General features: G+C 35.6%; 16 protein-coding genes across 34 annotated transcripts; 8 read left to right on the top strand and 8 right to left on the bottom strand.

The window, feature by feature from the left end:
* Nucleotides 1–2,011: 2,011 nt before the first annotated feature.
* LOC133680427 (DNA repair protein REV1) lies at nucleotides 2,012–10,867 on the bottom strand. 10 transcript variants are annotated; one of them, XM_062103376.1, is made up of 12 exons: nucleotides 10,586–10,867; nucleotides 10,188–10,332; nucleotides 9,993–10,108; nucleotides 9,827–9,903; nucleotides 8,673–9,160; nucleotides 7,618–7,761; nucleotides 5,237–7,353; nucleotides 4,669–4,729; nucleotides 3,901–4,079; nucleotides 3,187–3,279; nucleotides 2,723–3,070; nucleotides 2,012–2,619 (listed from the first exon to the last, which is right to left on the bottom strand). In XM_062103376.1, the coding sequence occupies exons 1-9, from the start codon at nucleotides 10,771–10,773 to the stop codon at nucleotides 4,038–4,040; spliced, it is 3,378 nt and encodes a 1,125-aa protein (XP_061959360.1). In that variant the 5' UTR covers nucleotides 10,774–10,867; the 3' UTR covers nucleotides 2,012–2,619; nucleotides 2,723–3,070; nucleotides 3,187–3,279; nucleotides 3,901–4,037. The 10 variants fall into 10 exon arrangements, with proteins under 10 accessions (XP_061959360.1, XP_061959357.1, XP_061959356.1 ...); XM_062103373.1 differs by having other exon boundaries at nucleotides 2,012–2,601; XM_062103372.1 differs by having other exon boundaries at nucleotides 2,012–3,070; nucleotides 3,169–3,279.
* A 383-nt stretch (nucleotides 10,868–11,250) lies between these two features.
* Nucleotides 11,251–13,366, bottom strand: LOC133679245 (transcription factor bHLH113-like). Its single transcript, XM_062101786.1, has 5 exons — nucleotides 12,911–13,366; nucleotides 12,702–12,833; nucleotides 12,523–12,588; nucleotides 12,280–12,378; nucleotides 11,251–12,025 (listed from the first exon to the last, which is right to left on the bottom strand). Exons 1-5 carry the CDS (start codon nucleotides 13,244–13,246, stop codon nucleotides 11,855–11,857), a joined length of 804 nt encoding a protein of 267 aa, XP_061957770.1. The 5' UTR covers nucleotides 13,247–13,366; the 3' UTR covers nucleotides 11,251–11,854.
* A 5,618-nt stretch (nucleotides 13,367–18,984) lies between these two features.
* LOC133680537 (LYR motif-containing protein At3g19508-like) lies at nucleotides 18,985–19,782 on the bottom strand. The gene is made up of 2 exons (XM_062103542.1): nucleotides 19,508–19,782; nucleotides 18,985–19,412 (listed from the first exon to the last, which is right to left on the bottom strand). Exons 1-2 carry the CDS (start codon nucleotides 19,700–19,702, stop codon nucleotides 19,359–19,361), a joined length of 249 nt encoding a protein of 82 aa, XP_061959526.1. The 5' UTR covers nucleotides 19,703–19,782; the 3' UTR covers nucleotides 18,985–19,358.
* A 3,156-nt stretch (nucleotides 19,783–22,938) lies between these two features.
* On the top strand, nucleotides 22,939–24,897 carry LOC133679097 (uncharacterized). Its single transcript, XM_062101606.1, has one exon. The coding sequence runs from the start codon at nucleotides 23,117–23,119 to the stop codon at nucleotides 24,707–24,709; it is 1,593 nt and encodes a 530-aa protein (XP_061957590.1). The 5' UTR covers nucleotides 22,939–23,116; the 3' UTR covers nucleotides 24,710–24,897.
* A 1,933-nt stretch (nucleotides 24,898–26,830) lies between these two features.
* LOC133679834 (uncharacterized) lies at nucleotides 26,831–29,402 on the top strand. 2 transcript variants are annotated; one of them, XM_062102540.1, is made up of 3 exons: nucleotides 26,831–26,883; nucleotides 28,503–28,752; nucleotides 28,877–29,402. In XM_062102540.1, the coding sequence occupies exons 2-3, from the start codon at nucleotides 28,519–28,521 to the stop codon at nucleotides 29,195–29,197; spliced, it is 555 nt and encodes a 184-aa protein (XP_061958524.1). In that variant the 5' UTR covers nucleotides 26,831–26,883; nucleotides 28,503–28,518; the 3' UTR covers nucleotides 29,198–29,402. The 2 variants fall into 2 exon arrangements, with proteins under 2 accessions (XP_061958524.1, XP_061958525.1); XM_062102541.1 differs by having other exon boundaries at nucleotides 26,836–26,883; nucleotides 28,527–28,752.
* A 1,670-nt stretch (nucleotides 29,403–31,072) lies between these two features.
* LOC133680388 (alpha-L-fucosidase 2-like) lies at nucleotides 31,073–39,004 on the top strand. Of its 2 annotated transcripts, XM_062103304.1 has the most exons (10): nucleotides 31,084–31,703; nucleotides 32,392–32,537; nucleotides 33,114–34,018; nucleotides 34,846–34,978; nucleotides 35,599–35,757; nucleotides 36,627–36,851; nucleotides 36,975–37,076; nucleotides 37,213–37,348; nucleotides 37,757–37,952; nucleotides 38,550–39,004. In XM_062103304.1, exons 1-10 carry the CDS (start codon nucleotides 31,484–31,486, stop codon nucleotides 38,869–38,871), a joined length of 2,544 nt encoding a protein of 847 aa, XP_061959288.1. In that variant the 5' UTR covers nucleotides 31,084–31,483; the 3' UTR covers nucleotides 38,872–39,004. The 2 variants fall into 2 exon arrangements, with proteins under 2 accessions (XP_061959289.1, XP_061959288.1); XM_062103305.1 differs by lacking the exon at nucleotides 36,627–36,851 and having other exon boundaries at nucleotides 31,073–31,703.
* A 2,817-nt stretch (nucleotides 39,005–41,821) lies between these two features.
* LOC133680172 (uncharacterized) lies at nucleotides 41,822–43,724 on the top strand. The gene is made up of 2 exons (XM_062102987.1): nucleotides 41,822–42,056; nucleotides 42,881–43,724. The coding sequence occupies exons 1-2, from the start codon at nucleotides 41,822–41,824 to the stop codon at nucleotides 43,441–43,443; spliced, it is 798 nt and encodes a 265-aa protein (XP_061958971.1). The 3' UTR covers nucleotides 43,444–43,724.
* Nucleotides 43,725–47,081: 3,357 nt separating this feature from the next.
* On the top strand, nucleotides 47,082–52,542 carry LOC133679913 (alpha-L-fucosidase 2-like). Of its 2 annotated transcripts, none has more exons than XM_062102645.1 (10): nucleotides 47,082–47,341; nucleotides 47,435–47,580; nucleotides 48,033–48,928; nucleotides 49,109–49,241; nucleotides 49,691–49,849; nucleotides 50,330–50,554; nucleotides 50,655–50,780; nucleotides 50,865–51,000; nucleotides 51,698–51,893; nucleotides 52,090–52,542. In XM_062102645.1, exons 1-10 carry the CDS (start codon nucleotides 47,158–47,160, stop codon nucleotides 52,397–52,399), a joined length of 2,511 nt encoding a protein of 836 aa, XP_061958629.1. In that variant the 5' UTR covers nucleotides 47,082–47,157; the 3' UTR covers nucleotides 52,400–52,542. The 2 variants fall into 2 exon arrangements, with proteins under 2 accessions (XP_061958629.1, XP_061958630.1); XM_062102646.1 differs by having other exon boundaries at nucleotides 47,083–47,341; nucleotides 50,655–50,756.
* A 378-nt stretch (nucleotides 52,543–52,920) lies between these two features.
* Nucleotides 52,921–55,251, top strand: LOC133679914 (uncharacterized). 3 transcript variants are annotated; one of them, XM_062102648.1, is made up of 4 exons: nucleotides 52,923–53,142; nucleotides 53,548–53,657; nucleotides 53,935–54,006; nucleotides 54,954–55,251. In XM_062102648.1, the coding sequence occupies exons 1-3, from the start codon at nucleotides 52,988–52,990 to the stop codon at nucleotides 53,955–53,957; spliced, it is 288 nt and encodes a 95-aa protein (XP_061958632.1). In that variant the 5' UTR covers nucleotides 52,923–52,987; the 3' UTR covers nucleotides 53,958–54,006; nucleotides 54,954–55,251. The 3 variants fall into 3 exon arrangements, with proteins under 3 accessions (XP_061958631.1, XP_061958632.1, XP_061958634.1); XM_062102647.1 differs by lacking the exon at nucleotides 53,935–54,006 and having other exon boundaries at nucleotides 52,921–53,142; nucleotides 53,548–53,699; XM_062102650.1 differs by lacking the exon at nucleotides 53,935–54,006 and having other exon boundaries at nucleotides 52,924–53,142; nucleotides 53,548–53,661; nucleotides 54,958–55,251.
* Nucleotides 55,252–60,833: 5,582 nt separating this feature from the next.
* Nucleotides 60,834–61,995, top strand: LOC133679842 (zinc finger protein 4-like). The gene has a single exon (XM_062102551.1). It carries the CDS (start codon nucleotides 61,029–61,031, stop codon nucleotides 61,599–61,601), a length of 573 nt encoding a protein of 190 aa, XP_061958535.1. The 5' UTR covers nucleotides 60,834–61,028; the 3' UTR covers nucleotides 61,602–61,995.
* Nucleotides 61,996–63,897: 1,902 nt separating this feature from the next.
* LOC133679498 (TIP41-like protein) lies at nucleotides 63,898–67,030 on the bottom strand. The gene is made up of 8 exons (XM_062102107.1): nucleotides 66,806–67,030; nucleotides 66,502–66,687; nucleotides 66,237–66,327; nucleotides 65,597–65,710; nucleotides 65,428–65,487; nucleotides 65,284–65,325; nucleotides 64,952–65,080; nucleotides 63,898–64,193 (listed from the first exon to the last, which is right to left on the bottom strand). The coding sequence occupies exons 1-8, from the start codon at nucleotides 66,943–66,945 to the stop codon at nucleotides 64,083–64,085; spliced, it is 873 nt and encodes a 290-aa protein (XP_061958091.1). The 5' UTR covers nucleotides 66,946–67,030; the 3' UTR covers nucleotides 63,898–64,082.
* A 1,791-nt stretch (nucleotides 67,031–68,821) lies between these two features.
* Nucleotides 68,822–72,366, bottom strand: LOC133680569 (G2/mitotic-specific cyclin C13-1-like). The gene is made up of 8 exons (XM_062103582.1): nucleotides 71,830–72,366; nucleotides 70,966–71,198; nucleotides 70,791–70,866; nucleotides 70,461–70,537; nucleotides 70,303–70,336; nucleotides 70,051–70,200; nucleotides 69,499–69,633; nucleotides 68,822–69,280 (listed from the first exon to the last, which is right to left on the bottom strand). Exons 1-8 carry the CDS (start codon nucleotides 72,220–72,222, stop codon nucleotides 69,179–69,181), a joined length of 1,200 nt encoding a protein of 399 aa, XP_061959566.1. The 5' UTR covers nucleotides 72,223–72,366; the 3' UTR covers nucleotides 68,822–69,178.
* A 1,057-nt stretch (nucleotides 72,367–73,423) lies between these two features.
* On the bottom strand, nucleotides 73,424–80,692 carry LOC133680309 (homeobox protein HAT3.1-like). 4 transcript variants are annotated; one of them, XR_009836290.1, is made up of 10 exons: nucleotides 80,493–80,692; nucleotides 78,180–79,464; nucleotides 77,244–77,409; nucleotides 76,982–77,105; nucleotides 76,761–76,873; nucleotides 76,121–76,678; nucleotides 75,091–75,450; nucleotides 74,346–74,435; nucleotides 73,762–74,237; nucleotides 73,424–73,580 (listed from the first exon to the last, which is right to left on the bottom strand). XR_009836290.1 is itself a non-coding variant. In XM_062103171.1 (9 exons), the coding sequence occupies exons 2-9, from the start codon at nucleotides 79,385–79,387 to the stop codon at nucleotides 74,061–74,063; spliced, it is 2,796 nt and encodes a 931-aa protein (XP_061959155.1). In that variant the 5' UTR covers nucleotides 79,388–79,464; nucleotides 80,493–80,692; the 3' UTR covers nucleotides 73,582–74,060. The 4 variants fall into 4 exon arrangements, 3 of the variants coding, with proteins under 3 accessions (XP_061959155.1, XP_061959157.1, XP_061959156.1); XM_062103171.1 differs by lacking the exon at nucleotides 73,424–73,580 and having other exon boundaries at nucleotides 73,582–74,237; XM_062103173.1 differs by lacking the exon at nucleotides 73,424–73,580 and having other exon boundaries at nucleotides 73,582–74,237; nucleotides 75,091–75,420.
* A 5,236-nt stretch (nucleotides 80,693–85,928) lies between these two features.
* LOC133679437 (probable indole-3-acetic acid-amido synthetase GH3.1) lies at nucleotides 85,929–88,396 on the bottom strand. The gene is made up of 3 exons (XM_062102037.1): nucleotides 87,969–88,396; nucleotides 87,771–87,872; nucleotides 85,929–87,627 (listed from the first exon to the last, which is right to left on the bottom strand). The coding sequence occupies exons 1-3, from the start codon at nucleotides 88,286–88,288 to the stop codon at nucleotides 86,259–86,261; spliced, it is 1,791 nt and encodes a 596-aa protein (XP_061958021.1). The 5' UTR covers nucleotides 88,289–88,396; the 3' UTR covers nucleotides 85,929–86,258.
* Nucleotides 88,397–97,133: 8,737 nt separating this feature from the next.
* LOC133680245 (uncharacterized) lies at nucleotides 97,134–102,189 on the top strand. 2 transcript variants are annotated; one of them, XM_062103055.1, is made up of 6 exons: nucleotides 97,134–97,482; nucleotides 98,317–98,522; nucleotides 98,851–99,133; nucleotides 100,209–100,316; nucleotides 101,376–101,617; nucleotides 101,720–102,189. In XM_062103055.1, the coding sequence occupies exons 1-6, from the start codon at nucleotides 97,255–97,257 to the stop codon at nucleotides 101,835–101,837; spliced, it is 1,185 nt and encodes a 394-aa protein (XP_061959039.1). In that variant the 5' UTR covers nucleotides 97,134–97,254; the 3' UTR covers nucleotides 101,838–102,189. The 2 variants fall into 2 exon arrangements, with proteins under 2 accessions (XP_061959039.1, XP_061959040.1); XM_062103056.1 differs by having other exon boundaries at nucleotides 97,312–97,486.
* Nucleotides 102,190–103,998: 1,809 nt separating this feature from the next.
* On the bottom strand, nucleotides 103,999–105,788 carry LOC133679425 (thioredoxin domain-containing protein 9 homolog). Its single transcript, XM_062102025.1, has 3 exons — nucleotides 105,373–105,788; nucleotides 104,676–104,834; nucleotides 103,999–104,579 (listed from the first exon to the last, which is right to left on the bottom strand). Exons 1-3 carry the CDS (start codon nucleotides 105,670–105,672, stop codon nucleotides 104,397–104,399), a joined length of 642 nt encoding a protein of 213 aa, XP_061958009.1. The 5' UTR covers nucleotides 105,673–105,788; the 3' UTR covers nucleotides 103,999–104,396.
* Nucleotides 105,789–106,994: the final 1,206 nt, after the last annotated feature.

Here is a 106,994-nt window from a genome sequence, read left to right as displayed (position 1 = left end):
TTTAGATTTAAGAATATTGTTAAGAAAAAAAAATATCATGCGTGGTGGCCTCCACGCCATTCAAATGACACGTGAGAGCCAAAACAACAACTAATCCTACTTCCATCATGGTGTTGGGAGCGGCTTGTCTTCTTCTTTCCGGCAGTGTGGCACGTGCTTAAAGAGGAGGTTCAGTTGGGTTGCGATAGAAATTTTTTCTTTCTTCTCTCTTTTTTCTCTTATTCCCTATAAATTCACGTTTGAACTTCCAAAAATATAATTGTGTCCTCTGGTTCGTAATCTTATCTATTTTAGTCATTCTTCATTTAATTACTGTTTATTTTGCTTTTAAAACTCTTTTAAGTTTGGATTTTTTTCAATTTCATCTTTGGGCATTATATTCAATTTCATTTGTTTATTCAATTTGGTCCCTCTACTTTAAATCGCTCTATTTTTGTGCTTCATACTTTTCTTGATTTTTTTTGTTGCAATTTTGTCCCTTTTCATTTTATTGCATTTGTTTTTTTAATTCATTTTTTGTCCTCGTTATTTCGATTGCTATTTACTTATAATTTTCTTGATTTATCTTTTTTAAAAAAAAAATTTCATTAACATTTAATTTCATTTAGTTTTTTATCCAGTTTTGGTCCTCATTCTTTCAATAACTCTTTTTATCCTTTTCTTAGTTTTTTTGTTTTATAATTTAGCCCCTAATTATCTTCTTTTATTTTTTTATAAAGTATTTGGTCTGCATTGTCTGGGTTTTAAATTATTTTATGCATAGATATTTTACTTTGTTATTTATTTATTTTTTTGTGGTTTCCTTCCAACAAGGCATTCCTTTCATCATTTGTTATTTGGTTATTAGCCTCTAACTTCATTGTTTGTTGTGTTTTTTTTTATTGTTGAGTTATCACGATCTTATATCGCGAATAATAGGTTAGTCAAGTTAATTATGGTTGCCTTAGATTTTTTTTCCTCAGTTTTTTTTATGAAATTTATTTTTTTTCATACAATTTCATACTTTGGTATTAAATTATTGGCCTTGAGTTATGTGATTTTTTTATTTTTTTTTCTTTTGGGTTATTTCGGGTGTGTTAATCAAGTTAACTCAGGTTAGCATTAATTTTATTACTCAATATTTTCTTTTAGCTTCGATCTTTTTTGCTAGGTTCTTTTTTTATAGTCTAATTTTTTTTATCTCGATCTCATGTCGTGATTGGCGAGTTAGTTAAGTTGACTCAGGTTGACTCAATTTTTTTCCTCAATTTTTTTATTCTAATTTTTTTTTTAATTTAATCATTTTACATAAAATTATTTTCCCTTAAACTTTGTTATTTTTTCACTTCTCTTTATACTTTATTATTTCAAGAGAAAGTTGGTTAAATTAAATCTAGTCAGCTTGTGTTTTCGTTGACAATATTTTTTTTTATTTAGCTTGGGCTTGTTTTGTTGGGTCTTTCTTTTGGAAGTCTATGTTCTTTTTTTTTTTTTTTTTAATCATCCTATCTAGCAACACGTGTACATCTTATCTAAAGTGCTATCAATATAATTATCGAGTACTCTTTTGTTAGCCTAATTTCTTTTTAAAAAGAGTTCCAAGAAAAGTAATTTTCAATGAAACAAATTACTTTATGATGTTTGATTATAAAATAAATTAGAAATCCTTTATATGATGTTTGGGTAGAAAAAAATGAACTAGAAAAACAACATTTTAGAGCTATTAAACTTTCTAAAATAGTAAATTTTTTAATTATTAGTTTTTTTTAGGCCTCATTTATTCAACGGAAAATAAACTTGGAAAATCAATTCTTTTATTATATTAAAAATGAGTTGAAAAACATTTTTTGATCTCTTTGATGTACATTGAAAAATCAATTGCAAAAGCTGACATGTAACCTACAAAATGAAAAGTGTTTCCCATACCTCAAACCAATATCTAAATATAAATATTCCATAACTCGAATGAAGTATATCTTAATCATTATTTATTTATAATTAATATTGCAAATTAAAAAAGAACAAACATTGATGAACAATAAACTTCAAAATAGTTTAAATAGTAGTAATATGTACCGAGCAAAATGGGAAAGTGTTTTCCCAAGTTTAAAACAGGAAAAACACACAACCCTCTAAAACCCTTGTGTTCTCGTTTTACTGGACAACACATTCTATTGACTTACTTTCTAAGTAACCGTCCACCGAACGGTCGGAAAGCGTCTAAAGTGTTTTTTCGAAAACCATTTTAATACAAACAAACAAGGACTGAATATTAATGCTCATGGTTAACTAAGATGCTAGTGAAAACGTTGTTACCATCTCCATGCCGCAGGGGTAATGACGGATTCGGTTAGATTTTCATTCAGGTTGAAGGAACATGAAGAAGAACTTGAATGCCGGTAGCTTCCATGCAGCATAAATAGTCACCAACCACCAACAATGCAGATTTTTTAACTGTAGCACCATACCATCAAGAAGACGATTCATTATCGGTGCTGCATTAAACCCATCTAACTCCAATGGGCGACTTTGTAACATCCTTTGCACTTCAATGGATTGAACTGATACACTGTGATGATGCACATGTCTATTGATCTGTTCCTTCAATCGCTAAAACTATTTCTGAAATTTAAGACCCCACTGTGCTTAGCAATTCGGAAGGAACCATTTAGTATATTATAATCTGGATTTTCTATAAATCGAGGAAATCTGTGAGGATTCACACCAGGAAGAAAAAGGCTACCTTTAAACTGAGGTGTTTCCAAGACAATGCTCATGGGCCAGCAGAAACTGCACAAGGGTGGTTATGAAAATGAAATGCACCAAGTGCCGGCACCAATGATCCAATTGTAGCACAATGAACACTGGGATGTGCAAGCCCTGTTCTGACCCATTCCACTCAGTTTGGATAGTTTCTGCAAAGTTCCGGGTCAACCTTTCATAAACACAGCCCAGGTTCTTCAGGTTGATTACAGAAATGATCCTCCATATCAACATCAGGCGTGCCCAATAAGTTATGAATACTCAGGCCTGGAGCAATAATACCAATCTTAGAAGGCTTAAATGCCTAAAGCATTCCAAAACCACATAGCTGCAATTGGAAAAAAAGGGATGAAAATCAAAACCTTCCAGAACACATGAATTTTTATTTGAATGCATTATAAATAGTAACAGTGATTCAGGGTATACTTTCACTCGGCGAATCACCTGCAAGATTGGTAATGAGTCTCAAGCCAAGAGAACACGTGCAAATCCATTCAAAGATGAGTGCAGATCAGAAGTTCAATCATCTCTGGGAACCTGAGATGAGAAGCCAAAACCATGGTGAGCAAATCTGTGCTAAACTAGTTGTTAACAGTCATTCTTCATGACAGCAAGATGGGGCGATCAGATTTTGCAGTTTTGCTCAATCAACTCACAGGCTCACAGCTACCAAATATCAATTCATGCAATCATTAAATGGCATGAGATCAGCAAAGCTTCATATTAAAATCCAGTGAAAGGTTAAGAAATCAGACCATCATTGAATGAAATATTAATTAATGAGAAGGCAGACGATACTCAACTAAGATGGCCTGGCATTCTGGGAGAGACTAATCATGCAGACACTTTCACAAAGATAAAGCTTATGGCACAGCCATGGAAATCACAATAATGTTGTGGGTAGCTAAGCTGTGCAAACACCCCCTATATTAAAGCTTTTTTGATTGACACCTTCAAATGGGAAGCTTTTTTGATTGACACCTTCAAATGGTGCAGTGTTTTGACTAACACTATTCTATTCTGTCCATTCTAGCCATTAAAAATACCATGTTCAAGTCACGTGTTATCCTCAAAACACCAAGAAAAACCATAAAAAAATTGATTTCTTCGTGATAATTTGATCGTAACACAGCTACTAACTATCAGATTTGATCTTACCATTAGGGTTGGTTAACACTGTGAGACCCCAAATTGGGATAGCAAAGTAAATGGTTGATAACTCTTCCCCATGAATTGCTTCTTGTAGGAAATGGGTGGAATTATGAAGTCCTTTCAGAAAGGCTGTAATAAATCAGTTAAATATGCAAACCTCCTCCATAATTTTCTCCAACAGATGCCTAGAAGATTGAGGTCACAGGAACATGAAGTCAGAATTCCAATTGTGGATTAAAAGAAAAATAAAAGAAAAGAGGCTCATAAGTCATAAAGGCGTCAAAAAAAAGTGGAAGAAGGGAAGAACAAATGAAGACCTCAAAGTAAAATTAAAGCTACACCAAGTTGAACTTCCTAAAGTGCAAAATCCTCAGCAAGGATTAAATTCAATATGATAGACCAACTACAAAAGAAGAGATGCTAGGACACAATACAAGCACAAAAGGATTAAATTCTTATTGTGCATGAAAAAAGTAAACAAAAACACTTGAGATAAATGACAATCAGCCCAAGAACATGCAATAATTACTTTCAATGTGGCAACAGGTCCTGATAGGGTATTATAAAATCAAATATACAACTAGGTGGAACCACAAAGCATTGTTAAATCATAGCAAATCTTCTAACCAACTGTCATATATATTATTCATACACATCTCAAATACGAATTTTAGAGAGAAACTGTATGCATCATTATATAACCACGATAAAATTGCTTCCACGATAAATGCAAAACATCTACAACAGAATCAATAAAAAAGTGGGTGTGCTAACCTGAAGGTAAGGAAAGACAATATTGTATACTTGTAGGAGGAATTTCGACTTGGTCGTCAACCTGAGGCAAGATTGAAGTTTCATTAGCGATACATATCAAAGATTTGAATAAGAATTTGCCATATAAATAAAAAGCATGAATCCAGCAGTAGTATAGCTTATTAAGACCAGAAATAAAATGGCATCATCATTCATGAAGCCCAATATTGCAAACATAATTAGCCACCATAAAACAAGCCACACTTAACATAAGCAATAAAATCAAAATTAAACATGAGAAACAGAGAAATTTACATACAAGACTATTTCAATATGATAGACCAACTACAAAAAAGGCGGTAACAAAATGCAATGCTTAATTTTGCATTACCAATACCTTTTCTTTATAATCAATCTTACCAAACCCGACTTACAGAGGTAAGAACTAGTTGCACCTACTCTAGCAACAATAACTTGCAAAAGATAGGAACTGGAGAGAAGCAAGAACTACAGGTGCATATGTGCACATGCACATGCACACATGAGACAGAGAGACACAGAAAGAGACCAATCAGATACATGCACATACCTTCTAAGAAGACAGAAACAAACATAAATTTCTTCGAGGTCTAGCTCCATCTTTAGTTTAACATATTGCTTGAAAAGCTCACACAAATCATATGTAGCTTCCTCATCACAAGCATCACTATTTTCATCCAAAGGATATAGACATTCAGAAATTATGCGTTGCAGTATAGGAGATAGACTTCCAGTTGATCCCAGTTTGTAATACAACTCTGCCAAAGTCTTTAATATCAAGCTGCTGCTGACTGTGAACTTATCAACCCACCATGGGGGGCTCCCAATCCAAAGATTAGTATTCAAAACAGAGGCAATGGAATTTGATTGATTCTCAGTGATTTTAATAATCAAAGCTCCCTCAGGATTTTCTGAAAGAGGGTGTGATCCAGCATTTGAAGTCAACTCTTGTTTTCTGTGCGCAGGAAGCTGTCCAAGTATGTCACCTCTCAATTCTTCTGGCAATTGTTGTAACACTGATACATCCACTTGACTTAGAGATAAAGGCATCAAATCAGTGTTGTTAGGGCTTACAGAGCAAATGGCCTCATTCTGCAATACAGCCCCAGAAGGCGCTGCTTGTGCTTCCTCAATCATATGCTGTTTTGCCCTATTTTCCACCATTATGAAGTCAAGGGGAATCATATCAGATGCAAGAGGTCCCTCGCCACCATCAACTGCAAGCTCTTGCCCTTCAGCTGAAGGGGTGCTAGGATAACTGTTGGTGTTTTCACTTGCAACACTGCTTTTAGCAATGAAATCTGTTAACTTCCCTCCATAAATTTCATTTAACTCAGAAAAAAGTTCAGCTGGAAGACTCTTGACAACTCCCATATCAAGATGAGATAAAGGTGGTGGAGCTGAAATACCACTTGATGAATCGTTGTCCACTTGAGCAGAAAACCCAGTGTGGTCAGGAAATAATTGACCTGAAGTTCCAATCATGTTCTTCACCTCAGAATCTATCCTAGCCCTCTCTTTGTCCATACTGTTGACGCTACACCCTTTTTCAGTAGTTGCTGAGGAAGAGGTGAGCCATGACCTCAAAGAGTTTCTTTCAAGCACTTGTTTAGAAGGGTCTGCATTTTCAAGCTTGGAAACTTGCAAGCCAACACCCCGAATGTCCTTGACATCCAAGCAGAAAGACCCAAAGAGCTGCTTTGTTATCCTTTGAAGAACTTCAACATCATCAGTAGCATTTGGAACTGTCATGGAGTGGCTCAGATTCTCACAGTCCCCGCAGCCCATATATTTAGCAGGTTCATCGGCATCTTTTCTTGTCTTCTTTATCTTAAGGGTAAATGTGCGCCCTTGCAATCTACATCCTTGCAAACGGAACGAAACCTCCTTGCAAAGATTTAATAGGAAACATTGACTGTCTTGCAAATCCTTGAACCTGACACCCCAGTTGACTTCAGCACCTATAGTCTTGCTTTCCTGAATGTTACCAACCAGTCTATTATCAACTCCTCTACTATAGTTCCACAACATTTCTCCAGTTTTCAGTCCAAAATCCTTTTGAAGAGATTCCTTGGATATCAGACGTAACTGTCCACAAGTCCAAACATTTTGCTTCTTCAACTTCTCCTCCAAAACATGCCCTATTCCTGGAAGTGCCTTAATTGGAAGTTTGTGTAGATACTCATCCACACTTACAGAAGGGATATGGCATTGACCATTGGGTTTAGCACTTCTAGTGGCAAGTCGAGCCATGAGCATATTCCCAGCTATCCCAGCACTTGCAGTGCATCCTGTAGTGTCAAAAATCTCTTTCCTTATTGTTGAAGCTAAAAGCTCAGGATCTCCCATATCTTTTTCCGTGATGTCTAAAAATGCTTCATCACAGCTTATGGCCTGCACTTTGTGGCAGTGCTTATGCAAGATGTTGTAAAGCTGATCAGCTACTTCTTCATAAGCTTTGAAATTGTAAGGGAAAATGACAAGTTGCGGACAAAGGGCTTTGGCATCTCTAACAAAAATCCCAGCCTTAACTCCATAGTTTCGGGCAGGGTAGTTTGCTGATGAAATTTCAGCTGTTCCTTTTGGGTTGTCAGAATGGCATACTGCTACAGGCTTATCATGTAACTCTGGATGATTCCGGATGACTACAGAAACAAAAAAACAGTCCTGTGCAGCATATAAAGTCAATGACCATCAAGAAAACAAAATGAAGAAATATGGGAAGACAAAAAAAATATCTGAATGACATCCAAGTCCAACTATTTTTACAGTTCTGAATCTCATACTACTACTAAATCAACAGTGCTTATATGCTAAAATTGAAAATGGAGATAAGGTGGAACTATTGGACAATTCATGCCAGCTGCATGAGCACCTTAACTAATTCATAAGGAAAGAAGACACAAGCAGGAGTATGTTCAAAAACAATACCATGTCAACATGGATAATAGTTGACTTGTTAGAATTATCAGAGGTGTTGAGATCTGAGCTTCTGCGCTTAAACTCACTTGATGAGCTAGGAAAACGCTTACGGTACCGACTTCTCCAGGTTCCTATGAAGTGCAGCCTTGAACTCTGCAAGAACCAAAGTTTGGTCAGCACGTCACCAAAGAAGGCACCATGGGAGTACCCTAAACTATCAACACATTGAGGAATGGAAAATTCACAAGATGTCAAGAGAGTGATCACATGACAAAAATGACTCATCAAGAAAATTATGCATTCAATGTCCTTAAGTAGAAGCATTTGTGGATTCTACATGCATATGAATCTAGTATAATAAATTTACTTTCCTAATAAACAGAATTAAATGCGCAATCCATAAACACATAGGATGGATACTGTGGAGAGGAACAGATTGAGAATAATAAAGTTATGCAGTGATGGATGCCATGTCAGTACTCATTAGTAACAAAAATCTAAAAGGCAGAATTATAACAAAAATTCTAATATGGCAGGGTTGTGAGAACTGAGAAAACAATTGCATCATTGGCCAGTAACACCCAACTAGCTACTAGTCATTTTCAGTTTGGTGGCTGAAAATTTTGAGTGTTTTAACTCTGATCTTTCAGGGAAAGGCTCAAGTACTGGGAAAGTCAAAGAAAGTATCAATCAAATGCCTCAACAATAAATATTTCTGCTCAGCATACACATAGGCCTGTATTACCGTGACCTTTTGGCATAGCCTGACAAAACAAACCTTTTTGTTAGAAGAAAGAAAATCATATTAAGCTTGATGAGAGAAACATATAGATCTGCAATTCCCAAAAAATCAAACATTGATAAGGCATCAAGATAACAAACACAAAGAAATACCAGAATAAGTATTTACAATTTTAAGAGGACCAGCTCAGGTTCTAGGTAATCATTCATGCACATGGTTTAAAAGAATATAAATTAAAGGAGATAAAAACAGTAGAGAAGAAGTGCAGGGTGGCAGCAATCTTCTTATTCAATAGTGCACAGTCAGTATTCTAATCCAGTACCTTAAAGTAATTCTCCACAAAATTGGGATCCCCAAGAGTTGAATGACGTTGATTTGAAGGCCCACTAGGTTCTGAACTCAGTGATCCATCCGAACTTTGATTGTGTAAGCAATAGCCACTAACTGACGAAGAAAATTGATCTGGACCAGATTGATGCTTGCTGTTTACACTGTTTCCATATTCTGCATCACTACTACCAAATTCTGCCATCTTTACTTCTGCAGATTTTCCACTACTGCTATTTAGCTCCTTGAGTTGATGATTAGGATCATCAAGTAGTTTGCCGGCTTGCTCGGCAAATCTCACAGGTTCATCCACTTCGGAAATATACGCATCCTTTGTGGTGCCACCCTTCAAAATTGGATCCAGGTTCACTTGACAAACTTCATCAGTCAAAACATTCTCTGGGACTGGGTTACTTTTCAGGGTAAAGAAGGCTGATAATTTTGGTTGGTTACTAGCAAGCTGGTTGAGCTGGTAAGGAATCCCTAGCGACAACACAATAAATTCCATAGAGTCAAGATGTATGAATTTAACATACTTTTAACTCCTCAAACATCAGAGAAAGTGAGAGGGCAGAATCCCCTCAGGCCCACTCAGGGCAATGGCTCATCAAATTTGAAACTTTATTAGTTATACCCTTTTGCCAAAAGAATTTACATTTCAATCATTATCAAGGACTCTCACGGATTAATCTTTGGATTTTGATCAAGATATGTCTGTTATTGACTTGCTGGCTATTAACAAGTTAATGTCGATACATGTAGGTGGACAATATTTCGGCAAAAAAAAGAAGGTGCCCCATTGCCAAGTAACAGTCAAACTCCTCTTTCGAAAGAAGGAAAACTCATTCACCTATTTCAATTCTTTTAATAAATTTAAAAAAAAAAAAAAACTTCCCTGACTGCCCCCACCCCTGCATTTTTTTCTAACAAAGCCAACGCTGCTTTTTTAAGCATTGATAGAGAAAACAAGGAGAATGCAACCTCAACATGGTTACCACTTACACTTAAAAATCCTCTAGTCCTTTATCTAATACATTTCTCTTTAGAAAATTAGATTTGGTAAGTTCTCTTATTGCTTATTTCTACTCTCCATTGAAGAACTATGCCATCTATAATAACAAGTCAGGATCAAGAAAACAGGCAACTTACAACTCAAAAGTTTGTTAGCAACAATAGAATCCAAAATCCATGTAGGTTTGACCACTGGGAGCCCACCACTAAATGACCTGCATTGGATTACCAGCAATGAAAAGAAAAATTAATTCCAATTCCATGTTTACTGGTTTTAGAAAATAAAACCAATAACAGTGTGAACCTCAGGTTCTTGATTTTACTATCGGGAAGACTGCTACAGATTATATGCGTAACTTGATGCCTAGAAAAGTAATTCGCAAATCGCCCACCATACTTCAACATGTAAGCTCGCAGTTCCTGAAGCAGATGTAAATATCAAACACAAATTCAAACAGTAAGGAATCGCAGATTAAAACGAAATGTTTGAAAAATTAACCTGGTTCGAAGGAATTGTGAAACCATCAATAAAAATAGAGACTCCTTGAAAAATCAGCTTCCCGGAACTCGAACCAGAATGGTGAGAAGTGGAAGCCTCTGCTTCAAACTGATGTTGAAGCTTCCTATTCTTCTCTACCATATAACTGCACCCAATTTTATTTTTTCAAACATTACAATTATAACACAAATACACAATCAACAAAACATTATTCACAAATTAAGTTCCATTAAATCTGAATTAAGGTATGTTTTTAAGAAATTATTAAGCAGCACATTAAAAAGAACGTCAAGCAACATGTTCATTTCTTGTGAAATTCCAAGTTCTACAGAAAAATTAAATTATCAGAGAAAACTTGAAAAGTACTAAAAAAATTGATATAGAGAGAGAGAGAGGACCTGCCGAAATTGGAGAAAGGAGAGCTGCGAGAGGAGGAGCGAGAGGAGGAGAGTGAGTTGGCACCCCAACCCATGCCGGGGGTTTTTTGCTTGCTATTTTTATTGTTTGAAGAATTCGAATTATTCAAACCTCTCTTTGATTTTCGACTTGAATTGGCAGAGGAGGATCGCGAAGAATCAAAACTCATTTTCTTTCCGTTTTTACTTTTTTTTCTTCAGGTATGATAGATATATAGAGAGAATCCAAATGGAGTGCGGGAGAAGCTTTTTGACTCTCTGTTATTCGTGTGTAATAAAATTTTAAATGAAACGGCAAAAGTGAAGTCCTGATTTTATATGCAGGATATACGGGCCGCTTGGCCCATGGGTTAGGCAGACTAGGATCATGGTCCGGCCTGAGTTTTTTTATTATTAAAAAAAATATTTTTTTTTTAAATGAGAATTATTTTTTAACCTGAGTTTTTTAAAATTTTTAAATTATTTAAAAAAATATTTTTTTATTTTTTAAACTTTTATTTTTAATATTAAAATAATTTAAAAACATAAAAAAAAATCATTAAAGTTGCGCTGTTTGAACTTGGAATTGCTTTGTTTCGAACGCACAATCTTATTATGGCATAATGTAGGTTGCACTAATAGAAACAATCGTAAACACTTAAAAAAAAAAATTAGATTACACTGTTGAAAATATAAAAAAATAATCCCTCGAAAATAAAAAATAATGTTCGCATATTCAATGAAATTATTAATAACAACACGGTCTTTGCATTGTTCCCAGCTGTACAGAAAAGAATTATTTTATTTTTTCTCCAGATATTTTTAAACTACGCAAGTTTGTCAAATATTCTTTTTAACACGTATTAGTTTCAAAAAAAACTTCGACCTGAGGGTTAAAAAGCAAATACTCCAGGTAAAAGAAACAATTAGACTAGCAACCAACCCTTCTGACCAAAAATGGCATTGATATCAGTAATGCCGGGAACATTTACAGGTGCGATCCATGTTAGAAAGCTAACTATGCCAAAGAGGCTGCCACCCCAAAACAAAGAGAGCACTTCTCCACCTTCCAGTACCTTCCCAAAAGTCTCGCCTAGTTTACATCAAAAATAGGCAGAGAACCCCTTTGCACCCGACGCTTGGTTCTTCTCCACCATGCACGAGTCCTTTGGTATTTTTACTACCATGTCCGTTTACCCTTTTTGACCCTTTTCCACCTTGAGCTACCTGGCTCTCAAAAATATAGGCAGAGAATTAACTATTAGAATAGATTCACTGTTTACTTGATGAGAATGATGGGTGGTTTTTTTCAGTAGTGGCAGGTGACCAGAAATCAGCACCATTGCTGCTTGCCAGGTGAACGGTGCAGTCCACTGGGACAAGACACAGCCCCCTGCTGCTCAGATTCTGTATTGGCTCCTTTACTCCAATCCCTCCGCCTTCCTAGCATGGTTTTACCATAGTAAAAAAAGAAATAACAGAAGGCCATGTCAATATCAATACTAATAGCAGTCTGACTCTTTACCACAAAGGCAAATTTGTTTCACCATGGTCAAAATTTTCACTTGATCCGTGTGATCTAGTCAAGAGTAAGTGGGACCTACTTAAGGTGGATCCAGATGCAAAGATGTGGATTCATATAGTCGTTTTTAAGAGAGGTAAAAAAGGACAAAAAATGATTGTACTTTGGTACTTACAGGTAGATTTTGCAGGTAAGGAGAGCACAGGACCTTAACCTGATCTTGCAGAAACCTGATATATCCCATCGCTTCATGGAGCACTGAAGCTGTGTCTGTCTGCTAAATTTCAATTCCCAATGACATCTTTACTTAGCATGAAGCCAGAGCCAATTTTCTTCATAAAAAAATTCTTTGAACTATACTGAAAACAATCCTGACCAAATTAAATATAGAAAAATAACTTATTTGTGCAGTTCGGACCTTGCCAAAGGGGGATACAAGCTGTTGCAATGAAGTGATTCTGTCTCCGACCTTCTCTCTCTTCACCTGCCAGTAAAGGAAATCAAGCTGATCAGTGCACTTTCGTCAAAATTAAAGAATTATATGCAGCGTGCATGCAGGTACATCCTAGAAATTAAGAAAAAACTATAAACCGTAACCTTAGCATTTCCGGTTGACCTGGGATTCTTAGTTTTGGTCTTTTTGCTGGTTCTCTGGCTAGGCAAATTAGTTTTGGCTATTGTTTTAGTACTCTTCGCTGTTACTTCTTGGCTTGACGCATTTCTTTTTCTCTGCAAAACTAGCAAGTATAAAGAGAAGACCAGAAAAATCCAAAAGCAAAATAAACAAATTTCAACCAGATACTAACATTTGATTTGGAGACGGTACTGATTGCATTAACAGTACCGTTGCAGTTGTTACCAGAAGAAGCTGAAGATGAGTCACTGCATGTGACTCCAGAGATTTGAGGGGTAGTCTTTGTTGCTTCACTAAACATCACAGTTTCACTTTCATTCTGATGGGTATACCCCCCGAAAGAGAGCATTCTTGCAGACTTTCCAGTGGAAGAGAAACGTGAGGCATGGGCCATATCAACACCAGCACCCACTTCATCATCATTAGAGAAGAGCAGCTCAGACAAACTAGGAGGATTGCCCTCTGCTACAAGATGGCTCCCCTCAAGAAAACTCTCACTCCCAGACATCTAAAACAAAGCCTAGAATCACGAAGAATACAGTGCGTAACAAATGGCGTTCTTTGTTTGTGTGAGTGTGGTGGTGTGGTCAGGACAGGGGTAGCAGCCGTTACCTTAGACTTAGAGAGAGTGAAGTGACCAATGTGTTGTGTAGAATGGGAGTGAAGTTTTGTGGGGGCCTTTGATATTTCCAATACTGGCTTTGGGTTTCGGAGTGTTTCAGTCAACCACGCCTAGCCCGAGAAAACCGTGGTTTAGCCCTTCAAAGCATTCGGTTTGGTTAAAATCCCTGTTAGCTTTCCTTCTTTCTTTCATTGCCTGGCTCAGACACCAGACTAGTCACGACCATGCACCGACGGGTGCTGGTTAGAACGAAACTGACTCGACTCAACGTGTTTGCACAAACTATTAAATTAAAGAATTTTTAAATATTTTTTTATTTAAAAAATATTAAATTGATAATTTAAAAAAAAAATTATGATTTTAATAAGATAACATTAAAAATAAAAATAAATCTAAAAAACATTATTTTAATAAAAAAATTTATTAATATATACTTTTATAAAGCATTTCATTACTAAACACACTTGTTCAGACGCTGCCACCCCACGCCCCTGTCAAGGGTAATTAGATGCTTGTATGCAGTGGTATTAATTAATTAGTTAATTTTTCACAAGTTAAGGAGCATTAAAATTATAGATTGAGTAGGAGCAATCCTTAAAAACTTTTGAATTATTTCGCTCTTATAATCATGGCATCATTGAACATTGCTAGCTGGATGAGATTTTTTTAAAATCTGATGGACCAGCATTACGTGTTCCACTCGATTGATATGAGACTCCTAACCTTCATCCAAGCATTCGTCTTGTAAATAGTTACACCTTGGATTAAAATTTTATTGTATGACAAAAAAATTTACTCAACATTATAAAAAAAAATTTAGTTTGTAAATAACTATCTGTTGTTGTTATTAAACATAACTAGAAAAATAAATATTGAAAATTTCCAATTTAACTTCTTGTCCGATATAAGTTTAAAATTAAATCGTGTAAGGGTTGACATAATCAGAAAAAAAATATTAAAATCTGTTTATTTAACTTCTTGTACAATAGAGGTTTAAAATTAAATTATATAAAGGTTGCATCGACATAACCAATCAACTTAATTAGTTCAAAAACAACTCGATCGGCCATTAAAAAGAATCCAACAAAGGAATTGAGAAGAAAAATTATGGAATTAACAAGAAAAAAACATCTCGAATCAACTTATTGTCTAGCTTCGGTTTAAAAATAAACTGTGTGAGAACTGTCCTAATATGACTCGGTCATCTAGTTGGTTCAAAGACAACCCGACTCACAATTTTAAAAAATATAAAGATGAAATTAAAAAAAATAAAGAAAAAAACCCATCATCTAAATCCCTTATTTGACCTGAGTTTAAAATTAAATTATACAAAATCTGTTTTAATATAAGTTAATTTATTTAGTAAATTTATAGATAACCTGGATAATTACTAACAAAAAAAAACATGGAGAAGATTAAAAAAAAATAATGAGGCTAAAATAAAAGAAGAAGAAAAAGAGTTTGGGTTAAAAATGTAAATGAGCCTTGTTACTATTGACATGATTTCGGTATATTTGAGATTGTGGTAACTTTTGTGGTTGTGATTTGAAAAACATTGTTTCATAAAAAGTACTTTAAATTGAAGTTAGTTTTGTAAAATACTAAAATATATGTTTGGTTAAAACTATCGTTGAAATTGAGGTTGAACAAAAAGTTGTTTAATGTGTTTGGTTAAGAATGCTTTTCAAATTTAGGTTGTAAAATAACTAAAAAAACATATATTAATATTGATGGTTTTTAATTAAAATATTATAGATTTAACTGATGTTATTACATCATGAAATAAACAATACTTTATATCAAATATTTTTTATTGTTCTATTAAACTATCTGCAATTTCATCACGTACGAAAATTATACGACAAGGATTACAGTTTTCATGGCTTCCTGAGCGTGCAACAATATTAGGTAAAATATCATCAGGAATAAAATTGAGATTGCGATTAAATTCTACAAATGTTACGTCATCATGCGATCTTCTTCTAATGCAATTATGCAGTGCCCATTGAATAATATTAAATACTAGTTTTTCGAATAAAACATAATATCTAATAAATTTTGTTGGATTTTTTTATTTTACTGGGTCGAACTTGGTCTAATGTATTTAGGTTTGGGTTGGATCCGGTCCAGGACATGAACAGTGAAGAAATAATTAATTCACTATCCACCTCTCCACTGTTCACTTTGCAGAACAGTGAGAGACAGGGAAATACAGCTGGAGAAGAAGAAGGAGAAAGGGAACAACAGGCTACCTTGCGTGGTTTTCTCCCTTCCGATGGTGGTGTTGCTATTGTCGACTGTGACTCAAGGCGATTCTTGTAGCACGAGGAAGGTAGGCGGTGGTGCTCATTTTTCTTCTTGTGTTGGCCTCCGTTAAACCTTTCCTTTTCATTTATGTTTCGTCTCCCGACGTTCCTCTTTATTCTAGAAAAATTGAGGTGAATTGCTACTTGCAAAGCTCAATTTTTTTGCTTTTATTGAACTTGAGGTGCAGCTTCAATTTATGATGGGTCTCATCAAAATAAAACCACGTTTTAACTTAACCAAATATATATTTTTGCGACTCAATCTCAATCTCACACAGAACCACATCACCAAACAGGCGAAGTGTTAAGCTCCGTAAAGAATGTCACTTGTTTTAGTATAGAAAAGTTTCGGATTTGAATTGATTGTTTGTTTTTGAGTTTTAAAAATGTTTTTGAAAAATTTTAATTTTAAATTTTAAATTTTAAATTTTAATTTGTTTTAAATTAATAGTTTTTGGTATTTTTAGATCATTTTAATGCGTTGATATCAAAAATAATTTTTTAAAAATAAAAAAATAATATTTTAATTTATTTTTTAATAAAAAAATACTTTAAAAATCAACAACAAACATATTGTGATAGCTTTGTTACTGACATTATCGTTGCAAATTATAATTCAAGACAAGTACGAGAAAAATAGTATTCATCAGTGAATAATCTATTTAAAGTTAAAATGGAATGGAGCTGGTATTTTTATCCAGCAGTTTTTTAAAAGAATATTTTATCTAATTATGTTAAAATAAAAATAGACAGTACATGGAAGACAAACGATTTAAACTTTGAAATGAAATTTATTTTATCATGGGAACTTTCATTCTCCTGTTGATGATTTTTTTTTTATTAGCAACATGCTTTTTAAATGAAAAACTGAAATCCTTTGAAATAAATATTCATAAAAATCTCATTTATTAGAATAAAAAAGAAAAAAATATATGTCTCTCTCTAATTAAAATATATATCTCTCTAATTAAAACTCCATTTCCTTATCTATTTATTTTCTTTGTCTTAGAAAAATACACATTTTATTCTCAAATAATACCCATTAGCATATTTTTATAGATTTTGCATTTTAGATAATATAAAATAATTCACAGGGTAATTTTCAATATTATTACACAAACTATTATCTTATCCGGAAACAATTAAAATAAAATAACATTTTAATAATTTTATTCATTGTGAATTTGCCTCAGATAAAGAAAAAAAAACAAGGAGAAATATAAAAGAGATGAGACTAAGCAAGGATGAAAAAAATATAAGAAAGTTTCCAACTACCTCTATAAAACTCCACTATTAATACTTTTTTAGAAATATATAAGATAGTGGTTTAAGGTATTTTTTTTAGAAATATATTAAAATAAAAAATTTATTTTTTTAAAAATATTTTTTAATATCACACATTAAAATGATTTAAAAATATAAAAAAATTATTTTTTAAAAAATTAAAAATTAAAAAAACTCAATTTATATTACATTCTCAAACAATACAAGATTATTTCGGATTATTTCTGAGCTCGTGTTTAAAAATCATCATATACATTGAATTTGAGGTACACTACAGAGGCAAGGAAAAAAGACGAGGATAACATTCGCGAGACTCCACTGAAAATGCTAGTAAAATTTGGAGCTGATTGACCTTTGATGGGCGTGGGAGATTCTAAAGAGAGGGCGCGTGGGGGTTAAACATTCAGCTTTCATTATGTTGCAAAACTGACATAAGAAGTGGGCCCACGAGCTGTTTCTCAAGAAAGATCAGCCGCGCAGGAGAGCCACAGATCGTACATTTCCATCTTATCACGAGCAGTCCAGATCAGGGGTTACACAGATGACGATTTCAATTGTGATGGACGGCTACAAGATGAGGTACGTATTGAAGTCGCACGCACTTCGTTCATACACTGCTGTCCTACACCCTTCCCTTTCCTTACGGGAACTCTTACCGCTCCAGCACAATTTAGGCACCGTTTGGGAACGCGGTTGTTGATATCAAAAATAATTTTTAAAAATAAAAATACATTGTAGGTATGCATTTTAACATTGTAGGCATGCATTTTAGCACGAAAAGTTATTTAAAAAACACCCACAACCACACTGCCAAACACGCTCTTAATACATAGATACCGGGATTAAACTCATCCGCTAGTAAAAATTATAGTTTTATTAATAGACCGCTAATAAAAATTTATTAGCGATTGTTTTAAACAATTATTAGTGTAATTAGTATTTATATTAAACAATTGTTAAAGACAATAATCGTTTTTAATACACGGATTCTAACGTCAATAACTCAAACCCCAAATTAATTTTTTTAATACTAGAAATTTATGTTGAAAATGCATGCAATTTGTTTTAGTTAAAAAACTCAATCGATTATATCAAATAAGTAAACGTATTCTAAAACAAAAAATTCTAACAGCCGGTGACGAATGAGTCAAGTATTCGGCCGCTGCTGGTACAGTTTCCACTCTCCTGAGCTGCTGATAGCTGGCAACTACGAAACAGCAGACACATGGAGGGAACGTGGCAATTATGTTTACTGAAAGAGACACTTGGAAACAGACCTGGCTAGAAACTAGAGCTTCGAGGTGTCTGACAGTCAATCCCTTCCCGACATTTCCTTAGTTGCATGACGCGCCTTTCCACACCTCGCTGGTCGCTTGCCCTCGTCAATGTGCCTGGTCTCCATGTTTAGTTACATGGTTCGATATTTAGTTCTTTCTGGTATTGAAGTCTAACATTTTTTTAAATTGATTTGATATATCTTGTTATTAAAAATATTTTTAAATAAAAAAATAACTTAAAATTTTAACCGAGAGGGCAATGATGCCCCCCCGTCCGTCTAACGGTTGTTGAGCCATCGTTGATTTACTTAGCTTCTACCGAGAAGAAAAGCATCAGCATTTTGGTTTCGAAGGTTGGAAATTTCATGTCGAGTTTTTAGAGGGGCTTTCAATAATTAAAAACCCGTAAGGATCATTGCACGTGATTATAATAAATCTAGTTTTTGAATTTCTAAAACATGCACGCACGCAGTTAAGTTCCTAACAAACAAATTGAGCTAACATGATCTGACCAACAAATCCTATGGACATGGTCGATATTGAATCAATAGAATTATATTTAGAAGAATAATTGTTAATATCGTGTGGTGTCGAAGAGTAGAGAGGAAGGATTAGCAAGGAAATTAAAAATTAACCTCCGAGTAATACAATTGAAAGGTTAAAATATAACCTTGGACAGAAAGGGGGCAAAAACTACAACTAGTAATCCATGAAATGCAGATGAGAATTAATGTCAGTTTAAGGTATAACCAGTCACTTCATGTAAGCAGCCTACTTGTAACCATTAATAATAAAAGCATACAAGCTGTTGTTTTACAGGGAATGCAAATGGACGATACTTCTTCAGCAACACAACACATATGGAAGGAAGAAAACCACAGAATTAGCGTACCTCACTTGATCAAAATGAGATACTTCATTCAATCGACTACTGTTATTAATCTAATCGTACACAACCCGTCGGCAAACATAAATATCTAAAAAATGTAGAAATAAGCGAAAAATCCAACCACATTAAAAGCCGAGCAGAAACAAGTCATAAATCCTCACAATTCGAAAACATAAGAGTTCGTGACTACCCGTTGGGGTATAATGACAAACACCTGGCAGGCACACGTATAGTTCCCTTTTCTAGCCGCAACAAATCTCCTTCAGTTTAGTAGCAGCCGATTCATCAACCGAATACTGCACTCGTAATGCACCTCCGTAAATAAAAACTCTTTAAAACAATTCACAAGAAACATTAATAGACAAGCATTCAAGGCATATAAAAAAGGAACCTTGTTGAGAACCCAGAGGGAGTGGTTATAAGCTCTAAGGAAGAGCTCGTCGAGGAATTGGGTGTCACTGGCATCGACATCTCTGTAGTTGACGAAGTTTTCGCGTGCGTATTTGGCGTAATAAGGCCTCGAGTCCTTTGGTAACCGCCTCACTAGTCGCAGAACCTGTCCATATACTCCCAATGCTTTCTGCATTTCTCTTCGAGCCGTTGACTGGATCTCCCGCTCTTGAGATGCCGTTTCGCCGCTAAATGTCGCTAGAAGTCGAGGCCTAAGTATGCCATTAATGGGCTTTACTCAAATAGTGTTGGTCTTATAATGGGCAGATGGACTTTAGGTCCAAAAACAATATGCTTACTCTTGAGCCTCGGAGCATCGTTTTGTGAAATGTAAGGTAGTTGTCAATCACAGAGTTTTGGGCTCTCGGCTTTAGATGGCCCTAGCATCCTAGTTGTTTGCAATGTTTTCAGTAGCTAATGCTCAGAACTCAGAAGCTCCATTACTTCGGCTTCACTTCCTTTTTCCCCAAAGCATCACATTTATCATAGGCGTGAGTGCTAGCTATGGCTTGACGACATGTAGATGTTGCTAGCAGGCTTCCTAATGTCCGTTGTCCGCTAGCTTTTCTAGAACAAAAGGTAGATTGGTAATCCGCGATAGGTATATCTATATTTTTAAAATATATAAAAATACGTTCATGTGCTGGAGAGGTACTGTAAAAAAGGAAGAGAAAATTGCGACTTAGTTTATACACCTGATTAGTTAAATACGCTAATTTCATTAATTATATGATGATAAGAAGATAATAATACTAAATAGACTGAATAGAAAAAAAAAACCCACGAGGACATTACAAAAAAGCTTGCCAAAAGGGAAACTTAGCGGAGCCAATATTAAATAATAAAAAAAAACTTGAATTAACCTAATCAAAATTAGCATGTTGAACCTGTATTTTATGGCACGAAGTCGGGATAACCACATGGATCAAATAAAAAAATATAACCCCCAATTTCCAACAACCTAATGCAAAATTATATGAAAAAAATCAATTAAAAGCAATGACCTAAAAATACACTAGCAAAGCTTGGCAAGTTTACCAAACCCTGTGATCTAAATTATACAAATAGGATAACTTAATAGAAAGCAAAACAAAAAATAATTAGGAAGCTCAATTCTTAACTCAATCCAACGTTGAAATACAAAACCGGAAAATTATCAATTTTTTTAAAAATAACCAAACAAAGACCCGAGTCAACTCAAGCTAACTCTTCAAACCTGCGACCTAGGTTATGTACCCGAGATAACCCCGTAGAAAGAAAATTGAAGAAAATAATGAAGCCAGACTTCTAACAAACTCATTATTGAATGATAAAATTAAAAAAAAAAAGAGTAAAATAAGAACTTGAAAAAAAATCAATGTCAACTTGAATTAACCTTTCAAACTTGTGAACTGAGTCATGAGAACGAGAAGGCATCATTGGAAAAAAATCATAAAAATCAATTCCTAACCAATCAAATATTGAAGAGTAAAATTGAAAAAAAAATTGATTTTAAAGAAAGATCTAAAACAAAAAAATAGCATTCAAGAGAATGAGGACTAAATGATACAAAAAAACAAAACAATAGGACATCTTTAATTTTTGGCAAATTAATACGAACCCTAAAGAGAGGAAAGAGAAAAGTGGGAGGAGAAGAAAGAAAAAGTCGTTGGAGCCTCGTTGCCGCTCATCCGTTGACACTCGTAACACTATAAAAAAAAAGCTCATCACAACGCTCCCAACAGAATTTTGGACTACGAAGTTAAGCTATTGGAGGAAGCTACAAATGTCACTAAAAAGTGGTGATTTCACCACCCATACCACACATGTTGCATGCATTAGCAAACTTATCTTACTATTCCTTTGTGGTATCTATAATTGTTTGTGTCAAACTTGATCCCTTAAGACTTAATTGTTTTAGATATGGGAGGAAGTTAAGCTATTGGAGGAAGCTACAAACGTCACTAAAAAGTGGTGATTTCACCACCCATGCCACACATGTTGCATGCATTAGCAAACTTATCTTGCTCTTCCTTTTCGGTATCTATAATTGTTTGTGTCAAACTTGATCCCTTAAGACTTAATTGTTTTAGATCATTAAAATTAAATTTTATATTGTAAAACCGAGCATTAAACATGTGTCGAAATCTTTTCTTGACATCATGGGATCCCCATATCTAGACAGTTAACAAAAACTATCAAGTCTAATAAAAAAAACTCAATGATAATGGATCAAATTAAAAAAAAAAAATCAAGGAACAAAAAGAAGGTTGGATCTCTCCCCTATACTCTAATGTTTACAAGAAAAAAAAGCTTAAGACTTGTCTAATGTCCAAATGTGGTCTCCATTAATTTAATTATTTTATTTTTTTTTCAATCTAATTTCATTTAATATTTTCAAATTGAGCATCAATTTAGATTTGATTTTATTTAGGGTTTGTTTGTGATTGTGGCAGCGGTGGTAGTTCAAAGTGTTTTTTGTTTAGAAATACATCAAAATGAAGTTTTTTTTATTTTTTAAAAATTATTTTTAACATTAGCACATCAAAACGATTTGAAATTATATATATATTTTTAATTTTAAGCAAAAAAAAATTTAAATTTTTTAAATATATAGTTTGCACCGCCGTTCCCAAACACTATGAACATCAAGAGCAGAAAATATCAAGTTAAACAAAACAAATATCCATGTTCAATTCCAAATTAATCTATTGTAATATGATCAAATAAAAATAAATTGAGTGACAAAAAAACTAAAAAAAGGAAATATTGACCGTTTCCGCAGCATAGAATATCACTAAGCTCTTTATATATATATATATATAATTTAGGTAGTCAAAATTAGGGCAACATAAATTCCCGACAAGTGTGAACACACTAATGCTAGAAGTGCTTCTGCTTTCTGACGACGTACTACCCGAGCATTTGTTCTTAGCTAGCTAGCCACCATGGCCGCCTTTTTCTTTCTTTTCATGAACGTATCAGTAGTTTAGTACTGATCTTCCGTTCTCTTCCGTTCCCAAACGGGCACTTAATTACTTTGCTGGACTCACCTTCAACTGCTTAATTCAAATTCTGGCGGATAATTTTCGAAATTCTCAGTGGACCATATATAGAAGACACGCGTTTCTTGTTAAATCCAAGGCATTTTTCCTTTAGTTTCTGTGACTCAGAACTCACCATGCATACTATCCACGTCCCTTTGTATACGTGTAAGGCGACTCATCGAGAAAACGTTAAATTTCCACGTCGTCGTCGACCTGCAGCGACCTCTGGCCATTCAAGCACTTATCTTTCAACATCTCCAGACGAGATATATAGAAGAAGAGTTCAATAAAGAAAATATTATGCATTTAATGCAATCTCAAACCAAACACCTTACAAAACCACGAGAACCACCAGCTCTCATGCGTGGTTTCTGTTAACTCCAAGTTGGCATGCCCATTATCACTCGTTTTCTCTTTAAAATCTTATGTAAACCTGCATTACTAATCAACCCATCTCCAGAGTTGCCTATCTTCCAAACAGTCATAGACAAACAAAAGCAGCCAAACCCAAGACATCAGCCAAGATGATGGACATTTGGTCATGGATATGTGAGATACCTAACTCGGACGAGTGGGACGAGTCAGACTCAGCGCTCATATTTGAGCTAGCGAGTTCGAAATCGAGTCAGGACGGGCCAACTCGAGCTATTCAACTCAAAGCTGAGAGAACTGCCGGGTCAAACTCGGAAGCGTTGGTGACTTTCACTATATGTTTACAGGGGTTTCATCCTTTTGATGCTCCAAAGACTCTCTGGGTCTCTGACACCTGCCCTCTCAACTCTGAAAAACCCTTCCTCCCTCTTGTACTCCAGCTCCTCCAAGAAATCATAGTCCGTTCACCCACGGCGCACAATAGCACTTGCCCACGTTCCCAACTACAAAAGCTAAAACCCGACCCGGTATCTTGGATTATGGACTCTCACACACCTGAGTCCTTTTCAAGTTTCTTCAGTTTAGTTTTTATCACGCGCTTGTTTTGGTTGTGTGCATTTGACGCACCCACCGAAGCTGGGTCTCTGTGCTTTGAGTCCGTATTGGGTCCTCACCTGGAAACATTATCGTGTAAACAAGCACCTGTGCTGCGAACGTTTTTACTTACAGTGGGGGTGGATGCTGAGCTATGTTTTATGCGCGCAATGGGTTACATGTTAGCAAAATGGCTCATTTTAAGGGAAGTAGGAGTTGGGTTACAAACATTAGCACCCTTGGCAAGCCAGCAAGTTGGGTTATCTTATGCAACGGAGGCTTATGGGTTATGGGTCTTAAAGGGCTACGCTCCAATTTTAGCAATGAATCCTACATGCCCTAGAAACAATAAATTTTGTATCCTTGAAGCTAAGGATACTGTGTTGAAATATGCCTTGGCACACCACCAGTTGGAGGCAGTTATCCAGTTGGAATATGCAGTTCGATTCTATGATGGGTATATTCAGGTCAATGCACGTGTCAACAATTTACGTTTCCACGTGGTGAGATTAGGGTTCAAGAAAAATGAAGGTGTGGATTATGATGACGAGAGGCATTTTGTGTCACGGGCTCGAGTCTGGGTTGGGCCAGAAATTGGAGCGACTTATGTGGGTGGATTGTGTTTGGGTCGGTCCACATATAACGGGGAGAAGGAGGTGGAAGTTCAAAGGATTTTGAAAGGTAGTTATGGTGAAGCAAAGGTCCCGCAGGTGAAGACGAGATCAGGGATGGCAACAAAGACAAGGATGAAAAGCTGGAGGTGTGACCAAGATGTTGAAGGGAATGCTGTTGTTTTTGATGCTGTCTTATATGACAACATGACGGGTCAAGAAGTTGCCACACGGAAACCAATTGGTGATGGTAACAGCGTTGGTGTTGGTGGCAGGAATGGCAAAAGCTTTGGGACTAGATGCAATGGACCAAACAGACCATTTACAAAAACAGGAGGGGTGGTTTTTGCAGGAGACGAGTATGGGGAGGGAGCAGAGTGGAGACTGAGCAAGGAAACGGAAGGCAGTGTCTTGAAGTGGAGGCTAGGAGGGCAAGTTTGGGTGAGTTATTGCCCTAGCGAGGTGAAGAGTTCACATTTTGAGACGAGGAGTGTAGAGTGGTGCGATGAGGTTGATTTGCCCATAATTCCTGCTAAATAGACCGAGCTTTAATTACTCAGAAAGCGACTTCGACTATCTTGTAAATTTGTAGAAATTAAGGGGTTTGTGTAAAGCAAATGCTGTAATATATAGTATGTTGTTGCATGCTGTACCTTTCCTCCATGGAATGTCTGCAATATTAAAGCAAATGCTGTAATATATAGTATTTTGTTTCTACTTTTCTGAAATTGATGTAGTTTCTTCTTAGCACTCGCTAGACTCATGCACATGATCTCCCTCTGATATTATCAAAAGCTTAGTTACATCATCAGCTTTAATATAGTTGTTGTTAAATCCAATCCGACTAGGTTGATCCAAAACTTGATCAAGCTAGATTTGCAATTAGTTCAACGGTTAGGATGTTGACATGTACAAATATAAAATTAAGTTCAAATTTTGAAAATTAAATTTCATCTCGAAAAAAATAATAATAAATTTTGCCAACATAATGCATCAAAACATGCAAACCAAATTGCATATAATAATTTATTGAAAAATAAATTTCAGAATTGTGAAGAAACCGAGCTGCTGATTATGGTTCAATATTTGTTTTACTACTGGTTGCAATGCATTTCTTCGAGCTAAATTGATGTCTAGCTTGCTTTTCAACTTGTGGGGTTTTCATTGTAGTCCCTTTAGTTTTCGAGTTTGTGGCAATTAGATCCCTCCTGGTAGGGAGTATCTGCTACTCCTATATAGGTAGTCATGGGCCATGAAAGTCTCGTATTCTAAGACTAGCCCACCTGAAGCAAAGGTCTTGGGTTCTTCTTTTTTTTTTTTTTTTTATTATCGTGGGTGTTCGGGCCAGCTTGCGCGCACCTCGACTAATCCCACTAGCCCTGAAGTTAACGACCATGTAAGCCTCCAGTGACCATCATATAAGCAGTCATAGGGTTTAATAGGGAGCAAATCCTTTAATCCCAAACTCTTATCAGTAGGCCACTACCTACATGGTTGTCTTGGGTTCTTCTTTACGTTGCCAAGTGGGGGAAGTGGCCCACCTCCCTTTGATATTTCCCAATTCTGTTCTCACGCGCGATTTCGCAGAAATTTCATGCAACCACGTTCACGTGTATGACATGACGCCTTCCCTCGGTTAATGGAGCATCTGGTTCCTCTGCTCTTAAGTTTATTTTACTTTGGTACCGTTACTATTTTTATTCTAATATTGTCCTTTTATTGTTGACTCTATTTTGTACTAACATAGCCATCAGCTAGCATAAAGAGATGTCTGGGACTCAACCAAAATCAAACAGATTGTTTATGTAATTTTAAATTGAAAATTAAATATACGACTGATGATCCTAGTTTATAAAAAAAAAATTTGAGCTACAATATATATTCTTAACCTTAGTATTGTATAAAATTATAAAAAACTAAAAAAGTTACTAGCAAGTGTGTAAGAATTTAATACATGTTGGTCGTAATGTGCGGATTTTATAATTGTTTTATATTTATTAAAAAAATAGTAAATAAAAAATTTAAAGGTTTTTAAAATTGTTAGAAATACAGAGAAGACAAGTTCATAATAATAATAATAATTTGTAAAAGTAATAAATAAACTAAAATGTTTCTTTTTTTTATGCTTGTAACTTTTTATTTATTTATTGAGCAATAAAGATATTATTCTCGAATTAGTACGTTCATTCATTAACCACGGATAGAACAAATCTTTCATGCCAACCTATCACACAAGAGAAATTTAATGAATTCTTATGAATGTCAATCTTAATGTTTGAATTAAAAATAATAAAAACGAGCAAATCTCTTTAACCATCAAGTTAACCCCTTAAGAAATTAATTAATTTGGTAACTAAGCATCATGGGAAAAAAAAACCATAGACAAATCACCAAATGAGCTTAATAGGTTCTATAAGTCGTCATTTAATGTAATAGGAAGTTGAAGATTAAATTAGGACCAAAACAATTATAGTAGAAGGACCAAATTAAGACAACTAGGAAGTTGGGATCAAAACACCATTAACCTTGACCATGCCTGATGCGACTTTTCTCTCATGTTAATTGTTTCTCCCATGCATCCTCCCGTCAGTCACTCTAATTTCTTCACGCTAACTTAACCCTCCGGTTTTCTCACTGAGCTACACCCCCCCCCCCCCCCCCCCCCCCCCCCTTCTCTCAATTTCCTTTCCCCTGTGACTATCCACTCCTCCCAGGTCAGACATTTCATTGTTTTCGATGATTCAAATTTACGGTTTCATCTCATTCAGCAATCTTTCTTCTTCCTGCTACGTTCTTATAAACTTTCTTGCATTTTTCGGTTTTTGTACTTGAGTTTTATTTCTGCTGTGTTTTCACTGCTGTCTTCCAGTGAAATCACCATATACGACTGGATAGTGTGAACTGTGATGAAAATATTATAGTATTAATTTGACGAGAATGTTGAGCTTTAAATTTGATTAAATGAGATAGCCTAATTAAATAAATGGAATTGATACAAATAAAACAACTGGGGCCACTTTAGTTTCCTCCTTTTGTTTGCATTTGTGGTTTATTTTGTTCTTTAATGTGTGTGTTCCGAATTTATAATACCTGATCGTATACATTGTTGAGTGGCTTATTTGTTCTGTGTTATCATCTAGAATGATCTGGACATTGAATCAGTTTGACATGGTTATTGAGGTTGTCATGTGTTCGGTTTTTACCCGCCTAAGGTGGGGTTCCTCGCATTAAAAGCAGCAAAACAAAAAAAGAAGAAGGAACAAACTTCATTTTTAGCTTGGATTTGGGTATAAGTGTTATAGTGGAGCAATCGTGGCAATCTAATGGTGTAGGGGTGGGTGGGTGTGTGTGTGTGTGGGGGGGGGGGGGGGGTAGTAGTGGATGTATGGTTATTTAAAACATAGATTTACCATGGACACTGGTGATGATGAGCGGTAAAAGGACTGTGTAATGGGGTTTTGGGAGTTCAATTCTCAGGTTTGAATCTCCTACTCCCTAGATTTATACGGGCTTTGGCTGAAAAGGTAAGGAATGTTTGCTACTTCACTTGATTTAGTCCATTCCATGCAGTTGGAGGTAACATTACTGCATTTTCCGGACTGACTTTAAAGCCAAAACAATGATTTCTGAGCGTGTTCACATCTCTCTTTGTGATTTGTGACTCTGCGATTTCTTCTGGTTAAGGGAAAAAGCTGTTGTTTAAGTCTTCTGTGATTCTTGAACAGAATATTATATTAACTGGTCATGGATTGATGTCTTTGCAAAGCTTTGACTACCCTGTATCATATTAGATTCTGGAATTTGTGTTGAAAAATGTTTCATACTATGAAAATTTAAGGTTTAGGTTGAAAGTGTTGTTGCCAACTATTATGTGCTCTAGCATCATTCTAGTCCCCCCCCCCCCCCCCCTTCCTGATGGATAAATTGGAGTATAATTGTAAGAGGCTCACAAATAGAGCATGATTGGTGAAACTATTCTCTGTCCTTATTTCATGTATTTGGTATACTAAGTGATACTTGCAAGAACAATTACTGGATTGATGTCATAACAAAACTAATTTTTGGTGTGTTGAAAAATGTTTCATACTATGAAAATTTAAGGTTTAGGTTGAAAGTGTTGTTGCCAACTATTATGTGCTCTAGCATCATTCTAGTCCCCCCCCCCCCCTTCCTGATGGATAAATTGGAGTATAATTGTAAGAGGCTCACAAATAGAGCATGATTGGTGAAACTATTCTCTGTCCTTATTTCATGTATTTGGTATACTAAGTGATACTTGCAAGAACAATTACTGGATTGATGTCATAACAAAACTAATTTTTGGTGCTAACAGGTTTCATATTTACATTATGAGCAGCCTCGAAGATTCACCAATGAGTGACTCTGAGGGTTCTGAAATGAGTGATTCTGAGACGAGTGGTTCTGAAGATTTCGAGTTGAGTACCCCAGAAGATTTTGAGTCCAGTGCCCCTGAAGATGCTTGCCTGGAATGCTATTGTGGACGTCTCGCAAAACTGCGAGTATCAAATACTACCAAGAATCCATCTCGGTTATTCTACAATTGCCCCATGAGAATCGATAGTGTAACTGCATCTTTCTTTTCTTCGAATGTGAATTTATATTATATATTTTTAATCTGAAAATATTGAATTTTACTGTTCAATTTTATTAGCCTATCATCATTTTCTCTGTTCTTATTATTGCCAGCAATGTGGATATTTCGAGTGGGCTGATGAGCTAGGTCAAGCTAAACATACCAAGGAGCTAAATAAGATTCGCCTCCGGTGCACTCAACTGCAAGAAAGGTTGGAGGACATTCAGCAGCAACGTGATAATGATAGGATTGTCTGGCAGAGGGAAAGATCCGAGCTAATGACAAGATTATTTACTGTCCAAGCTGAGCTTGATGATATCAAGAAGAAAATTAAATTGGTGAACGAGTCAGAACTTATGCCCCCTCTTGATGAATTATCCAGTACAGTTGCAGATGATGAGAGAGATGATGCAAAAGTCATATATGCTACATGAGCAGCAGTCTTGCCTACAAACTAGTTGCAAAATCCTTCCCCTTCCTCCCTCACTCTTCTGTTGATATATTGCAAAGAACTTTCTCTTTTAAACTGATAGTGAAAGACCTTTCATGTAAATAATTTATAATCTTGTATTTTGTTCGAATGGGGGAAGAAATACGGAAGTCTGAGAACTTAATAGAGCTCACTCTCTGATTTGAACATTTTCTGCATTTTGAGGTAATTTTTGTACTAGCATGTTATGTGACAAGGTCGGAGAATTGAAAGCGTATGCTGCATTTGAATTTGCACTTACTGAAGAGTTTCATCGAGTTGATTTTCTGTTTTCCAGTCTGGAGGACTATGCCATTACAGAGTTGTAGGAGATCTAGCCTGATGTCGTTCTCCTATTCACAAGGTAAAGGAAATTATCAGTCTTCGTTTCTCCCATTAGAATCTTTACCAATTACCACTGTTCAGTTATGTTCACGAGCTTTTACCCTTGCCTGAATAATTGAGTGCAATTGTATGAGTTAGATATATCACATAAAAGTTGACGCAGCACGAAGCTATAATTTTTTTTTTATTAAATCTAATAATAGTCTAAAATTTTCAAAAATAAACTAGAAATCTTCTATTTATAACAGTTCTAATCTGTTATATAAAATGATTCTTAATGGAAACTCTACTATATGAGAATTTCTAAAAAGTAAACTACTAATTAAATTAAATTAAAAATTTTAAACTTGAAATAAATAAATAAATAAAATTAAAATTAATTAGAAAAATAATAAAAATTAAAAAACAATAATTTCAAGCGTTATGTCATGTTTTTAGATTTTGTTTTTATGAATATCAATGGGTAATATCTTGAATATAGTATTTGCTTTCAACTTTATCAACACCGTATATCAAGGGTGATTAAAAAAATTAAAAAATTAATTAAATTGAGAAAACAAAAAATAATATAACTGAAAAAATAGAACTGTCGATTAAAATTTTGAAAAAATCGACCAGTTAGGTTTTGGTTTTATAAACCTGAAACTGAAAAAACTGAACCGAACCAAACTAAAATCGAAAAAATAAAAATAAATCGAGCTAAATAAAAAAAACTGAACCAAATTAAAAAATCGAGTTAAAACCAATTTGAATTAGTTTTGGTTCTTTTTAAAATTTTAATTTAATTAATTTTTTAATAAAAATCAAATCAAACTGAAATTCAACATCTTACTTAGTTACTGTATATAAAAAGAAATCTCTGCTTCTTGACCTTGATTGGTTATTAACGTTATTAATTTGTCGTGAATTTTTGAAAACGAGAAAAGACGTGCTTACAAACTTCATTATTAATAGCATATCCTGTCCCTTTGGGCAAAGGCACGGCAATCGACATCCTAGGTATCTCGCCTCCTTGAAATCTTATTTTTTTGAAAATAGTTTCATCTTACTCGTTGCGAGGAAATAAATAAATAAATCAAGACTCCCCAAATTTTAATAGATTGATGACTATTTATAATGCATAACCTTAGATATATTTTTCAAAAAAGATTATCATACACACACAAAAAAAGAAGAAGAAGAAGAAGAAGAAGAAAGGTAAATTGTTTTATCATATCCATGAAAAAAGACTATATATGGCATATAGTTTCTCCTTTCAAAACGCTGCTAGATTCATGAATCATGGGGGTAAAGAATGATTCCTTTTCAACTTGCATCTGTTAAATGCATTGCTCGAAAGAAAGATTGTTTTATGAAAACTAAACCAAGATTGTTTTATGATCCCAAAATCTTGCATTCCCCATGGAAAAAGTTTTTGCGTGTTTCTTAAAATAGTTCTTGTTCAACAATATCAACAGCTTGTTTAGAAACCCAATTGAGATTGTTGTTTTGGGACATTTCACCGCCTCCATGCTCCAGCACCAAGAGTAGTTAAAAACTTGTCTTGCTAACCTAACCCAAGAAAAACATCATCATCTCACTTACCGCCCCGACAAACAAATAAAAGAGAATGTACGTAGTTGCTCCCGTGATCCCTTTCTCTGTCCCAATGTCCACCCGCCGCGTGGTACATGGCATAAATAATCGGAAAGGAAATGAAAGGTCTGATGCAAAACACTGCGAAATCACATGGACCCCACGCTGCAACATTACACGCTGTTTGCATTCAATGCTGCTTTCCTAAATCATTCACTCTTCACACCTTTTTAACCCATCTCTCTCCTTAAACAAGAAAAGTTTTCAGTTGGTTTCTTATTTTGGTGGAAAACTAAAATTAAAATAAAGATTACAACACTCCATAGACGTGATGGAGGATGAGGAGTGGGTTCTGGTTCGCCGGACTACTGAGAAAGACTGGTGGAGCTCCAGTTTTATGGATGATGACGACAATGGAGAGAATTCTAGGTCTTTGAAGATTACATTTAATGGGCCGGCTAAGCATTGGACGGATGCGATTCCCATAGGGAATGGAAGACTTGGTGCCATGATCTGGGGTGGTGTTGCATTAGAAACTCTTCAGCTTAATGGTGAGTGGCCACAAAACAAAAACAATCCTCATTGTGCTTCGTTTTGTTTATATAAAAAAAAGGGGTTGGGGGTTTGTAACAGGTCAAGGTAAGCTGGATTGCTAAATTTAGATTGGTTTTGTTTGTGTTCAATATTTGGCCTCAAATGGATATTTAAAATGATCTTTTGTTGGGTGCTATAAAAGATGTTGCTTTTGTCAAGAAAATATGAGAGTTTCTACTTAATGTTACTTAGCTTGTAAATATTTCTTAGTTCATTATTTTGAATGTTACAGCCTCTAAAATAGCATTTTTCGATAGCTTTATGATCATGCCTTTTAAATGTATGTTTCTGGTTAGTTGATAGGAAATTTGACAAAAAGAAGAGGATAATGGCGAAGTTTTTAGGTTTTTATGCATTATGTTAATTCAGTTTTCTCTCACGAGAAGTGGGATCATTTGAATTGGAGTTCTTGTGTTCTTCTTTAGAATATTGGTGCTCGAAGTTTGAATTTCTTTTATTTTCTTGTTTCTATGACCATATAGAGGGAGTGAAATACAATAGTCTTATCTGGATTTATAGATCACTGCTGCATTGTTATTTTCTGCGTTGTTTGATAAATGATGAATTTGCTCCTGTCTTTTCTCCTTTCTCACGTGTGTTTGCCCGCAAAATGAGTAAAGCTCACTGCATTGGATTCTTTTGTAGAGGATACACTCTGGACCGGGACTCCAGGGAATTACACTAATCCTCACGCCCCAGAAGCCCTCTCGGTAGTCAGAAAACTTGTCGATAATGGCCACTATGCTGATGCTACAACTGCAGCAGAAAAGCTGTCCCATGATCCTTCTGATGTATGTATCATCCTTATGCATAATTTACCTTTTCATTTTATCAACGAGTCTTACAGTATAATGCTTGTTGGTTTGCCTCCACGTGTGGAGTTTAAGCTCATTGTCATCCTGCACTACCTCCCAAGCATCAAAATCTCAACTGATTTAAGTGGCAAACAAATAAAATTTGCTATACTGATCAGTTAATTCCTTGAGAGTTGAGAAATTATTTTAATTATAGAATAAAGATGGAAGGTTAAGTGTGAACATAGCCAAGAACAGATCATTGTGATTAGGACTTCCTGGGTTGGTGCCTGGTGCATTGATGCTTTAGTCTGGATTTTCCTAACCTCAAACCAGCAACATATGCTCTGGCTTGGCCTTGTAATGCTTTCTCCTAAAATCTTGTGACGGATCCTATATTCTTTGTTTGCTAAAGCACTACCAATTTCTGGACAACTTCATAATTGATATGTTTAACAAGCTTTATATTCTGATTATTAAAATGATTTTGTTTTTCATCTTGATATCTCCTTTCCACTAAGGTTTGGATTTTTGTGAAAGTTATTGTCCTAATTTTAATTTCTGCTATTGAAGGTTTACCAACTACTTGGTGATATCAAGCTAGAATTTGATAATTCCCATCTCAAATATGTTGAGAAATCATATCACAGGGAGCTGGACTTGGATACTGCAACCGCCAGAGTAAAATATTCTGTTGGGGATGTAGAATATACTAGGGAATACTTTGCTTCTAATCCTAATCAAGTGATCGCAACAAAGATTTCTGGAAGCAAATCAGGGTCTGTATCATTTACAGTATATCTAGACAGCAAGATGCATCACTATTCATATGTTAAAGGTGAAAATCAGATTATAATGGAAGGAAGTTGTCCTGGTAAAAGGATCCCATCAAAACTGAATGCCGATGACAATCCAAAGGGAATTCAGTTTACAGCAATTCTCAATTTACAGATTAGTAATAGCAGAGGAGTAGTTCATGTTTTAGATGGCAGGAAGTTGAAGGTTGAAGGTTCAGACTGGGCTATTTTGCTGTTAGTGTCTTCTTCTTCATTTGATGGGCCATTCACTAAGCCTATAGATTCCAAGAAGGACCCTACTTCAGACTCCTTGAGTGCATTAAAGTCAATAAACAATTTGTCCTATACTGATCTATATGCACATCATTTGGATGATTATCAGAGTCTTTTTCATCGTGTTTCACTCCAGCTTTCAAAAAGCTCCAAGAGGGTTTCGGGAAATGAGCCTTTGCACATGAAGAAGCATATGGAAAATAATAATGATTTATTTTTCAAGAGAAGTGAAGACGATACAGTTTCAACTGCAGAGAGGGTGAAATCCTTCAAAACTGATGAAGATCCATCCTTGGTGGAGCTATTATTTCAATACGGTCGTTACTTGCTTATTTCCTGTTCAAGGCCTGGAACTCAGGTGGCAAATCTGCAGGGTATATGGAACAAGGATATTGAACCACCATGGGAGTATGTTCAGCATTCCTCCTTCCCTTTTTAATTTTAATTGCATTATATGTTGTGCATTATCTGCCCCATAGTATGTACTCAACTCTTCCCTTTTGTTCTCATACATGTGCATGTGTGCCTTCATCTACATGAACTTGCATTGGTATTTGGTGTAAAATTTCAGGGTCTTGTTAGCTGTTGGTGTGCACTGAGAACTAGGAAAATGTTGGATTACCCAAATTCTAGATGATTGCTTTATCTGTCGAGTCTAAAAATATTTTCTCTTCTCCAACAGCATGAGGAGGGTTGATGTAATAAGTGATTTGGTATAAGTACGAAAACATGGTTATCCAAAAATAAAAATAAAAATAAAAATTTGGACATTAAGTGGGAGTTGGGAGAGTACTGCTGCTGATGTTGGTTTGTCTTCAATCATGGGTGAAAATGACATCTTTCTATACCCCTAACAGAAAGTTTTTTCCTCACTTCAACCTTTTTCTGCTTTTCCTTCTTCCTTTGCTGCCCCAAAGAAGCCGATGGCATCCCAAAATTTTTCCCTCATGTTTTCTCCATAATACTTTGAATTGCACAAAAGTATTGTAGACTTTCATTTAATAGGTCTCTGCACAGAGCCAGGGTTTTTAGATGGACATAGGAGTTGATTGAGAAGTAAGATAAAGTGAGCATTGTGAGGAATGGTATTTCACTTCCCTCGCTGCACATTAGCATGCCAGCTTAAAGCACTTCCTATTTGCATAACATACCAAAGAAATATGACACCTCAAATTTCCTGCAGCTATTCATGTCGAAATCTTCTGTTTAGATGATAATCTTTTATTATTTTTCAGTGGTGCCCAACACTTGAACATAAACCTACAAATGAACTACTGGCCTGCCCTTCCTTGCAATCTAAAAGAGTGTCAGGATCCCTTGTTTGAGTACATCTCCTCCATGTCAATCAATGGAAGTAAGACTGCAAAAGTAAGTTTCCTTTTTCCCAATCATTTACAGTTGAAGCCTTTCAAAACACTATACATCCATGTATTTATGTTTGCAAAAAATAGGTTTCCATTTTCCTCACTTATTTGTAGTTAAAGCCTTTCAAAAATTTTCTGTTTCTTTATGTTTTCTCATTGGGCTGGGTTTTCTTCAAGTTGAAGTAATGTTAGAAATACATGGATCCTACAGCTCAGCAATCTGGCACTCAGCAGTGAGCTTGTTGGTAAAGTACTGAAAATATTTTTAAGCCTTAAATTTGTGCACACAGTGATTAGCAGCTGTTGTGATCCTATAGAAGGGAGAATTTAGTTGCTCCTTATTCTGACAATCATACTTTAAGTCAGTTAAGTGCATCTACCTTTAGCAATCAGATGGAAAGTCCAAAACCAGCATGACCCCCCACCCTACCTGGACCCTGATCCAGTCACAAATTATTAAGAACAGTTTCCATTCTCAACCAACTGCATGCTTTTTTTGTGTCTTCTTGATGCTTGAATCTTGAAGTAAAAAGAGATGTCAGGTAACAGAGTGTGCCTGTAGTTTTACTCAACCTTTTTACATTTGAATGTGTAAATTCTCTTATTCAGTTCTGAATATTGCAGGTTAACTATGAAGCTAAAGGTTGGGTTGCACATCAAGTATCTGACATTTGGGCAAAAACATCTCCGGATCGAGGTCAAGCTTTATGGGCTTTGTGGCCAATGGGAGGGGCTTGGCTCTGTACACACTTGTGGGAGCATTATACTTACATGATGGACAAAGTAAGATTCAAACTTGAGTTTAGGATACAAATGAGATGTATGCTAACATAAAACGTTAAGAGGGAAGGCCTCACTTCTTTGAGTGATTGATCCTTAAGGATATATCAAAGATATGGTCATTTTGCACCAAGTACAATTGATCCCCTTGTCATGGAGTAAGTTAATTTACAGAAACAAGAGAGTTTGGTGTTGATGTTGTTTAACCACTTGCTATTTATCAACAAATCTCATATATTGATAGGCGCTGGATCAAACCTAGGATATTTGATTCCCAATTCATAACTCAACTTACATCTCTCTACTAATGTGGATAATTGGCTTACTTGACATGTACAAGAAAGTGTTGGATGACCAGACATGTCAAACTGGAAATTTTGTCTACTAAGCCTGGCGTTTACTAACTGATTAAAACATTTCAGGGAAGGGTTTGAGTGGCATCATTGCTTCACGGAAATGTATAATTTGTTAGATAGGATAGTTGCACTTAATGTAGTAGTCATCACTTGTGTCCACTTAAAGCAACTGACAAACAAGTTACTTAAATTATTTTTCATATGAATAGAATACCTGTGACGAGACTAGGCTAATATATAAATTTCTGTTATTACTCAAGTTCAAGGTGGTTGACTTGAGATTTGCTGTTGTAAGGAAAATGTTGATCACTCCAGGTCTCATTTTTATACTACTTCCATAACTTTTCCTCTCCCTAATAATTCATGTGTGGTAACAGAGCATCCAGGATATATGCATGTTCTTGGAGACGTCACTACTCATTTTGGAGAAAAAAGTTGTATATAGCTTTTTAATACTATATGCACTACAAGTTTTTTAGTCAGTAAATGGTTGTTAATTCATTGCTGCTCAATTAGGATTTTCTAAAAAATAAAGCATACCCGTTGTTGGAAGGATGCTCATTGTTTCTACTGGACTGGTTGATTGAAGGACGTGGAGGATATCTAGAAACTAACCCATCAACTTCTCCAGAACACATGTTTATTGATCCAGATGGTAAACCTGCTAGTGTGAGCTATTCATCAACCATGGACATGTCAATCATAAAAGAAGTATTTTCTGCAATTATTTCTGCTGCTGAGGTGTACTTTTTTTCTCAGTAACACACCTTGGTCATTTATTTCTGTTTTTCTCTAACATACCTTGGTCATTTATTCCTTCTAGCTCTATTGTGTCTACTAATAAGTTTTTACAATATACATCAGATTTTGGGGAAAAATGAGGATGAAATTGTTCAAAGAGTCCGTGAAGCTCAGCCAAGGCTTTTACCAACAAGAATAGCTAGGGATGGTTCCATTATGGAATGGGTGTGTATCTTTTCTTGAATTTCTTAGTTTTTTTTCCTAGTTTTTTTTCCTGGAAGTTGAAATATCCAGAACAAATAATCAAGTTTTGGTTTGCATAGGTGCCAGACATGATAAATTATTTTGGGTTTTCTGACAGGCTGTGGATTTTGAAGATCCAGAGATTCATCATCGACATATATCACACCTCTTTGGCCTGTTTCCAGGGCATACAATAACTGTTGAGAAAACTCCGGACCTCTGTAAAGCTGCAGATTATACCCTTTATAAAAGAGGTGTATTATCTACCGACTCAATATACTAGATAGATAATTGATAGTTAAATGTGCAGTTTGGTTTAGTGGTATTTCCACACAAAAAAAGATGTTAAAAAGAAAAGGAAAAATCTTAGCTTCCATTTGCCCTTGCAATGCCTGATTTGTGTAGATATTGCTTCATGCCATTTTGGGCGCTGGAGCATCAAGTGCTACTTTATTTATACCCAATTTAAAATTCAAAATATGCATGTGAGTATTATGTTTCTCCATTGATTATGGTGGTAATTGTCTTCATAGAAATGTTTGGGTCACTTTCATTTACCCAAGTTCATTCTTTGAAGGTGTGCATGTTTTCTGAACTTCATCAGTTGTGGCATTATATGAGCAATCTCAATTTGTCTGTATATTTGCCTAATGCATGAACAGGAGAGGAAGGTCCAGGATGGTCAACTATGTGGAAAACTGCATTGTGGGCACGCCTTCACAACAGTGAACATGCATATCGGATGGTTAAACATTTGTTTGACCTAGTGGATCCAGATCATGAAAGCAATTATGAAGGAGGGCTATATGGTAACCTGTTCACTTCACACCCTCCTTTCCAGATCGATGCCAACTTTGGGTAGGTAACACTGTTTTGTGACATTGAAAGTGCAAGTAATTATTAGTTCTATTTGTATCTAGCTTATTTATGGTGGCCTGGCTTGAGTTTCAAGTAATCGGGATATCAATGCCATGGAATGATTGAAGAGAAAGTATGGAGTACAGGACCAATAGTTGACATTGTTGGGATGAAGATTGACGTCAAATGCCTGTGAAACAATATTTTTTTGAACGTTCTTCTCATTGCACCCTAAGAACCCATTTAGAGGAGTGTAAAAGGCTGAACTTACAAAAGGGTCAACTTTCATAGTGATGAAGAAGATCCAGTTTTATGTTCAAATGATATGAGCTTTATAAATAATTGATATTACATATTTTTATCACCTTATAACATATCTACGTTGGAAATCATCAATGACCTTTGAGAGGTCTCCGTCCAAGTTTCTATGCGACCCTCCTTAATATGTCTCCTATAGGACGGCATATATTTGAACAATGTATGAATTCTAGATGAGGAGTTGAATCCAAAAGTTGATTTGGAGAACGGTTATTACTAATAAATCAATAATGTTGGTTACATGCAATTTTCTTAATTTTGTGATCTGTTTCATTTCAGTTTTTCCGCAGCAATAGCAGAAATGCTAGTCCAGAGCACCGTAAAAGACCTGTACTTACTCCCTGCTCTTCCTCGATATAAGTGGGCGAATGGTTGCGTGAAAGGACTGAAGGCACGAGGTGGGGTGACAGTCAATGTATGCTGGAAAGAAGGGGATCTTCATGAAGTCGGTCTTTGGTCGAAGGAACATCATTCTATTAAACGATTACATTACAGAGGAACTACAGTGAACGCAAACTTATCACCTGGTAGAGTGTACACATTCAATAGACAGTTGAGATGCATAAAGACATACGCTCTTCCATCGGCAACTTCCTATTGAAAGTAGAGATAAGTATCTTTAGAACAATATTATTCAGCATTCCGTGATAAATCTGGCTATGAATTACGATTTTTTTTTAAATATACCAAACACACATCTTCTTATGAATACATCTACGACGACTTTACGTTCTTTTTTCTTTCTCCTTTTATTTCCTATTGGGTTGCTACACGGTCTCCAGTAAAGAAGCAAATTAGCCTTAATTTGAGACCTTCGAGTATCTTCTGCTCTGTAGTGATGACAAATTTGGCTAAATACATTCATAGATCATAAAACCTGAAACTAACGGAAGCCAAATCCCACAGCCTCTTACAACCAACTAATGGCTCTTGCCGTATAGAGAAAAGGCAGTCTTGTGGAAGATCTGCCTTTTGACTTAGATGGTACTGTTATGAATTAATTAAAGAATAAATGAAAAATGAGCAATCACTTGCTGATAAACGATTTTCATAATTGATAGGATCTCCTGGTCCGATCGAATGACAATTCAAACCCAGATCTTTTGCGTCGAATCGTGCAGTTGTATATATATAAAAAAATTTCTTCCCGAACGTGAGTAATGAAAAAAAAAGGTCACTATGTTACGAGTTTTGTTAAGGATCGTGTAGAGCACACGATTGGTTTACAAAGAGTTCCATGACTATACACTCTAGCCTTGAGACCCACGATGGACCAAGCATAATCATCTGCAGATACAAATAGATAAAAGAAAGTTGATTGTAAATCATCTCCCTTCATATGCAAGAAAGAAAACAGGGATTCAAGAGAAGTGAAGTCATCTTAACGTCAGTGTATTTAGGTAAGCAAACGTGACGTTTCCCATGATGAGTTATGAGTAGCGGACTTCTACACAACATGTTCTCTCCCTTGAACAACAGGGCATTTACACACAAAATCAGATATGAGCCACCAATTTCTGTCAAAAAGAAAAGTATTATTGCTAACAATATCTGACACAATAAATACGAATCCCATGTGTACCTCCCCGCTACAATCTGTCTCAGCCCTCATGCACCTCGTGTGCGTCGCAGGAGTAGACAAATTGTTGTATGATCTCCAAATCTAACAGACCCATTTAATGCTACCTTATTCGCCACCTGCTTGACGGGGCAAGAAAAACAAGGTAAAGACAATCCATGTAGTTTCTCTCGCGGGAGAGATTATGCCTTGCCCTGCAGCACTTACTAGAAAAAGATTTTTGATACAATCTGTCTTGTCAAAACTTAGATATGTCTGTAAATGAGACGCGATTTATATACATAGCTATCATCAATAGATCAAGTGCCGATAGGATAAAGATGGGATTGAAATCCAGGGACTTGCTTATAAAGTGTTGACAAATGAAACCAACCCCTTTAAAAAGTTAGTACCAAAAAAGGTAGATCACATATCGACGTCCACACTGCAACATCATTGATTTGCGCTACTTGTTTTCAGAGCTTGCCTCAGGCACTTGCTTATAAAGAGTTTACAACAACCTTTTAGCTTTCAGTGTTTACCCTGTTGTGTTTGTGAAAACTAGTAAATGGCGGAGGATGAGGGATGGGTTCTGCTGCAGCTTGCTACAAAGAAAGATTGGTGGAATCCGAGTTTGATGGAGGATAACAGTGGAGAAGGTCCTAGGCCATTGAAGGTTACCTTTAGTGGGCCAGCCAAGCATTGGACGGATGCCATTCCGATTGGAAATGGCAGACTTGGTGCCATGATTTGGGGTGGTGTTGCATCAGAAACTCTCCTACTTAATGGTAATTACTTGATGAATATGACTTTGCGTTTGGAACTACTATATATAAAAGATGTTGCTTTCGTTTCAAGATATGGAAATTCTACATAATGAGGTACTATCAGGAAAAACATATCATGTTTATCAGTTGAAAATGGATTTTTGTAGCTGATTATGGTATTTGTGGTTTCAGCTCTCAATCTTGATTAATGTAAAAAGATTGTTTTTGTTTAGCTCATCAGTTCACGTGGAGATCTTTTATATGCATTCTTTTCTCTGTCAATGAAAGTGCAATCAATCATCGATCGGTTCTATATGCAAACTTTAACAAAACATGAATTCCTGATAAAAAGTTAGAATCTAAAAGTTGTGGACACTTTGTGTCATCGACAACGTAATTTACATGAATTCCTCAAAATTTTTCAATTTTTATTTCCATTTCAGTTTTCCAGCAGCAATCGCAGAAATGCTAGTCGAGAGCACGGCAGAAGACCTGCACTTACTCCCCGCCCTTCCTCAGGATAAGTGGGCTGATTGTTGTGTAAAGGACTGAAGGAACGAGGCAAGCCGACAGTTACAATATATGCTGGAAGGAATAAGGCGATCTTCGCGAAGCTGGGCTTTGGTCTAACGAACTGAATTCTTTTAAAGGGTTACATTATAGAGGAACAGTAGTGAAAGCAAATCTATCACCTGATAGAGTCTACTACACATTCAATAGAAAGTTTGAGATGCATTAAGACATGCCCTCTCCCATCAGCAGCTTCTTGTCGAATGTTGAGATTAGGTAATTCTTTGACAACAAAAATATTAATAGTTCGTGGATAAATCTGCGAAGTAACTACAGATTCTTTGGAAGTCTACCATGATTTTAGTTTAAGAAAAATCTTCTGTTCTTCGGCATTGTTCTTCTTTTACTATATTTCATGTCAATTTTCATGGCCAAATTTTTTCAAAGACCAAATTAGCCCTCATTCACCGTCTTAGTCATGTGCAAAGTTTTCCCGCCTAAAACAAGAAGTCGTTATAAATCCTGTAACTTACCGAAGCCAAATCCCACAACCTCTTATAACTAACTAGCAGACAGAGAGTGAGAGAGAGATCTCAAAGAAAGCCCAAGCGTCTTCTTCTTCTTCTCTTCCTTTTCTCTAATCTCCTGTACCCTCTACACAAAAAAACTAAAAAAAAACAAAAAATCTCTCTCTAGTCTCTTTATCCGTGAGAAAAATGCAGCAGAGGCCAATAAACAGCTTATGTAGAGCACTTGTTCAGGATCAGGATTACATAATCGAGATAGAAAAGCACATTCGAGAAATGAAATATGCACCAAGAAGGATGGAAAAGAGATCTGGCTATTTTCGCCGTCTTCGCATTCCCAATATGATGAGTGACAAATGGATTCATGCTATTCCCATGGTTGTGTTGCTGTGCCTCTTCACACTCTGGTGGTTCTCTTATCCAGGTGCTTAGTTCTTTTCCAGTTTCTTTTACTGGTTTCTGTTCTTTAAACTTTGACTGTTTTTCTTATTTGTGCCACTCTATTTATTTTTGTGGGTTCTTGTATTCAAATAGTGATGGTATGCTGTAATGCAGTTGAAATGTTATATGAGTTCTTAATGTTTTCCTTGAAATTCTTGGTTCTTGATAACGGCATTGACTTAATTTATTTGAGTGATTGTTTCAGATTCATGTGTGAGAATCTTGATCTTTAATTCAACTTTAACTAATTAGCTTCTGTATAATCATATCTGTTTCCTCTTGTTTCTACTTTTTCTTTGATATGTAAAAGATTATGTGCTCTTTAATTTTATATTAGAACCCTGTCTTTGTTTTCTTGAATTTATACTTGTTGTGCAAGAAAAAAAAATTATAATAAGCAAATGGTGCTTGAAAGGAGTGATCGATGTGGAGAAGGGAAGGAGAAGTCGTTGATTTGCTTTGGACAGATAGTGATGCTCCTTTCATAAGCATTTTAACTTCTGGTTGGCTCCCCAAGATAAATCTGTTTGATATGTATGATAATTACACCTCATTAAACAAAATAATTGTAGTGGTACTCATAAAAAAAAAATTGCAGTCGGTTCAATCGGAAGAATCTGATATATTTTGAACAGCAAACAATCTCATATTCTTGAAATTCATTTGAATTCATCTTCCTAACTATCTATTCTAAGCAATGAAACGGAGATATGCTTTTATGGTCAGAAATTAATCTATGAGAATTAGAAATCACTGATATCATCTTATGTTCCCTAGTTAATTACATTCTCTTTTCCTATGAAAAAGTGAACTTGGAGATCAAGGATGGCAGGATTGTGGGTATACATCGTGCTGATCATGACACACCGCTGCCCCTCAACACTAGGCATGTTGCACTTGCTGCATCAGCTACATCCCCAATTGCCCCAGTTCCTGAGGACCTCACACTCAGTAATGAAATTGAAGCACTTCCAGTGAGTAATGAATCATTTGTGCTTTATGAGAATGATGAAGATTTTGTAAAAACTACATACCGTGCTGATCATGAGATGCCGCTGTCTCTCAATACTAATCATGTTGCCCTCACCACGACATCAGCTACATCCCCGATTGCACCTGTTCCTCAGGACCTTGCACTCGGTAATGAAACAGAAGAAAATCCAGTGAGTAATGAATCACTTAAGCTTTATGGGAACGATGAGGCTGTTTACAAAGCTGATCATGGTATGCTGCTGCTTCTCAATACTAACCATGTTGCACTCAGCACCTTAGCATCAGTAACATCCCCGGTTGCACCAGTTCCCCAGGACCTCACACTCAAAGATCAGACCGAGGCACATTCAATGAGTAATGAATCATTTTCGGACTAATGAGAATGATGAAGCTTTTGTAAGAGGCAAACTATCAGCCGACATGAATTGCAGTTGAGATCAGAGGTGCCGTATGGCTATATGGCTCTTCTGTGTTAGCACGGTACTCCCAAGTGTCACTTTCAGAAGATAGTAGAAAACAAGTGTTTCGGTACATTTAAACAAAAAACTGAGGTTTTTAACCATGAGCTTGTACTGATTTTACCTTGTATGAATAGAACAACAAATGGCTCATTGTAGGTGATTAGTTTTGAGGATTGCAAAATCTGATTTTGTGAGTTTTCTGGTACATTCTAAGCCTGTAAGGTAATTAAAATAGTCCCATGAGGTTTATTTCTATTGATACCATTAACGCTGATTTTATTCCTGTATGAATTAGGCATTCTCTGGGCCTGGAAAGGAGATGAAATTGCCCACCATAATTACATGGTGAGACTTTATTTGGGAGCAGGTTCTGCAACAGTCCCTTCTTGCTGACAGCAAAATATTGTGTTCACTCAGTAATTAAAGGCATCCACTGTAAGATTTTGACTGCAAGGGTGACTTTTTGCTGATGTTGACATTATCTAAAAATCGTAAAGCGTGTAAGAATTTGTTTATTTCCAGGTTGATCAGGACAAAGAGGAAAAGGAGGAAATCGTTTCTCTTATGCTCAGTGATGTCTGATCTTCTCTGCATTAACAAGTAGATGTTGATGGGAAACAACTTATCATATCTAATTACTTAAAGATTTTTTACCAGAAATATTCATAAAAAAAAAGACTTCAAGTTGATGCTGCAATTTCTCCACTTTTTTGGTAACTCCATGGTTGAAATGAGGTCTCTCAAGATGATCGAATATTACAGTTTCCATTCATGGCATTCATAAAAAAAAAGGACTTTAAGTTGATGCTGCAATTTCTCCACTTTTTTGGTAACTCCATGGTTGAAATGAGGTCTCTCAAGATGATCGAATATTACAGTTTCCATTCATGGCATTCAATCGAATATGACAAATATCAGGTCACCAGTGTTGGCAATGGCTAACGGGACAAAAGATAGGCTATTTGGGTCACATTCGGTCAAAAGATTCAGTTACTATCTATGAACAAATTTATGGCGGCAGTTACTCTAGGTTTGTTCGAGAATAAAAAAAAGAAGAGATAGATATCTCTCTTCTTTGTTGAGAATTTGGTGGGTTCTCGATAGGAGAGAGAAGCAACAACAAGGATTGATGAGAGAATCAGTTAATCATTGTGCATAAAGAAAGAAGCAACAACAAAAGGTTTAAGCAGTACCAGAAACAACAATCATGCACATAACCGATCAAAATCAACTTGTAATGGAAGGAATTTGACTGGAAAAAGGATGACCAAATGATGATCCAAAGGGAATGAAGTTCACTGCTGTTCTTGGTTTACAGACTGGTACTGGTGCGCTTGTGGCACGTCTTATGGATGGCAAGAAGTTGAAGGTTGCTACTGGTAGCTTCATCTTTGAAGGGCCCTTCTTGAATCCTTCAGATTCCAAGAAACATCCTTGATCCTACTTCTGAGTCTCTTCAAGCAATGAACTCAATAAAACACATTTCATATTCACCACGTTTAATTGCGGCTTGAGAAGAGTTCTGCTAGAATTATATAGGAGATGGGGTTTTAGAGATCAAGAATCTTATGCCTTCAGTGGTTAAGGATTTCAAAGGGAACAAAGATGCTGTAGTTTCAACTGTGGCGAGAATAAAGTCTTTGAATCTGATGAAGATCCTTCCTCAGTGGAGTTTGTATTCAAGTTTGGTCGATACTTGCTTATTTCTAGTTCACGCCCTGGAACTCAGGTGGCTGACTTTCAAGGAATATGGAACAAGGATATTCTTGACCCAGCATGCGAGAATATCTTGCACTCTCCAATCTTCTTCATTTTCCATCTCCCTCTCCCTCTTCTTCTTCTTTTTTTCCATCTATATAAGCGTAGAAAGTTAGTTTTTGAGGGGAAAATATGGGGGATCGAGATTAGAGTATCAGGAATGACTTCTAAGTTTTTATTATTCCTCACAAGCACATAACCATGGCTGAACTATTCTCGAGGGAGTGTTTGAGAATGTTTTTTAAAGTAATTTTTATTTGAAAATTAATATATTAAAATAATTTTTTTAAATACACTTTTGTGAAGTAAAAACAAACAGGTCTGTCCACATCCTTTTTGCATCAAGATTTCATATGGACTACTACTGACCCTTATATCTCTTTCTTCAGTTCTGCTCCAACCTTGAACATCAATCTTGAAATGAACTACTGGCCTTCCCATCTCTACCAGTCAATGGAAATAAAGTTGAACAAATGAGAGCCTTTCCATTTCTATCTCGCAATATTAAAAGCATTTTGTAATTTATTTGACTGTTTATTTATTATTTATCTTAGTCACTCGATTGTTTGGTTTGATTTGCAACGACAATAGCTCTTAAAATAATTCAAAAATATTAAAAAAATTAATTTAAAACAAGAAAAATTTCAAATTTTAATGAAAAGTAAATTAGAATTCACTCCCAAACACCTTTAAGACAGGGTATCTTGTATTTTCACCTTGACCTATGAGGTTGGAATTAAAAAGAAATTGTTCCATCCTGTTGTAATGTTGTCTCCCTCCCTCTCCTTTCTGACAGATTATATATTTGAGAAAGACTTCAAACAGAAGTTTTGAACACACAAGTTCTTGATATAGGTGTATCGTGGTCTTGTAGAATATCATTGTGCACGCTGAATGATTTTTAGCTGCTTTCATCTGAATTGAAGAACATGCAGCTTCAGAATTATATTGAAGTTCTTGGTGAAAGTGTGATATGAAAAAGGCATATTGTGGCTTCAATATCATTATGCATGCTAAGTTATTCCGAGTTACTTTCACGAATTGCAGTGCTTGTGCAGCTGATAGGTCTTGTCCACGAATGGGGATGGCGATGTCTTTGAAGTAATTATTGATCATCCTACCTGAAGGATTATGCTGCTTGAAAAATTCATCTTATTCATCGTTTTAAGCTGGTTTTCGTATCTGCAAGATTTACCGACTTTTGAAATATGAATTAATTAGCAGTGATTTCCAGTTCGATGGAAACAGGGACTTTACAAATGATCAAATAGACAAGTTCAGCATGAAATCCAATCGAACATGACCAACATCTGATCAAGAGTGCGACCAACTACCAGTCAAAATAAAGCCTTCAATTCATAATATATTGTACATTAAACTATGATATTTCACTAATATTTTTTAAAATATATTATATTACCATTTATTTTTTATAAAATATGCTAATATATAAAAATAGCCGAGAAAAAGTGTTCGGTCGTTCAAGCCAGCGAAGACCGATGGCATCGAGTGTGTGACAATCTACCAGTCAAAATAAAGCCTTTTATAAAAATATATGTATAATGTTTGGGTCAATATCTTATGCATTAAACAATTTCGGATTTGAATTTGAAGGAGACGGGTGTCTTTGGAACGCGACTCTAAAAATTTTAATTTTTTTTTATTTAAAATAATTTATATATATATTTTTAAATAATTTTGATATAATGACTTGAAAAAAATTAAAAAATTTAAAAAGTTATTTTAATATATTAAAAAAAAACATTTTAAGTCATCATTACTATCGAGATAAATATAAAATAGCAGCAAACACATTACCCACCCACGCGTTGGAATTGAAATAAATCAACAACTACAACAACACTGATCCTGATGGAAGATGGAACTGAAAGAGACATGTGGAATCCAACCTCAAATTACTTGGAGGACTCCAAACCCTTAAAGATCACTTCTACTGGGCCCGCCAAGTACTGGACGGATGCAATTCCGATCGGTAATGGCCGTCTCGGTGCCATGGTGTGGGGTGGCGTCTCATCAGAACTAATCCAGCTTAACGGTATGTAAACTCTAAAAGAAAAGCTTGCTTTTCCATTGTTTTATGTTAGTTATCTTTTGTTGAAAATCTAGATACTTCCTTTTCCTTTTGCAGAGGACACACTTTGGACAGGGACTCCGATTGATTATACTAACCCTGATGCACCAGAGGCATTAGCTGAGGTTAGAAATCTTGTGGACAGTGGTGAATTTGCAGAAGCTAGTGATGCAGCAGCCAAGTTGTCTGGAACTAATGCCAATGTATGTTAAACAATCATTATTGATGTTTCCTTGCTCTAGCAATTAAACTCCTTCTATTTTCTCTATGGTTAGATGTTAATAGACGATTAGGATCAATTGGTTTCTGGGGCCCCACATTCGGAATTTATGTGTTTTATTTGATGAAAACTAAACCGAAACTGAACTAATGCTGCTGACATTCTTTTTAGGGGCTAACAAATAGAAGAAACTGAACTCAAACTATGTAGTTCTATAACATGATTTTGTAGGCTTTCTACTGGTGTGTTGCTTGCACTTCCATCTCATTATTGCTTGTAACTACCCCTTGCATTTTATTGGTATATTATTTCTAGTTTCCTGGACCTATTTAAACTTCAGGGACTTGAATTATAATGTTGATCGATTAAGTCTATGGAAGAGGCTTTGAAAAGTTTTGGCATTCACATCCTAATGATTTGCATTTGATGATTAAGGTTTACCAACTACTTGGTGATATCAAGCTAGAATTCGATGGTTACCTTGTGTGTGCTGAAGAAACATATTATAGAGAGCTAGACTTAGATACTGCAACAGCAAGAGTGAAGTATTCTGTGGGTGATGTAGAATTCACGAGGGAGCACTTTGCATCTTATCCAGATCAAGTGATTGTGACAAAGATTGCTGGAAGCAAAGAAGGGTCTGTATCCTTTACTGTATCTTTAGACAGCAAGTTGGATCATCATTGTTACATAACAGACGAAAGCCAAATTGTAATGGAAGGAAGATGCCCTGGAAAAAGGATCCCACCAAAAGTAAAGGCTAATGATGATCCAAAAGGAATTCTGTTTGCTGCTGTTCTTGGTTTACAGATTAGTGATGGTGCAGGTCTGATGAGTGTTTTGGATGATGGGAAGTTGAAGGTTGAAGGTGCACATTGGGTTGTGTTGCATATGATGGCTTCATCTTCGTTTGAAGGGCCATTCACAAAGCCCTCAGAATCAGAGAAAGATCCTACTTCTGTGTCTCTCCGTGCATTGAAATCAATAAAAAACCAGTCATATTCAGAGCTTTATTCACGTCATTTAGATGACTATCAGAACCTTTTTCACCGTGTTTCATTGCAGCTATGCAAGGGCTCTGATAGAAAGATAGGAGATAGATCTTTGGAGATCGAGAATCTTATGCCTTCTGGAAAAAGATGTGTTGAAGGGAACAAAGATGTAGTTCCAACAGTAGACAGGATAAGATCTTTTCAATCTGATGAAGATCCTTCGTTGGTGGAACTTCTATTCCATTTTGGTCGATATTTGCTTATTTCTAGTTCACGCCCTGGAACTCAGGTGGCTAACCTTCAGGGGATATGGAACAAGGATCTTCAGCCAATGTGGGAGTACGTTACACTCTCTGATCTTCTTCATTTTCCACTTCCCTCTTTTCTCAATCTATATATGTGTCGGAAGTTAGGGAGTTGAGGGGGACATGTAGGAGGTTGAAGTTATGCTGTCTTCCACTTCTTTCTGCATCAGGATTTCATAGAGACCGCTACTGACTCCTTTATCTCTTTCTTCAGTTCTGCTCCTCACTTGAACATCAATCTTGAAATGAACTATTGGCCTTCCCTGCCTTGCAACCTTAGTGAGTGCCAGGAGCCCTTGTTTGAATTTATCAAATCTCTATCAATCAATGGATGTAAAACTGCACAAGTAAGAGCTCTTTCCATTTCTATCTCATAATAAAAAAAAACATTTTGTAATTTATTTAACCTTTTATTTATAATTTACTTCACTCACTGGCTGTTTGGTTAGATTTCAATGGCGGAGTTTCTCCTCAAACTCTAGCCAATAATTAAGAAATTCAGTTGTTGCAATCAGCACTGTAAGCTTGTAGACTAAGATAAGTTCATCTTTGCTTATGAGGTTTCCATGTCAAAATAGCTTGGTTACCAGAGAGTCTTATCCTCAAAGCAGTCCCATACCATTTACCCTTGCCATCATTCAACTAGGATGGGGGCAATATATATTCTCTAGTCAATGTAGCATCCCAAGACCTTAACCAGAAAGATCCTCAACCAAACCCTGAGGCCCTTGTAGTGTTTTTTGATCTTCATTGTACTTCTCAAATATTTCTTATCTGAGTCTCAGAATGTTTCCAGGTAAACTACAAAACAAGTGGTTGGGTGGTGCATCATAAGTCTGACATATGGGCGAAACCATCAGCAGATAAGGGAGAGGTTGTGTGGGCAATATGGCCTATGGGCGGGGCATGGCTTTGCACTCATTTATGGGAGCACTACAGTTATACAATGGATGAAGTACGCTATTGATTTTTCCTTAAATTGCCCATTACCTTGCTGTCCTTGATAATTGGCTTTCTCGTTTGACTTTATGACCAAAGTGGTTGTAGCTTTCCTTAACACCTACTGTGATGAATTGTTTTTAGGACTAAGTTACGGTACATGCAAATTTTATAGAAAGCATAAGATCTGATGACTGAGGGGAAGGCCTCTTGCCCTTAAATTCCATAATAGTCTGTTCTACTAATTTCTACTCTTTCTAAGATTGGATGGTTTTTATGTTATTAAGTGGCTACTGGTCCTTACATCATGTTATTTTCTCCCCCTCTGTTGTTACTGGGCAGTGTCATCAACAGATCTTTGATTATCTTATGAAACTTTAGAGAGTCTCTTTTCCTCTTTCTTTCTCAGAAGAAAATTATAATTTTTTTTAATGGCATAATTTACATCATGTTATTTTCTTCCCCTCTGTTATGCTGATATTTTCTAAATGATTAGGATTTTCTTAGAAATAAGGCATACCCTCTGTTGGAAGGATGTGCATCATTTTTGCTGGACTGGTTGATTGAAGGGCATGGAGGATATCTAGAAACCAACCCGTCCACTTCTCCTGAACATATGTTTATTGCCCCAGATGGTAAGTCTGCTTCTGTGAGCTATTCATCAACTATGGATATGGCACTCATCAAAGAAGTATTTTCTGCGATTATTTCTGCTTCTGAGGTGAAACTCTTATTCTCAATGTCTGTAATAATTACAGTTTTGGTATTTGCTAAATTTTCTAATTTCTAACTTAAAATTGTAAAAAACTTGTTAAAAACAGGTTTTGGGCAGAAATGAGGATGCTTTTGTTCAGAAAGTGCACAAGGCTCAACCAAGGCTTTATCCAACAAAAATTGATGAAGAAGGCTCTATTATGGAATGGGTGTGCAAGTGGCGTATATATTTTGTATTGTTGTCCACGTAATGCAGTCCTTTCCTGTATTTTGACTGCTAGATTTTGACAAATGTAATCCTCTCTGTGGTAGTGCAGGCACAAGACTTTAAGGACCCTGATGTGCATCATCGACACCTTTCACATCTGTTTGGCCTGTTTCCAGGACACTCAATAACCATCGACAAAAATCCAGAGCTTTGTGAAGCAGCAGAAAATTCTCTCTACAAACGAGGTTAGCTTAAATATACAACTAGTTTAGGGGGATTGAGGCTAAATGGTTCCATCCAGCTGTATCACTTTCTCTCACCTTTACCTGTTCTTTTCTGGTTCTGAAAGATTATATTTGAGACTGATTTGTTGCATAAAAATGTAAAATGAATGCATAAGAGCAAGTTTCAAGCGTCAAAAAAATGTTATGCTTTGAACAGAATAGCTCTCATTGCAAGAGCAGAATGATATAAAAAGGCCTCTCGTGGTGTCATGGAATATCACTAGGCATGCTAAATAATTTTAAGTTACTTTTCATTAAATTGGAGAAATTATGCAGCAGTAAATTATATTGAATTTCTTGATTGAAGTGAAAAAATGTCATGCTTTGAACACTAAAGTTCTTGATGCAAGTGCAAAATATACAACAAGGCCTATTGAGGTTTAACAAAATATCACTATGCATGCAAAAGTATGTTGAGTTACTTTCATTGGATTAGAAAACTTACGCAACCAAAGAATTCCATTGAAACTTGTATGCATTGTCCACAGATGTGGATTGTCTACGCTTAAAGGATTACTTTATCTTTCCTGAAATGTTATACTGTTCAAAAGTTCATCTTATATTCCTTCATGATTGTATTTGTAACTTCAGCTGGGACGGCATTGCTTTAGGGTTATAGTCTGGTATTGTGTTACATTGTATTTGTCAATGGAAACAGGAGAGGATGGGCCAGGATGGTCAACCACATGGAAAATTGCTCTATGGGCACATCTGCACAACAGTGAGCATTCTTATAGGATGGTTAAGCAATTAATTAAGTTGGTGGATCCAGATCACGAGGTAGCGTTTGAAGGTGGGCTGTACAGTAATTTGTTTGCAGCACATCCTCCTTTTCAAATTGATGCCAATTTTGGGTAAGCAGCCTTGTCCATGTTATCGATGACAATGCAGTAAACTATCCAAATTAGTATCTCTCAACGTGTGTCGAAACATATAATCCGGTTTGTAGTTTTAAACAGACGGATACCATCTTCAAGTACCGCGAACATCTGTGCATGCATAATATCAATGATTTGACAGAGATGTTATTTTTGCAACTTTTGGTTTCAGATTCACAGCGGGGGTTTCAGAAATGCTTGTCCAGAGTAGCATAAAAGATCTGTACTTGCTCCCTGCTCTCCCTCGAGATAAATGGGCAAATGGATGTGTTAAAGGATTAAAGGCACGCGGGGGGTTGACAGTCAGCATATGCTGGAAAGAAGGAGATCTTCATGAAGTTGGTGTTTGGCTGAAGGATGGAAGCTCCTCCCTCCAAAGAATACATTATAGAGGAACTACAGTCACAGTAAACTTATCATGTAGAAAGATTTACACATTCAATACACAGTTAGAGTGTGTAAAGACTCTCTCCCTCTCATGATAAGAGACAGGGTTCTCTTTCAACTTTGTTCAATGTCAATACTGAATAAAATTCCATGAGAACGATGCGTGCAAAAAAATCTGGCAAGGAACTCAGCTTCCTTTGTATGTGAATAGCCAAAGCCGAAGTGTTTTTGTTTAGAAGCTACGGGCGGCATTGTATTTTATTTTATGTTTCTTTTTTATTTGACAAAAACCAGAAACTAGTTTTTTTTTAAAAAAAGAAAGTGAAAAAAACAATAATATGATGTAGAAATTTTAAAAACAAATAAAATTATTTTCATTTAAAAAAATGAATAAAAAATCAAGGCAAACAAAAAAAAATTATTTATTTTTTAAAAAATTTGAAAATAAAAGGGGAAAATGGAAACTATATTTCGTTTATAGGCATTGTTGGCCCACAGCCCAATCTTCAAACAATATAGTATAGCTCAATTGCAGGCTTTGAATCGATTAGGCCTGGGCCAATAGATACTCCTCTACGACGCCGTGTAATCGACAAATCCAAACATCCTCTCCTCTAAAACAAAAAGTCTAAAACCCTAACCAAAACCCCCTCATTTCACCCCATCCTCCTTCACACGCTGAAATGGCTTGGCGCAGTGGAGGATCACTCTCGCGTTCGCTCATGTCCGCCGCCAGGGCGCCGCTTCCTCGCTCTTCTGCACCTCTCCCCCGCCTCCGTCCCCCGCCTTCCTCCGCTCCCCGTTTACAATCTCGCCGCTTATCCTTTGCTCCTTCCAGGTAGCCGTCCCTCTTGAATTTTTCTTGATGATTTTCTTTTTCTGAAATATTGTTTCCCAATTTTCATTTTTTGTTTCATTTATATTTCTTTCTATTATGGATAATGAAGCTGTAAAATTGACCTTATTTTGCGTGATAGGCTAGTGCAGATTTTGTTAATAAATTTCACTTATTTTGGCTCGATGGGCTCGTTTGAAATGGAGGGCTTATTCCTGTGGATCCTTAAATTTATGAAATAACCAACTCTAGTAATTCTACATTTCGTAAGAAATCAAGAAAATCCATTTTTAATCTATTTTTGCATATTGTTTGTCGAAGCCAATCTGGGGATGAGAATTTCTTCTTCTGCTTCTTCTTCTTCTATATTATGGTTTAATGTTTCTCTTTGTTGTTGTGTTTTTGTAGGAACTTGGGAGAACTGGGATGCATGCAGTCGTTCTTGCCTTTGGTGTCCGCGGGGAACTTGACATCGCGTCTCAATGCTAATTTGCGGGCTTTTTGTGAGCTGTCTCATGGTACCTTCTGTCGTTCTTGTCCAGATCGCTAATAGTTTCTTTGTGAGTCTTACTGTTTCTAGGGTGCAAAACAAAGCAAAAACAAAATGTTTTTGAATTGTTGTTATTCATGAACTGCTGTGGCATAACTTCTATTGGAAAGAGAAATCTTTTGGGGTGCTTTCCATAAGTTTGTCAAAAATGTGTTCAATTCACTAAGTGAGCTATAAAGTAGATTTGGTTTTTGTTGGTTTTATGAAACCTGGTTAATGAGAGGAATTGGGACTGGGATTGATAGGGAGGAATGGAAAAGATGGGTGATGCACGTGGACTTACAGTCGGCTAAAGGCGCGGAACTGATGCCACAATAGTAGGTTTCTATTTTTTTATGTTTCTTATTCTTAAAAAACATATATGTAGTGCATCAATATTGAGACCAAAGATAAACCAGAGCCTTCAAGACTAAGAAACATAGAGGCATTTAGTCAAATGCATCATACATTTCAAATTGACTGTTTGCAAGGTTGTTGTGATCCGTGCTGGGAGATCCAGCTCTCCTTGATTATTTTGTTGTTTATATTAAAGGCTCTCCGTATAAATCTCTCAATATTACAAGGGAAGAAACCTTCTTTCCATTTGCTTCTGAGATAAACACATTGCAGTTAGTTGGATTTTTCTTCATTTATTGTTTTTGTTGTGTTTTTTTTAATATTCTCGTAATAAGTTTGTTTGCAACCCACTTGTGGCATATTCCCTTTTCCTTTGCTGCTGATAAAAATATGATGAGAAATCCTTTTGGTGCGTTATTTTCTCCGTATAGTTTATCAAAAGAGTCATTACTTGACCCCATGAGAGACTTGTTTCAAGTACTGCATATGGAAATTAGAATTCAGTGGATTCTTTTGCATCAACATAAAAGGCCAGCTTTAGATTTTGTCTTCCAATTTTTTTCTTTGATCGTGTATAGTTTTCTGCAAATTACAAGTAAAAACTAAGGTGTGTTACTGCTCTGTTTTTATTACTTGACAGCTTCATCACAATAAAAAATATCTGTATACAAAAGGAGCCACAAGATTTTGTAATCTGTACTGGAAAGGCTGAGTTTTAAATCAATTAATCAGTTTTTATGCTGTTACCAGCAACGAACATTATTCCTAATTTCTGATAAGACCTGGAATTAGAAATCTTCGAATTCAATTATTTTCTGTGGTTAAACTCCTAGATTCTTACTGCTTGAAGGAATTACGCCCCAAGAAACCACGCTTTTCTAGTGGAGAATTCTTGCATGGATTTTGAACCATTACCCTGTTATTGCAGGTACTTGAAGAGCCTTTGGATTAGCACTACCAAATGCAACGTTATCTGAAGGAAGTCAGTGTTGGATGCTAGGAATTTTGTCGTTTTGGCATGGATAATTAATAATGATGTCATGTTCTATGCTACATCTGAGATCAATGTTAGTTTTTATATACTCTTCGGACAATCTATTAGATGGTTTTGCAGGCACCTGTATTCACTTGTCGGTTTGTGTGCTCTGTTTCTTTGATTTGTACCTTGTCTCTGGAAAGGTCCTGCTGTTGATACATGATTATCAAACTTTTTTTAGTTTTTGGAATTTATGATCTTGTTCATTGTATAAAAGAATTTTTATGGGCCATCACTACCCCCGCCCCACTGTAAGAGCTCATGGAGTAGCCAACTGCGCAGGGGAATGCTTGGCGTAGTGGTTTTTTTTTTTTTTTTTTTTTTGGGGGGGGGTATGGATTGGGTTTTGACTATTCATACCCAAAACAATGCATTTTTGACACCTCACCTGGTTGGGTTTTGGTACTCATTTAGTATCCCAAATTTAAATGTTATAATCTAGAATTATTTAGTACATTTTGAGGTTATTTATTCATTTTAAGTCAGGTCAAGTAGACCGGTATCTATACTCAATTCAAAACTTGACATTTTGTCTAAGAGTTTTACCCCAAATTAATCAGGATATTCATAGATTGAATTTTGTACTATCAATCATTATCTTTTGCTAAGAATAGATGACTTGTTTTGCTGGTTGTAGGTTTTTTTGTAAAAAAAAATTGACTCGAGGTTAGGCTACCGGAGGACTGATGATGGAGGACAAGGAAAAAACATGTTTCAATCACGGCCTTTCGAGCTCGGAAAGAACAATCACTATCTTTTAAACTCGGCCTGGACACATTCAATGGACGGTTTTGCCATTAGAATTGATGAATCCCCTCAACAGTTTTTCTTAATGAACCGTGTTTTCCATCCAATGCTTGAACCGCTTTGCCATTATTTTCATTGACAATGTCCGTGTTTCATCTAACGACGAGCATCGAGGACATTTCAAAGTGCTTGCAGCTAGAGAGAATGATGCTCAGATCCAAGCATTCTTCCATACCTAAAACAATTATCCAAACCTGACCTGAACTAGAATGTACATGGATTCTTGATACCCGATTCAATCGGGTTTTGGGTTTCTATCATCTATCCAAAACTCAAACCTTAATGATATAATTTAAAACATTTTAATATATAATTAGCTTGTTTTATATGTAATTTTTTCGAACTTTGAGGAGATTTATTTATTTTAGATCCGGTTTGGGTCAGGCAAACTAGTATCTATATCCAACCAAAAACTTAAATTTTTACTTTTGAGTTTTACCTGAACCTGATTAGGTTTAAACGTTTTCTATCTATTCGGGCTGGTATCTATGAGGTTTTGGTGCAATTGCTAACGAGATTTTAGTTGAAGCAACAAATTCGTATTTATCCGATTCTTTTACTGTAGGGGATGTGATGGCTTGCAACTTTTGTTTTCTTGAAACTAGATGCTAGTTCTTTTACATTGGTTTCTCCTCTGTCCACTCTCCTCTGTTCATCAAATATATTGTTGGGGTGCAACATAATAGCCCAACTTATTCGATTCTATGGCCTCGCTGAGGGAAGTCTAGAAGTTTTGACGAATCCGAAAGTTAGCGAGGAAGCTCTGAATCCATCCTGTGCAACAAAGGAACTACTGAATAAGTTCTTCAATAGTTCAATAACTCCACTTCGTTTTCCATGTCTCTTTGTAGAGGAAGCTTGCGCCATTCTGCAGCAGACCATTGGCTGAATGAAAGTAGTTGAGTCGATATTCGTTAAAAGGAAGCATTCGGGGCCACATGCAACTTGTTAAAAGTCCATATTGTGCATGACTATTTGTGGAGAACTGATCCCAGGAAAAGGCAAGTGACAAATGAACATCAAGTGCTTGGCATTTTATGTTACAAGTGGAAGCCTTTCTTCTGGCCCGTGTATAGTGATGACTCCTATCATTATCCCAATTACATAAAAAAAGTGCTGTCTTTTTTCGCCGACAGTACATGAAATGAAAAGAACTTGTATCACAATTTTTCGGATGAGACACACAAAAGTAGCCTGGCAGAACTTTTAACTTCGGAGATTCTTGTGTCTCATCTTTTTCCACCTCCGATCGATCGAGTTTAGTTTTTGGCACAAGAGAAACCAACGTGGAGCCAAATTTCGCAAAACCTAATTCAATCCACAAGAGATGGGCAGGCCACTTTGCATGCATCACCATTATTCTTATTCCATTTTTCGAAGCACTACAGCGGTACATTGATTAAAACCATTTTGTATCAATCTTCTTATGACCAGACATATTGTTGTAGTCCCTTTCAACCATTTCCAGTTGCTTTCCAATTAGCCAATGTGATGGATGTGTCACCAAATGATGCTGGCATGCTGCTTAATTATATCCCACAAATTTGATCTCAAGGAAAGAAAATACGAAATAATACAGTGCTTCCATATCAAACTGGATTTCGAGGGTCCACGGGCAACTGTGAAACCCACTATTTCCTACCACCCTATAGTTGTTTTTTGCCACAACTTTGACCTCAATATCGAGCGAGGCAGCATATCACAGGTGAGGCGCGCAGACGAAGCTAGTAAAGTCCCAAACCCTTCTTACCACTGACATGACAACATCGAATGAGAATTAAACCTGAAAGACTAGATAAAAATTCACAAAAAAAGAGAGTTAAAAAAGACTCCAAAAGTATCATCCCTTGCAATATACAAATTGAATTGGATGAGGAATAAAAAAAATGAAAACTTTGAGAAGTTTGAGCATTTGTTAGGATCGAGTCGGAGATAACACCGACTGAGAATGATAGAAAGTTTACTAGAGCAGTACGTTAAACATCAAACTAAAAGCCTAACTTCAAAATTTTCTTCCCCGACTTTTCAAGTCTACGTACATCCTCGTGATCTTAATCGAATATGTAATCATGCATGAAGGGATTAATACAGTATTCAGCACCATGATATATGCTACAAGAAAAAATCAAGTTGCAAGCTTCATACACAAAAAAAAAAACTCCTCTTTTCAAATGCTCCAAATCCAAGAAGTTGGGAAACAACTCATAACTCTCCTCAATCTAAAGCCGAGATATTCTAAATGTCAACGGCACAAATTCTTATCCTAATTTATTCCTATAGGTCTCTAGCCTTTCTCAGGCCACGCTTATCAGTAAGAGAGAGAGAGAGGGAGGGAGAGGGCAATGAAATATCCTTCATGGCATCTAAGCTCCACATGCCTTGGGAGATGTAACGAAAGAATTGAAAATTACAAAACAAAAAAATTAATTAAAAGGCCTCACTAAAGTCGCCTCTAACTTAGAACATTATGGATTCGAGCAGTATTTCTCGCACTGGGGATTTGTTTCTCTGTGGTTTTCTCACGCGATATGAGGTTTTATGGAGATCTACTTGCATGTTCCTTTGTTAGCCCGCAATGAGGGTTTCTTGGCTGTTACTTCTCGATTGTGGTCAACATCTTAGAGCTTTCTTCTTGGTGTGCTGGTGGCTCTGTCCAGAAAGAGCACAGTCTGGTTTCGTTGAGCTGGTTAATTTGTTTGGTTTTGGCTTGGCTTAGGTTGTTGGTTTGTGGCTGGTCAATGGATGCTTGGTGAGCCTCTCAAATTTTTGATTTGTTGAGTACTGTTACAAGATTAGGCACTAAATGCACCCTACCTTTAATGCTCCTGGTTGCTTGGTGATTGATGGGCTGGTCAATGGATGCTTGGTGAGCCTCTTAGATTTTTAATTTGTTAAGTGTTGCAGGATTAGGCATTAAATGCACGCCCAATCTATAATGTACTTGGTTGCTTGGTGATGGTTGGGAGAGTATTGTTCTGGTACTTTAGGGTTAGATGTATGCTTGATTTAGAGAGAAATTTGTTGAGGTTTTTGTGCTGGCTTCACAATTAGCTTTTCCAATTGGGTTGTTGTGAGATAATTTTGTTTTTCTCTGTTTTGGTTTCGTTTGTTTTCTAATTTCTTTTGGAATTGGTGAATTCAAGGGGTTTCCATTGGATTTGGGACTAGGATCAAATGGACATTCATTTTTTTATTGTATTGTTTTTTTTTTTTTTACATCATTGATTTTATAAAAAAACCAGAAAATTGATTAAACTGGAAAAACTAGAAAAAAATAACCGAAAAAATCGAATCATGAAACAAAACCGATTAAACCAATTAGAATTTTTAAAAAAAACCGACTGGTTCGGTTTTGGTTTTAAAAGCCTAAATAAAAAAAACCAAACCGAATCCAACAAAAAAAAATCAAGTCAAATCGAAAAAAACCGAGCCGATCGATTTGAACCAGTTTTTTTTCAAAATAACCGAACTGAACCGAAACCGGTCGTTTGAACCGGTTTTGGATTTTTTTCAAAAAAACCGGTTTTGATTACTTTTTTTATAAAAACCAAACCAAATAAAAAATAATCACTCTTAATATCTTGAAATACTTTCAGAACTCTCGGTGTCTTGATTAGGGTGGTCTGTTTTATTCTTTGATTGTCGAGGGTTGTTGATGTTTTTTTTTACTGTGTTTGTTTTGCAGCTGGCCATTTAGGATCTTGAGCTTTTGTCTGGTGGTGGTAGTTTATCATCGTGGTTATAACTGATGTGTTTTGATTAGCAAGGTTCTTTGTGCTACTAGGTTTGTTATCTCTGCACTTCCAATGTCTTTAGCTTTGCTTAATTCCAATTTGTATTCTTTATTATTTTAAGAGCTTGGTTGTTGTTTTGGTGATGGGCAGCATTTATGTTGTAATGGATTTGAGAAGTTCTTTTAGATTGTTTAGATGTTGCGTGCCCCTATTTCTTTGTCTGTGTTGGTTCCCTGGTTTTTTTATTTTCAATTGATTTATGTGTGTTTTTTTTAAATAAAATTGCTGCTGCTTTTTCAAAAATTTGCCACCGTTCCCCAGCGCTGTTGAAAACCCCTGCATATTTACACTTGTCTAGAGGAAAACAATATTAAAATGGCAAGAGAACCCTCTATCATATTCTTGCTTTCATCACCATTATTGGCAATTCCTTGGGGCCATCACCATGCATCCCCACCAACATTAAATCAGAAGGCAATTAGAAAACAAAGGAACCCTACCACCATTGAATTTAATATTACCATTGAGCTTTGAAGCTTATCACTCACTCTCCTCTCCGAATAGGAAATGCATCTTTTCAATGTCTTCATCACATAACATACCAACTTACATGACAGAGTGCTGAACACTACAAATGTGCCTGTTTCGAACTGTGCCCACCATTACAGTGTTTACCCCAGATACACTGGAGAAGAAATGTACAGGCAAAAAAAATGAAACAGAAAGTTATTGTGAATAAGAATCATATGCCGGTGTGATCCTATCTGCGTGGATGGATGCCTTGCTTGCTATCATCAAAGTAATCCAACCGTAATCAAAATCCCTCGATGAATGCTCTCACATTTATCTACAAGGAGGGTAGATCTACCCATACATCCATCATCTATATATATATATATATATATATATATATAAAACCAAGCATCTAAGAGCATTTATACTGAAGACAGAAAAGTGAAGCAGTTTAATTTGTTTACGAGAGGATGAGGAGCACTGGAGGCAGAATTGATTTACCATTAGATTATGATCTTGACCACGGATGGGATTAATGTCCATTGTCAACCTTAAGTTTCTCTACTTAATCCAAAAGAGAACCATGTAAAGTTGGCTTGATTTGAGGAGGGAAAAGATAAAGAAGATGGATGGAAGTGGGGAATCCTAAGCTTGACAAGGGCAACAGTAAAGATGACATAAGCATTGTCCCGTGAAACACCGAGCATTGGGCTAGTGGGGTTGCTGTATTGAGACCAAATAAATTAAAAAAAAAACGTCCAATTTAACTTCATTTCCAAAATTGTTAAATCTATCTCCATTTGTTTCCCCTCTCCTGCTTCGATCTAACCCTTCGAGCCTGCCACAATCATTCCATCTCTTCCCTGCTCATCTTCCCTGCATACACTTCCTAGAAGTTCAGATTCGTTAAGATATGATCTTCCAGGAAGAAGCGATCGAAATAAAAACCAGCAAGCACCAAAATGAAATAGTGGGCAACCACAACAGCAATGAAGGTTATAATGATAACAATCCAGGAGAGTGGCTGAATCTGAGACTAGGTGGAAATTCACCCTCAACAGCAGGAGATTATGACTCGCAAACAAGACCTACTTCTAGCAAGGTTTTCTCATGTAACTTCTGTAGAAGGAAGTTCTTCAGTTCACAGGCACTTGGGGGTCATCAGAACGCCCACAAGAGAGAGAGGGGTGCGGCCAGAAGATACCACTCCCAGAGGATGATGACAATGATGGGCTTGCCTATCAATTCTCCAATGGCTAGATCACTTGGGGTCAGGCCCCATGCCCTTGTGCACAAGCCAACCAGAGATGGAACTTCTAGTGGAGGGAGATTTAATGAAGCCAATCCAGGATTTGTTATGTCATGGATGCCCTTCGCACTTGATGATACAACGGATTTGACATGGCCAGGCAGTTTTCGCTTGGATTCTCAGCTACCAGAGACATCATCGGAGTCGCTCAAGCTTGACTTGAACCTCCGACTCTAATCAACCCCCCCTGCTGTGGTTCCCAATTTTCTTCACAGGGAACAGTTTTTGAAGTGCCATCTAATACAGAAACTAATACAGGTGGGCAACCAACCCTTTGAAATGTTAAAAATCATACCAATTCTGCTTGGTCAAACTAGAAGAAAAATGGAAAATGCCCTACCATGTATGCTCGTCATGTCCAAGAAACATAGGAAATCCCCATCCCCCTCTTTAGTTCAATTTCTGGAAAAAATAAATGCCCGGAACCATATTTATATGGCACCTAACATATAGCGGCTCTTTAGATCCTTATCAACCTCCATTTTCAAGCCATTGTACATTTCTTTTTAGAGTGATAATAATATTTGTTTTTTTTTTTTTGCAATAATTATACCATTTTACACCTTCAGTAATTATTCTCTCTTTCACGTAATGATTATTCATTGGACCTTTTTTTTATTCAATTAAAAGTTTTTTGGGCAATTATTTTTGATGCAATAATTATCCATTTTACACCACAGGACACAGGTAATTGTTCTTTTGCAGATATGACTTATAAATATTTGTTGGAACACCCCAACACAAACCAGACAGTGCCAAGAAGGGTAGGATTATAATGGAAGGAAAACAATTAACACCATATGAGATCATATGTTAGCTCTCTCTGTTCCCGATATGGCTCTCCAAGTGGCATTTTACATGTTAACATTGCCCTTGTTTTTCGCTTATATGTCCAAAGATCGCTCAATAGCCCAAAAGGATCCATATGGCTGACCCCAACTACTTTGGGATTGAGGCTTGGCTGATGTTATTGTTGTTCATGTCCCGAAGATAGCCGTGCGAATTTTCCTTATGGTACCGGCTTCGAAGGTCTTATCGGGCGTCTCAAAAGCTCCCTGGGACGACTTCCATGTGCCTTCCTTTCCTCTGTTTTTGCATCTTTTCCCATGCTTTCCTTTGGCAAAGAACCAATAAAAGTCAAAGTTTTCTATGCTAAAATCTTGAATTCTTTCAATACGTCACTAGAAGTCTTGAAATCAACCTAATATCATGCATATCCTTGGACTATTATCTCCTCATCTTCCTATTTACAGAGCCCCAGCTTCGCCATTTTCCATAGAATCTCCGGGTCTTTCCTATCTACAATAGTTTTGTTTTTTATCCTATTTATCTGAAAATGGATTTGATTTTCTTCAGTTATGAGAATTCCTACCAATTCTTCTTTCATTCATCCAAATAATCCTAATCTCCGTCGATATTACTGCCGGTCTTGCCCTGGCCTATCATCTGTATATGGAATTTGTCATTTAATTTAAAAGGGCTTAACCATGGCAAATCACGAAGCAACTGAGTCTTTGTGATCAATCTCTTTTTTGGCAATCACAATACCCTTGTCCGTGGAAGTTGACTACCCGAGAAACAAAGGGAGAAACTACCTAAGACTGTCTCCGAATTGATTTATCATCTCCTAGTTGAAAAAAATAATTGATATAATAGGGTAGTTATTCTATTATTCATGCCTCGGTCCATGTCCTTTATGACCCTTATCTTCTTGCAGAAGCATGTTGGACTTGTATCAATTTCTCTGATATTACATAATACTTTTTGTTTAGGAAACGCGTGTTCCCTTAAACTTTAATTATTTTTATTTTAAAAAATTATATATTTTCAAATTATTTAAATATATTAATCTCGAAAATAATTTTAAAAAATAAAAAAATATTTTTTTAATATTTTTTTAAATAAAAAAATACTTTAAATAGTTATATTTCTAGTTATAGATTGTTTTGTTTGCATATCCCATCCCAACATGCTCAGTTAATTATACTCGCTCATGTGCGTGTTTCTCCAAAACCACCCATTACTTTATAGATGTAAATCATTAGACGCTATCAATCCTCCAAGTCCCAACTAACCTGATGTCTCCATGAACATGGTCAGGAAACACCAAATGAAAATGTCAATCAGGAGATTATTATCTATCATTGATGATGGGTAGGTTTCTTTATCCCTTGCAAAGAGTTCTGCGAACACTTTGCTTTCCTATTCCCTTGTCATCCGAGCTCTTCTTACACTTCTTCATTTTCTTAACTGTGGTAATGTATTTCAGTTGATACAGCACTCCAAAAGCTTTTCTTTCCTTCTCATTGTGCTTCCTTTCTACACTCTAAACATAGCCCATATGCTCTACTAGTGCTTATGTATCTCAGTTTGTCCTAGATACAATGTCATGTGCATGTTTTCCTATTAGTTTCTGCATACCATTCTCATCCGATGTAGAAACAATTACACAAACATGAAAACAGAATATCTCAAACTAATATCTTTGTTCATCCATTGAATATCGTTTCCTTTTTCTCTTTCCACAAATAAAATCATAAAATAGTTTACCAATTTAATAAGCAAATAAAAACAACAATCCACGTGAAAAGACTTGATTTCTATATGGCCTCAACATTGTAAGCAATTCAAATCTTCATGCACAGACAATTTACAGCCTCAAAAATTAGAGTGGACCTTAAGCTTTTGAGTCTTGTGTACGATGATGGGAAGCCTTTGGCTGATGATGCTTGGATCACTATATGAAGCAGAATCTGTAGGATATCCTTTCTGCAAAATAACATTACAGAAAGTGATGCATAAAAATTGGAGAACACCAGTTACACAAGTGTACTACAATTAGAAATATATCTAAGAAAAGCATTACTTGCCTACAGAGAAAGAGAATAAAAATAGATACCCATTCGAGATCAGGAAGACATAAAAAATCAATATTACCCGATTTAAACAGCCTAAGTGGATGCATATTAAAACATCATGAATTTACAGTGATAATACTGTGACATTTATATCAATGCAATGAAACATGTACCAGGCCACACACTTCCACATAGAACCAACTTATTTGAGAACTTCTGCAGTCATACTAATAGGACAAAGTGCAGAAATTAGCAGATTCAAAGATGTGTAAATGACAGAAACATGTATTTTAAACAGCAGCACGACCTATGCCTAAATTTTCCCAGGACATGCTGGACTGCTTATTCTGTTCATCCTCTAGGAAATATTCTGTACTTCTATCTTTCTATCCAGATTAGCTTTTCTTTTTGCTCCTCGCTCCTCTTTTAGACACAATTTTGAAAGCTGTTTGCCCTACTGCTATTGTTTAGAAATAACTAGATGATCATTCCTATGATAACACTCAAAAAAGAAACCATCTTTACAGCTTCTGAAAGAGTAGAGACCAGGAAAATGAAGGTATAAACACCCACCACACATACACACATCTAGCCATGCATGTGCTCTTTATTGTGGGTGGGTGGGTGGGTGGGTGGGTGGGGAGAGGGAGAGAGAGAGAAAGAGGTTACAGCAGCCAGAGCTTCAAAGGTGGCTTCTCTCCAGCAGCTTTCTCGAAGAACAATAGGATTTGCACTTTCACTAAAAGCACAATGCATACGAGTGTCCCTTAATCTCATTAGCACTCCATCAACTCTAAGCTGTAACAGAGGAGGTGGAAAGGAGAAATTTAGTGACACAATAGAAAAGTGAAGAAAAAATGTCCCTTTTCAGGAAAAGGAAAATGTTTAAAGCTTCTTTATACCAAGCATTGATACATGCACACATGTACAAAGAAAGAAATGGAGCTGTTTTACTGAAATGGATGTGCAAATTGAGTTAAAAAAAATGATGATTAACTCACCCAGAATCGCAAAAGAAGAAACCAGCAACTTGGCATGACTCTCTACAAAACTCAAAGATGAGATAATCAATTCTTTGGAAATTGATTATCAGGCAGCATATCATATCAGTATTTAGAACAACTAGTAAAAGTTTCAGTATTTACCACTTTTACAGTTAAAAGCGACACCCCATTATCAGCCAGTTCATCTTCATACAAGACTACCTGTGGAATTAAACAGATTATTTAATCATGACACACCCATAAATACCAGGAAGAGAATGAATTTCAAATTTTATGAATTTATGCTCTTAGTGTTACACAAGAAGTCGACCTCATCATAGAAAAGAATAGGCTCTTTTGATGCAAGTGCAGCTACATCAATTTGCTCTTCACAGTCTTCCCAACAGGGGCTGCAGCTAGCCTCCAAAATTCCCCCGCTGTCTTTCTGATCACAAAACCAAGGATATGATTTGCAACGTGTTCTTACACAAAACCAAATGACACGAGAAACAGAACTGTCATTTTTTTTATATTTAACAAAAGCTTAATTACACTATATTTGAGCCAGCTTATGTTTTTGATTCATCAATGGTCAATCTCAGCCATGGTTAACATAATTTTTTTTAAAAAAATCCAAGTCATGTCATAGCCTTCACAGTAAACCCAAGTAACCTACCTAAAAAAAAGTTATAACCAGGACCTCTTTTGAAGTTGTTAACGTTTTGAAGGGGGAAAAATGGCAAGAAGAAAGCAGAAATAACAAAGAAAAGAAAAACAGAAAATCCAACATTAAAATAGAAACTGCTAACGTAAAAATTCTCAACAAGGAGGACATGAATTAATCCATTAAGTCCGCCTACTTAGAACATGACTTTAACCTCCAACACAAAACATCCTATAGCAACAAGTCTTCACTTTATTCTCTGCCAGCCACAAACACAACAAAAAGTTTGTTAAGTAACAGAACAGACCTTCTCAATATCCAATTCCATTGTTTCACTACCACAATAAGGCGTCGTGAATGTATAATCATAATCCAATATCACCTGCTGGGATGGTTTGCTGTAAGTTGAATTCACACCAAGTGTTAGCACAAGCTAAAAACAATCTCTCTTGCCTCATGCTCGTACACGTTACTATATCAAAGATTGAAACAATTCAACTGCCTATTAACACAATGAGCTTCTGGATGCCATATATTGATGCAATTAAATCCAAACAAATACTTAAAATTACCTTCTAAATTTCCATTGTGCAGCAGCAGGGACTTCGACCGGAGGTAAAGCCTCTTGTTTCCAGCCAGTTAGGGCATCAAACGCATTGAAATGAATTTTGGTACCACTAGTCGCATGTTTAAGTTCTAAACAACTTTCTCCAAAAACCATCTCTGGTAAATGAGAAGTTTTTAGCTTGTCTTCCCATCTGCAGCAGTCGCATCAACCATCAAAAACTCTAAAATTAACCATTTGTACTCAGATTTGCATGAGACACTTCAATTGGGTGCAAATTTGAAACTAATTTAGAAAGAGAGGGGGAGTACGTGATCAGAGAGGAGGAGTTGAGAATGGCGCCGTTGCAAGATACGATTTCCCAGCCATGGATGCGGAGTCCATGACGGCCATCGGTTAAAATCTCGGCGCCAGCGGCTTTTAGGTCTTTGTCATCGACTTCCACGTCCATCGCGATGGATTTTTTATTACGGATTCGGTCGGTGTGGCAGTTTTTCTGCTTCGCTCTGGCCTTTTCGGGTCTTAACTATGAGCATCGTGCTTTTATTAGGCATTCCGGGTACGAGATTTGACGAGTTCGAGCTGGGCCGAAAAAGCAGATCCAATTTAGTAATAGTTTGTTAAGAATAGAAGGGCAGTTTTTATAGTTACTCCTTTTCATTCTCATTTTTAACCTAATTCTATAGTTAATTGACTTCGAAGTTGGAACACCAAGCGATATGGTAAATGTACCGAAAATAAGCAAAAACATTTAATAGTTGATTGATTTTTAATCTCTTAAAATCTGCATTCTAAGAAAAATAAAAGCATTTTACTCCGATAGTGCTAAGATTATTGAATTTGTTTTACTAGGTTTTACTTGCCAGATGTCATGGCATCTATTTTAAATAAAAAATTTAAAACCATTAAATATAATTTTTATTATATCTAATGAAATAATTATAAATAGTTTCCTTCTTGTGTTATGACATGGGTTAGACTAAAAATTATTTAAATATAAAATAAATTATTTAGAAAAAATTTTGATATTATTATTAAATTGGTATAGTAAGTCATGAAACACTTACTCTCGTTCTTGTCAAGTTTTAATTTTCAATTAAATTTTTTAGAAGTTATTATAATATGATTGGATTGATTTGATGAGCTTTAAAATAAATAAAAAACAAATGATAAGAAAAACAAAGTTGAACGAGTAAATTTGAAGGCAATTTGAATGATCATTATAAAAAATTTGACTTTTTAAAATAAAAATTGAAATTTTTTATAATATTGAAATGATAATATATTATATTGATTATAGTCGACTCATGTTAAATCATCAAACTCATGACTTGACTTGTGAGTTTTAATGGTTCAATAATATTTTAAAATTTTAATTATATAAAAATATAAAAATTAAAAATCAATTTAACATTAAATAATAAAATTAAAAAAAAAACAACAAAAATTTAATCAAGCACGCATGCCTGAGTGGTCGAACATATCAAATGAAATCCGTCAGCATTAAGCCTGATCATTTTTATTGTTTATATCTCGACAACCAACCATTTTCTTTTCTTTTTTTTACTATTTTTCAACAACTTGCTTTCTACTCTTTCTAATTTATATATTAAAAAATAAACAAAAAGGCTTCTGCACTGCAATAAAAATTCTCATAAATTTAAGATGAACCGTATGTTTTCTTGTTGTTTTAATTTAGAGTTTAATTTTATATAATTAGACTGTAAAAAATATATTAAAAAAAGTTAATTTTTTTTTTAAAAAAACAAACAGTAGGTTCATGTAGTTTATATTTTTTTTTTCTTGGTGTTTGTTAATTATAAAACTTAATAACTAATAAAACATCATTTATATAATGTCTTGTCATTTGGTGAAGAATCTAAGTAAAAAAAATAAATCAAGTATCTTTAGTCTTATCCTTTGAATTTTTTCTCTGTAAATGAGGTTAAATTCTTTTTAAGTTTAATCTTTAGAAGTTCATCCACACTTGCATTTATGAGTAATTATTCTCTAGCGGTCTCTTTTAAATTCACATTCGGGATGACAACGGGTTCTAAATTATTTATTCAACATTGATATCAAAGAAAAATAATAAAAGTTCTAGTTACCTCCTCTACCTATATTTTTCATTTTTTGGCCACGAGGTAACCTGTCAAATAATAGCAATAAGCTCCTATGTTGCCCCTAATTAATTCTACAAAGATTCCTTCAACTGAACAGCATTTAGATTGAAACATAAGTATTTTCTTCCCGATTTTCTACATTCATTTTTGGCATCAAAAGATTTCTTGCTTGGGAGCAAAATTTGAGGGGTAGAAACTAGAAGAGACTGAAAATGTAACCTTTTACCTGGGATCAAAACCATAGGGATTTTCAATGTTTGGGAGTCGAAAAACATTAGGCACGGCATGTTATGTTCCTAAAGCTAACATGATGTACAGTGTTATTTGCAAATTCAGAATTTACTTTGAACTCCAACCATAAAAGCCTGCCATACTAATGGCTGGCCACCAGGGTATGCAAAGCTAAACGTTACCAGTTTATAATGCCATAGTCTTGAAGAAGCACCTCCATTTTGAACCACCAGCTATCAACAAGAAGTTGACTAGTACCGCCATCCAATTGAGCAAGGACATCAAAAGAAAATAATGCTGTAAAATCTGCTGGAAGAAAACAACACTACTTCAACGCATTCTTGAGAATCTCACAGAGCATAGCTCATTGATGGCCGCAAAGTAACGCCCAGGAACTTCTGAGGGAGGAGATAAAGTTGCCACATGCTGAAACTGTCCCCAGGAAAACAGAAGAAGAGAAGGAAGGAATATCAGCATATTAATATTTATTAGCTGCAACACCATGACCTAAATTTTATAAGCCATAGTTGTGCAATCAACAGAAAAATGGCAGGAATCCAATGAATCATACAGCCATTACTCAAACCAGTTTCTTTGGAAGGTAAGCACATGAGATCAGAAACAAATGCAGATACTGTACACTGTAATACCTTGTTCTGTGTGTATTTATTTCTCACTGCTCGCGAAGAGCTTCCCTTTCTATTTAATTGAATGTCATGAATGGCAAGAACGCATTCCTTTAGGTCAGATGGTCTGTAACCTGAATGACGCTGCAATGCCATACTCTGAAGAGACACAAAAAAATAATTAGAAAGAAAACATTTGCAAATGATGCAGCAATCTTAAAGTAGGACTAAAATTCAAGATTTCCTGATTTTATCATCTATCTCTCAACATCCAGGAAATTATTCACTTCTGCCTGTTGCAATCAGCCTGAGCCACTTCCAGTTCTAAACATTCATAATCTTTTCTCATACTGAGTTTGTAGATGCTATTACAAAATCACAAACCAACGAATTTATGATTGGCTGCCCGTGTTCTTTACACTATTAAGGATATTTCCAAATATCAATGTCTCTCCAAAGCTGAAAATTGCAACGCTCACTCAAGTCTATAATTAAAATTCTCAGGCATAATGAAATATATATCCTTTCTTATTCCAGGGGTGCAAATCATAGTTAAACAAGCTTTATATTTTTTACCCAAGGATGCATCTGTGGCTGGATGGTGAAACTTGAAAGGAAAACAGCTGATGCAGCAATCATTGATGGTAAGAAGCGCAAGCACCCATATTCTAACAAACTTAGCTCCGCCAGATAACAACTCAAGAGCTCGAATTGCAAATCAGAAGACTGAAAAAAACATTTTTGACAGAGTAAGAATTAGTTGAAGGGGAAAGAAAAAGGAGAACAACCAAAAAACATTCTGAATACAGCATAAATAGGTTAGCCTACTTCGCAATTCTCTTGAGCAGCTTTCAGCAAGATTCTGCATATTCAAAATGATGTGTTGTTAGTAGGACTGACTATCAGGTAGGAATCATACATGGGACAAGGAAAAAGAATTCATTAAATGCAATAACCTACTGCCAGTTTTTTTAAAAAAAACTTGCCTGAGAAAATGTATTGTTGTAGGAGCACCCATTTCATAGTTCAAGGATTTAAGTACTTGTTTCTCCATATCAAGTACCTGCACATTTACCCAAATTAAATACTCAACCAAAAACATGAAACCAAAGTGCTGAGTTTAGCTGCCAAAAATTGATGAAAAATAAAATAATTGAAGCTCGCATCAAGCAATTCTTAAAACATGAAAAATTTGAATACATAATACAGCTAGTTCAGTTACTTAACAAATTCAATTTCAGTTTAATTTGTTTCAGTTACTTAACAAGTTCAATTTCAGTTTAATTTATTTCCCTTAATCTTACAGAGAGACACACCTGATCCTTGGTGTAAGTGTTGTCTGTTATGTGGCAAAAGCTCTCGACTTGTGGAGGACTAATCTCTTCATACTTCCTGCGTCATCAAAGCATTAGTAATTAGCATTACAAAAGTGGAACACCAATGAATAACTAACAGAAAACAGAACAACGATATAGAGAGTCGTCTTTTTACGAGGCAATAAGCATGCAAGAAACACCAAGAAGCTGTAGATTGTTCCTGCTCAAAGCCTGTGAAGATAGAAACCTATCGATATACGATACAGTGAGATAAAGGGTGTCTGAGACAAGTCTGTATTCTTCTGCAACTTCCACTAACCAATCCACTAGAATTTCCCGCATATTGCCTGATACATCATTCTGCACCTCCCGCATGTAATTTGGCAAGCACCTTCTATTGCCCTCCATCTGAATAACCAATCATTATTTTTTAATTTTGTAGTTTCCAACTGTGTTATAAAAGTAAGATACTCCATTCATTTAGTGAGAAAACAAAAAAGAGCCCAGATACCTAATGAACAAATCCAAACTAAATCACCGAAATTAGAAACTACATAAACCCAACATATGAAAAAATTGTCACATGGACCCAGCCTATGTAAAAAAGCAGTGATCCCCTATGGTAGAATTGATTTACTAAATCTATGAAAAAAGTACTCCAACTTGACACATACCAAATTTACATGTCAGCAAAATAGGAAACGCATCCTCCAAATCCAGGGGCAAGAGACCAAAATTTCTTTTTTTCTCTTGTTTTCAATCATCTTACCCGTCAAAACAGTAAAAATCATCGAACCCAAAACCAAAATGAACACAAACAAGCAGGAGTACTTATGTTGTACGGAGAGAGGGGGGTTGTGACAACAACAAAAAATTTCCTGATCAAAAGCAAAACCCTTATTTCTCTTACTGGTTAAATCCAAAGTTCTTGTTTCATTGGTTTCTCATTAAAATGAAGGAAAACGACACCACCAAATTCAAAACCCAGAAATCAATTAAGAAAAGAACAGCATGCTATTAATTAATTAATTACTAATACCTCCAAGGAGTGAAGATATCGATAGATAGAGGAAGTGTAAGAACACCTCCTTAACCCTGATTTTTGAATGGACTCAGCGATTGGAAACTTTTCTAAATCGTTATGATTCCCCTCCTTCACTTCACATTCAATCTTCGGGGTGGTCTCGAAATCCGAGTCTCGACTTGACTCGGTACTTGGTGGTGGCAAGTCATCCGCTTTGGCTGCATACTTAGACTCGCTGATATTGTAATCCGAGTTGTTGGTGGTGATATGGAGAGAGTTTGTGAGTTCACCCAATGGGACTCGCTTCTTCTTGGAGGGTGGCAGAGGGTGGTGAGCCTTTGGGGCCCGTTTCATGGAGGATGATGATGATGAGCGCGTGGATTGCACGTGATTCTCATTCTCGCTCATGTCTACTGTGAAAAGTCTCTTTTTTCTCTTTAATGTTAGAGACAGAGACGGAGAAGGAGAAGAGAAGATCAAGGCAGTTAGTTTTATGTACTTCTATTATTGGAGAATGGTGAGCTTCTTCTATTACAAGCGCGTTAAGTTAACTTTAACAGATTTATTTGTTGTGTGTGTTTTCTTTGGGCGGGAGATTTTCTTCTTCAATCGAAGAGCAAGCGGTGTCGTTTTCGTGAAAGGAATATGGGCCTCTTGCGAGAAACCTACCTTCTTAGTTTTGGGCTGATGGTAGCACGGGATGGGTTTATTTATAGAAAGTTCAAGATAAAGATAGAAAAGGGGAAAAACAATTGGATAAAATTGATTTCATTGATTTTTTAATAGCACATTTTGGTATTGTGTTTGTATCTGTATTTTGTTAAATTTTAAAAAAAAAAATTTGTTAAAATTGAGTGCAGTTTGTATTTTTTGGATTATTTTGATGTGCTGATGTCAAAAATAATTTTTAAAAAATAAAAAAACATCATTAGCATGCATTTCGGCATGAAAAGCTATTTGAAAAGCACTTGAAATTACACTGTCAAACACGCTCGACCAATTGGATCGAGAACAAACCTAATTTCTATATGGGCTATTTTTCCATTGTACGTAATTTTGGGGCTTGCCGATAGAGGTTTGATTTGAAGTCATAAAACAATTATTAATTAGGTCAATCGGGTTGAAACAACGATGCCACTCCACCGTCCTAATTATCTTCACCCAGGAATCAAAGATTTTTAATGTCACATGAGCTATTAATAAAACATACTTCCCCGCCAGACTTTTATTTATAAGAATCAAAAGGCTCAGAAATGTCGGCGGAGCGGGTGATGTGCATAACAAAATTGAGAATAAAAATCTCATGAACAAATAAAGAAACATCAGTTGGGTAGACTTGTAGCTTTGCGTCGAGCCAGAATATTTATACCCAAAAGAATAATGTTATTTTATAAGGAAAAATATAAATCATTTAATTAGTGAAACCCACTAATAACTCTCATAGTGATCATCTGATTGGATGGCTAGCAATCTTACTATTAATATTATTATTCGGTGAAGAATCATTACTCTTTTTTTAACAAGGGCGAACACAGCTGCGAGGTCAAGCTTCACGTTTTGCAAGTTATGGCATGACTGCAGAGCATTCTTCAACTGGATCAAAGACAACAGTCAAAATACCTTCGTTTCCCCAGTTGATGAAATGAAAGTCCACTGATTTTCTGTTAATGGCCAAACACGCCTTTTCCAGAATGTTGTCTCTCTATGTTTTAGGCTGTCCGTCATTTTGCATACCAAATTGCATGCTCAGGCACGCAAAAAGCATACTACAAGTAAAGCAATTGTTCATAAATTCGTGGCTTACAGATTTAACGTAGCGAACAAATTTTAATGCTCATTACAAATTTAAAAATAAAGGAATTGATGACGAGCTGGACTCGCTCAACTTTTTTTTGTGTAAGAATCCTTGTGAATGGAGTTGAATGTTTTTTAAAAAAGGCAACTTACTTAAAAAAGAAAGCTGGAGCAGTGAGCACATCACCAATTACAGTACAGCAGTGGCGTCATTGGTCACCTTCATGGCAGAGTTAATCCTTCACAATAAAACCAGCATATCATCTCCTAACATCTTGCTCTTGCAGAAGGTAAATGGTCAGTTCGTCTACAAGGAGCATAGAATAAAATTGATTTCCCAACCAAAATCTTTCCTTCTTGTCGAACAAACCTGAATCTAAAGAGCTTCGGGGTAAATGAACTGCTTTCTCCATTCTTGTTTCCATAAAAGATGTTCAATAATCTACTTCACATTATCTCCTAGATTTCAGGGTGTTAGTTTTTTGTTTATTGCTCTTTCGGTTCTTCGATTCACTATCCCTCACTTGGCCATCACAGCTACCTTTTCCAGAAGCACTTTCAGCTTTACTTGTACCTGTAGATGATGAATGGTTGACGCTCCAACGGGTATTCACAAACCACTTGTTAACCTGCATAAGACAACTTCTAGGTAAGAAAAGCGTGAAACTATGCTCTCTTATCTTTAACCCATAAGAGTAAATTTTAGAATGAACGAAACAGTTTCCCATTTGTATGACCTGCTCAAAAGTAATTCCTAGCTCTTCTGCCAAGCTTGCTTTTGCAGCTCGGTCTGGATACTGATTTTCCTTGAAGTAACTGTACAGTCTCTGCATACAAAAATGATCAACACCTTTACCTCCTCTACAATTCTTTGTGTGCGTGTATCAGAGAGAGGAGGGGGGGAACAAAAAATATATTATAGAACAATGATAATGGCGTAACACCATGATTTCCAAAAACATCTTGCGAATTGCAAAATAGATAATGGTTCTCTCCATATCAATCTCTGATATTTCTCTTTCTTCAAAAACTAAATAAGCAGCTTTTGTAGGTCGAAAGCAAGACAAGGATGATTTTGCACAAGCACTCTTTGAGAAGTACTACAAAAGTTTCTAATGTAAGTGGATCATGGCTGAAGCTAGCATGCACAAGTGTAAATTTGTTAAAGCAAACTTTGAGGCCTAAGAAAAACGCCAACTAAACACAGACCAGCATTCATTCAGTGAGACGTTTGAAAAGTGACTGAAAGGTTAAAGAATAATATGAAATGCTGAGGACTAAAGGGAAAAAAAAGATTATTTATTTTGTTCTCATTCTAAAAAAGGGCAAAAAAAACCATATTGTATATTTTCAATAAGACCCTGCACCTTAATGAAAAAGGATATAATATACAATGATGGCATGGTATCCACAACTCAATTAAGAATTGATGGGTTATTAGTACTGTTGAACATATGAAACAAATAACTCACAAAAACATACCTGAGTTACAGCCTCTCCAAGTTTTTTATAAGCAGAGGGCCTACCGCTTTTACCACTAGAACCAGATAGAGATGCACCAACATATGATTTAGCTGGGGAAACATTTGTTTCTTGAAAGCTCGAGTTTTGGCAAGTTCCTCTCTCAGGATTACGTTTGTTCTCCTTTAATTCCTGGTTCATATTCTTGCTATTCATTCCATTCTCAGTAACAGAGGCATCTCCATTTGCTGTCACTGTAGCAACATCTCCAGTATTTTTCCTCCTCTTCCTTGGCCCAACAGTATCAGTGTAATCATCATCACTTGAAGTAGAAATGTTTCCATACGTTTCCTTTACAGAGCACAGAAACACGAAATTAAACTATTGAAAGAAAACATCATATGATTAAAAAGTTGGACCATATCAAGAATAAAATCTGCATATTTGAAACTAAGTTTAAACCTCTATGAAGACAGAAGGTGGACAAAATTTAATGTGAAATAATTCTGAAAATATTTTTGCTTGAGAGGCTTATCTTTATCGCTTTAGGAAAAATATTTGCAGAGGAATGTAATGGATATAGTGTTATCTAATATGTAGCACAACTATTTTCTATACATATGTAAGGGCACCACATTCATCTGGAAGCATTACTATTATATTTGCTTCCAACAATCATAAGTATTTGGCATTAGCGTGTTGAAAAGAGTCGAAAGTTATGCTTTGATATATATTCTAATTCCATGAGAATGTGTATAGTACATGACATCTATCAATAATTCCTTGTTCTCTATAATTGGTGTGCTTCTCTGTAAAAGAGTGGAACAAATAGTAGTCAGGTTAAAATAATTTAATTTTATGGAAAGAATCACAATTCCTTCACTTCTCAACAAAAAGCAGGCAAAACACCCATTTGAAACAAAAGATCAGGACATGACTCTAATTACAGGATCATGCTTGGAATATAAGTGTGTTAAACAGCCACCAAAAAAGTGCCAAGACTATATGATAGAAAAGCTGTTTCAAATATTGTAAGATCAGAGGCACTCACATCATAGAGCTTCTTGTAGTCCAATCTGTCAACATTTCTTTTTCCAGAAACAGTTGCTGACTCATCTTGGCACAGATCTGGTTCTAGCATGGATAAAAGCTCGCTGTTTAAAGACTGCATCTTCTTTCCATCAAATTTAGATTTCCTCCCATTAGAAACTCCACGAGGTTCAATAGGCATGCGGCATTCATCTTCTAAAGACAACCCATCACCATTAATAGTGGCAGCAAGATCCTCAGAGTCTGATGTAAAATCAGAACTTGAACTTTCCTGCTTCAGCTTCTCCTCAAGAACTGGAGCATCAGGATCATAGTCATCATCCTCTGAATCATCAGAAGAGAGCCCCGAGTACTCTTTGCCATCAGGGGGGGCCTTGAATTCATCAGATGCAGAAGTGAAGTCAGATTCGTCAGAGCTCGATTCTTCCTTCTGACTCTTCTTATCAATATCTGGACCGTCAGGATCATAATCATTATCATCAGAATCATCAGAAGATGGTCCAAAGTTGTGATCCAGTTTTTGTCCAGACGCTGTGGTGGCAGCCTCAGGGAAAACTTTCTGCACATCGGATAGGAGTACAATAAGGAATGAACACAAGTTTGTAATTAACAAATATTAAGGCTGGAGACCGCATGGTTACCTCCCAGCTATCACTGATAGATATATTTGTTCCTTGAGAATCGTTAAGCAAGCCAATGCAGTCAACTTTGCAATCACATCCAGGGCATAACCAGCCCTCATCATCAGGAGGAACTAAAGGAGAAATGAAAACATGCAATCAGGAAAGTATAAATGACCAGAGAAGTAACTCAGGAACAATTATTCAATTCAGTGCCATCAAACAAGTGGATAGAGCATTACTGTCTTCTCTTAACAATGGTGGTATCAAACAGAACTGATGAAATCCTCTGTCACAAGCACCATCACATAGTATAATATCATTATCAGCATTCAAATCTTTGGACCCACATTTTGCACAGAATATCTGCCACAAATGAATTGTCTAAGCAATTACACTCCAAGAGATATTCACTGTTATAAGAACCGTCCTAAACAGCAACAATCATGGAAATAAGAAGCTTGTTAACAAGAGAATATGACAAATTTAAAAAAAAAATCCTACATCCTCACTGTCAATCTGTCCTTCAGAATCAAATAAAGATGATGGGAACCTTCCTTCGCTGCACAGAGAATCAATATGTTGAAATAAATCCCTTATTTTCACTTTGCGTCTGGTAATTTCAGATGTGGCTCGCTGCAACTCCTTCTCGGGCTTTAACTTTTCTAGGCTGGAAAGTTACACATGTCAAAGAAAAAAAGATAAACTCTCCAGTGGAGAAAAGATCGCTACACAGTGTGTAAAAAAGAGCTTGAGATCAAATCATTTTAAAGGGCAGGTCAAACTGGATTTCATTTTAAAACAAAAGGATTTCCTTCTATTTCTCATAATCATACCAAGCAAAAACAATTCTCTAGTTCATCAAATTAGCCTCCTTGACAAAGATATTGAGATATTTTGCCACATACACGATATTATAAGCAATGGAAGTTTTTAAAGGAAAAAGATGGGCTCAGATCTATGCACACAAGGAGGGAGAGAGATGCACCGGAGAAGAGGGTTATTACTTGGCAATAACACTGAAAGCTGAACTAACATCATCTTAAATTCCTTGTTTCAAAAAAATTAAACCAGCATCCTTTATTGATCCCACTGCTCATTTGTATAGCACTTCTCATAATGGACACAATTGACACTAATGATCATCTGGTCCAAAGACAAGCATCAAAAGTTTATCCAATGTAAATAACTTTTAATTCTTTGCAAGTGTGGCTAAAAAGATTCTTGTTCTATATTTTTTTTCTCAGATGTTGGCCTCTTCCAAATGCAATGAGTCCTTGGTGGATAGTCAGTGCATAAATTTGGATGCAACTTTCCATACTAAAAAAAAATTGTGCTAAAATCAAAACAAAAACATTAAGAGAACAAAATTTAAAAGGTCATTAAAAACAAAACACAAGAAAAGGCTACAGAAAAACTTTGTGGTAGAATAGTACACACCTAAGTCCTTTCCAGCCTTCCCCGGAATAAGCAGTGATCAAGCTTTGCTCATAGCTCATCCGATTCAATAAGTACCTAAGATGTGCCCTGATTTTGGAATATTCATCAGCCACAATATTTTTTCCTCTTCTCTTTTTCCTTCTTTTCCCTTTTTTATCACCAGTGGAATTAACATTACCTGAATTATTACTTGATTCAGGAGCTTTAGGTTTCTCTTGTGATCTTGACCGGAGAACTCTATCACTACTTCTCAAAGATCTTAACATATATATCTTCCTTGACAATCTTGAAGCACTCTTACCACTAGGTCTACCGCGTCTAGTAATACCAATCGCAACTCTAGATGGTGTTTCCAAATGTTCATTATCTGGGCCTTTGTCCTCATCATCATGAGTTGGTCTTGTTTGTTCATTTGCAGGAATGATGATACTGTCACCAGGAAGCAAGCCTGCATGTTTGATAGGAGAACTCTTGGTCACAAGTTGAGTAAGCGGCTCTGAATTCTTGATAGCAATGCCACTATATAATTCAGTGTCAATTCCCGTTGAATCATTTTCTGAAAGTTCAGATCCAGGCTTCTGTCTTTCTTCTGATGGTTCACAACAAGCTCTGTCAGAAAGTAACTCAAGTGTATGTCCAAATATAGTTTGTTGAGGGTATGAACTTTTATCAATCTGGTTACCCTTGCTTGCATCTCCATGCGGCGGACCCACATCTTCAGTACAAGAATTATTGGCTAGATTTTCAAGTGATGCTTGTGAGGTTTCATTAGCAATGCAGCTTGATGATGCAGCATTGATATTTCCAGGTTCATCCTGTAGATTACCAGAGTCAGTTGCTTTTGATGATTCACCATGCGTACACGCAGTATTCACACTTCTAGCACCTGGCTCGAGTTTCTGATCTATAGCAGTTAGTATAGGTCTTGAACTTTCATCAAAAGTAGCACCCCTGGCATCTTCGGGAGGTGGATCCAAATCAGTAAAAGAATTGTTTGTTACATCTTCATCAAAAGTACCGCTATCTCCGGCTTCAATTTGTATGATTTCAGACTCAAGCTTATGTTTCTCTTCCGAATATCCACCACAGTTGTATTCAGCAGTTAATTCATGAGTATTTTCCAGTTTAGTTTGTGAAGGGCAAGAGTAACTTTTAGTTTGAGAACTAACTTGTGATGGAGAAACACCCATGTTCTCAGCCTCAGACATATGCTATAAGTAAAATATATCAGCTCTCTAGAATTCAAAATTGAACCTTGTATTAGAAGGGTCTTCCCACAAAACTACTGTGACAAGAAAAAATCCGAGTCACTACAAATAGCATGGATGTTGTTCTACTATCTATACTCCATACACTTGCAGCAAACATCAAACATCAAACATCAGGAAATTTCTTGGAGAGAGATAGTAATCCTATCTCAACAAAGCAGCCCAAATAAGCAGAGCATGGACAAGGCAAGGCAGTGATTTATATAATGACTAGACGATCAAGGCATAATAGTTATTTCAAATGTTACCTTGTCTTTGCACAAGGAAATTCAACCAAATCTCCATAAGAAGACAAAGACTATTATCATTCAGTCGGTTACGTTAATTGTTCACTGTTCACTAATACAATGCAATTAAACAAGTTAAACACTACAAAACATACGCATCTCCATGTAAACGACGAGTCAGTTTAGAGACACAACCTTAATTGCACACTTGCAACAATTGGCATCAACACACATCTTTTTACCAGTTACTAAAATTCTGCAAACCTAGCTAGCATCAATTATCAGGAATAAATGATAAATTCTTGAATATAATAAATATTTGCCTCTGTGGTCGAAAACCTCTACCCTCATTCCCTTGCAATTATTTATCACTAAGCTAATAGGACCTAGAAAACATATTCCTCTGCTCACTAATTCCTCTGCTCTCTCTCTCTTTTTATGCACATTTTTACTTAGCAGAAACTAATCTATATATAGCTAGCTTGAGCATTAGATTGCAAAGCTAAAATTTTAAAAAATAATATCAATCTAAAAATCCAGTTGTTTCTTTCTTCTCTTTTCTTTTTTTGTTTTCTTGCAGTTTCTTGGCATCCAAACAGCTCAAAAAAGAATGCAAATCGATTAAGGAACTTCACTCGGGCGACATTTCTACGTTGCATTCCTTTTAAGCTCAAACAAAACAAAAGCATCAAAAACCACAACCCTCAACTTTTCTCGGCGGATTTAGTTTCTCTTTTACGGTTTTCTGGAGGAAAGGATAATAAAAAACGAATATGTACAAAAATGAAACTGAGATATTTTTAGTTTAGAGAACTGACCTTAGCCTTTTATTCTTGCTGCTTATAGTATTAGTTTCTGCACAGGAGAGCAAAACAGAGTTTTGATGCGGAGAGAGGAAGAGAATTTTTTAGGAGCGAAGAGGAGGAAGAAGAAAAAAGCGGTTGATAGTGGTGGTGGTGGTGGAAGAAGCCTCTAAATCTGGGCCACCGTCGCTGCGAAAGTAAGAAAAAGGGCTTTCTGTTCCTGCCCTTGTGCGCTTTCGGTATAATTTTTGTGTGTTTCCCAATGTTCCGTTTTATGGGCTGGGCTTTCCTTTTTTAATATTTGCTCTCTTATACAGAAAGGCCAGGTGTGGGCTAGTTTGCGTTTTATTTTTATATATTGGTCCGACTAGCCTGAAGTAGATAAATACGGCCTTCTTAGTAGCTAGAGTCTGCGCCTATTTTTCGATGGCTTGTATACGTGGGCTCAGGCCTGTTCTGCTAGATTTATTGATAAAAATTGCCTTAAAAAATGATTCCAGCCTTTATTTTGTTATCCATTTGGATTCCTATTCCTTCCTTCTATGGAAAGTTTTTGATGAGGTAAAATGTTAACATGATAAAGGGTTATAAATCTGGGATCACGTGACTTGCATGTGCCCACATGCATTAGATTGGACGGTGGAAAATTAAATTAAATTTGTTTGCATTTATTCCAGATTACACGTTTTCTTTCATGTTTAAGAACTGATATTTTATATACTATGGTTAATATATACAGTTGACACCATTATTATATATACCAAGTCAGAAACACATGGACTCCATCACAAAAACAACTTTAAAATATTACAAATTTGCTATATATAATTATAATGAATTTAATATTCAAAGTGCCCTTGTAATTAATTTATATATCTTCTTTTTTTTTCTCCTCTCCCTCCCCTCTGTCTCCACTAATTAACCTCACAAGATTCAGGCGTGTAAGGTTTAAGTGTGGGTGGGTTTTTGCTAGATGTGCTGGTCTGGCTCAAGACTTGGCTCCGTCGGTGCATGGTACGCAGGGCTAATTTGTTGGTTCTAGTAGCTTGGCTGGTGATGGTCTGTGATTGTATAGCTCGGGTGTTTAGGTCTGGCTCAGTACTCTTGGAGTTGTTGCGGGTAGTTTGTTATATATGATTTTCTTTAAAAATAAAATAATTTTTAATCTATCAACATCAATTGTGGGTAGCTTGTGGTGATTTTCTTTAAACCATCAAGATTCAAGAAGAGTGGTGGTTCAGGAGACAAGAAAGTGGAAGAAAGTGGAAGTTAGGGATTTGGAGAGATTAAGAATTAGGAATTTGATGATAGAAAAAAAGGAACCTAAGTTGTTAATATACGAAGGCATTTTTGTATTTTCATCAAAATTTAAAACTAGCTTTGACTTAGATTATAATCTTTTTAAATATGTAGAGAAAAGGGCTAGCTGAATGATTTGTTGCACCAACTTATTATACTAACTTGAGCATGAACCAGGGTTCAACTTATTTCACTGTTCTTGAGGGCTCTATGTGATAGATTTCATGGGAGGGACTATAGATCTTTCCCTGGGAGGATGTTCAACTTCAATATTGTTTTCTTCCTTTATTTTCATTCTTTAAACATCATTAAATTTCTTAAGGGTTTATGTATCGAGAAGCAAATCTCCCTCTAGTGAAAGTACTTAACAATTCAACTGCTATATCCAGGACTTGGAGCTCAGTTCTTTAATTTTTCTTAAATACGAGGAAGCAAACAAAGCCATGAGATCATAACCTTAATCGCCACTAATCTCGAGCCGAATCTTCGACTCAAATACCAGTTTATGAGGGAGTTGTTTGAGTTCAAGAAGATGTATAGGCCTTAGCATCTGCATTGAGCTTGCACGCATAAGAGCTTACGTATGAGGATGAATTAACACCACCTCCAACCTAAAAGCCTAGACTAGGGGGTTATGGTTTTATCTTCTGTGTAAGCATTTATCTTCTTACATTCCTTTTCTAGGTGGTATAATTACATGTATACCTAACAAATCTTCCCCTCACATGGAAGTCTAGTCTATTTAAACACAACTCTCGTTCTAAACGAAGTATTTAATATTTCAAGTGCGGTATTCAAAATTTGAAGCTTAGCTCTTTTGATTAATCAAGAGGAAACCATCAAAGTTATTGGAGCCTAACCACAAATATCACTCGTCTCGAGCCACACCTTCGAGTCTAGTATCAATTTATTAGGAAGCTAGGCCTCGGTGTTTGTATTGGATTTGCACTCATGAGGGATTACACATAAAAGATGAGTATTACCTCCAACTCATAAGTCTAGATTAATGAGTTCCATGCATCTTATATAAAAACACCTTTCTTTTTTTCATTATGAAATATTTACTGGTATCAAATAAAATTAATTAGCAATAAGTGAAAGTTTTCATTTTATTACATGTACAGTGATTCAACAAGATTGTATCCTACCTAACCAGAACATATATATCAACAAATAACCCATTTCAGAAATTTCAAAGGGAAATGAAAAGGTTCTGTTAGTGGATCTCGTGTCTCCTCTTAGAACAAAACTCAGTGGCTTCCATCAAGACAGCAGTTTGAACACTATATGCTTTGACTTGGCCTGTCTAATGGCAAACATATCATCTGAAACGAGACTGTGTGGTTTGTTGGGTTTTAACTAATTCAAATCTTCAATAATTTCATGTGGTACCTACCCAAATGGATAATCATCCAGCATTTTCTGAAACCCTTCTCTTAATCATAAGCATTAAAGTACATAAACTTATGTTCTTCGGACTTCTATTGGAGTAGGGTTAGCAACCTATCAATCATAATTCACAATCTAACTCGTAATAGTGTGAGATACTGATCTAAAAGACTTTATGACAAAAGGAAAGCAGCATGAAAGTAAACCCCCACCATCACGTCTTTCTCAAGATTTTCTTCCATTTACTACCCACTTCTAGACCAAGAATTCTGTAGCGGAACTTTCTTCGAACTTCGTAATCTATCATGAATATGATTTTGAAAAAAGAAGAGAAAAGAAACACATATAATTCATCATATTTTCTTAAAGAACTAACTACAATGCATGCTAACTATTATATAATAAGCTTTACCATGGGCCAACTTTTTTTTCTTGGTGAAAAATCACGAACCAACCAGAGCACTAAAAAACTGTCAGAAATTGGATAGAAGGGAGAAGTTAATTAATTGATTGTTGAAGAATATTTTAGCAACTCGGCTCAAAAAATTGGACCACACAGGAGCAGGTAATACGTAATTTCAAAGTTGGCTGGCTAATTAATGAGGCCGGATGGTCCCTTGTGTAATCCTTACGTTGGACAAAAAATGAGTTGGCTCATGACATTAACATACCAGATCAATTGCTCTTGGAATAACACAAGAGCGGCAAGCCTACATAATATATCTCCCAGAAACACTCCATTAGAGAAACAGGTCAGAAATGTAGAGTGAGTGGTCCTGGTTCTCACCATCGATCGGCCGATTAGATTAATATGTAGCCCTTGGGTCTTAATTATAAATTCCACCACACCTGCTGCTTAGGAAAGTCCCAACATATTTTAGGAGTTCGATAGGATATGTAGGCATCACATGAAGAAAGAACAAAATTTATAAGTGGTTGATCGAATTGTATGGCATTTAATGTAGTAGTAGCTATCAACCGGCATAATAGTTGGGAAAACATGGATCTTCAATTAAAAAAGAATATATGCAATCTCTAGTTCGAGGTGTTAGAAATTTTTATTAATTAATATGGTTTAATTATAATGGTGGGTATATTAACTGTTAAAAAACCATGCATGTCAACTTAATTAAAATTAAAATTGTTATGTAAAGCTTAATTAATCAGGAATTGATGGTTTAGTTTTATATTATCTCTAATATCAACTAGCTTGCCTTGGTTTAGAATGGGAGTCATAATTTCTTGAAGGGTTCAAGTCATTTTCCTTCACATGGAATAAATGATAAAACTCTGAAATTAAAGAAAGAAGCAAAATATATATTCCTTAAAAGTGGGTGGGGGAATCAGAGGAAAATACAACAACGTCCGTTTAATTATCTTTGTGTGGTGTGATTAAGTTTCCTCGAAATGCTAGAATATTTCTTGATGCTCTAAGCTTACATCCACATCATTTCCATGACAATTCTATTTGCAGACAATCCTGTTAATTCACTGAAAAGAAAAACGAGAAAAGTTGAATATATATGAAAAGTATCAGAGGACTCGTGGTTAGGTTGAAGTCTGCGTCATGAATTTTAAGAGCTGCCTTTGTGCCGCTGAGCAAAATCTCAAATTATCCGAAACAAAAGAGAGAGAAAAATGTTTGAAGGGGACACAAGACTTTTCTATCTTGACCTTGGCTATAAAGTGTAGCTGCCGGAGAGTTGGGTTTGAATGTTTATTTAAAACGGTGATAGTTGTTTTTTAAAATATTTTTTTTAATATAGTATATTTTTTATTTTTTAAAATTTATTTTTGATATTAATACATAAAAAAATGAAAAATATCAAAAAAAATTAATTTAAAGCAAAACGAATATTTAATTTTAATAAAAATTAGGTTAAAATTCAATAACAAATATATACATTAATTGTATATTTTGAGAAACTTGTACAACTAGACTTGTACCCATGACAGATTATAATCCACCAAAGTCATCAAGTCACACACTAATCTGGTTAATTCCATTTTTTTTATGCTTTTACTAACTCTAATTCATGACCTTTCTGGGTTAAAACAAATATCCATACTCTCACTGTTTTTCCAAACTACGGCAAAACTTGGAGAAATCTTATGATTCTCATAAAGTTATTAGTTATTTTTTAAATCTATTTTAAAGAAAAAATAAATACAAATAAGAAAGATATTTATATCATTTTTAGCAAATCATGAATGTTATTTTGTTTTTATTTATGTATTTGTTTTTTTAAATGAATTTATCATGTAATCAATAGAATATTACTAATAGCAGTACTGGCATAACTATATACGGCAAAGGATGTCTAGTTAATTAATGCTTAGCAGTCTGGGTAGTAGATTTCAAAGGAAAATTATATAGTAAAATGTAGAATTATATAAAAATCATGAGAGGATTGTCGTAGGTTACTGTAGCTCAAGGTTCCTTGAACTTTCTATTAAATTAAAAATATGTGCTTAATAAATTAAGTTATTAGGATTATCTAATTCCTGCTGTAATATATATTTCAAACTAATAAGTTTTTTTTTTCTTTTTTTCACTTCTCTTTCCTTGCAGACGACGCTCAAAACATTTGGACTACTAGTTATATATCTAGAAGAAGACCAAATATGCTATGGTCTTTGCTTAATTGTTTTCATTTAATTTGTACTTCTGTTCAATTAATCCGTTTCTGTCGGCAATCGCTGCAAGTGATGATCATAAGCATGTTTTAGACCAAACAAATATACGTGGAAAAGATATAAACATGTCAGAAAGAAAAAAAGTGAACTACAAGCAAGGTCCATTACATCTGAAAGAAACATTTCATGTACTAGACAAACAGAGTGGTCAAGGTCACACCCTTTCCACAGGTTAAGTGAACCACAATACAATACCTGACTCTGAAACATCCTTATCAGTAAATAACCTTTAACAGTTGGTCCCAAAAGCTACCTAGCTAGCTTTTCTCAGATGTATTCCTCGCTCGAATGAAAGACCAAGAAAAAGAAGAAATCTAAAATTAATAAGTAATCTATTATTATTCTACATTCGAATCCATTTGACTTAATTAATGTGGTTGGACGCTCCCAAAGAAATCACCTTCTTCTTTCCGGGGCCCAACGTGGCAAAGCTGGGCTAAAATGCTTGGATACCACCCTAGAATCAAGCAACTCCATGATCGGAGTAAAATTGACGCACCTTGGTACCTTATACTGATTAATGGATGCCCCCCTTGAAATCGCATAATCCATCAGCTCCTCAAATGTACCATTTTTAACCACACGTATCTCTAGTGGTCCAATTGAATTATCTGCGACTCGACCTTGTCGATACACCGAGTTCAAAGATTCTTCCATGGCAAGGCAACATTGGTTCAGTACCTCGTCACCAGGAGAGTTTGCTGAGTCTTTGACCAATAATTCCCAGTAAATCACATAGTGCCCTGGAATCGTCTTTGTATCGGCATGGCTTGTGTATTCAACTACACTTGTGTTGAATTCACGTAGAAGTTGCGATGCATTCTCGACGGCCTTTTGTAACTCGGCCTCATCTGTTTTGTCTGAGTCAATACTGAGCAATACATTCTTTCTTCGTACGAAATGGAATTGAGGAGCTGAGTTGTGGAACCCAGTAACTCGAAGGATGTCACCAACTCGATACCTGTATAAACCGGCGTAGGTTGTGATAACAAGCTCGTATTCTTTACCCAATTCAACATCAGCAAGATCAACAAGTTTTGGAGTTGAATCCTGGCTGATCTCAGCAGGCTCATGGGGTAAAAACTCAAAGTAGGCCATATTCGGCATGATTGTGTAGCAAACTTCTGATGGCTTGCACATTGGGTTGAGGTTCAACCCAAAGTAACATTCTGAAGAGGCATACATGGTGCATGCTTTAGGTAAGCCACCACTGTAGTAGTCAAGGGTAGGGATATATTGGGCCATGGCTCCAGTGACGATTACGTCAAGATATTTGGTATTAGGCCAAATTCTTGTAATGATCCCTTCCCAATTTTCCTTACCACACTCCATCCTGACAAACTCTGCGAGCTTTGGGTTCGGTTTCAGAATATTCACCATGCAATCTTTGACCGTCGGGTCAGTGATTTTCTTGTTTAGCATTCCTGACTCGATATCATCAGAAAGTTCAAGCCAGTGAAGCTGGAGAAACCTTATAGCACGGAGGAGGCCGGAGGCAAAGACTGCACCGACCCTGAGCACTTGTTCGCGCTCTAGAAGGCCACAGAGCATCTGAGTGTACATGCTCTGGAATGAATCTGCACAAAGAATGGCCTCATTCGGGCTTGTGTACACGTTGTAAGGATCATATGGACGTGTCTTGAAGTGGTCACTCTTGTAATAGCTTGTAAGCACCGGACGAGCCAAGAGACCTCCTGGGGTTCTTGTTTCAGATTTCACAAACAAGAAGTATAAGCCTTTGCCTTTGTCTAACCCAGGCACGTAACTGTTGCATAAAAAAATTGCATTTTTATCAGTATAAAAGTTATATATAAAAAAAAAATCACACATGCATGTGAGCTGAAATTAAATGAAGCTCGCATAATTAACATGAACGCGTTTATTGGAAAAAAAAAATTTGGAACTTACAGGTTCATTACTGGCATGAGTAAACTATACAATAATTGGCGACGATCCAGCTCTTGTTTAATTGTTGGCATGAGCTTTCTTTCACCAGCAGATGTCCCGGAACTATAAAAAATCAAGAAGACAAAAACTTAATTAGGCCAAGAATCACAGTACACAAGGAAAGTTTACAAGTAATTAATATAGTTGTATAAAACTCACCTAGTGAGGAATTCTGAGATGGGGTGAGCTGATAAGATGGAAGAGCGATCTCCATTAGCAATTCGTTGAATTTCAGGCTGAAGATCCTCGTATCTAATCATGGGGATTTTAGACTTAAAAGTCTCACGGTCAATTGCACCATCAAGATTGAACCGTTTTAAGTACTCAACCTCGGAGTTTTGGGTCAAGATTTTAGCCAAAACATCCTCTTGAACGGAGTCAGCATTTCTAGTCATTTCCTCAAGGAATTGAAGAGCTTTAGCATCTTTCTCACACGCTGGAGGACCAAGAGGTGATGAAAGAGCATTATCAACAGCCATAGAGGGAGGGGAAAGAAGAAGGAGGGTAATTTAGAAGAAGGAAAAATGTGTTTTTAGAGAGAGAAAGAGATGGGGTGTGGTATATTAGTTGAATTAAGAAGTTGAGAGTTGAAGTGTGAGAATGGAGGGTGGCTTTGCTGGGCTTTATATAGGTGAATTAAGCCAGTCGGCAGTGGCCTTACGTGAAGGAAAATGGTATGCCACGTCATGAGCCATGTAAGAGTGGGACCTAAAGGGGCAAAAGGGAGATTGGAAGGAAGCTGACGGACTTGATTGGGATTTGGGAAGGGAAATTTTAGACACCAACAAAACAATTGTCCTAGATAAAATGTTGAGTTACCAGGGGACACAGTGGGTCCCACAAAACGTAGACATGGCTAGAAATAAGGCGGGCATGTGGGGTTAGGTGACCGCCATGTCAGCGAAGAGATGCGGGGCAAGATGTTATACGCGTCACCCACCACGCGGCTGCTTTTGGGGCACAGATGCTGGTCATCGACGGTGACTCATGGCCGGCGTGTGAGACATTTTTCACTGTTATATTAGCTTTCCAACGTGAAACAGATGCGTCATAGAGTGCTAATAAAATTTCTCTATTTCCTCGGTATCCTGCGCATGGACCGTACATGTCACTAAAAGGTTTTCTTCTTCTTTTTAAGCTATAATAGAGCCATTTTTTAAAAAGAATATCAAGAATAAATTCTGTCATTCAAGCAGGTAGATAATCTAATTCATACACATTCAAATTCAAATTCAAATTTAAGTAGAATATTCAGTTTGAGCACCGATTTGCAAGTATAAAGGTTGTCACCTCACATCATGCATGGCTTAAATAAGAAGATGTATACTAGTTGTCAAATGCCAGCCGAAACCGTTTACTAAAGAGAGACAAACATTGCGTACTGATCCTGTCCTCAAAATTGCGTGCTCCTACGTAGCCAAACTCGTCAGGATTTAGGAACTCGTATGCCATTCTAAATTAGCCTCTTCTTTTTGTCAAAAACGAGACAAGGAAAAAAAAAAAAAAAACAGGGAACTTCAAGTGGGCTGGTGGGGTGGGGGCGGGGGATTCTTCTGGTGAATGTTGTTTTTTATCTGAAAGTTGGCCTGGCTGCCTTTTAACAATTTAAAATATGCTACGAAGTATCGTGAAAAAACTATGCCCTGAAGAGTTCATGATCAAAAGTGGAATTCATACAAAAACAAAAACAATCGGTTTGATTCATCGTTAGTACTCATATATCAGAAATGGTCTGCTGAACATTAAAAAAAAAAACGGTTGTTACATTTGTTGTTCAATAAAAAGATTATAGAGATAAACGGTATACTTGCGGCTCTGTTGCGTATTTGATAGACACGACACATTATTTTAATTTTGTGCGACTAACAACATGAATCCAGCTTGAACTACTGGAGAGTAACAGCAAAAATCCTCAATTAGTTTATCCTGTTGGCCAATACATTATAAGTTCTTAGTGTCTGGAGCATATTTATTAATCCAAGTACGGAAAACAATGGGCATTCTCAAGACACAGCAAAGATTTAATTAGGATTGGAACACAACCTCCACGGGATTCCCAGCCTGTACTGTAGTACAGCAGGGGCAATCACGTGTGTCTTATATATTTCCTCTGTGGTTCCTTCACTTCTTGTTTTATTTTTATTTTTTTTAATATGATGGGGAATAATCTGGGAAAAATAGTGCAGGTATGTTGTTTGATTGATTGTGCGCTGATAACTGAGAAAAAGTATGTGTTAGAAATATAAGTTCCGAAGAACATCAGCACTGTGATAGTATTAATCCGAGGATTTACTTTCCCAATATTTGAAATGACATGAAGAATCCAACATTAACTTCGACATACTTATATCAAGAGTGAATAAATCAATTAGTCATCGCACGCACGAACACTCCACTGTAGCTAGCGCACCGAGCAAGATCTGCATTGCATATGGCCTGTCTACGGATGGCGACCCCTTGCCAGAATTAAAAGAGACAGGCATGGATAGTGCATGTCATTTTGCTTGCTAGAATAGTTAGCCGAGTGCCAAAAAGTTAATACATGGGTCCTCTTCGCTTTATTATTGGTTCTAACTTACATTAATTAGATATTGTAATATTGGGGATGATACAAGCAACCCGAGACTGTTGCATCAAATTTGAATTGCTAACAATTACTATATAAAAAAAAAAAGGAGTTGTCCTAATTGTTAAATAAGAGGCATGTTTCTTTCTTAATCATTGGCATTCAAACCTAAAGTTATATTGTGACAAAAAAAATTCATATTAATTTCATTGTCAAATGTGGATCATAGTGTATTTCTTGACTGGATAGGCTTAAATTTACTGCGAAAATACTTATTTCTGATTGAAAAACTTCTACAAAAAATTACCTTCTGGATGTACACTGGATGATGTCCCAGCCAAGGAAAGTTTAGGTATATAAATGTTGGAAACTTGTTTTAATTAATAATGGATGAATAAGAAATTAATCTCAAATAATATTTCTCTTGGTTTTTCTACTAAAAATATCATTGATTTTTTGGATATAATTCTTGATTTATAGTGACTAATCAAAATTTAGTGGTGATGAGAAATAATTTTTATTAATTCTTTAATCTTTTTAACTTTTAAAATTTTCTATAAAAAACGGTGGATAAAAGAGTTGCGAACTTGAATTTTTAGATTTTACACACTCTTCCTCGCACCTCATTTTTTTTTGTTTTTTTATTTTTTATTTTATACTTTGATTTTTCTTCTAAATTTAGAGCTCATGTTTATCTTATTGAGAGATATGCTAGTTAGTTACATAATCTTTAATTCAAGGCAATGTTTGGGATTATAATAGAAGTTACTTTTCAAATTGTTTTTTGCTTGGAAATGCATTAAGATATATTTTTTTAATTTTTCTAAATTTTATTTTTGATATCAACACATCAAAAGGATCAGAATTTTTCAAAAGCAAGGTTGAACTGCAAAAAAAAATATTTTTTTAAAAGTGCATCTAAATCAATGTAATGTTGTTAAAATCTTGAAAGATATATTGCAAATATTTTAATTGTAAAAGTGAAGATTTATAAAGTTTTAAGAACAGACAATCATCATTGATAACAATAAAAAAAATTATTATTTTAAAATGCTTCAACGAGAAAGTATCATTCTTGTTTTAATTTAAACATATTTAATTTTATTATTAACATGCATGCTAGATTTTTTTATTTTATATCAATTACAAATTTAAATATATGTCTTGCATTATGCATACCGCACAAATATGTTTGGCAAATATTCAAACATATACACCAAACATATATTTAAGCATAATTAAAGCATGTTTTTCATTAATTATATTTTTATTTGAGATAATAAATTAAAAATCTTTCCTCGCTAATATATAAACTTAGGAACTTTAATTCTACAATAAAAACACAAGTGAAGCATTACGAAGAACGGAGAGCTGAAGCTGTGGAGTTATGCAAGAACGAAGCTCAATTTATTCCGTTGGAGTTATATAAAGCTTTATAACTCCCATTCTCAACAGTGAAATTGAGACCGGGGTGTTTGGATACGAAGGGGGAGCATAATCGATTTTGCTGCCTATTTCTCTGTTTAGGTTTTTATGGAAAATTCAGCTTTAGAGACCTTGACTTGTAACAGCTATCTAAATCAACGAGTGGCGTGTAAATGTTTTTTTCCCTCTTTGTTGAAAAATATATGGTACGGGGACGGGGGACCATTAATCCACTGAAAAATTATTAGGGGCTTTTACTCGGCAAAGCTTGCATCATTACTCGATGATGAGGCCATGAGACCCTCAGGCTATAGATTATTAGAGTTATGAACTGATTGGACACAGACTTGTGCCTCAATAAACAAATTAATGACACCACGAAACCTTTCTTGTTATCAATATTTAGCTAATTAATTGAAAGGGCGTCTCCATGAATGGCAGAGAATTTTAATATATGAGCCTGATCGATCGTTGCGCTGCGTGTTGATGCGTTTTGGAGTCCAACAACACAAAAACAAATTGGATTAGCCTCTTCAGCCCTGACATAGGGCAGTGATATACTCTAAAATATTTATGTACGATTCTTACGTGAATTGAAATCAAAAGATTAATAAGGTGAGGAGATTATGTAGCGAAATTGAAACCAAGATGCCTTTGGAAACATTAGACGGCAAAACATGTATACGTCACTTTCAATTATAGATGGATAAATTAAGACCACTTGGGTATGGTTGTCCAGATGTCTTTTTATGTAGGTTAATTACAGAGATATTATTGTTTTCAGAAGGGTGTGTAAAAAAGAAAAAGATTAAAATATATAAATAAAAAATCTCGAACAGGGTCCTAAAAACAATCCACCGTTGATTGGTGGTAGGTCCTGCACTGACCAGGCGGCCAAAAATATTGATGTAAGAAGACTCAGTGGATTCACTAAGGAAGTGGAGCAAACGTGGAGCTGAACAGGAAGGATGGTGGAAGGTGAAAACCGACCTTTTATTTGCCTCACGTTTCTTGAAGTCAAGAATCCATGGTTGCTAATACAAGCTGCTGCGGTCTGGTCCAATATATGTGTTCGTTAGGCCACCAAATATTTGCACGTGAAGGTGGATTGGAGGGGACAATTTGCACCCATGGGCATCAAAGACGGTCCCTGTGTTGCCAATTCACGTGATGCAAAAGTGGCCATGGTTTTACCGTGCGCGCATCGCGTCGTGCTATATGGTCTTTCCACTATTTTTAGAGCATCTACAACAGATATGCTAAATGAAAAGGCCAGAAACAAAAATATATATATATATTATTTAAACTTTTCAAAGTTTATTTTACATGATCAAGGGAGTGCTAAATAAAATATTATTTTACCTTTCTCTTATAAAAATGTTATTGTCGTGTATCTTTTAAAAATATCAAAATACTATTTATTATAATAATATTTTTTATTATTTTTTTAATCTATGTTTTTCTAGTTTGTTTTTTGTAAGATTATTTTAATTTCATGTGCCGTATGATACGATTGGCGTGTTATTCAAATTGACTCAGATCATTTTTATTATTATTTTTTAATTGATTTTTTTTAAATTTTATCCTTTAATATTGGTTTCATAAAGAATCGCTTGTGTTATTTTTATACATGTCAAATCAACCTGGTCATATCAAGTTATTAAAATAGTTGTGTATCAAATAAATTAAAATATTGATGGCTCTTCTAATTTTTTTATTTGAGAGCATATAAACAAAAAAAACCTTATTTATTCGATTTAAAAAATATATTATTGATTTGCTAAATAACATGAGATGAGATGCTCCTAGAGGATTCAAATCCTTTGTATTGCCTTTTATCACTCTTTTTCAGTCAACTATTACCTTTCCAGTAATTGTTACCAAACCTCTTTTTGACAAAGTCTTTCAGTGGAAGACAACAAGAGAGCAAGATTTTGTCTTCTGGCTTCTTTCTACGAAGTTTCCCTCCTTTGCTTTGGTTCGATTGGATTACAAAGAAGTTGCTTTTTGGATATTATCACTTAGTGTCTTTGTTTGTTACAGAGTATCACTGTCCACTACGTTTGGTAATTGGGCAAAGCAAAATATCACGGGAAGTTAAAACTATTGATAATCTAAACTTATTATTATTATTATTATTATTTCCATAGAGGAGCCAGATGAGTCATAACAAGTTCATTTGCAACTCCAAACTGGTCGATAATTAATAAAAATGAGAATAATTGTTATTATGAATATGGTCATTTCTTATAATAAGGAAAAACAGTGAAAAAAATTCTGAAGGGTGTAACTCAATTGGTCATATCTTGAATTTTTTTTTAAAATCACTAGCTCGAGTCTCACAAACCTCAGAGCCACTGGAAATTTACATGGTCATTAACTTCAGAGCCCGTAAAATTAGTTGAGGTGCATGCAAACTGGCTCAGACATCCACGTTAATAAAAAAAATAAAAACCAGTACAAAAATAGATAACCGGAACAACAAGCATGTAAAAACTATTTTGTACGGGTTAAATGGGTGTTTGGCAATTCACGGTCAAAATATTATTTGTTCAAAATTTAATTTTTATAACTGCCTATAAAAATAATTGATTTTAAAAAATTGAACTCAATTGGAAATGGCCGTGTTGAATTGACCTGATGAAAAATACATGGACTTATTGATGAATTTATAAAAATAGAGGGTGCAACTTAGTGGGTTTTGCATCCTATTTCTACGAGCGGTTTTCCTTTGATTTTTTTTCATTATAGTTGTAATTAATTATATAATTAGATTACTTGATGGTTCTGAATTATATATAATTGGAGAGGAAAAATTTAAAGAAATGTAGCTGGATATTAAGCTTCGAACAAGAAGAGCAACATCGAGCAGAGAGGGGCCTAGCTAGAGGCAGCATATATATGGTGCGTTGGACTTTGGTGGCAAAGGCAAAAGCAGAAACAAGTAACTGGAGCGACTTCAGCCCACCACTTTGGCAATGTCTGTGTGCTTTTCTTGATACACTGAACCTTCCCCTCGTACATATTTGACTGCTTTTTAATTCTAATTCATCCATGTCTGGTTACTAGCGACTCCAACTTGTACAGTGTTTTCCGTTATCTCTTAGCTTCTTTGGATTCAGCAATGAAAAAACACCGTGAATTCTCAGTAGCCACCTCGTTTTTACATCATCATGATTGTCAAACGCAATTCCATTAGAGCAGCAAACGGTTCGTATGGCTGGAAGCCTGGAGCCACTGCTCCTGACTTTGAACCGAGCTGGTCTTTGAGATGAACTTGTTAGTCAATTGTCATGGTCAAACTTGTTGGGCATTAGTCAAGACAAACTAAATTGTCAAACTTGTGAATGAGCAGCGTTAGGAAAAACAGGAGAGAAAAAATTGCGCCATGTTCAAATTATATTTTCTTTGAACGGGTATCTGTGTCAACTGAGACTAGACTATCATACTAATAGACTTGATGTCGGCGGAGCGGGATTATTTTTTTTACGCGTAGAATATTATTCAATTGCCACAAGTGTATTTAAAAAAAAAATACACGACTTAGATCATAGTTGGTTTTAATTTAATTATAAAAATAAAAAAACAATAATAAATAGATTAAATTTAAAAATAAAAATATCAAGATACCTAAAAAAAATAATAGTTAATAATGACAATAATTCCAGAGCTACAATTATTAAGTCTTTTTAATACTTGCACTCATTGGAGTAGATATTTTAACTCATGTTTAAAACAAAAACGGTGACCTAAGGAATCGGACTCTTGTCAAATTTATCAACTTATAAAGAGAGACTCTGAAAAATATTTTATAGAAAAAACTAATTTGGACATGATGATCTCCCCAAACCTCATTGTGTTTCAAATGGTATTTTTTAAAATTTTGATTTTTTATTTAAAATTATTTTTTGGATCATTTTAATTTACAGATATTAAAATAATTTTTTTAAATAAACAAATATTATTTTAATATATTTATAAATAAAAATATTTTAAAAATTAACCTCTACTAAACCTATAAATATCCAAAAACAATGGACAATGGACAAAATTTTAGTGGGCCTCCATCCCACCAATAACTTATTTACGTATAATCACCCTCAAATAAAGGCCCAGGTTTATCCCAAGGCCTTAAGCCTGCAACTGGTGCTACAAGGGACCATGTTAATTATTAGACTGTTCATGACTGTAAAGCCCAATGCCTTTTTTTTTCTTTTCAGAGGACTGCAATGCCCAATTTGATATCCGGTTGATTGAAATTATAGTGTAAAATGTTTTTTTTTTAAATGTATTTTATTTAAAATATATTTTTTATTTTTTATATTATTACATTAAAATTATTAAAAAATATTTTTAAATATTTTTAAACTAAATGCTTTTTTGAAATACATTTAAAAATAATTTTAAACGTAAGAACAAAGCAGCTACAGGCATAGCGGAAGCAATAGGAAACGTGATTTGGATGGGAATTGGCAATCATCTCCTCGGCACTGTCACGGGAAAATGATTATAAAATAGACACAGGTGGAAACATTCTAGATGAAAACGCTTTTTAACTGAGATGGTAAAAGAGTAATTCTCTAACAATAGAGGTCTCATTCTTGTAATTACATTCTAACGAATTTATTTGATTTGTCAAAAAAAGAGATGGTGGAAGGTAGTAGTATGTATAAAAAGAAAGCAGGCATTCCTTTCCTTTCCTTTCCAACATGCATTACAAAACATCAGCATCGTATTAAAATATAATTACAACTCGATGAAGGCATGTTCCATCTTTTTTTATTTATTTTAATTAATATAAGTATTCAGACTAGTTTGTACAATCTTGACTAATCCCACAAACTCTAAAATTAATGATTATGTAAATCTTTGATAACCCTGAAATTTATAAAACTTGAACTTGTAATCTCTAAAAAGCAAATTCAAACAATTGAAATCTACGATTTACTTAAAACATAGCTGCAGCCGCGTAAACAAACGGACCCTTTATCTATATGCACTTGCAGTCTCGTGGTAGCTAGTGATTGATTGAGAAATGGAAAATATATTGAAATTATTTTTTAATTTTTTTAAAATAAAATATATTGAAATATTTAAAATAAAAAAGTGAAATTATTTTAAAAACACTTGCAAAATATAAAAACAATCTTACTCTTTTTTATAGTAGTGGAGAGTGTTTTATCTAAAAAAATTGTGTGTTTATTAATTATTATCATGTATTATATGAATCAAGCAAAAACATATCGAGTCTTGTTTGGATTCTACTAAATAAGTGCTGACTTTTGTGATATATTTGCTGATGTGTAACGTCACCCACCATTTCTCTTGCTTTGTACTTTTTGTCCGCTTCGAAGAAATATTGTGGCTCCAAATTTTCACTTTCCAGAGAGAAAGAGGAGAGAAAAGAAGAGGTAGAAGAAGAAGGGAAAGATATCTAAAAAGGTTGCGTTTTTAATGGCAACCTTTCTCTCCTCTTCTTCTCTTCCTCTTCCTCTGCTCTTCTCCTCTAATCACTATCCACATCAGACGCCGCCATCTTTCTCTCTCTCCTTCCCCTTCTCTCATCCTCTTCGCGCCACTATTACTGCAAATTCTAGAAAAATCAAAACCGTAATCCTTGCTTCGCCTGCTTCAGATTCTTCCTTCGATGGATTCGAGTTTAATCGAGAGTCTGCTGATAAGGTTGGTTAGTATCTCTATCTCTCCATCCTTTTCCTTTTCTCTTTCAATTGGATTGGATTGGACTTTGTTTTTTATATTGGGTGTTATTTTTATAGAATTAATTAGTTTTTGTTATGGATTTGATGATAGTTGATGGGATTTGTGGAGTTTAGGTTTAATTGAGCCTCTGAACTTGTTGAATTGTTGGGGATTAGATTTAAGGCGAAACTACCGAATTGGATACTATTGGCTTTGTTTGAATTCACGAGTGCTTTAATGAATGAAATTATGAAACAAATGGATTGTGATATGATTTGGGATGTAAATATGGTGCGCTTGCTTAAATTTAGGTGGTATGTTAGCTGCTGGTTTTGAATTTTGGCAAAATGCAAGATTTGAAGTGAACCGAGTTGTGTAACATTTGAAAGTTTTTATAGGGCAGGGAGAGCAAGTAAGAACTACTATAGATAATTCATCAGATGAAAGCTGTTTTTGTGGAATGAGAGTGTACATCGTGAATTTTCAATGATAAACTGGTTTGTTTTCATTTTGCAATATGAGCTGGGTCTATAAATTACATCTGTTTCTCTTCAATGTGACGAAGTTTGCATTTGGTTTGTGATTTTGTTTGCTACGCTCTATGCAACTACTGTTTCATGATTGGTCAATTTATTGATCACCTTGTTTTACTACCAAGTCGTGGTAGTTTTGTATGTAGACGATAACAAGCAACAGGAAAATCAATCTGCATGTTGAGTTCAAGATTGTTTGTAGTTGGTATTTGATTAATTGTTCAATTTATTTCTTGAAGGGTCATATGATATTCGTAGTGATTAACAGTGTAAATTCTTGCAGAAATCAGTTCTCTCAGATTTGATACAAGAGATAGAGCCACTAGATGTGAGCCTTATCCAGAAAGACGTTTCACCTACAACATTGGATGCTATGAAGAGGACCATCTCAGGCATGTTGGGCTTACTTCCATCAGACCGGTTTCAAGTGTTTATCGAGGCTTGGTGGGAATCTCTCTCAAAGTTATTGGTCTCTTCAATGATGACAGGGTATGATCAGTTTTCTTATACTACTAAATATTTCTATTCTCTGATGTCAGAAGGGATTGATATCAGTTTGGTAAATTTTTTTCAATTCATTGTTTTTGTTATTTAGCTTATATAGGAAGGTTGTTATTTGTCTAGGCCCATTTAATATCACATGATCAAAAGGGAAAAGAAGTTATTTGTGCAATTAATTCTTGGATGGTTAGTTGTTTGAACACTTTATGCAAGACATGATGTTTTGAGAAGCCTGCCTTTAGTTTATTCTTTTTTTACAATCAGTGTTATGTAACACAGTAGATATTCATGAATTGTTTTTCTCCTTGAATTTCAGGTATACGCTGCGGAATGCTGAGTACAGGCTTTGCCTTGAAAGAAACCTTGATATACACGAAAAAGATCTTGAAAAGCAAGCGCAAGAAAATTCAAGAAATGAACTTCAAAGGACAGCACTAGAAAGTGAAAAAACAAATCAAAGTTTTGGAAAGGATACTGAATTTGAAAAAACCATGGAAGACCCATCCAATAACATTGATCTCCAAGGCCTCGGTGAAATATCCCCCGAAGCTCAGCAATATATTCTTCGTTTGCAATCTTGTTTATCTTCTGTTACAAAGGTATGCAATAGCATTCTAGAACTCCCTTGGAACGCAGACAAGTCGTAGTTTATTTTCTTTATAAATTTGAGATGATAAATAATGGTTAAGAATGTCCCACACGGACCTGGATGCTAGTTTGTTGGTAGCATGGTAGCAGAATATGACGTACTTGGATGTCCAATAGGGGCGTCACTAAGGATGCAGCCTTATGGAATGGGAGGGTGTTTTCATAGGAATCCTCAGACTGTTGAAACGAAAAGCTTTGTTGATTTGAGATGGAAAGCTTTGTTGAGTGGAATTATATGAGTCGGTTTTAAAGCTAATCAGATGCGAGTTTATCTGCATCCTTGTGAGTATCATGGATTCTGGTGCTTAGGATTCTTTATGAGAACACCTTTTGTTAGGTTTTTGACTGCGTTCATGCTGTTTTAATTCTTATGAGGCTTGCATGTAATCTAGTTGATTATGTAAATATCACACATATATGAAACTTTGCATTTCCTTTTTCTAAAGTATCCTGAAGCCATGCATGTCTTTCTATACACATATCTTTCCCATTTCAAGAAGAGATGTGCTGTAATTTAGGAGAGAAGATGTTCCATTTCCAATGATAGTAGTTTTCTGTAGTCCTGTACTTTTTGATAATCACGTAACGTATCTTCTTTGCCACCATGTCCACATAGGTGAGAGAAAGTGATTAAATTTCTGACTCCGGAGTTAAATGTCTTTGGTGCCAATACTCCATGGTTATTATGAGAGTTTGATCGATGTGATTGAATGCTATTAGAAACAATTCATGTATTACTGTTTTGTTTTTTCACCGTTTAATAACTTATTTTTCTAATCTCAACATCCTATCTGGTGTTCTACCTCTAATTTGTTAATTTTCAGAGACATGCTCAGCATGTTTAAATTCCCACCCTCTTTTGCTAGGAATTAGAATATCCATTCCAGATAGGTGGTCTTGGTGCATGGAAACTGGCCCAATAATACCACCTGACCATAAAACCAAAAACAGAAAATTGTTTTTCTTTGCTGCTTTATCCATATGTTTTATTCAGGATGTATTCTTACCTTTTCTTGTCTGTTAAAGGAACTACATGACGTTAAGAGGAAAAGTGCTGCTCTTCAAATGCAGCAATTTGTTGGTGAAGAAAAGAATGATTTACTGGACTACTTAAGGTCACTACAACCAGAGAAGGTAATAATTATTCCAAGCTTATTTTCCTACAGAATATCTTCTTTAGAATTTTGCCTAATATTTTCTAATCACTGTATGCTTTACATGAATTGATCTCCACTATCAGATGCTGTATGCTTCACATAAGATGATTTCCACTATCAGATGCAGTGATTGCATGCTTTGTATAAAACTGGTTTTTTACAGGGTTTAATGCTCTTAGTAAAGTACTAGTGAGGTCTCGCTGTTGTTTATAATGTTTGAAAAAACTTGCTAATGGCTCAGCACATGAAAGTGGCAATTCTATATGACAATCCTTTCTGATATGTAAAATTTCTTGATGTTCCTGTTTTTTCATTAGAATAAGCTAAGAAAGTTTTCTTTGATGACCGTTCCAATAGAATACGCTAAGAAAGTTTTCATTAGAATAAGCTAAGAAAGTTTTCTTTGATGACCGTTCCAATAGTCAGCAGTTATAATATTCAATGTCTTTCTTTCTTTTTTTCCATCTTCTTTTGCCACTGTACCGAGTGTAAAGCTATTTTTATTGTCTAGCATCCAGTTTTATTTTCTCAATGTCAGTCCTGTTTCCGAGAATTTGACGTGCAATGATTTTTTATTTTTTGGTTCTCCCCCCCAGTGTTTGGTAAGGCGTTTTTCAGTAGACATAATGTTGCCCATAGATTTTAAAGCCACAAATATCTCTCTGATCCTGCAATTCCTTACACTAATTTCAATGTTCATAACCCCACTTTTAACTCTAATTATGTTGGTGTGTGTGTGTGTAAAGTGACGATTTACAGCTTTTGGTTTAACATTGTCCGTACTAGTGCAATCTTAACTGTAGCTACATTTTCCTACACGAGTATTTATGTTTTCAAAGTGTTCATATGAATCTGCTATGAGAACAACGTTACTATGAATTTTTTTGTTCTTTCATAACCACTGGAGCACAGGTGTTCTTTCTACTTGTGTTTAGCCGAGTGCTTTACTTATATATAATATAAGACCAGCTCAAGCAATGAACTGCTTGACTTATTTTAGATATGCTGCTAATATATATGGTTGTAACATGAACAGGTTGCTGAGTTATCAGAACCCACATCCCCTGAATTAAAAGAAACCATCCATTCTGTGGTCCATGGCCTTCTTGCAACCCTTTCTCCTAAGATGCATTCCAAGACTCCTCCGCAATCAGATAACACATCAACTGGATCACTAAATATTGGAGGTGATTGTGCTGAACTTGTGGAGAACACCTCACTTCATTTCCAGCCCCTCATTTCGTTGACTAGGGACTATCTGGCGCGTCTACTTTTCTGGTTAGGCTTTCTCATTGAACTCTTTTTTCACGATGTTTGCATTTTTCCCCCTGGCAACAGATTTTAATACCCTGCTACATCTGTTGTCTTTTATTCTTCAAGGTGTATGCTTTTGGGGCACTACCTTCGAGGTCTTGAGCACCGAATGGAGCTGATGGAACTTCTATCCTTGACAAGCCATGAAGAAAATGATCCCCGTGAAGATGAGCAAGTTGCTTGAAGGTGCTTTCTTTCAGATGCTTCGGATTGTAAATATTCAAAGTTTGTTTTGCAACATGAAGAGGCTGGAAGTGAGATGCAAGTATAGTCCAATTGAGCTCCTGGGGATAGATAGTTTCCTTACGTGTAATAGAATACCTTATTATATTTCAGCAGTATATTATCTCGTCCTTTTCTTTTTTCCGTCCGATTATCACCACACACGTGCACAAAGGAGAAACCTGTGCGTTTTTACTTTCATTTATGTTTTTAGCTAGTGCTGTTAGTATTGCAATTTTTTTCAAACGTTGTTGCAGCCTTGCAGGTGTGAGTATATCCAAGGAATGATCATAAGTAGGTCATTTACCAGTAAATGTGGAGGGGAGAAATCAAAATTTCTTCACACTTGTTACAAGCTGTGGTTTTCATAACCTCTGGTTATTGAGCCGAGAATTTGTAATTGCCTCTCACCCTTTCTTTTCTGTTTAATTACACACACACACACACACACACACGAAAAATGCAGGACTTATGTTCCATGTAGGGCCATGTATCCATATTTAATATTTCACCTGCTCATGTTAAACCACATATCAACATATGGTATTTTCATTCCTTTAATAGCTTGACATGTAAAATTAAGTGATTTGACAGTCCTACCATTTGTTTTAACAGACATGCACAAGTGTTGTTCTGGTCTAAGCAATAACAGTAAGAATCTGGAGTGACCAAGGCAATTTCTGTAAGAGTGAAGTAAAGAGAGAAGAAATACCTGGTGACTAAAGAAGATAGAAAGTCTCGAAGAGAGAGACAGAAGACGTATTTAAGAAAGTGGAGTTAAGGTCAATTTTGATATCAGCGCCATTGCAGGTGGCTGGCGGGAGATAAAAGCGGGAAGGGTCTTTTTTTTTTCTTGTAAATCACAAAGTAAATCTTGTATGCAATCAAAGAAGCAAGAAAAATGATCTAGCAAAAGAATACAGAAAGGGACATCTTATATGTTTGCTTTCGCAGCCACTGTCTCATGAAAGTAAACAATAATAGAGGAACCTTGTCTTTTCTTTTTTCTGTTTCATGATCATTGTTTCCGGGGGGACAAGAGCCAACATTGAAATTCATTATCAGTTCAAGTTGGCTGACACCATTTTCACAAATAATTCATGGAGCACCATTCTCAGATGATTCAAAGATGTTTCTATTCTGTCTATGAAGCATTTAATGCAAGGATCACTAGCATTCAACACGGTTCTCTACTTTATTTGAAAGAAAGGAGGAAAAAGATATGCTTAGTCGTGCATCTAGGTGATCAATAATTCAACTTGGTATCAATCAATGAAAAGCGCAGGGTTTTGCTCCCGCCCACACAGTCATACTCAGCTAAAGTCTAGGTGTTGTGATGGAAAAAGAATAAAGCATCCAACCAACTTGCATTACTAGTTAAAACATATAATTAAATAGACTGAATTAATGGTCTTCAGCGTTTGATATTACAATACGAAGGATAACCTGTGGAACAACTCTTTATGGCTAAGATTAAAAGGAAATGTAAAATCACCAGACGAACCTAAAACAATAAGATATATCATTCTAATTCCTATATGTCAGTTTAATATCATTTAATTAATTTTAATGATGACAGCACCACGAAAGTGGAGAATGAGCTTGTAACAGCGAGTAAGAGAATAAAACACTGGTTTCGCCCCACAGATTAATTGGGTTCTGAAAACTTCTAGCCGGTCTGAAGAATCAATAATAAGAAACACTTTCAAGAGGTAACAACAAAATCTGAAGAAGAGAAATGATCACCAAGAAATAGCTTAATTTTAAATAGAAGAAATTAACTAGCAACTACAGTGACAAAATTGGAGGGATATCCAAGTTTCAAGAAACAAATGAGAGAGACGTGCTTAATAGAGTGGAGTGGACAGTGAGGACGTTTCGAATTTTGATAGTAGCGTAATTGCAGATGGCGAGAAATGAAGGCGTGGAAGGTAAATAAATTAATATTAATAAAGACTTGTATCAGCATTTGGACCTGTTAATCTAGACTTTGAGCTGGCCTTTGACTTACAATTACTGGGCTTGCTGTGAGCTTTTAATACTGGGCTACAGACCCACTAGAAAAAATGTGTTCCGCTTGCATGCATCATCAGTGAATAAATTGCATCTTGCAAATAGGAGCATCAAAGCAAAATATCATACATAATATTAATGCTTTGGTGAATTTCATCTGGAAGCAGAAATTCAGCCAATACAACAAATAGTACAAGAGTTGACCGCGCCAAAATCCCATCCACTGGACGACGCCCAATGACAACATGGATCTCAAAATATGGAATAATCGGTAAGGTTTATATCAAATACAAGAATCAAATGACAATGCCACCCCAATATAGCAGCTGAGACTCATAGACTTGTACAGCATAAAGCTTAAGGATAGAATATCCGATCTGCTTTCTACAAACCGAACAACACAGCAATGGCAGTCAAATGAGCTGTGGCTCCATTTGCAGATTGTAACACACATGTTCTACGAGACTAGGATTAAAATCTCCTTGTACCAAAATGAGGTTACTATGACTTAATCTGAATCTGAAGAGTCATGGCTCTCGCTTTGTCGCACGCTCCTCCTGGTTTGTGCACTTGATTTAGATGAATTTAGAGATGATTCACCCTCGAAAAAGATTACTTGAGCTTTAGCCAATCTCTCCTCCAAATCCTCTGTGTTAAACTCATCTGTCCCTCCAAGCTCATCAAATCCCACCTGGACAATAAAAACAGGGCAGTCTAACTTTCAAAACAGCAGAAAAAAGGAGTGAATTTAGTCAACAACGCATGGCTATATATATAAATAACATACCACATAATCATCTACTTTGGCATTCTTTATAAGTGCAAGTGTTGGAAGAACAAGAATCTTGAGTTTCTCAGCCAAAAATGGACTTTTCTCAGCATTAATCTTCACAAAACGTGTCTCTATATGTTGCTTTGCCAGTATACCCATGTGCTTGTCCATCACCTGCAAATGAACTGTAAGCATAAGAACTTCTCCTAAATCTCCCCCTTTCCCAGTTTATGTAAAGGCAATACTAGTATCACTTTCACACACAAAGTAGCTCATCACATGCCGAATAGCTAGAAAGTAGTTAGGAGTTCTTTAGCATAACTATCTCTACAATGTTGGCAAGATCAAGCAATTAAGCAACGGTATTATGTTGCTATTTAAATGAGAACTAACTGCATACGTATTTGAATCAGTATATAAAACACAACAGATAATAGTTCTGGCATCAGGGAACCTCTAACTTTCATTAAGAACAATCCTATTTATAAATTGCCCTTCGCAGCCCATGTCAAGAAACAAAGACTAGCAAAACCCTGAACATCCACTCCCATTAAAAAAAGTTGAAAAACTTGCTAAATAAAACCTAAAAAACTCAAAATTCCAAGATTAAAATTCCTAGAAGAACAATGAAATTCCTTAAAACACTAAAACATCAATAAAAAAAACTTTCTTTAACTATATAAATGAAAGTGATAATGATTTCCAGTATTACCTTGCAAGGCCAATTATCGCGATAGAAATGGCAAACGACACGATCACTAGCTTTGACAACAGAGAAGAAATCCTTCTCTGATGGAATCTCAGTGTACTCGCCATGACCTAAAGAGATCCAACGGCTACGCTTCTCCGCCATTTTCTTCATTTGTTGCAAGCGTCTCTCCCTCAATGCCTCTATATCGTCGAGATCGAGACGATCTAAGGCTGCGATCTCTTCGTCGATCTTGTCTTCCACTGCCTTCGCTACAGTAAGTACTTGCTTCTCTATAATCTCTTGAACGTTAGGGTTTGCCATTGTTGGATGATTTCGGGAGATCTCTCTCGCTTGCACGAAACGAATTTTAAAAAATGGGAAATTGAAAGAAATGCAAGGAGATTTTTCGCTTGGACAGTTGCACTTCGGCAAGAAAATGGCTTAATGCATACCGTTTTGATCGAGTGTTGGGCTTAGTCCAGGTCCTTCACTTCAAGGTGAGGTCCATTTAACAAGTTCAGAACCCACATAATAGCCTCAGTTTTAGAAATTTGGGCTGATCTGAAAGCTTAGTTTTTCTACGATGTTTATTTATTTAATAATGGGCTTTGGGTACGAAGGGCATGTCCAGCAAGGACCCGACTACTATAGAACAGTACAGTCAGTACCTTCTTGGTATACATAAATCTGTCGGTGTCTTTGTTTTAGCCAATCGGCAATCAACAAATCAACCCCTGCCGCTCTACTAACCTGCCATGTCCATATATGAACGTTACTGCTCTCTATATTAACAGTTTATATGAATTGATTTAGTTATATAGATTAAGATTTATTTTATTTTTATGTTGTAAAAGTATTTAAAAAAAAATTATTGAAAATTAATTTTTTTAATTTTTTTTATATGCTGATATCAAAGATAATTTTATAAAAAAAATATTTTTTTAATATATTTTAAAAAACAATTATCTTTGAATAATTGAATAATTAGCCTTGATTCTTTGACTAAACAGATTCTACATTGATCATCCAATATTTTAATCTAGTTAGAGTATTAATTGATTTGTAAGGCACAACTTATTATATAATACTGTATGAGATTATAAAAAATGAAAATAAAAACCTTTTAGTTAAAATATTATTAGTATTGCTATTATTATAGCATATAAGCTTATATTCTCCGATAAAGATAAACGTAACATGTGATTCCATAAACTAGTAAAAAAAATTAATTGATTTAATTAATTATAATTAAAAGAGAGAAAAAACAAGAATCTTGAAATGTAGAGGGATTCTGATACCTGTTTAATTATATATAGTAATTAAAAATTGAATATATAAAAGATCACACACACATATGTTAACTGATGTACAATGCAAAGAAAGATATTATTTTATATAAATCTTAATGAAAGAAGAATAACAAGTTTTACACTGATATTTTCAGCTCATCATATTTTAAATTTATTTTTTATAAATTATTAGTTTAGGTAAATTTTAGAATCATTAAAAACTTACATAATCATTAACTACTTCAAGACTTTAAAAAATTAATTAAAATATGTATAAATTAATCTGAATATCTATCATTTATATATATATATATATATATATATATATATGAAAGTCAAGGAGGATTACTGAGA

This window comes from Populus nigra, chromosome 19 (assembly GCF_951802175.1).
Source record: "Populus nigra chromosome 19, ddPopNigr1.1, whole genome shotgun sequence".
NCBI lineage: Eukaryota > Viridiplantae > Streptophyta > Magnoliopsida > Malpighiales > Salicaceae > Populus > Populus nigra.
The sequence above is the reverse complement of the archived record's forward strand: the minus strand, read 5'-3'. Positions and strand labels throughout refer to the sequence as shown.

What these genes read in the sequence shown, in the direction of transcription:
- LOC133680427 (XM_062103372.1), bottom strand. Translation starts at nt 10,773, where the DNA reads ATGAGTTTTGATTCTTCGCGATCCTCCTCTGCCAATTCAAGTCGAAAA. An exon ending in AGTAAAATCAAGAACCTGAG is followed by an intron (nt 9,904 to 9,992) that starts GTTCACACTGTT and finishes AATCCAATGCAG; the next exon opens with GTCATTTAGTGGTGGGCTCC. An exon ending in TGCTAACAAACTTTTGAGTT is followed by an intron (nt 9,161 to 9,826) that starts GTAAGTTGCCTG and finishes TGTTGTCGCTAG; the next exon opens with GGATTCCTTACCAGCTCAAC.
- LOC133680537 (XM_062103542.1), bottom strand. Translation starts at nt 19,702, where the DNA reads ATGCAGAAAGCATTGGGAGTATATGGACAGGTTCTGCGACTAGTGAGG. An exon ending in CCCTCTGGGTTCTCAACAAG is followed by an intron (nt 19,413 to 19,507) that starts GTTCCTTTTTTA and finishes TTACGAGTGCAG; the next exon opens with TATTCGGTTGATGAATCGGC.
- LOC133679914 (XM_062102647.1), top strand. Translation starts at nt 52,988, where the DNA reads ATGGCTTGGCGCAGTGGAGGATCACTCTCGCGTTCGCTCATGTCCGCC. An exon ending in TTATCCTTTGCTCCTTCCAG is followed by an intron (nt 53,143 to 53,547) that starts GTAGCCGTCCCT and finishes GTGTTTTTGTAG; the next exon opens with GAACTTGGGAGAACTGGGAT.
- LOC133679842 (XM_062102551.1), top strand. Translation starts at nt 61,029, where the DNA reads ATGATCTTCCAGGAAGAAGCGATCGAAATAAAAACCAGCAAGCACCAA.
- LOC133680569 (XM_062103582.1), bottom strand. Translation starts at nt 72,222, where the DNA reads ATGAGCGAGAATGAGAATCACGTGCAATCCACGCGCTCATCATCATCA. An exon ending in ACACTTACACCAAGGATCAG is followed by an intron (nt 70,538 to 70,790) that starts GTGTGTCTCTCT and finishes GTAAATGTGCAG; the next exon opens with GTACTTGATATGGAGAAACA. An exon ending in ATAAATACACACAGAACAAG is followed by an intron (nt 69,281 to 69,498) that starts GTATTACAGTGT and finishes TCCTGGGGACAG; the next exon opens with TTTCAGCATGTGGCAACTTT.
- LOC133679097 (XM_062101606.1), top strand. Translation starts at nt 23,117, where the DNA reads ATGATGGACATTTGGTCATGGATATGTGAGATACCTAACTCGGACGAG.
- LOC133680309 (XM_062103171.1), bottom strand. Translation starts at nt 79,387, where the DNA reads ATGTCTGAGGCTGAGAACATGGGTGTTTCTCCATCACAAGTTAGTTCT. An exon ending in ACTACAAGAAGCTCTATGAT is followed by an intron (nt 75,451 to 76,120) that starts GTGAGTGCCTCT and finishes TTCTTTCAATAG; the next exon opens with TTTAATTTCGTGTTTCTGTG. An exon ending in TTGGAGAGGCTGTAACTCAG is followed by an intron (nt 74,436 to 75,090) that starts GTATGTTTTTGT and finishes TTTTGTATGCAG; the next exon opens with AGACTGTACAGTTACTTCAA.
- LOC133679425 (XM_062102025.1), bottom strand. Translation starts at nt 105,672, where the DNA reads ATGGCAAACCCTAACGTTCAAGAGATTATAGAGAAGCAAGTACTTACT. An exon ending in GCGATAATTGGCCTTGCAAG is followed by an intron (nt 104,835 to 105,372) that starts GTAATACTGGAA and finishes GTTCATTTGCAG; the next exon opens with GTGATGGACAAGCACATGGG. An exon ending in CCAAAGTAGATGATTATGTG is followed by an intron (nt 104,580 to 104,675) that starts GTATGTTATTTA and finishes TTTATTGTCCAG; the next exon opens with GTGGGATTTGATGAGCTTGG.
- LOC133679834 (XM_062102540.1), top strand. Translation starts at nt 28,519, where the DNA reads ATGAGCAGCCTCGAAGATTCACCAATGAGTGACTCTGAGGGTTCTGAA. An exon ending in GCCCCATGAGAATCGATAGT is followed by an intron (nt 28,753 to 28,876) that starts GTAACTGCATCT and finishes TATTATTGCCAG; the next exon opens with CAATGTGGATATTTCGAGTG.
- LOC133680388 (XM_062103304.1), top strand. Translation starts at nt 31,484, where the DNA reads ATGGAGGATGAGGAGTGGGTTCTGGTTCGCCGGACTACTGAGAAAGAC. An exon ending in ATGGAAGTAAGACTGCAAAA is followed by an intron (nt 34,979 to 35,598) that starts GTAAGTTTCCTT and finishes TGAATATTGCAG; the next exon opens with GTTAACTATGAAGCTAAAGG. An exon ending in ATGGTTCCATTATGGAATGG is followed by an intron (nt 37,077 to 37,212) that starts GTGTGTATCTTT and finishes GTTTTCTGACAG; the next exon opens with GCTGTGGATTTTGAAGATCC.
- LOC133679437 (XM_062102037.1), bottom strand. Translation starts at nt 88,288, where the DNA reads ATGGCTGTTGATAATGCTCTTTCATCACCTCTTGGTCCTCCAGCGTGT. An exon ending in ATCTCAGAATTCCTCACTAG is followed by an intron (nt 87,873 to 87,968) that starts GTGAGTTTTATA and finishes GATTTTTTATAG; the next exon opens with TTCCGGGACATCTGCTGGTG. An exon ending in CTCATGCCAGTAATGAACCT is followed by an intron (nt 87,628 to 87,770) that starts GTAAGTTCCAAA and finishes TTTATGCAACAG; the next exon opens with TTACGTGCCTGGGTTAGACA.
- LOC133679245 (XM_062101786.1), bottom strand. Translation starts at nt 13,246, where the DNA reads ATGTCTGGGAGTGAGAGTTTTCTTGAGGGGAGCCATCTTGTAGCAGAG. An exon ending in GGTCAACCGGAAATGCTAAG is followed by an intron (nt 12,589 to 12,701) that starts GTTACGGTTTAT and finishes CTTTACTGGCAG; the next exon opens with GTGAAGAGAGAGAAGGTCGG. An exon ending in CTTACCTGCAAAATCTACCT is followed by an intron (nt 12,026 to 12,279) that starts GTAAGTACCAAA and finishes AAACCATGCTAG; the next exon opens with GAAGGCGGAGGGATTGGAGT.
- LOC133679498 (XM_062102107.1), bottom strand. Translation starts at nt 66,945, where the DNA reads ATGGACGTGGAAGTCGATGACAAAGACCTAAAAGCCGCTGGCGCCGAG. An exon ending in CTATTCTTTTCTATGATGAG is followed by an intron (nt 65,488 to 65,596) that starts GTCGACTTCTTG and finishes TTAATTCCACAG; the next exon opens with GTAGTCTTGTATGAAGATGA. An exon ending in CCTTTGAAGCTCTGGCTGCT is followed by an intron (nt 64,194 to 64,951) that starts GTAACCTCTTTC and finishes GTTATTTTGCAG; the next exon opens with AAAGGATATCCTACAGATTC.
- LOC133680172 (XM_062102987.1), top strand. Translation starts at nt 41,822, where the DNA reads ATGCAGCAGAGGCCAATAAACAGCTTATGTAGAGCACTTGTTCAGGAT. An exon ending in CTGGTGGTTCTCTTATCCAG is followed by an intron (nt 42,057 to 42,880) that starts GTGCTTAGTTCT and finishes CCTATGAAAAAG; the next exon opens with TGAACTTGGAGATCAAGGAT.
- LOC133679913 (XM_062102645.1), top strand. Translation starts at nt 47,158, where the DNA reads ATGGAAGATGGAACTGAAAGAGACATGTGGAATCCAACCTCAAATTAC. An exon ending in AGAACTAATCCAGCTTAACG is followed by an intron (nt 47,342 to 47,434) that starts GTATGTAAACTC and finishes TTCCTTTTGCAG; the next exon opens with AGGACACACTTTGGACAGGG. An exon ending in ACAGTTATACAATGGATGAA is followed by an intron (nt 49,850 to 50,329) that starts GTACGCTATTGA and finishes CTAAATGATTAG; the next exon opens with GATTTTCTTAGAAATAAGGC.
- LOC133680245 (XM_062103055.1), top strand. Translation starts at nt 97,255, where the DNA reads ATGGCAACCTTTCTCTCCTCTTCTTCTCTTCCTCTTCCTCTGCTCTTC. An exon ending in ATCGAGAGTCTGCTGATAAG is followed by an intron (nt 97,483 to 98,316) that starts GTTGGTTAGTAT and finishes AAATTCTTGCAG; the next exon opens with AAATCAGTTCTCTCAGATTT. An exon ending in GGTCACTACAACCAGAGAAG is followed by an intron (nt 100,317 to 101,375) that starts GTAATAATTATT and finishes TAACATGAACAG; the next exon opens with GTTGCTGAGTTATCAGAACC.